Here is a 133,502-nt window from a genome sequence, read left to right on the forward strand (position 1 = left end):
CAGGCCTTGGTGGCAGAGGCAAGTGCCAGAGCCAAGGGCACAAAGACCTTGGTCCTCTCAGCCTTGCCAGAGCCCTTGGCCATCCCTACTGCAGTCTCTCCTACACTGCCCCATGCCTGCAGCTCTTTCCCTTCAGGCTGCTGACACCAACCTTGCATCCCCACCCAGCTCTCCCTCTGCCATTTCCATCCCTTCCCTGAGCTGTCTCAGCTCTCCCTGCCATTGCCTGACACCTCTGGATGGCCTCATGCATAGCAACTCTGCCCTCTGAGGGACATTTCTTTGGCCTCATCTCCACTCTGAACCTTCCAAGCTGCACTGTGTGGAGGTTTTGGTCTCTTCCCTCTGCCCAGAAGAGCTCCATCCTCTCTGAAACCACCCTTCAGCCATGTGCACACTACTACGGCAGTGCCCTGAGCCTCCATTCACCAGGCTGATGCAGCCCTGGTCCTTCAGCCTGTCCATAGAGATGTCAACTCCCATCCTCTCAGATGTCTTCTGCGGCCTCCCCAGTTGCTCCTTTTTCCATTAGACTGCAGAACCCCACACCTAGACACTAAGCATCCAGAGGTGGCCAGAGCAGTGCTGAGTCGGGGGAGGACAACTTCTGTGCTTGGGTGACCACATTCCTCCTCCTGCCACAGTCAGGCTGCAGTTGGCCTTCTTCCCTATGTGCAGGGTTTGTTCCATTAGAGGGCACTTGGAATAGCTCCTCCCAGATGCTACGGTGCCTTTCTGTCTGGGGCTGGGACACGCTAAAACCTCCAGCTCCAAAGATCAGGCAGACAGTTTGTACCGGGATAGGACCCAGCCTGTCAGGGAGTAGGTAAGGAGATACAGGTTGTACTGGGAGGAGACACAGAGGAGTGGTTGGAGAGCTTCAGGTGGTGTAGCCTTTCCTTGGAGTGGGCACAATCTGTACTTGGAAGGAGTTATGTTATGGTTGTTATTAATAGTTAACAATCGGCTGCACCAGGGCAAGTTTAGGCTCATGGTGAGGAGAAAGTTCTTCCCAGAAGGAGGAATTGGCCACTGGAATGTGCTGCCCAGGGAGGTGGTGGAGTCACCATCCCTGGAGGTGTTCAAAAAAAGATTGGATGTGGCACTTAAAACCATGGTTTAGGTGTCAGGAGGTGGTGGGTGGTAGGTTGGACTTGATGATCTCTGAGGTCTTTTCCTACTTGGTTGATTCTGTGTTTCTGTGATTAGAAGGTGAAGGGAAAAGTTTGAACACAGCTGGTGACCAAACCAATGTCTGGTGACAAACCCAAGAGATTCCAAAAAACTGTAGTGAAAGGTGAGGAGAACATCTCCTGTCTAGCTGATGGAATGAGAAACTTGAGAGTCTCCAAAAAGCAACAGAAAGAAGGGAAAAGAACCTCAGTAAAGTCTTGTTCAATATTGCTCTATGAACTGCGGACAGGCCTTAGGCCTGGTCCTTGAAATAGGAGCTTAGGAGAATACAGAGTGTTATTGCTCCAACCACCTTCTTGAGACTGAAGCCCAAGTCAGGAATCCATAACCATAGCCAAACCCAGAGCTCTGAGAAGCCCCAGGTGGTGTCTTCCTTTTGCACTTCATGCAGAATCTGCTTGGTTCGCATATCTCACTGATCATAGAATGGGCTGGGCTGGATAGAACCTCCCAAGGTTATCTTGTCCAACCTTCCCAGGGACATCCTCAGCTAGATCAGGTTGCCCAGAGTCCTGTCAAGCCTCACCTTCAATATCTCCAGGGATGGGACCCCCACCCTCTCCCTGGGCAACCTGTTCCAGTGTTCCACTACCCTCATGGTGCAGAACTTGTGCTGGCTCCTACTTCCTGCACAATCCTGCTTTGTTCCCATCTCTCACCCATGTCTGTGGATGTCCTTCCTCTCTGATCCATGGAAACACAACAGCTTGTGTTCAGTGCTGTGCCCACTCCTCCTTCTGAGGCAAAGACCATGCCTGGAGCCATTCCCTCCTGAGCAGCTATTTCTGCAAACTGTTTCACTCCTCCCTGGGAAGCTGATCCTGCACCTGCAGTCCTATTCCAGAGGACTGGGAGAGCAGAGATCTTCACCATGGCCTTTTCTGCTTCACTTTCTCCTGAGCAAGGCAGAAACCATCAGGCAAAGCTGTGCCAACCAGAGGCCCTTTCCTTTGCAGCATTATTTCATTTGTGCCATTTCAGATCTCCTTGGACCCAACTTTGAGTCTCTCACTGATCAGCCACAGTTGTATTTGGGAGCACTGCCCCAGGGGCACAAATTCCCAAACAACTGAGGGGTGATCTTTTCCTGCCTTTACTGCCACATCTCCAATACTTTCCTTTTCCTCCTGGTGCTGCCCAACCTGTGTGTTTGTTCCTTATTATGGAATGGTGACAGCCTGGATGGATGCACAGCCTGAGTGTTTTTCCCACAGAGGTGACCTGACTTCAGGCAGTCAATGTTTGCTGATCAGTTAGGTGGCATCTCTGGACACATTTGGAATATCTCTCACTTGGATTAGGAGCCTCCTCCATCCCCCATCCTGTGCTTCTAATTCTGGATTATCCTTAAGGGAAGTGTTCATCCACAAGCTCAACAGGAGCCACCAGTGTGCACTTGCAGCCCAGAGAGCCAAGCAGAGCCTGGGCTGCAGCAAGAGAGGCATAGCTAGCAGGGCCAGGGAGAAGATTTTCCCACTCATCTCCACCCTGGTGAGACCTCACCTGGAGCACTGTGTCCAGTTCTGGAGCATCTATTACAAGAAGGATCTGGAGGTGCCGGAAGGTGTCCAGAGAAGGGCCATGAGGATGAGCAGAGGGCTGGAGCTGCTCTGCTATGAGGACAGACTGAAAGAGTTGGGCCTGTTCAGTCTGCAGAAGAGAAGGTTCCAAGAAGTCCTTCTTGTGGTCTTCCAGTATCTGAAGGAGTCTACAAGAAAGGTGGGGAGGGACTTTTTAGGGTGTTGGGTAGGAATAGACTTGGGGAATGGAGCAAAACTAGAAGTGGGGAGATTCAGATTGGATGTTAGGAAGTTGTTCTTCACCGTGAGGGTGGAGAGAGACTGGAACAGGTTGCCCAGGCAGGTGGTGGAAGTCTCATCTGTGGAAGTTTTTAAGGCCAGACTGGATGTGACTCTGAGCAACCTGCTCTGGTGTGAGGTGTCCCTGCCCATTGCAGGGGGCTTGGAACTGGATGATCCTTGAGGTCCCTTCCAACCCTAACAATTCTGTGATTCTAAGTATGTCCAAGAGGTATTATCAGGTATTGGAATTCCAATGAATGCCCTCCCCCCTCCAGCCCTTCCTTGGGGTTCTCAGGGCAGTTGGTGCACAGGCAGCAGTTGCTCTCATCAGCTCTGTGTTGTGTTCTGTGTCAATCCAGAATGGACATTTGCTACCAAGGGATTTCTTTCTAGATTCAGGTGATGAGATTTTCAGTTCCCTTTCTCCTTCTCTTCAGTCTGGTGTTCCTTCTCCTGCACTAGTGCCTGCTGGGACAGGATCCATGTGATTAAGAGGAACCCACTGGCAATTTCTGGGGGGCCTCAGACTCACTAGAGGTGATCTGCACCATGCAATGTACAGAGCAATGTGAACGCTACAGCACTCAAGGGAACAAATGCCTAGAGAGCAGCCCCATGGAGGACCTGGGAGTTCTGGTGGACAGCAAGTTCTGCATGGGACAGCAATGTGCCCTGGTGGCCAGGAAGGCCAATGGGATTCTGGGGTGCATTTGGAAGAGTGTGGCAGTTGTAATGTAGTTGGTTTATTCACCCTGAGCACAGCTTCCAGGACAAGATGTATCAGGTGAAGACCTTTATTACATTACACAGCAAGGTTCTCTCGTCAGCAGGCACATGTCACATCTCAATTGGTCATTCTCTACTGGCATGTGTAGCATTAAGGCAGACAATAGGTCAAAACCAAGAAAACAATATTTTAACACAGCCAAAGAAATTCTGCCCAGTTTATTTCTTTCAGTTACAAGATGTTTACATTCTTTTCAGTCAACAACTAAACATAGCCTCTTTAACTCGAGCAAAGGCAAATCTCCATAGCCTTCCAAAGCTATCCAAAAACAACATTCTCCCACATTTCGCCTTTTTGTTTGCCTAATAAAACAACACTTTTAATTGACCTTTCTAACATTCTTTGCATACACAGAAGCAAGCAAGCTACAACTAACTCTATAGCAAAAGCAGAAGTTGTGTAGTGCAACGTGTCTAACAGACTGATGTAACCCATACAAGACACAATGCTCAGGTTGTATGAATTAGCTCATTCTAACAGAACTGGCATAATATATGGTTAAAGATAACAAACCTTCTATTAACAAGCACACATTCCTTTCCACTTATCTTACAAGGTCAGAACACAGAACAGTTGCTTCTCTCGGACAGAAAGTTTCATCTCACAGCTTTGAACTTATTTCTTTGCCACCTGCATGAGCTCCCAAAGATGAACTTAGATCTTACTAGTTCCAATTATAACATTTCACTCTTCTTATTAACAAAGAAGATCTGATTAGGCTTGAACACACAGGGATCAAGATACAAAGATCCACAAACAAAGCAAACCCAATCCTCGGCACTGTCTTTTACAATCTGCTTCAAAGGTATGTCACATCTTTACTTTCCTAAGATAGACAAAAATCATAATTTTTTTTATGTTAGTAAGATTTTCCTTGATCTGTAAAGGTAGATCTGGCCAGGCTCCATCTCCACAGATAAGGAAAATACTTTCAGGCAAACAGCAAGAGTGAAAAGGCTCCTTTGCTGGGCCAGAGATGACATCCTGAATATTCATGGTTCGGCCCAATGTAAAATTGAACACAACACAATAATCCATTTTCTCTCATCCTAACATAATGATCTCTTGATGCTTTGTTTTGCTAAGGAAAGGTACTGAGTCCTACTGATCCGAACTTTGGCTTAATGTTGTTTTACCTTTCAAATTCTTCCCAACTAAAACCTCCAAAATGTTTATATCCTCCATAAATTTTGTTAAATCACACTTGAAACCACATAGGAGATGAAAATTTGAGAACATAACATGCTTCAAATACTCCTCCTTTATGATAGAATGGAATAGAACGGAATAGAACAGACCAGGTTGGAAGAGACCTTCAAGATCATTGTGTCCAACCTATCATCCAACACCACCTAATCAACTAAACCATGCAACCAAGCACCCTATCAAGTCTCCTCCTGAACACCTCCAACGATGGTGACTCCACCACCTCCCTGGGCAGCACATTCTAATGGACAATCACTCTCTCCGTGTAAAACTTCCTCCTAACCTCCAGCCTAAACCTCCCCTGGCACAGCCTGAGACTGTGTTCTCTTGCTCTGGTACTGGGTGCCTGGGAGAAGAGACCAACCTCAGCCTTTCTACAACCCCCCTTAAGGTAGTTGTAGAGAGCAACAAGGTCACCCCTGAGTCTCCTCTTCTCCAGGCTAAGCAACCCCAGCTCCCTCAGCCTCTTCTCATAGGGCTGTGTTCCAAACCCCTCACCAACTTTGTTGCCCTTCTCTGGACACGCTCCAGCAAGTCAACATCCTTCCTAAACTGAGGGGCCCAGAACTGGACACAGCACTCAAGGTGTGGCCTAACCAGTGCAGTGTACAGGGGCAGAATGACCTCCCTGCTCCTGCTGGCCATACTGTTCCTGATGCAGGCCAGGATGCCATTGGCCCTCTTGGTTGCCTGGGCACACTGCAGGCTCACGTTCAGCCTACCATCAACCAGCACCCCCAGGTCCCTCTCTGCCTGGCTGCTCTCCAGCCACTCTGACCCTAGCCTGTAGCACTGCATGGGGTTGCTGTGGCCAATGTGCAGAACCTGGCACTTGGATGTGTTCAGTCTCCTGCCCTTGGCCTCTGTCCATCTGTCCAGCCTGTCCTGGTCCCTCTGCAGAGCCTCTCTACCCTCCAGCAGATCAACTCCTGCCCCCAGCTTGCTGTCATCCACAAATTTACTGCTGATGGACTCAATGCCCTCATTCAGATCATCAATAAAGATGTTAAAGAGCACAGGGCCCAGCACTGATCCTTGGGGCACACCACTACTGACTGGCTGCCAGCTGGATGTGGCACCATTCACCACCACTCTCTGGGCTCCGTCCTCCAGCCAGTTCCTAACCCATTGCAGTGTGCTCCCGTCCAAGCCATGGGCTGACAGCTTGGCCAGGAGTTTGCTGTGGGGGACAGTGTCAAAGGGCTTGCTGAAGTCCAGGTAGACTACATCCACAGCCTGCCCCACATCCACCAGGCGGGTTACCTTATCATAGAAGATCTGGTTGGTCAGGCAGGACCTGCCCTTCCTAAATCCATGCTGGCTGGATAGCTCTTGACCTCACTGCTCCAGCCTGTCCAAATCCTCCAGATGGCACCCATCCTGTCCTTCCTTCTTATCAACCACACCACTCAGCTTGGCATCATCTGCAAACTTGCTGAGTGTGCCTCAACCTCACTGTCAGTGTCACTGATGAGGATATTGAATAGCACTGGTCTAACTATACCTGGGACACCTCCATGGCATACAATCACAGAATCAAAGGCTGGTTTGGGTAGGAAGTGAGATTCACAGGTATTCTAGTCCAATGGCCTGCAGTGATTCAACCAATGTTTCCCTACTCAAATCTCCAGGACCCCCTGGCTCCTCTCCACAGGATTTCAATGTGCTGCAGTGTCCCCAGCACAGCTCAGAACAAGAGCCTAAGGGCACTCGCTAGCCCTCTCTCCCTCTAACCATGGCTGGTCACTCCACAGCTTGTCACCAGCAAGCCTGGTTTTGTCCCCTCTTCTTTCAAATCCAGTTTAAAGGCCTGCCAGGGAGCCCTCAAAGCTCCTCAGCAAAGACCCTCTACTCCCTTGGAGAAAGATGAATCCCATCTGACCCCAGCAAGCCTGCTGATGTGCTGCCCATCCCATTGTTAGACCCCGGAGCCATGACAGTGACACCAGCCACAGAGCCATGGATTCACAGCATGAGTCTGTCTCTTTCTGCCAGTGTTACTGCTTGCAGATAGAAAGGGAGAGGAGCAAAGAACCTGTGCCCCAGACTCCCTCCCCAGCTGTCTCCAGGCTCTGTCATTTCTGGATCCCTCTTGGACTATGGATTGTGGCTTCATCTCCACCCACATGGAAAAGCAGAAATGGCTAAGAGTCCAAGGGTTGGACAATATAAATATTTAAATCTATAACTATATGTTTCTAAATCTATTTCCCTTTTAATAACTCTTAGGCCAGGGTTCATATCAGGGGATCTGCAGGGCACATGATGGGGGCCACTCCGATCCCTTTTCAGGGTGGTTGCAGGATTTCAGCAAGACATTTGTTCCCTTCTAAAGTGACAGCCCCATCACAATGCTTCACTCACTGGGACATACGTGGCTGAGCTGGCAGAGGTGGCAGGGCAGGATATCCCCATGTCCTACCTCCTACAGACACCCCCATCTTCATGAAGCTGAGGAGCCTCTGCTGACATGTGCCCCACAAGTACCAAATGCCCAGGATAGGGCTGAAATATGAAGACAGAGATGCCTCTGAGACCCTCCCAAGACACCATCAAGACTGATGAAAATCTCACCAAAGACCTCCCTGAACTGGGCACACAGCTCCAGCCTCGGGCCTAGGAAAGAAATGTCCCCAAGAATTAGGCATTTTGGAGAGGAATGTCTAAAAGAACACCAAAATAAGACAAGATCCTGTTCATTTGAGGGGTTTAGCATTACAGCTGGGCAAGGGACAAAGGAAGGGGACATTTAGCCTGGGGAAACCCAAAGTATTGGGGAGAAACCACACAAATCCCAGCAAAGCTCAGTCCAGCTTCAGTGGTGGTGATGGCTGTGATGACTCATCACAATAAATTATTCTCATCATCACTAATTGGTGTTTAGGGGAGAGTGGGGTGCTTGTTCCTGCTGGAGCCCCCAGAGTCTGAGAAAACAGGTGCAAATGAGGTGAACTTGGTTCAATCTGCTGGAAAAAGTCCCCCATGGCGGGCATGTTTACCCTGGTAGTGCTGGGGTCAGCGCCCTTCTGCATCCCCTGGCACAGGCTGGTCACTGGCATGGATGCGCATGTGCCGGCTGAGGTTAGATCTGCAGCGGAAGCTCTTGCTGCAGGTGGTGCAGAGGAAGGGCTTCTCACCTGTGTGGACAAGGCGGTGCCGCCTGAGGGAGGCCTTGTGAGTGAAACACTTGCTGCAGTCACTGCAGACATAGGGCTTCTGGCCACTGTGGATGCGGCCATGATAGAGCAGCTGGGAGCGCTGGCTGAAGCTCTTGCCACAGTCGGCACAGGTGAAAGATTTCTTGCCAGTGTGGACATGGAGGTGACTCTTGAGGGTGGCACTGTGTCTGAAGCTCTTGCCACAGGCAGTGCAGCTGTAGGGCTTCTCCCCAGTGTGGATGAGGTGGTGCTGGAGGAGGGTGGAGCTTGTAGAGAAGCTTTTGCCACAGTCAGCACAGCGGTATGGCTTTTTGCCACTGTGAGTGTGGTGGTGCTGCGTGAGGGCATGGCTGGAGCTGAAGCTCTGGCCACAGTCAGCACAGCAGTATGGTCTCTCCCCTGTGTGCATGCGGCGGTGTCGGGTGAGGTTGGAGGCCTGGCTGAAGCTCTTGTCGCAGACAGCACAGACATATGGCTTCTCCCCAGTGTGGATCCGCATGTGCCTCACCAGGTCTGAGCGCCTGGCGAAGCTCTGCTGACACTTGCTGCAGGGGTTGGCGATGACTGCAGTGGCTGCTGGCTTCTCTCTGCTGGGCAGCTTGTGGCCCTCGGAGAGGTTGTTGCTGAGGTTGTGGTCTGACCTGCAGCTTAAACTCTCATTGGAGGTGTCCAGATTACAGGGTCTCTTGCTGGTGTGGCTACAGCGATGCTGTGAGACTTGGGAGACATGGCCGAAGGTCTTATCACAGTCAGTACAGGCAAAGGGCCTCTTGCCACTATGGGCATGCCAGTGGGTAATGAGGGTCTTGCTCCAGAGGAAGCTCTTGCCACAGCCAGCACAGCAGTAGGGCTTCTCACCGGTGTGGATGCGGCGGTGCCGAAGAAGCTGGCAGCTCATCTTGAAGTTCTTGCCACAGTCGGTGCAGCTAAAGGCTTTCTGGCTGGTTTGGACCTGCCAGTGAGCAATGAGCATTGAGTTCCCCTGGAAGCTCTTGCCACAGTCACAACAGATGTGTGGCCTCTCACTGGTGTGGACACGGCGGTGCTGGAGGAAGTTGGAGCCACGGTGGAAGTTCTTGCCACAGTCGGTGCAGGCAAAGGGCTTCTTCCCTGCATGGCCATGCCAGTGGGCGATGAGCATCAGGCTGCGAGTGAAACTCTTGCTGCAGCCAGCACAGCTGTAGGGCTTCTTCCCGGGCTGGACACAGTGGTGCTGGTTGAGAGAGGAACTGAGGCTGAAGCTCTTGCCACAGTCACCACACACAAAGGGCTGGGCACCATGGTGGGGACAGCAGTGCTTCATCGGCTCCGAGCTTGGTGGGGAGCTGAGTCCACAGTCAGGGCACTGATTTGGCTGCTTTGATGGCACACAGGGGGCTGATGTGGCTTTGTCTTTCTCCTTCCCCTGCTCCTCCTCATCATACTCCTCCTTGTACTGGTCATCATTCTCATCTTCCACCTCATCTTCCTCCTCATCTTCCTCCTCCTCTTCCTCCTCTTCTTCCTCCTCCTCTTCTTCATCTTCTTCCTCCTCTTCTTCACCAGTTTTGTCTTCCTCCTTTGCTTCCTTGGGGCTACACTTCAGATCCCACAACTCTGCCAGGTGATTCTTCTCCTTCAGGCTCTTGTCCAGGTCCTTCTGGGTGGCCATGGTGGAGGGGGAAGGGGCAGCACTGTGCCCTCAGGCAAGGCCCCAGGGACCAAGTGATAAGAGAAGGACAGATGGATGGACTCTGTGTGTGTGGACAGCCAAATAGCCTTTGACACCCAACACTTGTCTGGATGTGGGGAGTCATACACCTAATTCCTATGCTGAAACCCCTGGTACTTATTGAGTGGGGGTCATCTACCTTATTCCTGAGCCCAGCAGCAGTGGCAGGTCAGTTCCTAGCCCAGTCCCTGCCTTATGATCTCTCCCAGCTCAGATAAAGCAGGTGGTGGTGCTGACCCTCCTAACCCCCTCCCACCAACCCAAATCTATACTGATGAGAGCAGGGGAGTTCTGTTCAACTGGGCAGATCTGCAAACTCTTCCCTTGCCCATTCCAAAGGGGCAGGGGTGATGGAGAAAGAATGTCAGGGCCCCACCCAGACAGAAGCAAAGGGCTCAGACAAAAGCACTGACCTACAAGGGGTGGCTTAGCACTGTCCACACTCCTACAGGAGAGCCAGGCCTTGCTGCAGGCAGCTCCAAAGACCAGCAGCACAGGCACAGCAGACAGGCAGTGCTCCTGAAGTTGGGATGGATGTCTTCAGTGGAGATGCAGCTCCTTCTCAAGCACATAACCTCCAGTAGACATCTGCAGGGCAGGCCCATAAGAGAGGGGACTCCAGGCAGCCTCTCTCAGGCCTTGGCTGAGTTTCATCCTGCTGGAAGATTAAAAGATGCTTTACAAGATAAACTTTCAAGGGTAAGAATGGGAAACTTAAAAGTGTTTGCCAAAAAGAAAAGGGTTAACAAAGGTTCCAGATTTCACAGCCAGAGGTGGGGAGTGGGAGCTGGCCTCACACCTATGTATGCCAAAAGGTAGCAGGAGCACGGAGATAAGGGAATGGTGAATTTCTACCTTCCTATGCAAAGTTAGGAGTGAAGAAATGACTGCCTGACTTTGTTTTACTGTTCCATGCACAGAATCACACAAGGTTAGTGGCTGGAAGGGACCTCAAAAGATTATCAAGTTCAACGGCCCTGCAGAGCAGGATCACCTATACCAGTCCACACAGCAATTCTTCCAGGCAGGTCCCCACTATCTCCAGAGAGGGAGACTCCACAACCCCCCTGGGTAGCCTGTTCCTGGGTTCTGTCATCCTCACAGGGAAAACTTTGTTCCTCCTGTTTCCATGGAACTTCCTCTGCCTCAATTTCCACTTGTGCTGTCATTGGGCATTACCCAGCAGAGCCTGGCTCCAGCCTCTGTGCACTCACCCTTTACATATTTATAAACATCCATGAGCTCACCCCTTTGTCTCCTCCTCTCCAAGCTAAAGAGCCTCAGCTCCCTCAGTCTCTCCCTGTAAAGAAGATATTCCACTACCTTAATGATTTTTGTACCTCTGTGTTGGACTCTCTCAAGCAGTTCCCTGAGGTCCTTCTTGAACTGAGGGGCTGTAGCAGGAAAGGGTTAACTGAAGTTTGATTAGAAGTACCCAGCTGCCTGGGGCTGCCTGGGAATAATTGGTGTTTGATTAGAAGCTCCCAGCTGCAGGATAAGAGTAAGGAGTAACATGTACCTCCAGGTTCCTCTGCTTATAAACTAAGCAGGGATAGAAATACATTTAATGTGTTGGCAGCTGGAAACAGGAAAGCAACTTCACAAAAGCAGCCTCAACAGAAGCCAGAGCTGAGACAGCAGCCCAGCTCCAGCCTCCACAGCTGCTTCAGTTCCTGCTCCCTCACTGCTTCAGCTTCTCCAGCTTCAGCTCCAGCATAACCAGATCCACTCAGCAAGGGAGTGGCTCCTCCCTCACCTCCCTATTGAGGTAACCAAATGACAGGCACAGATCCTGTCTCCAGCAAGGGGACAGGGAATGACAAAGCTCCATGGACACTTTAATTACTTCAGTGTCACACCACAGACAGGGACACCACTGGTCAGGGGGTGGAAACTACAAGTACCATTCCTGGTCTCAGAGCAAACACTGCTCCACACTGCTTTTGCAGTACATTCTGGTTAGAGTATGGTTGTATGCTTTATATGCTTGTGTGCTGTTCATACAGTGCATGTGGTACATGTAACTCACTCTGCTTGTGTGAGACAACCTAACCCACATGGGATAAACCTTAACAGGGGGAATTTATGCCCCAGGTCTTTCATTGCCCAAAGTCAAAGGGGTGGAATGTGGCAAAAGCTGCATTAGGACACTGAGACTCTTGAACCTCTCCAGAGAAGGGCAATGAGGCTGGGGAGAGGCCTCCTGCAGAGGCCTGTTCCAAGCACTGGTCAGGCTACACCTTGAGTACTGTCTCCAGTGCTGGGCTCCACAGTTTAGGAAACCTGTTGAGATGCTAGAACATGTCCAGAAAAGGGCAACAAAGCTGGGGAGGGGTCTGGAGCACAGGCCTAAGGAGAGGCTGAGGGAGCTGGGGTTGCCTAGCCTGGAGAAGAGGAGGCTCAGGGGAGACCTCATTGCTCTCTACAACTACCTGAAGGGAGGCTGTAGCCAAGTGGGGGTTGGTCTCTTCTCCCAGGCAGCCAGCACCAGAACAAGAGGACACAGTCTCAAGCTGTGCTGGGGAGGTTTAGGGTGGATGGAAGTTCTTCCCAGAGAGAGTGATTGGCCATTGGAACGGGCCGCCCAGGGAGGTGGTGGAGTCACCATCACTGGAGGTGTTCAGGAAGAGACTGGATGGGGTACTTGGTGCCATGGTTTAGTTGATCAGATGGTGTTGGGTGATAGGTTGGACTCGATCTCAAAGGTCTTTTCCAGCCTGGTTAATTCTATTCTATTCTTTGTGCTCTTTACACCGTTTTGCTCTTTTGTGCTCTCTTGCCCCTTGCACATGCTCTGCCCTTGTGCAGGTGCTCTGCCCTTGTCTGTAGTGCAGAGAAGCCTTGCTACCCAGGAAGAGCTGTTGTGCCTCAGTTTACCTGGGAACTAGCAGAGAGTCCTTCACATCAGCTGCACTGAAACTGCAGCCAGCTTAGCATTGCACCCACAGTCCCACCAGTAGGAAGAAGCTGCCTAACCACATCTTGAAGGGACAGAGACCTGGGAAGCCAAGCCAGGAAGCACTTGCCTCAATCTCTTTCAGCAGCTCTAAGCATGTCTGCTGCAAGCACAAAGCTGCAGCCCTGAGAGCCAAAGCTGGTCCCCGCGCCTGCTGCTCACAAAGCCAGAGCCGTGCCCAGCCACTCCTGCACCAGCTGCCAAGGCACAGGAGGAGGAGCTGCCCATCTCTCCACACCCGACAGCCAAGCACCAGGGTGATGATCCAGAGCACCTACCGGGACCACCTGGGAGTGTCCTGAACAGCCAAGGGACCTGCTTGAGAGCCTGCTCCAAGTGAAACAGCCTCCAGCACAGCCCTGTGGAGCCCACACCACACCCCTGCAGCAGCGGGAGAGAGCTGCCTTTACTGCACACAGAATGGAGCACACCCAGAAGCCAGCACAGCACCTGCCCAGCTCCCCCCAGCATTGACCAGCCTAGCAACCAGCCCAGCTTCTAGCCTTCACCAGTACATGAGAAGCTCAACATGAGCTCTCACTGTGCACTTGCAGCCCAGAAAGCAAATCAGATCCTGGGCTGCATCAAGAGAAGTGTGGCCAGCAGGTCAAGGGAGAGGATTTTCCCCCTCTACTCAGCTCTGGTGAGACCCCACCTGGAGTACTGTGTCCAGTTCGGGAGCCCATATTAGAAGAGGGATATTGACATGCTGGAAGGTGTCCAGAGAAGGGCCATGAGGATGAGCAAAGGGCTGGAGCACCTCTCTCATGAGGATAGACTGAAAGAGTTGGGGCTGTTCAGTCTGGAGAAAAGAAGGCTCCAAGGTGACCTTATTGTGGCCTTTCAGTATCTGAAGGGGGCCTACAAGAAGGCTGCAGAAGGACTTCTCAGCATCTCAGGTAGTGATAGGACTAGGGGGAATGGAATGAAGCTGGAGTTGGGGAGATTCAGGCTGGAGGTGAGGAGGAAGTTCTTCCCCATGAGAGTGGTGAAGCCCTGGAATGGGTTATCCAGGGAGGTGGTTGGGGCCCTGTGCCTGGAGGTGTTTAAGCCCAGGCTGGACGAGGCTCTGGACAGCCTGATCTAGTGTGGGGTGTCCCTGCCCGTAGCAGGCGGGTTGGAACTGGATGATCCTTGTGGTCCCTCCCAACCCTGACTGATTCTATGATTCGGTCTCTCTTTCAGGGCTCACACATTTGACATCCATTTGGGTTCTGTTTAAAGTCCCTCACCTCAGCCCACGTGGCACTGTCACCTGTGGATAGTAAAGCAGCACCCCAGGTAATGCACAGAGCCATAATTGGTGAGTGAACATTGGTTCAAGCCTCTTTGAAAGGTTCTTTGAATTGTTTGTGCCTGACACTCAGCCTCACTGCTGTATTCAGCTGCCTGGTGTCTTGTTGAGTTGCCCCCTAGTGGACAAAGGGCAGACTGCATCCCAGTTCTCTCACTGAAAAGCTCTGTTAGTTTTCTAATTTGGTTCCACATTGTCAAACTCCAGGACTTTATGGAATTATAGCCATGACCATACACTAGAAACTGCATGTGGATAAACACTGTTAAAAGGTTATTGATAATGTTAATCATAATAAGTAATTAATATTATTTATATATCATAATTCATGGTAATAACCATGAGATGCAGTCAGCCTTGGGCTGGAAAACAGTGTCCTGGACTAAACCAGCCTCATTATTGTGCTACAAAGCACAGCTCCTACCTGGGAGACCCCTGCCCAGAATAAACCACCCACCCTCTGTACATACACAGGGAACTGAACAGCAGCTGGAGCTTGAATGGAAGCCAGCAAGAGACTGGTCAGTACCAGTCAGGTACCAGCTATCAGGCATAGCTCATGCCCTGCACTAGATCAGCATCCACCAGGAATTTCAGCTGTCTGCTGTCTTTGTGGCAATGCCCCCAGCAGCCCAGCTTGTGCAGCTCTGCAATCTAGCAATGGCTACTTGCTAGTGCCAAACCCAGCCTGCAGGAGTTTGATTCCCGATGTTGCTGACAGGATGACATCAGGAGCTGCACAGGACAGGGCCTGCTCCTGTCATCCCAGCCACTCAGGCCCCTGATGAACCCTAAATCACTGTACAAAGAGGATGCTTGACCTAGATGGACCACTGACATGGCCACCTGTGATGTCACAAAATGCTGCAGAAGCCAGCCCCAGGCTGCTGCACCACCGACTCAGGCAAAGCCAGGAGGGATGCTACAAGGAGGGGCAAATGTCACCTGAATACCTCTGGCCTCTCAAAAAATGACTCACTTGGGACAAACATGGCAGGGGCTACTCCTGCTCTAACACCAGCTCAGGCCCCTGAGGCACCCTAAACTGCTGCCCACAGGTGCTGCTCGCCCCTGACCTACCACTGAAGAAGCCATGTTTGACATCACAAAATGCTGCAGCTGCCAGGTGCAGGCTCATGCTGGATCAGGTCAGGCTGAGTGAACTGGGATGTCACAGGCATGGCAATGTCAGCTCTAACCAGAGCCCCTGAGCTTTCCCAAGGGAAATGTGGAAATATATGGACTGACTCCAAGTATGCCTTGGAGTCAACCAACAGTGTGAGGAGTGCCTGAAAGCTAACCCCAGGGGAAGGAGAGGAGTTAGGCTGGCACAGATTAGCAAAGGAAATGAGCCAGGACAACAATGCAAATGGATTTCACTGAGCTCCCAAGAAAGGGGAATCCAGGTACCTGTTGGTACTCACTGACACCTCCCCTGGCTGGCCAGAAGCATTTCCCTGTGCACAAACAAAGCTCCAGAGGCTACTAAAACAGAGTTACAAGAGGCAATACCTTGCTCTGGGGCACCTGCTGCTGTTTCCCCAGAGGACCTCATTTGTGGCCAAGGTGGTACAGCAAGTAAGTAGAATCTTAGGGATGGGTTGGCAACTCTACACCCCCTATAATCCACATTCCAGTGGGCAAGTGGAGGAAATGAACCAATTCATCAAAACCCACACAGTCAAAACTGGGCAGGAAGCAAACCTCCCTTGGCCACAAGCATCACCAAGTGCCCTGCTGCAAATTCAAACCAAGCAAAGGACAAAGGAGGGGTTGAGCCCATTTGAAATCTTGCTTGGAAGACCTCATGCAGTAGGAGCTATGGACCCCTCTGAACCAGGGCCATTCAGAGAGGCAATGTTGAACAAGGAAGTTCAGCAGATTGATAAGAGCCTGAGCATTGTTACCAACCAGGTGACTGCAACCCATGTGAGGGGGTTAGACAGAGCAGGCCCTGATGGGGAACCCCGAGACTATGTCCATATCAGATCTCTTTCAGAGAACCCTCTGGAGCCCAAGTGGCCAGGACCATATCAGGTGTTGCTGACATCCTTCACAGCCATTGAAACCAAGGAACAAGCTGCCTGGATCCACTACACTCCAGGCAAGAGGGCTTCAGTGGGAGAATGGAAACTCCATTCCCAGGGACCCCTGCAGCTCAAGCTGCATCGATAGTTGTGGCCTGTTTGTTGGTGAACACTGCTGAGGGATGGGAAGGAAATAGGTACTGAAATGTTAGTCAAGAATTGGCTTTGCAAACTAATCTTTCTAACTGCTGGAGATGCACCCAGATGCCCCCAGGCCAAATGAGGACCCTGCTACTTGGGGTAGCTTCAAGGAATTGGACTTGGAAGCCACCAGTCTGAGTGACTACATCTGAGAGTGGTTTCCAAAAGAGTCAGCATGGGAACTTATTCCTCATATGCAACCTAAGCTTCCCCTGGCACAATTTCAGGCCACTTCCTCTCCCTCTACCACCTGAGACTAGGCAGAAGAGCCCGACCCCCACCTCACTGCAGCCTCCTTGCAGGGAGCACCCTCCCCTTATCCACACAAAACACCAACAGCTCCCTCACCTGCTCCTCACCAGCCCTGATCTCCAGACCCTTCCCCACCTTTCTTGCCCTTCTCTGAACATGCTCCAGACCCTCAAAGTCCTTCTTGGACTCAGGGGCACAAATCTGACCCCAGCATTCCAGGGGTGGCCTCCCCAGGGCCCAGCACAGGAGGACAATCCCTGCCCTGGCCTTGCTGGACACAGCATTGCTGAGACTTGCAGAGCACTGCAATTGCTTTGCTCACTTGCAGCAATCATTTCCTTCCCTTCCCAGCTCATTGCACAGCAAAGAGCAGCAAGGGAATTGCTTTGTCTTCTTCTGAAGCTCCTCCCAGGAAGCTTCAGGACTTCTCACCACCAAAACCATCAAGAACAGGCTGCCCCCAGGCCCATCCAAACCCTTCAGTACAATTCAATGCAGTTCCTCAGCCACAAGCAGACACTCAACATCTCAGCCTCATTTGGTTGCCTGCCAGCAAGCATTTCCCCAGAGGCAGAGCAGCTGCAGCACAGCAGTCTGCTTCTGACCATGCTTCCTGCCAGCAGAGCTGACAAAAGATCTGCACAGCTCTCAGCCTGCAGCCACACAGCAAAAGCTCCTCCCGCCCTGAGCCTTTCTGTGCTCAGGAGGCCTGCAGAGAAACTGACAATCAGTCTGCAACCCCCCAGGGAATATTTGTGCCTCAAGAGCTTGCAGAGCACAGAGGCCTTGGATGCCACCACCCCCAGCACAGCCAAACCACCCCACAGCTGACACCAGCCCCAGGCACTCCTAAGCTCAGGCTCAGCACAGCACCCACGCCTGACACCCCCACAGCACCCAGCACACAGCCTGCCCACAGCTCCCCCCTGCACCTGGCCCTCAGCCCAGCCGCTGCCCTTCAGCACAGCAGCCGCCCGGCAGCTGCCAGCACAAAGCCTCCAAACCCCCAGGGCTCCCCCACACCCCCCCCAGCAGCCTCTGCTGCAAGCCACACCCCATGCTCACCACCACCTCTCCTGCACACAGCAGCCCCCACAGCGCCGCTGCCAGCTCAGCTCTGCTGCCAGCCCAGCACCCAGCAGAGGGACACAGGGCCAGGGCCAGTTGATAGGTGAATATATAATGGAACAATGTTGAAGACTACAATGTTCTGTTTTGCAAGGCACTGTGGGTAAATAGCATAGCAACAAGAACTGGTCTCGGGGTGGGGGGGAGAATTTGCACATGTGCACAACTAAAGGTCAAGAAAAGGACAAATGAGGAAGACTTAGAAACCTTCATCAGAGGGACTTCCAACTCAAATGACAACCCCCGCCCTAACCTGCACGCATGCGCACTGGTGGAAGGACCTGAGAAGAAGGCAAGAGCTGGAAACATCTCAGAGCACGAATTACGTGACCCAAAGGCTATATAAGGACAAGACCAAGTTAGTAGAGTTGCGAGCTGTTGGTAGAGCAGGAGACTCCCCGTCCGCCCAGCGCTGCTTTTGCTCATTTACCCTCAATAAAAGTTGTATTGGTCATACTTTTGTCATCAATTTATTATAATTTGACTTGGATCCAGGAGACTCTGGCTGGGACTTGGTCTGGAGAAGACTCCTTCATCCCTTTTGGATGATTTCAGGCCACTTCCCTAGTCCAGACTCCCTGGATAATGGAGCCAGAGAGGGAGATGAGCAAAAGGAAAATAACCCCGTAATTTTTGTGCATGAAGAGCCGAACAAAGACTCCTTTTTGGCTCCAGGAGTACATAAGTAGTTTGTGATTCTGTTCCATCGGGGTAGAAAAGGTCCTAGGCTGCCTAGGACAAGCAATTCCTGGAAGTGCAAGCGACTGAGATGTCCAGGTCTGGATGAAGCAAGTGTGGACCCTTAAGTAGTGCATTTCTCGTGATCCGCGAGGGTCTGAGTCACGAACAAGGGGAATTGTGTCTGTATGTGTGTGTGAAGGCACTCCAGAAGGATGGGGCAAAATAAATCTAAAATGAATAATGGAAGCGAAAGTAGTAAAGGAAGGAAAAGCAAAAAAATTACCAGACATACCTTTAGACAGTCCTTTGGGACTCATGATTAAATATTGGGGTGATTCACCTCGTCAGAAGGGTAAATCAAAGGAAAAAAATGATACATTATTGTATGGAGGTTTGGGGAGGACAGCAACTTAGGAGAGGACTTTATTGGCCTGTTTGTGCGTCTTCTGAAGACTGGGTTTGTCAAGCATTAAACATATATGTAAATTATAAGAAACCCTTAAATAAAGAAGAGAGCGACTATGCCTTTTTATGGATACTAGGAAACCCATCTATTAATGTATATATGATAAAAGATGAAGAGGGCAGAAGGAGAAAATGAGGAACTGCGGAACCACCAACGTCTCCTCCACCTTATGTAGAACCTCCTCAAGCTCAGGAGGATCCTGGGGACCCAGGCCCCTCAGCACCAATAGAACAAGTTCAAGAGCCTCCTCCCGTAAATACCTCTGGTTCATCTGATGTAGAGCCGGCCAGACAAATAACTAGGAGTCAGACCAGAGGGACAGAGTCATTATATCCATTGAGAGAAATTGCTATGGGGGGACCCCAACCAGGAGTAGGATTTGTATCGGTGCCATTGAGTTCAGTGGATATAAGAGAATTTAAGAAGGAAATGGGTAACCTCTTGCAAGACCCTTTAGGGGTGGCTGAGAGAATTGATCAATTTTTAGGTCCAAATCTATATACTTGGGATGAGTTACAGGTAATTTTGAGGATTTTATTTACAGTCGAGGAGAGGGAAATGATTAGAAGAGCAGGGATGAGAAACTGGGATCAGAGACATCAACAAGGCCCTGAGGCCGACATAAAGTGGCCCTTACAACGACCCAATTGGGACAACCAAGACCCAGTTCATAGGAATCATATGAGTGGCTTGAGGGAAATTGTAGTTCAGGGCATTAGACAGTCTGTTCCTCGAGGACAGAATATTAACAAGGCTTTCAATGAACATCAGAAGAGAGATGAGACTCCAACTGAGTGGTTAGAAAGATTGCGCAAATCCTTTCAGTTATATTCTGGACTGGACCCTGAGGGCCAAGTAGGCCAGGCCCTGATAAAAACACAATTTGTAGCCAAATCCTGGCCTGATATTAGGAAGAAGATAGAGAAATTAGATGAATGGCAAGAACGGGGGTTGGATGAACTCTTAATAGAAACGCAGAAAGTTTATGCAAGGAGAGAGGAAGAGAATCAGAAAAGACAGGCAAGAATTTTCGTAGCTGCAGTCTGAGAAAAGAGGAATGATGAGAGAAAAGAGAAATCACTCAGAGAAGGGCAGCAAATCCAAGGAGCGTGGGAAGAGGTTGAGTGTTACTATTGTCAGAAGAAGGGGCATTTAAAGAGGAATTGTAGAAAAAGAATACAGGATGAGAGGATGTTCCAGGAAGATTAGGGGGGTCAGGGGCTCTATTTGCTGGGGACCCCTAAAACTTCTGAGCCCTTGATAAAACTAAAATTGGGTCCTCAGCAACAAGAATTTGAGTTCCTAGTGGACTCAGGAGCTGAAAGATCAACTACTCAAAATATACCCCAAGGCTGTAAAGAATCCTTAGGGAAAATACAAGTTGTAGGGGCAAAAGGGGAACCACTTAAAGTGCCACTAATAAAAGATGTATAGATTGAATCCCCTTCAAAATTTACTTTTTGTTAGTACCTGAGGCAGAATATAATTTATTGGGGTGAGATTTAATGGTTGAATTAGGAATTAATTTGGAAATCAAAGAACACAAGATACAAGTTAAATTGTGTGCTCTTACTGTGGAAGATGAGAAGGAGATTAACCCCAAAGTGTGGTATACTCCTGATTCAGTAGGCAAATTGGATATTAAACCTTTAGAAGTGACAAATAAGGATCCTACTGAACCAATAAGGGTAAAACAATATCCCATTCCTCAGGAAGGGAAAATAGGCCTACAACCAGTGATACAAAGGTTACTAAAACAAGGGTTATTACAACCCTGTATGTCACCTCACAATACTCCCATTTTGCCGGTAAAGAAACCTGATGGGACATATCGATTGGTACAAGATTTAAGGGCAGTAAACCAAAGGACGCTTACTCGATTTCCAGTGGTAGCAAATCCTTATGCCTCATTGAGCCAGCTCTCCCCAGAGTATGTTTGGTACAGTGTAATAGATCTGAAAGGTGCCTTTTGGGCCTGCCCTCTTAATGAAGAATGCCGAGATTAATTTGCCTTTGAATGGGAAGATCCGGAGACATCGAAAACAACAATTAAGATGGACTGTGTTGCCACAGGGCTTTACTGAATCACCTAATTTGTTTGGGCAGGCACTCGAAAAAGTGATGGAAGATTTTGAGACCACAGAAGGGGTAATTTTGTTGCAATATGTAGATGACCTATTAATTGCAGGAAAGGAGCAGGGTGAAGTAAGAAGGGAGAGCATTAGACTATTGAACATTTTAGTCTGAAGGGTTTAAAAATCTCTAAGTCAAAATTACAATTTACTGAGGATAAAGTAAAGTATTTGGGACATTGGTTAGAAAAAGGTGAAAAGCTTTTGGACCCGGAGAGAGTAAAAGGGATACTTGCTCTCCCGGAACCAAGAACCAAAAGACAAATAAGGCAGTTTTTGGGATTGATGGGGTATTGTAGGCCATGGATAGAAAATTATAGTAAAAAGGTAAAATTTTTGTTTGAGAAACTAACTAAGGATGGGTTGTTGAAATGGAATAGCCAAGACCGTCAGAATTTAGAGCAATTAAAGTTGGATTTGGTCAATGCTCCAGTGCTAAGTTTACTGGATATACGGAGACCCTTCTTTTTGTATGTCAACATTGATTAGGGAACTGCTTAAGGGGTCTTAACCCAGGAATGGGCTGGGCTTAAAAAGCCTGTGGAATATTATTCGAAGTTGCTAGACCCAGTCAGTAAAGGGTGGCCAACTTGCTTGCAGGCAGTAGTGGCAACTGCTTTGTTAGTGGAAGAGGCAGGAAAAGTTACCTTTGGAGGAGACTTGAAAGTATATACTCCCCATGATCTTAGAGGAATACTAAAACAAGAAGCAGACAAATGGTTAACTGATAGTTGGTTGTTGAAATATGAGGGAATTTTAATACATTCTCCTAAGTTAACTCTCCAGACTACCGGAGTACAGAACCCAGCTCAGTTTTTGTATGGGGAACCTGAATCACCTCTAGCGCATGATTGCGTTCGATTCATAGAAATTCAAACAAAAGTAAGGGAAGACTTGGAAGAGTTTGAACTACCAAAAGGGAAGAAGTTGTATATAGATGGATCTTCCTGAATAGTTGAAGGCCACCGAAAATCAGGGTATGCAATCATTGATGGGGAAAATTTGGAAGTAGTTGAATCAAGACCCTTAAACCGACAGTGGTCAGCCCAAGCTTGTGAATTGTATGCCCTTTTAAGAATAGAATAGAATAGAATTCACCAGGTTGGAAAAGACCTTTGAGATCATCCAGTCCAACCTATCACCCAACACCATTTAATCAACTAAACCATTGCACCAAGTGCCTCATCCAGGCTCCCAGGGGAGACCTTGTTGCTGTCCCCAAGTCCCTGAAGGGATGCTGTAGCCAGGCAGGGGTTGGTCTCCTCTCCCAGGCACCCAGCACCAGAACAAGAGGACACAGTCTCAAGCTGTGCCAGGGGAGGTCTAGACTTGATGTGAGGAGAAAGTTTTACCCAGCAAGAAAGATTGACCATTGGAATGTGCTGCCCAGGGAGATGGTGGAGTCACCATCCCTGAAGGCGTTCATGAAGAGACTGGATGAGGCACTCGGTGCCTCCCTGCTATTCAAAAAAGATGCAGACAGGCTGCCAGAAGTTCAGAGAGAGCCTCGGGAATGATCAGAGGGGTGGAAGCCCTACCATGGGCTTGTTCAGCTTTGAGAAGAGAAGGTTCTGGGGAGATCTTATGGGAGACCATGGGTCACTCCATAAAGAGTGGCTGCCAGGATGATGCAGACTTTCTTTTTACAAGAAGTCACATGGAAAAGACAAGGGACGATGGGGACAAGTTACTGCAGGGGATTTCCCTACTGGAATCCAGAAGAAAATTTTCACCAGGAGAGAAGCTGGACTTTGGAGTTGTTGCCCAACAGAAGTGGTGGTTTACCCTACACTGGCCAGTTTTAGGACTCAACTTGACTGGGTGCTGGGGCATCTCATTTAATCTACACTCTTCCCCTAGAAAGGTTGGACCAGATGACCCTTAGAGTCCCTCCCAGTGTGGCATTGTGTGACCTTACTGTGGCCTTCCAGTATCTGAAGGGGGCTACAAGAAAGCTGGTGAGGGACTTTGGAGGGTGTCAGGGAGTGATAGGACTGGGGGGAATTGAGCAAAACTAGAAATGGGTAGATTCAGATGGGTTGAAGGGCCCTACAGTTATTAAAGGATAAGGTAGGGACAATATATACAGATTCAAAATATGCCTTTGGGGTAGTCCATCCTTTTGGAAGAATATGGGAGGAATGAGGCCTACTTAATAGTCAGGGAAAAGGATTAATTCATGAAACATTTATTAAAGAAATTTTAAAGGCTCTTCGAGGACCTAAGGAAATAGCAGTAGTAAACATTAAGGGACATCAAAGCAGATTTGGAATTACAAACAGAGGAAATAATTTGGCCGATAGAGAAGCTAAGCAAGCTGCATTGTTAAAATAAGATGAAGTGGTATTACAAAAGTAGCATATAATAATAAAAATAATAATCAACAAGCAGGTTGGAAGAGACCTTCAAGATTGTGTCCAACTCAACCACCAATCCAACCCACCTAAACAATTAACCATGGCACCAAGCACCCCATCAAGTCTCCTCCTGAACACCTCCAGTGATGGTGACTCCACCACCTCCCCACACAGCCCATTCCAATGGCCAATCACTCTCTCTGTATAGAACTTCTTCCCAACATCCAGCCTAAACCTCCCCCGGCATAGCCTGAGACTGTGTTCTCTTGTTCTGGTACTGGCTGCCTGGGAGAAGAGACCAATATCTGCCTGTCTACAACTTCCCTTCAGGTAGTTGTAGAGAGCAAGGTCACCCCTGAGTCTCCTCCTCTCCAGGCTAAGCAACCCCAGCTCCCTCAGCCTCTCCTCATAGGGCTGTGTTCCAGACTCCTCAGCAACTTCGTTGCCCTTCTCTGGACTCATTCCAGCAAGTCAACATCCTTCCTAAACTGAGGGGCCCAGAACTGGACACACTACTCAAGGTGCGGCCTAATCAGTGCAGGGTACAGGGGCAGAATGACCTCCCTGCTCCTGCTGGACACACTACTCAAGGTGCGGCCTAATCAGTGCAGGGTACAGGGGCAGAATGACCTCCCTGCTCCTGCTGGACACACTGTTCTTGATGCAGGCCAGGATGCCATTGGCACTCTTGGCTGCCTGGGCACACTGCTGGCTCATGTTCAGCCTACCATCAACCAGTACCCCCAGGTCCCTCTCTACCTGGCCACCCTCCAGCCACTCTGACCCCAGCCTATAACACTGCATGGGGTTGTTGTGGCCAATGTGCAGAACCTGGCACTTGGATGTGTTCAATCTCATGCCGTTGGATTCTGCCCATCTGTCCAGCCTATTGAGGTCCCTCTGCAGAGCCTCTTTACCCTCCAGCAAATCAACTCCTGCCCCCAGCTTGGTTACAGATGGGGAAAAAGAAAAGTTATACCAGATGGGAGTGCAGGAAAAGGATAATCAATGGTTGTTACCAGATGGCTGGGAAGTACTTCCAAAAGGATTATCATGTAGAATTATGGAAAGGTTACATTTACATTTACAAACTCATTGGGGAGTGCAAGCACTGACAGACCAGTTTCAGTCTAAGTATGCCTGTATAGGAGATTATGGAATAGTTAAAAGGATAATAGAAGGATGCTTGACATGTCAACGAGTAAACAAAAGACAACTGAGAGAACGCGTACACGGAGGAAGAGAGTTAGCCAAGAGACCTTTTGAGCAAATACAAGTGGATTTTACAGAATTACCTAAGGCTGGAAGATACCAATATCTGTTAGTACTAGTAGATCATTTAACATGTTTTACAGAAGCCTTTCCTGTGGTCTGGGCAAATGCAAAAACCATAATAAAAACACTATTGGAGGAAATCATACCCCGATATGGAATTACAGCAGTTGTTGACTCTGATAGGGGACCCCATTTTACTTCAAAGGTATTAACAGGAGTAATGGAGGCTCTAAGCATAAAATGGGAATACCATACACCATGGCATCCTCAGAGTTCTGGGAGGGTGGAATGAATGAATGGTGAAATAAAGAAACACCTCACTAAATTAATGATAGAAACTAAAATGACTTGGATAAAATGTTTACCATTAGCTCTTTTGTATATTAGAACTCAACCTAGAGCTGATAGAGGAATTTCACCATTTGAAATGTTGTATGGTATGCCTCATGATTTTGAGATGCCTTCAGAACACCCGAAAATCCAGGATAAGATCTTACAGGAGTATATAATTAAGCTAATGCAAGGAAGGCAGGAATTAAGGAGAAAAGGGATGGGAGTTCAAAGGCCACCTCTTGAGTTGACCATGCACAAAATTCAACCGGGGGATCAGGTATGGATCAAAGCCTGGAAGGAAACCACACTACCACCTCGTTGGGAAGGCCCTTTTGTTGTTTTGCTTACAACAGATACTGCAGCAAGAACAGCGGAAAAAGGATGGACCCATAGGAGTAAAGGACCTGTAACCCCAAAAAGGTGGACTGTTACCCCAGGAGTTAATCCCCTCAGGTTGAAGATTTCTAGGCAGCCAATTATGGATGGATCAACCTGAAAGTGAGCACAGAACAGTAACAGAGCATCTCTCCATTTCAATTATCAGTGATGTAGAACCTTAAATTCCTTAATAACTGAATTAATTGGAGAATTGTTGAATCCACGAATCCACCTACAGAGACAACTGAAGTGTTTGAGTTAGCACAGCATTTAATTAGATAAAGGACTAGGGTTTTTTTGCAGAAATAAGAAAACTAAAAAAAAAAAAAAAAAAAGAAAGGAAAGAGAGAGAAGTTGAAGTGTATAGGTGAATGTGGAAATGTTTGATGTAACTATTAGGTAAAATTGTGATGTATGCACATCTTATGGGTAAATAAGATTTATGTGTGTTCTAAATATGTTTGTTTAAATTGTTGGGATAAATATAGGTTTGAGACCCTTCAATAACATTGTATAGCAGTAGCAAAGTTCCAGTGAACAGACAAGGAGGGAAATCCTGAAGGGGGCCCATTGGAGGTAGGAAATCTGGTACTAAAAAATAAGGAAAATCAGAGATTGCTGGTGGTGTGGTGGGAATTGAATAAGCTGGCTTCCCACGTAAAGGGAATAAGGAAATACCCAAATTTGAGAACAAGGTGGTCGTAAGATGTTGTTGTTTCGGCTGGACCAGGAAATCACTGAATATCGATGGGAAAGACACCATCAGGCTGTAGAAACCACTCTTGAGTAAGTTGAGTGGCGGTTTTTACAAACTCCTATAGGAGGCAATCAGACGCTGCCTGCAACAGGACCAAGGAATAATTGGGCAATAAGCTCCTGAAGAATATCCGTTGCTGCCAAGAAGATCTCAAAACCTCGTTGCTCCTTGCAAGGGAGTAGACGATGGAAGGCAGAAGGATAGTTATTGATGGAGCTGAAATAAGAAGGAACTCCCAGGAGTTAAGAGTTGTAAAAACTCTTATCTGGTCCTTAGTGGGGGTTCTAGTTTCTGCAGAAATAAATCCACACCAGCCTTGGGAATGGACACTCTCAAGACGGGAAGATGGAAAGGTCCTTAAGAGAATTATTTCAACAGAATCTCCCAGCTTTACAGTCTATCCATGTGATCTACCTCCAATAAGCCCTTGTTTGAATCGAATATCATATTACCTATGCCCTAGTTCAAATCCAGGAAAACAATATTGTAATATACCAAACAAATATTATTGTGTCTATTGGGAATGCCTCACATTGGCCACAGCCTGGGTCTTGAAGGTAAAAGGTCAGTTTTTAGCTATAGGTTGGGGCTCTTGGGGCTGTAAGCCTCCTCGAGCAGACTAGTCTGGAGGAATTGCAGGTAGAAGTAGTTGTAAACATTTAGTTCTTAATGTTACACTACCACATGATCCCAGATGGTCTTTTGGAAAAACCTGGGGATTTTGGTATTGGGAACCTGGAAAGGATAGAGGAGGACTGATTCTTATCAAAAGGGAAATACCTAGTGTCTCTAAAGGAATAGGGCCTAATAAAATATTAACAGGAAAACTAGATAAAGGAGAGCAATCAAAAGCAAATTTGACCACAACCAATGAAAGTTTTAACACCATCCCAGCAATCTCTGAGTTGACCAAAATATCTAACCAATATGTGGACCCACTATGGGATATGATGAAAGCAGCTTATATAGCTATGAACGTAACCAATCCAAATTTCACAGACCGACGCTGGTTGTGCTATGACATAAAACCACCTTTTTATGAAGCAATAGGGATAAACATAACCTATAAAACCAGTGATGAAAAAGCACCTGATGAGTGCAATTGGATAAAACAAAAAGAAAAGGGAGTAACAATACAGCAGATAAAAGGAGGACAAGGGGAATGTTTAGGGAGAATACCTCAAAGTGTAAAACCTTTATGTATTAACTCAGGGAAGCAAGAACTTGATTCCCGCTGGGCAATCATTGTAAATGGAAGTTGGTGGATCTGTGCAAAAGCAGGACTAACTCCTTGTGTGTCAAGTATTACGCTGAATGGGAATCGAGATCATTGTATATTGATTATGGTAATACCAAAAATCATTTATCACACAGAAGATACAATGTATGCCTATTGGGAGGATAATAAGCACAAAATAATGAAAAGAGAACCTATCACGGCCATCACAATTGCGACATCAATGGGATTGGGCATTACTGGCGCTGCTACCAGAATAACTTCATTAGTCCAACAAAAATAAAGGTGGTCAACATTGCAAGCTGCTGTGGACAAGGATTTAGAAAGAATAGAAACATCAATATCCTATCTGGAAAAATCCCTCACCTCTTTATCTGAGGTGGTACTACAAAACAGAAGGGGAATGGATCTGTTATTTTTACAGTCAGGAGAGCCCTGTGCTGCTTTAGGGGAGGAATGCTGGTTTTATGCAGATCATACTGGAGTAGTAAGGGACTCATTGGCTAAAGTACAGGAAGGTTTGGAAAAAAGACAAAAAGAAAGGGAAAATTCTCAAGCATGGTATGAAAATTGGTTCAATCAATTCCCATGGTTAACTACATTGATACCAACTATTGTGGGACCTTTAATAGCATTGCTGTTGGTCTTAACTTTTGGGCCATGTTTGACTAATAAGCTTGTTTCATTTGTAAATCAGAGAATTGAGAAAGTCAATCTAATGATAATACGAGAATTACATTCTGAGACAGACTCCAACCTTGAGGCAGCCACAGAGGCTCTGGTTCAACTTGAGAAACCACAGAGGCCCTGGTTCAACTTGAGAAACAATTACAGAATTTGTAATATAATCTAAAGTATAAAGAAGAAAAAGGAAAGAATTGTAATAGTTGGTTGTAATAGTTGAGACAAATTAATCATTTATTAGTGAGATTATATAGAAAAATAAGAAGGTTAAATGTTGTCAGTTGATAGGTGAATATATAATGGAACAACGTTGAAGACCACAATGTTCTGTTTTGCAAGGCACTGTGGGTAAATATCATAGCAACAAGAACTGGTCTCGGGGTGGGGGGGAGAATTTGCACATGTGCACAACTAAAGGTCAAGAAAAGGACAAATAAGGAAGACTTAGAAACCTTCATCAGAGAGAACTCTGACTCAAATGACAGCCCCCGCCCTAGCCTGCACGCATGCGCACTGGTGGAAGGACCAGAGAAGAAGGCAGAGCTGGAAACATCTCAGAGCACGAATTACGTGACCCAAAGGCTATATAAGGACAAGATCAAGTTAGTAGAGTTGCCAGCCATTGGTAGAGCAGGAGACTCCCCGTCCGCCCAGCGCTGCTTTTGCTCATTTACCCTCAATAAAAGTTTGATTTCCCGTAATTCTGTCATCAATTTATTATACCCACCCACCCCCAACACCTCTGCCCTACCCCACACACACACTTCCCCACACCACCCCCAACACCACACACCCCCACAGCTCCCCACACACTGCCCACAGACACACACAGCTCCCCACAACCGCACCCACCCCTCGCAGCACCCCAGCACTCCCCACTCCAAGCCTCACCACCCCGACCCACACCACAGCCACACACAGCCTCCCCCAGCACCAACAACTCCCAACACACAAACCCTACAACAACCCTAAGCACCCCGCTACACCCCGACCACCCTCCCGCACCCCACAACCCCCAACACCTCCCCCCAAAACCCCACACTCCCCTTCCCCACTCCACCACACAACCCTCACACCCCGACCCTTCCCACACCCACCTCCCCAACCCCTCCCCAGCCCCACACATTCCCTCACCCCACCTGCAGCCCACACAAAAGCCACGCACAGCACCAGGCTGACCAAGAGCTCAGCGCACACCAAGCTGCCGACCGCCGGCCCCGGCAGGCTCCTGCCGAGCACAGAGCCCTGCGAGGGAGGCCTCGGCCCGAGCCCTCCGCCTCAGGCACCCACGTGGCACTGGCCGCGGCAGCAGGGCTGGGGCCGCAGAGCAATTCCCCCCCCACACTCCCGGGAAGCCGCAGCCAATCAGAGGCGCCGGAATAGCCCAACCACGCCTCCAAGTCGCAACAGCGAACCGCCCCCGCTGGCTGCGGCAACCGTTGTCGCTGCCTCGTGGCAAGAAGCCGCGGAGCGCTGGAGCAGTGTTTGGGCTGTGCGCGCGGACATCGCTGTCGCGACAGAGCTCCGGGGTCGTGAGGTGTGTCGGGGCGGGAGGGGGCCGGGGAGCGCTGGGGTCGGCGGCTATGGCCCAGGGACCTATTTGTGTATCTGCCCTGCACAAGCGCTCTGGGGTCTTCCAAGCCCCTCCTCAAACTTCCTCCTGCGGCCCCAAGTCCGCTCGCTCCAGCCTGCAGTCAGAACTTTCTTTCTGACCTGTGTTCAGCTTAGAGACTAAGGGGAAAAGCGCAAAAGCAACCTGAGACCAAACCAATCTGATTGCAACCTGAGAGAGGCTGTTGCGAGGTCTGGAGACAACCCCAAGATGTTCCGCAGCAGGCAGTGGGAACCTGGGGACTCAAACAAAAAGGAAGGAAGGAAAACCTCAAGACTGAGCTCTGCATGGCCCACGCAGCATGCCCCGGGGCCCGCCCAGACCCTTCCCCGCTCCGCTGCCGCCGCCCGCAGCGCTCCGGCACTGCTGCCGCTCCCTTGGGCACTGCTGTTGGCTCTCTTGGGTCTATGGGGGAGTTGTACAGCTTAAAGAGATGTGAAGCTGATCCATATCCATCAATATCCCCACGGAGCTCTTTGCATTTTCCAAGCACACTCCCACCACCCCCCGCCCCCCAGTCCCAGCCCCGCCTCGTGCTGAGTGCGGTCAGCAGGGCTAGGATGAGAGCTGCACTCTGGACCCCGTCCCTCCCGGCCGGTCTCTGACACCTCACCGCCCCCTCCCCATTGCTGTCCCAATGCACATCCTGCACAGCACAGACTGCAAACAGCCAAGAGCTTCGTGACCGAACCCCGCGGCCCCCAGCAACGCCGGCACCCCCCTGCCCCTGGCGAAAGCCACACAGAACAATTCCTCACACTCACGAACCCTCCCCCTAGCCCCACGGAGCCCCCTGCCCCTCCGACCCCCAACTCCACACACGTCCCCGGCAGCCCCACGCAGCCAGACCCTTCCCCACTCCGCTGCCGCCGCCCTCAGCGCTCCCCGGGCCCCTCAGCCCCTCCCGCCCCGCCGCAGCTCACCAGCCGGCAACTGCCGCTCGCCCGCCAGCCCCTCCGGCACTCCTCCCGCGCTCCGGCCCCGCTGCCGCTCCCCACGAGGCAGCAACAACGGCGGTCGCGGCCGGCAGCGGCAGCTCCTCGCTGTGCCTCGGCAGCGGCCAGGGGGAGGAGCTGCCGCGCTCCCGCCGCCTCTGATTGGCTGCGGCTGCCCGGGCGTGGGCGGGACTTCCTCCGGTTGGCCGAAACGTGGCCGGTTCGGGGCCTCCATTGCCAGGGGCTGCCGACTGCCTTTGCTCTGAGCTCTTCCTCCTGCTCTGCGCTCCCTTTGCCGCGGCTGTGCGGGAGATGTGGGCACCCGCGGGACAGAGTGGGGGATCCTGGGGTGGGGATTGCTTGGGGGAGCGGCTCCTGGGGTTGGCACTGGGATGCCCTGGGGCTGAGGGCTGTGCCCTGGGGCTGGGATTGAGGAAGGATCCGGGAGGTCTGCTGGTGGCGTCCGCAGGGTCATAGGGGGCGGTTCTGTGTGGTCTCTCGGGTTGGGGCCCACGGGGTTGGGAGTCTGTGGGGTTATGAGGTGGAGGGTTCCATGGGATATGGGGGGGGCTGTGGGGCTAAGGGGGAGAAGTTGTGGGCACAAGTGTACGGCAGGGGCGGTTCCCTGTGGGGTCGGCAGCTTGGTGTGCGCTGAGCTCTTGGTCAGCCTGGTGCTGTGCGTGGCCTTTGTGTGGGCTGCAGGTGGGGTGAGGGAATGTGTGGGGCTGGGGAGGGGCTGGGGAGGTGGGTGTGGGAAGGGTCGGGGTGTGAGGGTTGTGTGGTGGAGTGGGGAAGGGGAGTGTGGGGTTTTGGGGGGAGGTGTTGGGGGTTGTGGGGTGCGGGAGGGTGGTCGGGGTGTAGCGGGGTGCTTAGGGTTGTTGTAGGGTTTGTGTGTTGGGAGTTGTTGGTGCTGGGGGAGGCTGTGTGTGGCTTTGGTGTGGGTCGGGGTGGTGAGGCTTGGAGTGGGGAGTGCTGGGGTGCTGCGAGGGGTGGGTGCGGTTGTGGGGAGCTGTGTGTGTCTGTGGGCAGTGTGTGGGGAGCTGTGGGGGTGTGTGGTGTTGGGGATGGTGTGGGGGGTTGTGTGTGTCTGTGAGGGGAGTGAGGGGTAGGGCAGGGTGTTGGGGGTGGGTGGGTGTCGTGTGTGGGGTTGTGGGTGCGTGGGGGGGGTCGGGGTGGGTGTGTTTGGGGGTTCCTTGTGCTGCTGAATCCCCCTGCCAGGGGCAGCTGCAGGTCCCCTTTGGCTGCTGCTGTGCTGCAGGCGGAGCCATTGGTGGGCTGCAGGGGCTGGCCCTGGCCCTGTGTCCTGTGCTGGGCTGGCAGCAGAGCTGAGCTGGCAGCGGCGCTGTGGGGGCTGCTGTGTGCAGGAGAGGTGGTGGTGAGCATGGGGTGTGGCTTGCAGCAGAGGCTGCTGGGGGAGGGTGTGGGGGCGCCCTGGGGGTTTGGAGGCTTTGTGCTGGCAGCTGCCGGGCGGCTGCTGTGCTGAAGGGCAGCGGCTGGGTGAGGGCCAGGTGCAGGGGGAGCTGTGGGCAGGCTGTGTGCTGGGTGCCATGGGGGTGTCAAGCATGATGGCAACACCTGCTAAGGCTCCATTGGTCAGGCTCTTGCTGGCTTCCATTCAAGCTCCAGCTGCTGTTCAGTTCCCTGTGTATATACAGAGGGTGGGTGGTTTATTCTGGGCAGGGGTCTCCCAGGTAGGAGCTGTGCTTTGTAGCACGATAATGAGGCTGGTTTAGTCCAGGACACTGTTTTCCAGCCCAAGGCTGACTGCATCTCATGGTTATTAGCATGAATTATGATATATAAATAATATTAATTATTTATTACGATTAACATAATCAATAACCTTTTAACAGTGTATATCCACATGCAGTTTCTAGTGTATGGTCATGGCTATAATTCCATAAAGTGCTGGAGTTTGACAATGTGGAACCAAAATTGAAAACTAAAGAGCTTTTCAGTGAGAACTGGGATGCAGTCTGCCCTTTGTCCACTAGGGGGCAACTCAACAAGACACCAGGCAGCTGAATACAGCAGTGAGGCTGGGTGTCAGGCACAAACAATTCAAAGAACCTTTCAAAGAGGCTTGAACCAATGTTCACTCACCAATTATGGCTCTGTGCATTACCTGGGGTGCTGCTTTACTATCCACAGGTGACAGTGCCACGTGGGCTGAAGTGAGGGACTTTAAACAGAACCCAAACGGATGTCAAATGTGTGAGCCCTGAAAGAGAGACCGAATCATAGAGTCAGTCAGGGTTGGGAGGGACCACAAGGATCATCTAGTTCCAACCCACCTGCTACGGGCAGGGACACCCCACACTAGATCAGGCTGTCCAGAGCCTCATCCAGCCTGGGCTTAAACACCTCCAGGCACAGGGCCCCAACCACCTCCCTGGATAACCCATTCCAGGGCTTCACCACTCTCATGGGGAAGAACCTCCTCCTCACCTCCAGCCTGAATCTCCCCACCTCCAGCTTCATTCCATTCCCCCTAGTCCTATCACTACCTGAGATCCTGGGCAGTCCCTCCCCAGCCTTCTTGTAGGCCCCCTTCAGATACTGGAAGGCCACAATGAGGTCACCTCGCAGCCTTCTCTTCTGCAGACTGAACAGCCCCAACTCCTTCAGTCTGTCCTCATAGGAGAGGTGCTCCAGCCCTCTGATCATCCTTGTGGCCCTTCTCTGGACACCTTCCAGCACCTCCACATCCCTCTTGTCATAGGGGCTCCAGAAGTGGACACAGTACTCGAGGTGGGGTCTCACCAGGGCTGAGTAGATGGGGAGGATCACCTCCCTTGACCTGCTAGCCACACTTCTGATACAGCCCAGGATCTGATTGGCTTTGCGAGCTGCAAGTGCACACTGAGAGCTCCTGTTGAGCTTCTTGTCCACCAGCACCCCCAAGTCTCTCTCCTCAGGGCTGCTTTCCAGCCAGTTACTGCCCAGCCTGGATTTGTGCCTGGGATTGCCTAGACCCAGATGTAGGACCCTGCACTTGCTCTTATTGAACCCCAGGATCTGATTGGCTTTCTGAGCTGCAAGTGTACATTGAGAGCTCATGTTGAGCTTCTCATGTACTGGTGAAGGCTAGCAGCTGGGCTGGTTGCTAGGCTGGTCAATGCTGGGGGAAACTGGGCAGGTGCTGTACTGGCTTCTGGGTGTGCTCCATTCTGGGTGCAGTAGACGCAGCTCTCTCCCGCTGCTGCAGGGGTGTGGTGTGGGCTCCACAGATCTGTGCTGGAGGCTGTTTCACTTGGAGCAGGCTCTCAGGCAGGTCCCTTGGCTGTTCAGGACACTCCCAGGTGGTCCCGGCAGGTGCTCTGGATCATCACCCTGGTGCTTGGCATTTGAATGTGGAGAGATGGGCAGCTCCTTTTCCTGTGCCTTGGCAGCTGGTGCAGGAGCGGCTGGGCATGGCTCTGGCTTTGTGAGCAGCAGGCACGGGGACCAGCTTTGGCTCTCAGGGCTGCAGCTTTGTGCTTGCAGCAGACATGCTTAGAGCTGCTGAAAGGGATTGAGGCAAGTGCTTCCTGGCTTGGCTTCCCAGGTCTCTTGTTACACTACCGCAAGAAGGGGTCGACATATACGATCAATGTGATCAATCGAATCCAACTTTATTGAGCATCAGACACATCTTATATACAGTTCACTATAATTATGCCTACTTGGTAACATACTATTGGTTACAGATTACATGTCAACCCCACCTCTTGCGGTTTTAGCATCCTACTTCAGCTAGCCACACACATCTTGTTTGGATAAGCCCCCTACTTGTTTTATGACCCTCACGATTACACGATTACAGTGCCCTTGTGACACTTCGTGATAATTCAGCTACATCCATCATGTTCTGTGGCATTCCTTATCTTAGCAGAGCGCCAGGCAGTCCTGCAGGCATCCCTTATCTTATCAGAAGACCACCACAGTCCTGCAGGCCTTTTTCCTTTGCCCATTCTACTACAGTCTCTGTCCCTTCAAGATGTGGTTAGGCAGCTTCTTCCTACTGGTGGGACTGTGGGTGCATTGCTAAGCTGGCTGCAGTTTCAGTGCAGCTGATGTGAAGGACTCTCTGCTGGTTCCCAGATAAACTGAGGCACTTCCTGGGCAGCAAGGCTTCTCTCTGTGCTGCAGACAAGGGCAGAGCACCTGCACAAGGGCAGAGCATGTACAAGGGGCAAGAGAGCACAAAAGAGCAAAACGGTGTAAAGAGCACAAAGAATAGAATAGAATTAACCAGGTTGGAAAAGACCTTTGAGATCATCGAGTCCAACCTATCACCCAACACCATCTGATCAACTAAACCATGGCACCAAGTGCCCCATCAAGTGTCTTCCTGAACACCTCCAGGGATGGTGACTCCACCGCCTCCCTGGGCAGCACATTCCAATGGCCAAGCACTCTTTCTGTGAAGAACTTCTTCCTAATACGCACCCTAAACCTCCCCTGGCACAGCTTGAGACTGTGTCCTCTTGTTTTGGTGCTGGTTGCCTGGGTATAGAGTCCAACCCCCACCTGGCTACACCCTCCCTTCAGGTAGTTGTAGAGAGCAATGATGTCTCCCCTGAGCCTCCTCTTCTCCCGGCTAAGCAACCCCAGCTCCCTCAGCCTCTCCTCACAGGGTTGTGCTCCAGACCCCTCCCCCCTTTGTTGCCCTTCTGTGGACACTTTCCAGCATCTCAACATCCTTCTTAAACTGAGGGGCCCAGAACTGGACACAGTAATCAAGTTGTGGCCTAACCAGTGCTGAGCACAAGGCAGAATGACTTCCCTGCTCCTGCTGACCACACTATTGTTGATACAGGCCAGGATGCCACTGGCCTTCTTGGCTGCCTGGGCACACTGCAGGCTCATGTTCAGCTGCTGTTGACCAGTACCCCCAGGTCCCTTTATGTTTGGCTGCTCTCCAGCCACTCTGCCCCCTGCCTATAGCAGTGCATGGGGTTGTTGTGACCAATGTGCAGAACCTGGCACTTGGATGTGTTCAATCTCAAGCCCTTGGACTCTGCCCAGCCTGTCAAGGTCCCTCTGCAGAGCTCTCCTACCCTCTAATAGAACAACACATGCCCCCAGTATGGTGTCATCTGCAAAGTTACTGATGATGGACTCAAAGAGCACAAGTGTGAGTTGTTTACAGTTTGGGTGATATTTATGGGGCTTGGATTTAGCCAATAGTCAAACTTGGTCAACACACCATTAGCCTAAGAGAGCACATGGCCAGAGTATGCCCATGCTTAGAAGCAGCACAGGCACAGCACAACATCCCACAAGGTGGGTGTGTGCTCTTGTTTAGCCCAACAAGGCAGGTTGGGTTGTTTAGCCCGGATTATTGACACCTGGCCCTTTGTTTGCTCAGCTCTGGCTGAGTACCCAATCCATAAAGGAGGAGGAAGGGAGGGTTGAGCAAGACATGTAGGAACAGATTTTGGCAATACTTGGGACATAATTCTGGGCAGAATCATAGAATCAATAAGGTTGGAAAAGACCTCAAGGATCATCAAGTCCAACCTGTCACCCAGGACCTCCTGACTACTAAACCATGGCTTCAAACCCTTTTTGAACACCTCCAGGGATGGTGACTCCACCACCTCCCTGGGCAGCACATTCCAATGGCTAACAACTCTCTATGAAGAACTTTCTCCTCACCTTGAGCCTAAATTCCCCTGGCACAGGTTGAGACTGCGTCCTCTTGTTCTGGTGCTGGTTGCCTGGGAGAAGAGACCAACCCCCACCTGGCTACAACATCCCTGCAGTTAATTGTACAGACCAATATGGTCCCCCCTGAGCCTTCTCTTCTCCAGGCTATACAATCCCAGCTTCCTCAGCCTCTCCTCATAGGCTTCCCACAAGTCTTCTTGCCCTTCTCTGGTCACACTCAAGATTTTCAGTGTCCTAATGCAGTCTTTGCCACATTCCACCCCCTTGACTTTGGGCAATGAAAGACCTGGGGCATAAATTCCCCCTGTTAAGGTTTATCCCATGTGGGTTAGGTTGTCTCACACAAGCAGAGTGAGTTACATGTACCACATGCACTGTATGAACAGCACACAAGCATATAAAGCATACAACCATACTCTAACCAGAGAGTACTATAAAAGCAGTGTGGAGCAGTGTTTGCTCTGAGACCAGGAATGGTACTTGTAGTTTCCACCCCCTGACCAGTGGTGTGTCTGTCTGCAGTGTGACACTGAAGCAATTAAAGTGTCCATGGAGCTTTGTCGTTCCCTGTCCCCTTGCTGGAGACAGGATCTGTGGCTGTGACATGATAGGGAGGTGAGGGAGGAGCCGCTCCCTTGCTGAGTGGATCTGGTTATGCTGGAGCTGAAGCTGAAGAAGCTGAAGCAGTGAGGGAGCAGGAACTGAAGCAGCTGTGGAGGCTGGAGCTGGGCTGCTGTCTCAGCTCTGGCTTCTGTTGAGGCTGCTTTTGTGAAGTTGCTTTCCTGTTTCCAGCTGCCAGCACATTAAATGTATTTCTATCCCTGCTTAATTTATAAGCAGGGGAACCTGGAGGTACATGTTATTCCTTACTCTTATCCTACAGCTGGGAGCTTCTAATCAAACACCAATTATTCCCAGGCAGCCCCAGGCAGCTGGGTACTTCTAATCAAACTTCAGTTAACCCTTTCCTGCTACAGCCCCTCAGTTCAAGAAGGACCTCAGGGAACTGCTTGAGAGAGTCCAGCACAGAGGCACAAAAATCATTAAGGGAGTGGAATATCTTTACAGGAAGAGACTGAGGGAGCTGAGGCTCTTTAGCTTGGAGAGGAGGAGACAAAGGGGTGAGCTCATGGATGTTTATGTAAAGCGTGAGTGCACAGAGGCTGGAGCCAAGCTCTGCTGGGTAATGCCCAATGACAGCGCAAGGGGCAGTGGGTGGCAGTTGAGGCAGAGGAAGTTCCATGGAAACAGGAGGAACAAAGTTTTCCCTGTGAGGATGACAGAACCCAGGAACAGGCTACCCAGGGGGGTTGTGGAGTCTCCCTCTCTGGAGATATTGGAGACCTGCCTGGAAGAGTTGCTGTGTGGACTGGTATAGGTGATCCTACTCTGCAGGGGGGTTGAACTGGACAATCTTTTGAGGTCCCTTCCAGCCACTAACCTTGTGTGATTCTGTGCATGGAACAGTAAAACAAAGTCAGGCAGTCATTTCTTCACTCCTAACTGCATATGAAGGTAGAAATTCACCATTCCCTTATCTCCATGCTCCTGCTACCTTTTGGCTTACCCAGGTGTGAGGCCAGCTCCCACTCCCCAACTCTGGCTGTGAAATATGGAACCTTTGTTAACTCTTTTCTTTTTGGCAAACACTTTTAAGTTTCCCATTCTTACCCTTGAAAGTTTTATCTTGTAAAGCATCTTTTAATCTTCCAACAGGATAAAACTGCAGCCAAGGCCTGAGAGAGGCTGCCTGGAGTCCCCTCTCTTATGGGCCTGCCCTGCAGATGTCTACTGGAGGTTATGTGCTTGAGAAGGAGCTGCATCTCCACTGAAGACATCCATCCCAACTTCAGGAGCACTGCCTGTCTGCTGTGCCTGTGCTGCTGGTCTTTGGAGCTGCCTGCAGCAAGGCCTGGCTTTCCTGTAGGAGTGTGGGCAGTGCTAAGCCACCCCTTGTAGGTCAGTGCTTTTGTCTGAGCCCTTTGCTTCTGTCTGGGTGGGGCCCTGTCATTCTTTCTCCATCACCCCTGCCCCTTTGGGATGGGCAAGGGAAGAGTTTGCAGATCTGCCCAGTTGAACAGAACTCCCCTGCTCTCATCAGTATAGATTTGGGTTGGTGGGAGGGGGTTGGGAGGGTGGGCTTAGTGGGTCAGCACCACCTGATTTATCTGAGCTGGGGGAGATCATAAGGCAGGGACTGGGCTAGGAACTGACCTGCCACTGCTGCTGGGCTCAGAAACAAGGTAGATGACCCCCACTAAATAAGTACCAGGGGTTTCAGCATAAGAATTAGGCATCTGACTCCCCACATCCAGGCAAGTGTTGGGTGTCAAAGGCTATTTGGCTGTCCACACACAGAGTCCATCCATCTGTCCTTCTCTTATCACTTGGTCCCCGGGGCCTTGCCTGAGGGCACAGTGCTGCCCCTTCCCCCTCCTCCATGGCCACCCAGAAGGACCTGGACAAGAGCCTGAAGGAGAAGAATCACCTGGCAGAGTTGTGGGATCTGAAGTGTAGCCCCAAGAAAGCAAAGGAGGAAGACTGATGAAGAGGAGGAGGAAGAAGAAGAGGAGGAGAATGATGATGATGTGGAGGAAGATGAGAATGATGACAAGTACAAGAAAGAGTATGATGAGGAAGAGCAGGGGAAGGAGAAAGACAAAGCCACATCAGCCCTCTGTGTGCCATCAAAGCAGCCAAATCAGTGCCCTGACTGTGGACTCAGCTCCCCACCAAGCTCAGAGCTGATGAAGCACTGCTGTCCCCACCATGGTGCCCAGCCCTTTTATATGTGGTGACTGTGGCAAGAGCTTCAGCATCAGCTCCAACGTCAGCCAGCATCATTGTGTCCAGCCCGGGAAGAAGTCCTACAGCTGTGCTGGCTGAGCAAGCGCTTCACTTGCAGCCAAACATAACCCACTGGCATGGCCATGCAGGGAAGAAGCCCTTTGCCTGCACCGACTGTGGCAAGAGCTTCCACCGTGGCTCCAACTTCCTCCAGCACTGCTGTGTCCACACCAGAGAGAGGCCACACATCTGTTGTGACTGTGGCAAGAGCTTCCAGGGGAACTCAATGCTCATTGCTCACTGGCAGGTCCAAACCAGCCAGAAAACTTTCAGCTGCAGCAAGAGCAACTACGGCAAGAGCTCCAACATGAGCTGCCAGCTCCTTCGACACCACTGTGTGCACACCGGTGAGAAGCCCTACCACTGCACTGCCTGTGGCAAGAGCTTCAGACATAGTGCCACCCTCAAAAGTCACCTCCATGTCCACACTGACAAGAAGCCTTTTGCCTGTGACAGCTATTGCAAGAACTTCTGCTGGAGCAAGACCCTCATTACCCACTGGCATGCCCATAGTGGCAAGAGGGCCTTCTCCTCTACTGACTGTGATAAGACCTTCGGCCATGTCTCCCAAGTCTCACAGCACTGCTGTGGCCACATTAGCAAGAGGCTGTGCAATCTTGGCACCTCCAATGAGAGTCTGAGCTTCAGGTCAGACCACAACCTCAGCAACGACCTCTCCGAGGGCCACAAGCTGCCCAGCAGAGAGAAGCCAGCAGCCACTGCAGTCATCGCCAACTCCTGCAGCAAGTGTCAGCAGAGCTTCACCAGGTGCTCAGACCTGGTGAGGCACATGCAGATCCACACTGGGGAGAAGCCATATGTCTGTGCTGTCTGCGACAAGAGCTTCAGCCAGGCCTCCAACCTCACCCGACACCGCCGCATGCACACATGCATCCCCTAATCTCCTCCCAGTACAGACATGGTTTTGCCCTAGAGCAAAGTCAAAGCCTTGGCCCCCTCCCAGTTCCATATGCAGCCCTCCCAGTACAAACCAGAGAACAGGAGGCCTCTCCGGTACAGACTGGGGCCACTCTCATTAAAGGCTACACCACCTGAAGCCCTCCAACCACTTACCAGGAATCCCTCCCAGTACAACCTGTATCACCTTACCCACTCCCAGACAGACTGGACCCCATCACAGTACAAACTCGTTCCCTATTGGTTTGGAACTGCAGGCTCTGGTGTGTCACAGCCCCAGGCAGAAAGGCACCGCAGGGTCTGGGAGGAACTATTCCAAATAAAATGGAACAAATCCTGCACAGAGGGAAGAAGGCCAACTGAAGCTGGCTGTGGAAGGAGGAGTGTGGCCACATAGACACAGAAGTTGTTTTTCACCTGGACTCAGCACTGCTGTGGCCACATCTGGATTCCTGGTGTCTGAGTGCAGAGTTCTGCAGTCTTGAGGAATGGAGAGGAACTGCAGAGACTGCAGAGGAGATCTGCCAAGGTGAGGGCTGGCATCTTGAGAGGCTGAGGGACTTGGGCTGCTTCAGCCTGTTGTCTGGAGGCTTAGGGCACTGCCATAGCAGTGTGCACATGGCTGAAGGGTGGTTTCAGAGAGGATGGAGCTCTTCTGGGCAGTGGAAAGAGACCAAAACCTCCACACAGTACAGCTTGGAAGGTTCAGAGTGGAGATGAGGCCAAAGAAATGTCCCTCAGAGGGCAGAATTGCTATGCATGAGGCCATCCAGAGGTGTCAGGGAATGGCAGGGAGAGCTGAGACAGCTCAGGGAAGGGATTAAAATGGCAGAGGGAGAGCTGGGTGGGGATGCAAGGTTGGTATCAGCAGCCTGAAGGGAAAGAGCTGCAGGCATGAGGCAGTGTAGGAGAGACTGCAGTAGGGATGGCCATGGGCTCTGGCAAGGCTGAGAGGCCCAACAGGACCAAGGTCTTTGTGCCCTTGGCTCTGGCACTTGCCTCTGCCACCAAGGCCTGTGAGGAGAAACTTTGCTTTGAGGCTTTGAGGTTCTTCTGTTCCAAGGGCAGTGGTCAGGGCTTGGCCTTTCTGCTTCAGAGACCAAAGGCAAGTTTTTCTCCCCTGCACTTTGCCTTTGTCTCCCTGCAATCATGGCCTCTAACAAGGTGCTCTAACGAGTCCCTGGGGAGCCTTTGTCAGTAACAACCCTCAGTGAGGCCAATCAGTGCTTCAAGGTACTTTGGAGCTTTCTTCTGACTTGGACTTCTTGAGAGGCTTCTTGGCAGTACCTTGGCAGAGTCTCCTGGCAGTACCTAAGGATCATGTAATAAGCCTCAAATACTCCAAGGGACTCATTAAAATACTGCTGAGCCACAACTTATCCTCTAATTATTGCCGAGATTTCTGCAGCTAATTGGAGAGGCTTTTATTGCACAAAGCATTGGATAATTTTTTTTTTTTAAAGGTACATTTCATTACTTTTCAGCAGGCAACCACAGCACAGCCTGACAAGGTCTGATCAAGAGTACCACACTCTGCAGCCATCTGCTCAGTACAAGATGTGGCAGATGGAGAAATGCTGCCAGGAGAAACTTCTTTGGAGGCTCTGGAGTTCCCAAGTGGAACCAATTAACACAACAAGAAACTTCAGAGTTTGGCTCTAACTTTACCTGGCACCAAAGCCACCAGAGGGCTCCTTTAAATGCCCTGGGCTGATCATCTGCTGCTGAGCTGGGCCAGGCTCCTTGTCATGATGGAGCTCTGGCCAGGAGCAGCTCCTCTGCACAGCACAGCAGGGCTGAGGGCACTGCCAGGGCATATCAGGGAGATGAGGAAGGCAAAAAGAGCTTCAAGGTGGCCAGGATTGGGAGGATGCTGACAGCTCACTGGAGGAGAGGTTTCTGCAGTTGCTGACAGGGTGAGTGGTTGCAGGGCAGTGCGGCTGTAGTTCCTGGAAGCATCTCCTAAAGGTGGGGCTGTATGCTAGGGCAGGAACTCTGCTGCCTGTCAGCCTCAGCTCTCAAGGAGTCCAGGGAGCTCTTGATGCTGCTTTGGGGAGAAGCTGTGTTTGGAAGGAGCCACCTTTGGCAGAGTAGGGCAGGGCAGGGTCCTTCTGCTGTGGAGAGGCTGCTGTGTGGGTCAGGGCTGCTCTCAGCTCCAGCTCATGCCCAGATAATTTCCAGGGGGACTTTTCATGACTATGTTCAGGCCAGTGATTCCTGATCCAGTCTCTGCTCTCCTGAATCTTTGCTCCCACTGTCTCTGGCCTGGCTGGTGTGGAGAAAAACTCAGCTGTGCCTTTAGAACAGGGCCTGAGACTCTTAAACCATCACACAGTGCTTTAAAGGGAACCTCACCAAGTGCCTACACTCCTCACCTGAGGGCTTTCCTGAGTGTGTCTGTCCCTCTCCTTGCCTGTATCAGATGCTCTTTGTGTTGCTGATGGCTCTCTGGGCACAGAAGCTTCAGCTGCAGAGCCAGGCACAGCCTGTGCAGGTGGAGCCACAGCAATGAGATGTCCCAGCTGTCCTCCAGCCTGTGAAGCTCTGGGCAGTGCAGGCTGTGAGGCTGGCAATGAGCTGACTTGCAGGAGCTGCCATGGTCATGCCTTGGCTGTGTCCTTGAGGTGTCCATCCAGGCTGTGCTGCCTTCCAGGGGACACTGAGCCAAGAGCCACCTGGACTAGAAGTGGGATGCTAAGACCCAGAGACAATGAGTGGTGTGTGGTAGATCCCTCTGCTCCCAGCAGTGTCTGGTGGCTTCTCAGGGTGACATGGGAGCATGGTCACCCTCCAGCTGAGGGGCAGAGCAGGGTGACTTAGAGTCCATGGGGAGCTCTCCCACTCTTGCCTTTTACCTAAAGCCAGGATCAAGCAGTGCTCCAGCCTTGGAGCTAAAGGAAGGTCCCTGAGAAGAAGCAGCAGGTGTCTGTGTGACAGGGGAGGGTCTGTGGAGAGTGGTTTTGGCTGTGCTGAGAGAAGTCTCCTCTCACTTGTCACTACTGTCTTCTCTTCTGACATGGCCAGAGGCAGTAGATGTCCAACAGCAGCTCCCTCAGCCACTTCCTCCTCCTGCCATTCATAGGCACAGGGCAGCTGCAGCTCCTGCACTTCTGGCTCTTCCTGGCCATCTACCCGGCTGCCCTGCTGGGCAATGGCCTCATCATCACCACCATAGCCTGGGACCACCACCTCCACACCCTAAGGCTATGCCTTGAAAATTTAGTTACAGGTTTTGAGCAGAAAAGTAGAAACAAAAGTAAATAGATCACTATTGGGTGTAAAAAGGAAAAGAAAATATTATTCTAAACAAATTAATTGGGTAAATATCTGGAATCAGAGGAGCTGTAACATAACAATTCTCTCTCTTCTCCTCTGATCTCAGCTGTTTTGCTTTGCTGGGGAGAGATCACCTGCTTTGTCTGGCCTTGGCTAAGTCTAACCCACTGCTTTTTTTCTCTCTCCACTCCTCCTTTCTCTCTTGGAACAGGGTGGTAGGGAAAGAGGAACAGCTTCCCTGCTCTCTGACCAGGGGGGTTTCATGTCGTTTGCTAATTGTTAACACCTGTCTGATATTGTCACTCCTGTATGTTTTGTACCTGTTCATTGCCTTCCATTGTAGAGTGTAGCTCTTGCTTGTCAATACAGCTTAATTTGCTTCTAACTGAGCTGCTCTGGCAAAGCTAATGCTGGGGGGAAATTTCAGCCCACCACAATGGGACTCTTGTCCTCTGGGCTTGGGCTGTTGGTCACTTTCTGTTCTGACACCAGAGGAATCTTCATGGCAATTCTGGGTCCCTGCTGCATTTGAATCTGTGATGAACATGGGTTGGTAGTGATGGGACTGAGCTGATCCATTTCTCATGCAGCTCAAGGAGGGAGCTCATGATGAGCAGTTATTAATAAAGCAGAATATTAGTAGGCCTTAGTTGCTTATCTGTTCAAGGTCGCTCTGGCAGGGAGCCCAGAGGCAGAGGAGCTGGAAAGGGAGAAGGAAAGGAGTGAACTGAGGAAAGTTCCAGCTGCACCTAAGCTTAAAACTGCATTTTACCAATCCACCAATGAAATTAGTTTAGAATATCTGATTGTTTTTGTTAATATTTCAAAACATTCAGCCATAGTGTCCCAGCACTGTCTCTTTTCTTAAAGGCACAGCCTCAAATGGTCACAGCTTGCCATTGAATGAATCAGCAGTTAGAGATGTGCTGTAAAAGGCAGCCCATGCACTGCAGTGATTTCTTTCAAGCACCTCTCATACTGATGATTCAGTTTCATAGATTCCTTCACGGCGTACTTTAAGTCTTCTACCTCTTCACCAAAATCCTAAAAAGCCACAAAAGGATTCACCTTAATGTTTCTTCAAAGATATTCTCAGCCAACATTCCAATTGTTCCCAAGTTCAAAGCTGCTTTGTATTATTTTTATTAATCCATGGCTGCTATGCAAACACAGACACAGCTACAAGCCAGATATAGCAATCCACTAAAATCTTATGTAAGAATTGAAAACTTCGGGCCTGATCATTGAATCATAGGGATGGAAAAGGACCTCCACAGATCATTGGGTCCAATCCCACTGCCAAAGCAGGATCACCTAGGACAGGCCACACAGGAACACATCCAGGTTGGCTTTGAAAGTCTCCAGAGAAGGAAACTCCACAACCTCTCTGGGCAGCCTGTTCCAGTGCTCTGTCACCCTCATAGTAAAGAAGTTTCTCCTCATTTTGAAGTGGAACTTCCTGTGTTCCTCCTTATAGCAGCTGTTCCTTGCCCTGTTACTGGGCACCACTGAAAACAGCTTGGCACCTTCATCTTGACAGCCATCCCTCAGATACTTATATACATCAATAAGATTCCCTCTCAACCTTCTCTTCTCCAGACTAAAAAGCCCCAGCTCTCTCAGACTCTCTTCATAGGAGGGATGCTCAAGTGTCTTCATCATCCTCATGGCTCTTCAGTGGACCCTCTCCGGCAGATCCCTGTCTTTCTTGAACTGGGAAGCTCAAAACTGGATACAGTATTCCAGGTGTGGTCTTACCAGGGGAGAGTAGAGGGGGAGAACCTCCCTAGGTCCGCTGGACACACTTTTACTAACGCACCCCAGAGGTCTCTTCCAACCAAAACAATTTTATTCTATGATACTGTGACTTTAACTCATCCTGGCTCAGTGTTCTGTAAGTTCCACATCTAATGAACTATCACTACATTTCACTTTCTCACTCTTACCTCTGTAATGAAAGCTATGTAATGAAGAGCATAGTATTATTTAGCTTCTGAGAAGCTTCTTTCTGTGTTCATGTGCCGTTTGTACTTAAGTGATTGGTTTAGGCTTGGTGTCCAGGCACCTCTCTCCCCCTTTTGGTAGCCTGGGGAGTTCTCTCTGTTTCTTCCTTTGTTATTCACAGATCTTCTTTCCTGGAGTTGTTTGAATTCCTGATTCAAGGGCAGGGCTCTGCTTTGTTCAAGGTTAAAGCTGCCCATGGCCACCTGCTTTATCTACAATTCCTCCTTTTTGCCCAGGGCTCATTATCTTCTGCAGGGCCCTTTGCAGCCATGAGAATGAACAGGGCACTGCCAACACCTGGATTAATCCAATAAGCAATAGTCACAACCCAGTTTGTAACACTCTTCTGTCTATGTTTAGAATGATCACTTCAGTGTGTACAACACAGAACATCAAATTTTGTCCAGCCCTGACTGTGAGCTGATAATAAAGAACCAACAGCAGCTCGATTTTGCAGGCTGGCATGGCTGACACTCTCCACATCAGTGGCTAATTCAAGCAACACTTTTGATGTTTCCTTGTCTTGTTTTGCAACCCCAGGTGCCAGTTCCCTTAGCTGAGCTGGTGCTTTGCTGGGGCAATTGGAAGCAAGATTATCCTGGCTGCTATGTGTTCAGCTTTATTCTACAAGCCTACATGATCATCTAATTCAGCTGTTAGGCTAAGCCTGCATGGCTTTAAGGCAAAGGGAGTGTGGTTAAAGATCATAGTACTATATCAGCTCCAGCTCTATGCTGCAGGTACACATAGCTTTCTGCTTGTAAAGTCCCTGAAATATCTAATTCTTGAGGCTCTAATGGGGCAAAGAGCAAATGATCATCCCACTGGTGATCTTACTGGTGTGTTACAATTGAATTTTGACAGGATTTAAATTCCAGGTTTGATTTAATGCATGCAGCAGTGCTGCCCAAATGTTTTGCTATCCCATGAAGTTAGCTGATGTGGGCTGAGGGTGTTGTTTCCATTGATTGTGTTCTGGAGTAGGCCAAACACAACAAGAAGGGACCTGCTGGACCCTGGCACCTGTGGAAACACAAACATACCCATGGCCCCAGGTCACATGATCCCAGGGGCTTTCCCAATCAAGGGTCTGTAAATTGCCTGGGGCCTTTTTTGCCAAAGGATTGCTCACAGACTGCAATGACAAGAAATGAGTTACTATGGCAGGGTCCATACCACTCTGAGAGATGGTTAAATAATTAATCCATTATTGTGAGTGAAATATCTGTGGTGACATCCACTCTGGTGCTGCCACTAGTTCTTGCTTGCAAGTGACCCCACAGGCCTGAAAGGTGCCGTGGGGAGGCACTTGTGTCTGTGTGCACATTGCCATGGTGCTCTGCTTCCTGTTTCCCAAATTATTTCTCGGGGGAGGAGGTTGTCTTGGGTTATTAAACCCAAAGCAGCCATCTTTAGTGAGGTTTCATTCTTACCATATCGTGCACAGGGGCCAGAGAGGAACAGGTTCCCATACCCATTATTGCTGCTACCTTTTTGTGGACAAGTTTTCTTCTAATGTCCCAGCTGCCCACATCTGAAACAAGGTTTTCATACATGAAGAGCAGCAGCAAACATTTTCACCAAAGCCTCCACCTGACAAGCAGTGGTGGTATAGGAGAAGGGTTGTTTTCAGATAGCTTTGGGACAGCTTTGTTTTGTCTTGAGTCCAGGGGTGTACACCTTATCAGGAACTGAAAAGAAAGACCAGGCAGGATTGGGCTGGATATGTTTAGAAGCTTGTTTGCTAGCATTAACCTATTGTATGCTTTGCTTAAGTGCATGGCAGTAGAAATTTAACCAATCAGAGTGTGACAACACTGCATTAGAAACATATATAAGTCAACTGTGAAACGTAATAAAGGCCTTCACCTGGAAACATATTGTGTTGGGTCTAGGTAAGAATGTCAGGATATAGGTAATAATGAGTGCTTATAAATCTTTAGTGATTGGGTTAGCTCTGTTCCCTAACGAATAAGCACAATACTGTGTCAGTGCTACTGGGTGAAGGTCAGAATGGATTATAGCACAAAAGACATTTTAATTTTAAGTTATAAAAAACAGAAAAGGGGCAGTTCAGGTATTATGTCACAAGAAAGAATGGTTAAAGCATGTGATGTTCTTAAATTTTCATTTTATATGGGATTTTTAGTGTGGTTTAATAAACTTTCTTGAAGATATAAAGATGTTGGAGGCCTTCTCACTCTTGCTGTCTGCCCACAGGTATTTTCCTTATCTGTGGAGACAGAGCCTGGCCAGCCCTACCCTCATGGGTCAAGGGAGGACCTTGCTGACATTAAACACTTCAATGATTTTTGACCATCTCAAGAAAAGGCAAAGGTGTGACATTCATGCCCTTGAAGCAGATTGCAGGAGACAATGCTGAAGATTGGGTTTGCTGCATTTGTAGGCCTGTGTATCTTAATCCCTGTGCACAGTGTGTTCAGGGTAGAACTGGTATGGTTAATCTTCTTTATTAATAAGAAGAGGGAAATGTAAGAATTGAAACTGGCAAAATCCAGGTTCTCCTTTGAGAGATCAGGCAGGAAACAAAGAAGTGTTGTGCTTATAAGTTCAAAACTGTGGGATGAAACCTTTCTGGTTACTGTCTGAAAGAGGCAACTGTCCTGTTTGTGCCTTCACCTGGTAAGATAAGTGGGAAGGAATGCATGCTTGTTATTTTAGTGTAGCTCCAAGGCTTGTTCTCTTCACCCATATATTATGCCAGTTGTATTAGAATGACCTAATTGGTGCAGCTCTGGGCTTTGTATCTTTGATGTGTTACATCACCCATTTTCAGGCAGGTATAAGAGGACCATCAGATGCTCTCATAAATGCCTTCAATTATCATATTGGATGAGTTGCTGGTTGGCAAAACAAAGCAATCTCACGCCAGCAGCATTCAGTGATTTAGCTACTGACCATCAGTCTGTCAGACATGCTGAGGGACAGAAGAGGGAAGCTATAGATTCCTTGTTCCTTGTCCATGGACATGGGTGTGAAGACTTTGATGGGATGTGTTGTTACCAGGGTGGATACAACCTCTTATCAAAACTGGATTGTTGATTTTATTGATTGCTTTTGCTGTATAATTAATTTTACCTTGCTTGCTTTTATGGATGCAAAGAAAGTGAGGAAGGTCAACCAACAGTGTGGTCTTATTAGCAAAAGGAAAAGGGGAGATGCAGGAGAAGGCTTGTTTTCAGATAGCTTTGGGACAGCTATTTTTGTCTTGAGTCTAGGGATGAGTCCAGGGATGTAGACCTTATCAGGAACTGAAAAGAAAGACCAGGCAGGATTGGGCTGGGTATGTTCAGAAGCTTGTTTGCTAGCACTAACCTATTGTATGCTTTGCTTTGCCGCGATTAAGAGACGGGATGCAGCCTGATGCAGGCCAGGTGTCCACTTTATTGTGCAGAATTCTTCTTTATAAAACTAATATAACGCAGAAGCCATTGACAACAGGATCAGGGACTCTGTTACATCAATCTTCTGTATGTCTGAAGTCTGACCCTCTCAGGTCATAAGAACCACATGTAATCAAATATCTGCCCTCCTCCAACAGCACTGCTGCACCGAGTTCCCATAGTTCACAAGCCATCAAGGCCAACACTGTCTCCTTCTTATCAGTCCAGCAGTGCTTGGAGCTCGGCTCTCCAAGATTTAACCCTTCATTGTTTAATTGCATGGCAGTAGAAATGTAACCAATCAGTGTGACAACACTGCATGAGAAGTATTTGTAAGTTAACTGTAACACAAGAAATGGCTTTGCAATAAAGGTCTTCGCTTGGAAATATCTTGGCTTGGAAGCTGTGCATGTGGTGACCCTGTGCCACCACAAACTGACCCTGTGTGTTACTACACCAAGGGGCTTTCCACTGCCCTAGCAGTGGCTTTGCTCTTTACTGTGGACCCTGTGCTACCAAAAGGAATTCTGCTGCCCCACCAGTGTCCTTCAGTCATTCCAGGGAGTGTGAGGTATGAGACTCAAACCTTAAATGTATTCTATGTCAACATTCTGTGACAGCAGAGAAGGTTCCCTTAAGGATCCCCTCAAATAAAACTGGATGGAACCAAGAAGCTGTTGTCAAACACACTTTAATCTTATCTTTGCTTCTGACTACCAAGGGAAAAGTTAGAAGCATAGGAAAGGAGGAGAAGGAGGGCATTCTAAAGCAAGGGATTCATGGTACCAGTAGAATCCAGCCCTGTGTACAAACTAAAGCATGCTCCAATCCAAAGTGCCAGCACCTCTGGCTCATGCAGGATGTTGTCCTTGGCTCACACAGGAAAACAACTTTGCAGCTTGGAGTTGGTCAGCAGAGAATCAGAGGCTCTAAACATGGCCCAGCAGCTGCTCTTGTTTGCAGAACAGCAGCAGGGAATTCTAAAGCAAGGGATCAGCACCACCTGGCATTCAGCACTGTCTCACCAGCCCTAAAGGCTTCCTGTAGTGGGGGAGCTCCACACACCCAAGTTGCTCTAAGTTTGAGAGTTTCCCAGTCCCACCAGCAGTGACAGTGGGTGGAAAGGCTGAGGGAAGCCCTGACTCAGTAGGAATGCATCAGGAACACTGCTGTGCTAAGGAGAAGGCTTTTGGAAGCCCCAGGCCTGCTGGAAAGCAGCAGAGTCCTTTAGTGGAAAGCTGACAGAAGCTTTTCAAGGGCTTTCAAACATCTTCCTGAGATCCCCTCTACACTGTCAAAAGGTTCTGAAAATCAATCCTAGAACTCTCCAGACCCCCCCAAACACCTAACATCCCTTGACACAACCAAAAAGCCACTCTGACATGTCCCTGCGACTGCTCCCAGCAGACACTCTCAAGACTCTTCTGACAACCTCACTTTCACCTCCCTGAACTGGGCACATAGCTCCAGCCCCATTCCTAGGGAACAAATGCCCTCAACATTTGGACACTGTGGGCAGGAACGTCTGAAATAAAAGCAAACAGACAGGATTTGGGTAACTTTGGCTTTGCATCGACACAACTGGGCAATGGACAGAGAGTTTTTACCCCAGAGAAACACAAAGAATTGGGGAAATAGCAAAAAAACCTGGCAAAGCTCAAGCCAGTTCAAATGGCAGTTCTGGCTGTGCCGACTCAGCACTTTAATTGTTCTCATCAGCACCAATTGTTATTCAGAAGGGCAGGAGTTGTTTGTTCCTGCCAGGTCCCCAGCATTTGAGAAATGCAAAGGAAAAGAGGAGATTATGGTTCTATCTGCTGGAAAGACTCTCAGGCAGGTTAGGATTCCCCCAATCGACCCTGGGTGGAACTATTTGCACCTTGTCTGCACTGTGGCCTGGTCATTGGTGTGGCTGCAGCAGTGATTGGTGAGGTGACTCTTCTGGGTGAAGCCCTTCCCACAATCAGCACAGGTGAACGACTTCTCTCTGGTGTGCACACGACGATGCCGATTGAGTTGTCCCTTCTGGGTGAATCCCTTCCCGCAGTCAGCACAGGTGAAAGGCTTCTCTCCTGTGTGCACAAGACGGTGCTGGGTGAGGTGTCCCTTCTGAGTGAAACTCCTGCCACAGTCGGCACAGGTGAAAGGCTTTTCTCCAGTGTGCACAGGACGGTGCTGGGTGAGGTTGGAGATGGATTTAAATCTCTTCCCGCAGTCGGCACAGCTGTACGGTTTCTCACTGCTGTGGGTGAGTTGGTGCTGGATGAGTTTGGAGCTGTTAGTGAAGTTCTTGCTGCACTCAGCACAGGGGAACAGCTTCTCTCCAGTGTGGATGCGGCGGTGGATGGTGAGGTTAGAGCTGTTTTTGAACCTCTTGCCACAGTCCCTGCAGGTGAAGGGCTTCTCAGTGCTGTGCACACTGCGGTGCTCAGTGAGGTTGGACTTGCGAGTGAACTTCTTGCCGCAGTCAGCACAGCTGTAAGGCCTTTCACCGCTGTGGGTGCGGCGGTAATGGGTAAGGGCAGAGATGCAGTTGAAGCTCTGGCCACAATCACCACAGGTGAAAGACTTCTCAACAATGTGCACAGGGCGGTGCTGGGTGAGGTTGGAGATGGATCTAAATCTCTTGCCGCAGTTGGCACAGCTGTATGGTTTGTCACCACTGTGGATGAGTTGGTGCTGGATGAGTCTGGTGCTTGTGGTGAAGCTTTTGCCACACTCAGCACAGGGGAACAACTCTCCCGTGTGGATGCGGCGGTGGATGGTGAGAGTGGAGATGGTTTTGAAGCTCTTCCCACAGTCCCTGCAGGTGAAGGACTTCTCAGTGCTGTGCACACTGCGGTGCTGCCAGAGGACAGATCTCTGAGAGAAGCTCTTGCCACAGTCAGCACAGCTGTAAGGCCTCTCACCCGTGTGAGTTCGCTGATGGATGGTGAGAGTGCAGCTGTAGGCAAAGCTCTTGCCACAGTCGGCACAGGTGAAAGACTTCTCACCAGTGTGCACATGACGGTGCCTGCTGCGGGCAGACCTGCTGTTGAAACTCTTGCCACAGTCAGCACAGCTGTACGGTTGCTCACCGCTGTGGATGAGTTGATGTTGGATCAATAAAGTGCTGGTGGTGAAGCTCTTGCTGCACTCAGCACAGGGGAACAGCTTCTCTCTGGTGTGGATGCGGCGGTGGATGGTGAGGCTGGAGCTGTGTTTGAATTTCTTGCCACAGTCCCTGCAGGTGAAGGACTTCTCAGTGCTGTGCACACTGTGATGCTTGGTGAGGGAAGACTTGTGAGTGAAGGTCTTGCCACACGCAGCACAGCTGTACGGCCTCTCACCGGTGTGGGTGCGGCAATGCCGGATATGCTCAGAGCTCTTGCTGAACCTCTTGCCACAGTCACCACAGATGAAGGGCCGGGTGCCAGGGTGAGGGCAGTGGTGCTTTACCTGCTCTGAGCCAGGTGGGAAGCTCTGCCCACACTCAGGGCACTGATTCAGCCAAATCGGTGGCACCGAGGGACCTGCTCTGGTTTCATCCTCCTCTGCAAATTCCTTTTCCTCCTCATCCTGGTCACCTACATTCTCATGGTTATCCTCCTCTTCATACTCATCATTACAGTTATTCTCCTCAGCATCACCACCCGCCATCTTGTCCTCTTCCTCCTCCTCCTCTGCCTTCAGGCTGAACTTTGGCTGCTCCAACTTGATCTCTGGGAGCTGCTTTTCCTCCCAGCGTTTGTCTGAGTCCTTCTGTGAGGCCATACTGTGGCCGGAAGGGGACAGAGCAGTGCAATTTGGAACATGGAAGCACCTGAGCCCACAGAATCACAGAATCACCAAGGCTGGAAGAGACCTCAAAGATCATCAAGCCCAACCTACCACCACAGACCTCATGACTAGACCATGGCACTAAGTGCCACATCCAATCCCCTCTTGAACACCTCTGGGGATGGTGACTCCACCACCTCCCTGGGCAGCACATTCCAACGACAAATGACTCTCTCCATGAAGAACTTTCTCTTCACCTCAAGCCTAAACTTGCCCTGGTGCAGCATGAGACTGTGTCCTCTTGTTCTGGCTGCTTGAGAGAAGAGACCAACTCCCTCCTGGCTACAACCTCCCTTCAGGTAGTTGTAGAGAGCAATGAGGTCTCCCCTGAGCCTCCTCTTCTCCAGCCTAAACAATCCCAGCTCCCTCACCATCTCCTCACAGGGCTTGTGCTCAAGGCCTCTCCCCAGCCTCATTGCCCTTCTCTGGACATGTTCAAGTGTCTCAATGTCCTTCCTAAACTGAGGGGCCCAGAACTGGACACAGGACTCAAGGTGTGGCCTAACCAATGCAGAGTACAGGGGCACAATGACTTCCCTGCTCCTGCTGGTTACACTATTCTTGATGCAGGCCAGGATGCCATTGGCCTTCTTGGCCACCTGGGCACACTGCTGGCTCATGTTTGGGTGGCTGTCAATCAGCAGCCCCAGGTCCCTGTTTGGCAGCCCTCCAGCCGCTCTGACCCCAGCCTGTAGCTCTGCATGGGGTTGCCGTGGCCAAAGTGCAGTGCCATCCTGTTGGACTCTGCCTATCTGTCCAGTCAGTCGAGGTCCCTCTGCAGAGCCCTTCTGCCCTCTAACTGACCAACATCTGCTCCCAACTTGGTGTCATCTGCAAATCTGCTGATGACTGACTCAATCCTCTTATCCAGATTATCAGTGAAGATATTAGAGGATGGGGCTCAGCACTGATCCCTGGGGGATGCCACTAGTGACCAGAAAACCTCAGATCCTGATGGGGTCATGACAGTCCCTGACTCCCAACATCTCCCAACACCCAGCTGCAGGAAAGAATGCAGAGGGGACCTCAAACCTTCAGTTTTTGCCAGAGTGTAGGCTCAGATCTCTAATACCTGAGCTGAGACCCCAGGTTCCTGTGATTAGTGGCCTGAGGTACCCTGGGGCTTACAAGTGGTCTTGTCCCACTGTTCTTAAGCATAGTGGCATTGGCACGATGGTTCCTGACCCAAATCCTGTCCTTTGATCTCTCCTGGCTCAGACAATGGAGGGAGCAGCACTGACCGAGGAAGAGCAAACTACTTCCAACTTTCTACTACCACCCTCCACATCCCAACCCCAAACATCCCCTCCTGGACACAAGTGACCACCACCAGCCTGGAGAGGTCCCAAATTCCCATCACAGCTGATGTGCCTCAGAGACCCTGAAGAGGTGAAATGTGGTGGGCAGGAGGGAGTGGAGGAGGTTCAGAGGTGCCATGGGGCTGCCCCACGCTGGGTTCCTTACCTGCTGGGCTGCTCCAAGGGGAAGATCTGCGAACTCTGCTCTTCCCCAGCACACAGGAGCAGGGATGATGCAGACAGAGGGACACAGCCCTGACAGAGAGAAGCAAAGGGCTCAGAGGAGAGCACTGACCTGCAAGGGATGGCTCAGCACTGCCCAGGACCAGGCAGCACAGCTCAGCCTTGCTGGAGACAGCTCCCAAGCACAGCAGCACAGGCACAGCACACAGCCAGGGCTGCTCAAGATGGGAGGCCTCAACAAGTGCAGACTCAGCTCCTTGCCCAGCACACAGCCCCCAGCACACAGCTGCAGGGCAACACAACAACACAGCTGCCTCCACACAGCCTCTCCCAGGCCTTGCCTAAAGCTTTCTCCCACTGACTGCCGCTGCATTTCACAGCAGATCTTCCTCTGGACCCAGCTCTCCTCCCTGGCCCTGCCCCCACCACACCCACTCTGTGCTCACCCCTGCCCTGCACACACCTCTCTGATGGCCACTCCCCAAGAGGAGATCAGAGCAGCCCTCAGGACACACACAAAGGGAGGTTCATGATCTCTGGAGATGCAGCAAAGGGGGAAGGGACTTGCTCAGCTTCTTGCTAAACCTCTTCAGCCCTCACTGGGATGCTGGAGGAGTCTCTGTCTCCTGCCCAAATCTGACACCTCTAGCACCCTTCATACACCTCTTCAGCCCAAAGAGACTCAGTGGAAAGGGTTTGGCTTCCTTCTCTCCCTAACCATTTCTCTCAGCTTTCTCTTTGCAGTTCTCCTGGAGCTGCCACTCCACATCCCCAAGAGAAAATGAGGTTTGATGGGAGTGCACAGTGCCCAGGGGCTGTTGTTCATCTCCCAGCTGACACATGCATTATCAACACATACCCTGAAAAGTTTTTAAGACCTAGTGAGGTTTTTTTACTACTTTCTCCCCCTTGCTGCCTCCAAGTCCAAGCAGGATGTCTTCTGCACTTCACTAGCCTGCTAGTTTAAAGTGCAATAGACACAAGAGGGAAACAAATCTAAAACCATGCCTTACACATTGTAAAATGGATTCCTTTCCTCCCCTCTCCCATCTGCACTCATTTTTCTCTTTTCCAGCATACTGTTCACTGCCTCTAATTGTATGCTGAGTTCCAGTCTTTCTGAGCTGACAGTCCTGGCCACTACACACTATTCAAAAAAGGACAGAATGGAGCCAAGACCAAGTAAGAACTGTTTTTCTTCGTGGCTCAGTTCTTGTTCAAAAGGTGATGAGAGTTGATGAGGCTGTATGAATAACTTCTTTATTAAAAATTAAAAATTAACACTAAACAGAAAAAAAACCCTAATTCAGTGTTCTTGGCTTGTGTCACACCCTTATGTCCAGTTCTGGGCCCCTCAGTTTAGGAAAGATGTTGAGTTGCTGGAACGTGTCCAGAGAAGGGCAACAAAGCTGGGGAGGGGTTTGGAGCACAGCCCTGTGAGGAAAGGCTGAGGGAGCTGGGGTTGCTTAGCCTGGAGAAGAGGAAGCTCAGGGGAGACCTTCTTGCTCTCTACAACTACCTGAAGGGAGGTTGGAGCCAGGTGGAGGTTGGTCTCTTCTCCCAGGCAGCCAGCACCAGAACAAGAGGGGACAGTCTCAAGCTGCACCAGGGGAGGTTTAGGCTGGATGTTAGGAAGAAGTCCTTCACAGAAAGAGAGATTGGCCATTGGAATGGGCTGCCCAGGGAGGTGGTGGAGTCACCATCACTAGAGGTGTTTAGGAAGAGACTGGATGGGGCACTTCGTGCCATGGTTTAGTTGATCAGATGGTGTTGGATGATAGGTTGGACTTGATGATCTTTGAGGTATTTTCCAACCTGGTTAATTCTATTCTATTCTATACCCTGGATGTGACAGCTTGTGCACAAACCTACTATATGAGCTTAAAAGACAAGGAATATTCTTGATGGTCTGTAGTGCTAAATTTTGTTATTCACAAATCTAATAAAACTGATTGAAATTAGTTAAATATACAACAGTTAAGTCTTGAAACAGTTTTAAGCAGCCTCTTTATCTACACTATGCCAGTAACATGACAGACAATATTTCACATTCCTTTTCTGAAAGTGGTGTCTGGGTGAAGAGAAAGATTTTGCAGCCTAATTTGATCTTTGTGAAAAGAAGTATAATTCACATGGGCTGAGAAGTCACATTTCTCAATTTAAAAAATCACTAATGCATTATATCAAGAAAACAATGACTGGAGGGAATAAAACAGAAAGTCTTACCCCTTGACTCTTTCCACATTGCTTACAACAGTGCTACCCAATATTCCAGCTGTTTATCAGACTCGAACAGTACAATGCTGGAAGGTAGTAAGAATCACACTTCAAAAAAGCTTTGGTTGCTTGCTTTTTTAACTAAACCTTCCGAGCAAGGAATATGCTCATAAGCAATAGATCAGTCCATCTGATCACACCTGGAAAAGTCTACCCTCACACAACTACAAACTACCATAAACACACTATGCCAGCATGTATCTACACAACAGCCAGGAGCTAAAATAAAGATGATAAAAGCCATGTGAGTAGGACAAAAATGCATCAATTATCTTTCCATAACAGACAGCAGAAAATACAATTCTAAAAGACCACAAAGGCTTAAAATTGACAAAGGAAAAATTAATAATTCCTACAATGATGCCACTCTGCTTGACCCATATTCGGAAAAATCAGACCACTAAACAGCAACAGACCAGGTCTTCCCACAGTGCCAAGAGATGACGGCACAAAGCAAGCAGGGTTTGAGCACGCTGCGCTGAGGACAGACCAACGTTTTACTTAGCCCAAATATTCTTCTTTTATATGAAATGTGTGAATATACTTTCAGAGAATTTTCTAGGTTTAATAAACTAACTGATGTTTCCCATAGAGACTGCCAAAAGGCAACACATTGAAATCCTCATATTAGGAGTGAAAGAAAAGAAAAAAATCCCAGCAGGTTTGAGCATAGAGTATGTGCAAGTCTGCACACGTGTATACTTGATACATAATAGATGTTCTCCAGATGTACAGGTATGACAGGCAAGATGTTTTTCTGTCTTATGCCCAAGAACCCCTGCAAGTCATTCTAAATTAGAAAGACATACCCTTTAAAGCTGGCAGGTTTTGAAGCTCCCTGTTATTGCTAGCATTAAACCTTGAAGAACTCTGCTGCTTTTCTTTCTCCAGTACTGTCTGTGGTGCTGGCACTTTGATTTTAGACAGCTGTGCTGGGGGAGGAGTGCTGTTTGATTTTTTGTTTGACACCTGTTTAAAAATAAATTAAAGCAGTTAATTGCAGCTGAACTTAGAAATCTTCCAAAATCTGATTGTTGTAACAGAAATGAAGCAAAATAAACTTTTATTCAAATTGCTCTATTCAGCATCCTCTGGAAGAATAGAATAGAATAGCATAGAATAGCATAGCATAGCTTAGACCAGGTTGGAGGAGACCTTCAAGATCATCGTGTCCAACCCACCAACCAATCCAACACCACCTAAACAACTAAACCATGGCACCAAGCACCCCATCAAGTCTCCTCCTGAACACCTCCAGGGATGGTGACTCCACCACCTCCCCAGGCAGCACATTCCAATGGCCAATCATTCTAGCAGTTCCCTGCGGGTGAGTGTGTTGATTGGATTACAGACTTCAGTAACTTATTTATCAACGTTAAATCAGGTACATTTTGAAGGTAGCTGTTGTGGAGCTTTGTCTTAAGTAACTGTGATGCAGTCCTTTAGTTGTTCCATGTCTATTTTTTTTCTTTAATTGTTTTTTTGTGTTGATGATGATTCATTTATCTTTTAGAGGATTGATTTTTTGAAAGTTATGCAACTGGCCAGTTTTAAAGTCCTTGTGGTTAGTGCATTAAAATACAATTAATGTCTGGAGAACACCTAGGCAAAATAATCTGTCACAGGGACAAAATTTGGTTGAACTTGAGTTTCTGTTGTTAAGCAATCTTTGACATTTGCACAAGTTTCTGCATTTGTGGTAGTTTTAGGCTGTACATTACTTCTTAATTATACATATAGCCAAACCAGTGAAACCCTAAAGTAAGTCTTAAATGTGCAACAAGTGGTCTTTGTGGTGGGTTTGGAAGGGGTAAGGCCAAGAAGCCTCCTCCCTTCCCCCTTGTAGGGTAAAGGGAAAGAAACTTGAAGGGAAAAAGAAAAAAAACTCACAAGCTGAATTAGCAAAGCAGTGGAGCTATATTTACAAAGCAATGTAGGATTTGCAGGGGGATATTTACAAATTTACAATATCTACAATATATACAAAGATATACAACAGAGTAACACAGAAATGAGAGTAACCCCCTCGGCAGAGAGGGGGTTCCCCACCTCCTCTTTCCCCTCTTTCCCCCCTTTCCCCAGATTAGGTTAGAAGAGAGAGAGAGCGAAAGAAAGAAGTTAAAAGCAGTTTTGTGTTAATTGGAAAAGAGTTAATATACAGGCCTGGTATCTTGTTTTCAGCCCAGCACAGAGTTAGCTGCAGAGCTGCTGCACCATGGAAAAGCGGAAGCAAGACTGACAGAAAAGTCGTGCAAATGTCCACTTCACTCCCAGTTCCGAAGGTGCTTCCTCCCACTTTACCAATGAAATTAGTTTAGACTATTCCTTCCGTTTACCAACTTCCGTCCACCATATTCCCTTTCTTAAGGGGGCAACGTCAACCGGCCACAGTCCACCCCTTCTAAACAATTTCATTGGCTGTTCATACTGTCCATCCAATCCAAAACGATATTTTCAGTTTGTGAGTAAAGTTCATAGTCCATTCCGGCTATGCTCAGATGTAGATGATTCAAAAGTCCAAGAAAATCAGAAAATGAGAAAAATGGAAAACAGTTCATTTCTTCACTGATGAAGCGAAGAAAAGGGAAACAGGGATTCTCAGGGTCTCTTAGTTGACTCAGGGCTCTCAGGGATCTCAGGGTTCGTGCACCGTAGATTCCTCATTGATTCTTCCTCTGGACGCGATGTAGCTGTACAGCAGTTTGAAATTAACTTCTTTCAGCTAAAGTTAAATTTCTTTGTGGAATACACTGAATTTCACCATTCTCTTGCATTACCCAATAAGTGTGACCCGGACCTTCAGCTGAAACCACCCCTCGGACAGGTTTAGCCTCTCCTGAGGGTGAAAATACCCAAACAGTTTTACCTAACAGATTCTTTTCTCTAACAACAGGAACTCTATCACCTTCTACTTTCTGTAGCAGATCTGAATGTGCAGGTCCAGCTCGGTTCACTGAACCTCTACTATTTACCAGCCAGGTTGCTTGTGCTAAATGCTTTTCCCAGTTTTTCAAAGATCCACCCCCCATGGCTTTAAGAGTGGTCTTCAACAAACCGTTGTAGCGTTCAATCTTCCCTGAAGCTGGTGCATAGTAGGGAATGTGGAATATCCACTCAATACCGTGCTCTTTTGCCCAGCTCTTTACAAGGTTGTTCTTGAAATGAGTTCCGTTGTCTGACTCAATCCTCTCTGGAGTTCCGTGTCTCCACAGGATCTGTCTCTCCAGACCAAGAATGGTGTTGCGTGCAGTTGCATGTGGAACTGGATAAGTTTCCAACCATCCAGTGTTTGCCTCTACCATAGTAAGCACGTATTGCTTACCAGAACGAGAACGTGGTAGAGTGATGTAGTCAATCTGCCAAGCTTCACCATACTTGTACTTGGACCATCTGTCACCATACCACAAGGGCTTAAGCCGTTTTGCCTGCTTAATAGCAGCGCAAATGTCACAGTCATGGATGACTTGTGTGATAGCATCCATGGAAATGTCTATGGATCTGTCACGAGCCCATTGGTATGTTGCATCTCTGCCTTGATGTCCTGACGAATCGTGAGCCCACCGAGCTAAGAATATCTCACCTCGGTGTTTCCAGTCGAGATCAAGATTAGAGTCCATGTCTACTTGAGAAACTCTTGCAGCTAGATCTGCCTGATGGTTGTGTTGCTGTTCCTCAGTAGCTTTGCTCTTAGGAATGTGAGCATCGATGTGTCTCACTTTCACTGGAATTCTCTCGATTCGATCAGCAATGTCCTGCCACAGGTTGGCTGCCCAAATGGGTTTTCCTTTTCTCTGCCAACCACTTTTTTTCCAGTTCTTTAGCCAACCCCATAGAGCATTGGCTACCATCCATGAGTCGGTGTAGAGATAAAGCTTTGGCCATCTCTCACGTTCAGCTACGTCGAGAGCTAGCTGGACAGCTTTTACCTCTGCGAACTGACTGGATTCTCCTTCTCCATCTTTCGCCTCTGCAACTCGGCGTGTTGGACTCCACACTGCAGAATTCCACCTTCGCTTGTTTCCAACAAGACGACAGGAACCGTCTGTGAACAAAGCATACTTCTTTTCATCATCAGAAAGGTCATTGTAAGGAGGAGCTTCCTCAGCACGAGTCACTTTCTCCTCTGGAGGTTTGGCACAGTTGATGCCTTCAGGCCAACTTGAGATCACCTCCACTAGACCAGGTCTTTCAAGATTTCCCATTCGAGCTCTCTGTGTTATCAGAGCCATCCACTTAGACCATGTTGAGCCTGTGGCATGATGTGGTGTGGATCCTTTGCCTTTGAACATCCAATTCAAAATTGGTAATCTGGGAGCTAAGAGAAGTTGTGATTCAGTTCCAATCACTTCAGAAGATGCTTTCACTCCTTCATAGGCAGCTAAGATTTCTTTCTCTGTTGGAGTATAATTAGCCTCTGAACCTCTGTAACCTCGACTCCAGAAACCAAGAGGTCGTCCACGTGTCTCACCTGGAGCTTTTTGCCACAAGCACCAGGTTGGACCATTGTCACTTGCAGCTGTGTACAAAATGTTCTTAATGTCTGGACCATCTCGGACAGGTCCCAGACCCATTGCTTGAATTACTTCTTGCTTTATCTGGTCAAAGGCTGCTTGCTGTTCAGGTCCCCAGTGGAAATGGTTTCTCTTTCGAGTCACATCATACAGAGGTTTCACAATCTGACTGTATCCAGGAATGTGCAGTCTCCAAAATCCCACTATCCCCAAGAAACGTAGGGTCTCTTGCTTGTTTGTGGGACTTGCCATGGTAGAGACTCTGTTTACCACATCCACTGGAATGTGTCGGCGTCCATCTTGCCACCGCACTCCCAAAAACTGAATCTCTGTGGTAGGTCCTTTCACCTTGTCTCGCTTGATGGCAAAACCTGCATTCAGAAGAATGTCAATGATTTTGTTACCTTTCTTGAAGACTTCCTCAGCAGTTTTACCCCAGACGATGATATCATCGATGAACTGGATGTGTTCTGGAGCACCGCCTTTCTCCAGAGCATCGTGGATCACTGCATGACAGATGCTTGAGCTGTGGATCCAGCCCATTGGCAGCCTGTTGAAAGTGTACTGGATTCCTCTCCAGGTGAAAGCAAACTGAGGCCTGCATTCCTCTGCTATGGGAATAGAGAAAAATGCATTAGCAATGTCTATGGTAGCATACCATTTGGCCTCTTTGGATTCCAGCTCATACTGTAGCTCCATCATGTCTGGTACTGCTGCACTCATAGGTGGTGTCACTTCATTCAGGGCTTGGTAGTCTACTGTCAGACGCCAGTCTCCATTCTGCTTCCGCACAGGCCACACTGGACTGTTGAAAGGTGAATGAGTTTTGCTGATGACTTTTTGACTCTCCAACTGACGAATCAGATTCTGAATGGGCAACAAAGAGTCATGGTTGGTTCTGTATTGTCTGTGATGCACAGTCTGAGAAGCAACCGGCAATTTAATGTCCTGTATCTTATGTTGTCCCACAACTGCAGATTCATCAGAAAGCTCAGGTCTGGCAGACAGCTTCAATTTTTGTCCAGCAATTTCTATTGAAGCTACTCCAAAAGCCCATTTGTAACCTCTAGGGTCCTTGAAACGCCCTTCTCTCAGAAAATCAATTCCCAAAATACAAGGTGCGTCAGGTCCGGTCACAACTGTATGCTTCCTCCATTGTTTACCAGTTAGACTTATATTAACCTCTACCTTACTTAACTCTTGAGATCCACCAGTGACTCCCAGAATAGTTATAGACTCTGATCCCTGATAATTTGATGGCATTATGGTGCACTGAGCTCCTGTGTCAACCAAGGCCCTGTACTTCCGAAATTGTGAAGTGCCAGGCCACTGGATGTACACATGCAGGGTTATAACTTTGCGTGTTATAACTGGAGCCACTGTTGGAGCCATAAGAGTCATTCTGGGGAACTGTGGAAGTAACAGCTACCCTTCTGGTGTTGCTACCTTGGGTTCTGCCACTTTGCAATTCCCTCAGTCTCCTGAAAAGATTAGAAGTTGGTTGGCCATCCCAGCGGTTCATGTTCTCACCAAACTGATCACGCAGAGTTATCCAAATAGTTCTACGCGATTGCCTTGGTGGTCTGTTTTGGAATGACCTGTTTTGGAATGACCTGTTTTGGAATGACCTCCTTGGAGGACGTGTATTCCTCACAGATGAAACTTGTACCCACCTGGAGGAAGAATTGAAATTATCCCTTTGTGCCAATTGGGATATGGAATTTCTAAATTCATCCTTTAACTCTCTCATGCAATTCTCAATTTTTCCAGACAGAGTTTCAATGGCTGAAACCAAAGAACCACGTGTCATGCTATCCTCCAATTGTCTCATTTGATCACTGAATTGGCCAACCGTAGGAGAAGCTCCACCATAACTTCTTGACACAATTCTGCTTGCCAGAATGTTTGCATAATTAGAAGGAGCAAGTTTGATGATCTTTTTAGCAAGACCAATACCCACAGGAATATCATCAGGATTCAGAGTTTCATGTTCACCATAGAGTAGCTCTCTAACAGCGAATTCCCTCAAACGCTTAATTCCCTCATCTATGGTAGTCCAGGGTTTAGGATTCCATGGAAGGTCATCTCGGGAAGGGTATCTCAGGGCAACCGCTATTAAAAGGCGTATCCACAGATTAACCTTACCGAGAGCTTCACCTAGATGTCTATCTATTCCATTGTCCCTTGAGAGAGTTCCTAACTGAGCTGCTGACTTGTCTCCAACTGTTAGAGCTGAAGCACCTGTATCATAACACCTACTAAGCCAAGCTAGAACTGGCTCCTTATCTGCCCTGGTGAAATCTTTACGGACATTTCTCAATTCCTCCCGTGGTGACGAACAGTCTGTAATATCATCTTGATCTTCATCTCCCTGAATTCTTTGCCCGTAAAATCCTGCTGTCATTCTCCTAAGGATCTCTTTAAGCTGAGAACCACCTTTGCCAGCTGCTTTCCTAGCTTCATCTCTATCCTGCTTTGATCTCACTAGGTTAGCTAGATCTTTAAAACAAACCTTCTCTTCCTCCTGAGCAGGATCTTTTAGAGTAGAGGGCCCCTCACCAGGATCAGTCTCCTCCTCTTCTTCTCCATCTTTGCCCTTTCCAGCTCTAGTCTTTAAAGGAGCCACCTTAACTGGAGCTGTGTTTGAATTTACAGCCACCTTAATAGAAGCTGACAGGTCCTGAGATAAATCAGCTGCTGGGGCAGTGACTTCCGGCCCCACCGAGGGAGTGGGTGGAAGTGACGTTGCTCCATTAATGGCCGACGGAGAAGAAGAAGAAGGAGAAGGAGTGGGAGAAGGAGTAGGTGCCATGTTGATACCAGCCGATGTCCTTGGCTGCTTACTAGAATCAGCAAAGTCATTTAGAGCTGCCTTACCAATTAACTTTTTAGCCTTCTTTTTAACTGACACGGATTCTGCACACTCTTCGTCACTAGATGACTCTGGGACTGATCGAGAGCCACGGCGTTTTCTTTTTGATCTAGTTTTAATAACAAAACAAGCTCTGGATATCTTTCTCTCTCGCCGCAGAGAGAAAAGTAAATATGCAATTACCATCACCAGCAACAGATTTATACACATCACATAAATCACCTTCGGATCCCAGGCATCACCTAAAGTTACCCTCTCCTCCGGTGGAATCTTAAAACCCTTTATCTCAATTGGGAGAGTGGTGGAGGTAACATTCCTGTATCTCACTGGCCATAATAAATTAATACATTTTCCATACCATAGTTTAACTCTATACATAACCCACATATAAATTGTCCGCACCAAATATTTACCCAGGTAATCCAAAATCAAACCCAAACAATATCTGTAAACCAGAGCCCCAAAAATTGAAAAGAATAATCGCTCCACAAACCACAATACCTTCATGTTTGCTAATTCAGCTGGAAAACACTAAATCAATCAGATAATAAATTAAACTAATTATCTGCCGCACGTTGGGTACGCCAATAAAAAAAAATGTGGTGGGTTTGGAAGGGGTAAGGCCAAGAAGCCTCCTCCCTTCCCCCTTGTAGGGTAAAGGGAAAGAAACTTGAAGGGAAAAAGAAAAAAAACTCACAAGCTGAATTAGCAAAGCAGTGGAGCTATATTTACAAAGCAATGTAGGATTTGCAGGGGGATATTTACAAATTTACAATATCTACAAAGATATACAACAGAGTAACACAGAAATGAGAGTAACCCCCTCGGCAGAGAGGGGGTTCCCCACCTCCTCTTTCCCCTCTTTCCCCCCTTTCCCCAGATTAGGTTAGAAGAGAGAGAGAGCGAAAGAAAGAAGTTAAAAGCAGTTTTGTGTTAATTGGAAAAGAGTTAATATACAGGCCTGGTATCTTGTTTTCAAGGCCGAGGCCTTGGCAGAAAGCCCAGCACAGAGTTAGCTGCAGAGCTGCTGCACCATGGAAAGGCGGAAGCAAGACTGACAGAAAAGTCGTGCAAATGTCCACTTCACTCCCAGTTCCGAAGGTGCTTCCTCCCACTTTACCAATGAAATTAGTTTAGACTATTCCTTCCGTTTACCAACTTCCGTCCACCATATTCCCTTTCTTAAGGGGGCAACGTCAACCGGCCACAGTCTTTTAAAAATAAAAACACAAGTTGGGCTTAATGTTGTTGAGTCTGAAAGTGTAAGACTTTGGTCTTTCAGTATTTTCACAGCAATATGCACTAACACTATTTGTTAAACTAAAGGCAGCCTACCATTAAGGTTGTCATTGCCTGACACTTTCCAAGCTTTTAGTCTAAACTATTCCTGTTCAGGTGTAGCTGCACTCTGAGCAACTTCAACTGTATAAAATATGTCAATTCTGCAGTATTTGCATAAATACCATTAAGCCATAAAAGTAGTGAAATTCCTATATGGTAACACTTTAATCTTACTAATACTAAAACTGAAGCTAAAAGGGTATTTAAGTGCAAGTTTTTTAAACTACTATTTCCCCTGGTAGTTTTAACCACCTATACTATCTCCCAAACACAGGTAATACTATAGATGCATATATCTCTGTCTTTCTACTTTCTTCAATATAGTGAAAAGAATTGATATACTTGATTAAAGTGGCTTGGCTTTTAATTGAAAATACAAGAAGGATTTCTTTGCTTTTGCATGTTTTGACAAGAAGTAGGTCCAAAGTAAATTATAAACAGATAGGTGCTTCTAAAAAAACCCACCAAACATCCAAGCCAATCTGGTTCCAAGTTCTGGTTTATGGTTCATTGCAAGTAATCCTCTTAAGTTGTATTACTTAATGCTAATTACACAGCCGTGAACTGCAACTGAATTGTGGAAGTGGCAGTAGAGACTCACTGAATTTGATATCATGCACCTCTCCTATGAGGACAGACTGAAGGGGTTGGGGCTGTTCAGTCTGCAGAAGAGAAGGCTCCGAGGTGACCTCATTGTGGCCTTCCAGGATCTGAAGGGGGCCTACAGGAAGGCTGGGGAGGGACTTCTCAGGATCTCAGGTAGTGATAGGACTAGGGGGGATGGAATGAAGCTGGAGGTGGGGAGATTCAGGCTGGATGTGAGGAGGAGGTTCTTCACCATGAGAGTAGTGAAGCCCTGGAATGGGTTGTCCAGGGAGGTGGTTGGGGCACCGTCCCTGGAGGTGTTTAAGCCCAGGCTGGATGAGGCTCTGGCCAGCCTGATCTAGTGTGGGATGTCCCTGCCCATGGCAGGGGGGGTGGAACTAGATGATCCTTGTGGTCCCTTCCAACCCTGACTGATACTATACTATACTATAATCACTCTCTCTGTATAGAACTTCTTCCTAACATCCAACCTAAACCTCCCCTGGTGCAGCCTGAGACTCTTGTTCTGGTACTGGCTGCCTGGGAGAAGAGATTAACATCTGCCTGTCTACAACCTCCCTTCAGGTAGTTGTAGAGAGCAATAAGGTCACCCCTGAGTCTCCTCCTCTCCAGGCTAAACAACCCCAGCTCCCTCAGCCTCTCCTCACAGGGCTGTGTTCCAAACCCCTCACCAACCTCATTGCCCTTCTCTGGACTTGTTCCAGCAAGTCAACCTCCTTCCTAAACTGAGGGGCCCAGAAATGGACACAGTACTCGAGGTGCAGCCTAACCAGTGCAGTGTACAGGGGCAGAATGACCTCCCTGCTCCTGCTGGCCACACTGTTCTTGATGCAGGGCAGGATACCATTGGCCCTCTTGGCTGCCTGGGCACACTGCAGGCTCATGTTCAGCCTACCATCGACCAGTACCCCCAGGTCCCTTTCTACCTGGCTGCTCTTCAGCCACTCTGACCTCAGCCTGTAGCACTGCATGGGGTTGTTGTGGCCAATGTGCAGAACCCGGCACTTGGATGTGTTCAATCTCCTGCCCTTGGACTCTGCCCATCTGTCCAGCCTGTCAAGGTCCCTCTGCAAAGCCTCTCTACCCTCCAGCAGATCAACTCCTGTCCCCAGATTGGTGTTGTCAGCAAATTTACTGATGATGGACTCTATGCCCTCATCCAGATCATCAATAAAGATGTTAAAGAGCATGGGGCCCAGCACTGATCCTTGGGGCACACCACTACTGACTGGCCACCAGCTGGATGTGGCACCATTCACCACCACTCTCTGGGCTTGGCCCTCCAGCCAGTTCCTAACCCATTGCAGTGTGCTCCCGTCCAAGCCATATAAGGTATCTGTTCTTCTCTTCCATCTTTTCAGTGTTAATTTCTGTAACAAAGCCCTCATCAACAGTCTCTTCTAGGATACATTCAATCCCACTTTAGAGGAGGAAAAGGCTCTTCTAAAAGGTCATGGGAAATCACCTTTTTTAATACATGAGGGCTAGTGGTACTGCTTAAAGGAGCAGGCTTTTCAACAGTTGTGGAGTTGTTGTTTTTTTAAAACTTTTAAAGCATCATTTTGTTTCAGTGTATAAATTAATGAAAAACTACTCCTTTCAGAACTGACATCTAGCCTGTACCAATGAGAGCTGAGAAGCAAAAGCAATTAAGAAAGGTATCAGCTACCTGTGCTTTGTATTGCTTGCAGATGAATGCCACTGCTCAAGGCATACTGATCCCAGCTAGCACACATTCTGCTTTCATAAAAAGTTCTAAGCCAAAGCCACCTTAAGTAAAAAAATACAAAAGAGCAAGCTTGGGTGGTTAACAGCCAGCTAAAAAAATACACACACACACAAAAATCCATAGCAATGCAAAATTTTACAAACTGCAGAAGAGAGAGACACACACTCAGTATGATGCAAAAACGTCACACCAAAGTGCCTTTTCCCAGGGAATTATATCAAATGTAGATTTGCAGTGCATTCATTCTATAAACCAGAAAGAGCATCATTCTGTTAAGAAACTGAACATTCAGACCTGCATGAAGTGGTAGGCATGTAAGAGCTTGCTGGCTGAAGCTGAGCCTCATCCCTTCCAGGAAATGCTTTCTGAATGTATAAAGGCTATTTTCATAATAAATGTCACATCTCATCTCCCCTTTCCTCCCCAACACCACTTCCAATTCCTCTAGAAGCTACAGTGAATTTTAAAGGAGCCTTATCTGACCAATTCACACAAAAAAGGCTTTGAAACATATCAACATTTGCCCTCATTCTATAGAAATTATATAGGGAGAACTTGGCTCTTCCCTCCCCCAGCACAGTACCTTTCTGGAGTAGTGACTTCACATCCTTTGACACCAGCACAGCTTGAAAGGGGAATGGGAGAGTCACGGCAGAAAGCAGTAAAACCTGCTTTTATCTATGCATGCAATGCCTCTATGAATACTTAAAGCTTCCCAAAACACATTTAACAGAAAGGTTTCAGTCTCCTCCTTTTACTGCAGCTGTGACAAACTGAAGGGGACAGGGCTCGCGATTCTCTCCCCTGCGCACAATAACTCACCTGCAATATGCAAAAGGGCCACGGGCTGAAACGGCCCATTGGAATTGGCTGTGTCAGCCACCATCCTGCTGCCAGCTCTGTTACATGTCAACATCTAGGCTCCAGCAGGCAAGGCAATGTATTCCTTAAGGCAAGAAACCAGCCTCCATTTTAGTTTAAAAAAAGACACTAAAGAGCTCTGCAGCTGGAGGGAACTGGCTAGTTAATGATGTCAGCAGGCGGGAGGAGCCCCACTGGCTCAAGGCAGCAGTTTAAAATGACACCGAGAAGGTTGCAAATGAGCGGAGGCGGCGCGGGGCTGTCACTGCGCTCCTGTGCTGACCCTGCGGAGCAGGGAATACCGCCCGGAGGAGGTGACGGGTCTTTTGCGTTTGTTCTTTTTTAAACCAGGCTCATCCTATTGCTCCTCTGTGATTTCCAAGCCCCTTGTCTCCACCCCGTCAATATTCAGAACGCACCTGCTGGAATGAGCACATGCATTTTAAATTGTGCCTCTTCCTGAAAACGCCAAAAGCTTAACCCTTCCTTCAGCAAGGCTGCCAGCAATGAGCAAACAGGAGGGCAGCTTAACCCTGGAAAAACACAGCAATAAAGGCAACATCTACAACTTAGTCTTTCAAAAGCCATATGAAAAAGGTAGCCCACAGTAAAATACACGTCTTTGAATGTTATTATTAGTGACCTGATGAGCATTCCCATTAAAGTGTTTTATGACAGGCTGCTAATGTGTAGATTCTGAATATGTACATATTCAGGGAGATGAAAACATCTTTCCTGTTCATTTTGGTATTTCTGTCTAGAAATGAACCTACCTCAAGTTTAAGGTGACGTCGTTAAACTTGCCTACTGCAAACTTCAGGTTTTTCTTTCCAGAAAGTTCAGTAATTGCAATTTATTATTACAAAATAAATTATTGTATGTAGGCATATGAAAAGAGTTCTGCTGCAAAATGCCACTAATAATAATACAAGCAGCACTGCTTAATTTCTGAGATTTTTAGTTAAATCACTTAAAGTATTTGGAACAAAACCACAAGCACCCTGTTCTTCATATCAGACTTTCATGTTTATTTTCCCCATGAGCTACAAAGGACCGTTTTGTCTTGTAGACAATGAACCTCTGGGAGTGATGTTCAGAGAAACAGCAAGATGACACCAAGTTGGGAGCAGTTATTGATCAGTTAGAGGGCGGAAGGGCTCTGCAGAGGGACCTCGACCGACTGGACAGATGGGCAGAGTCCAACAGGATGGCATTCAACAAATCCAAGTGCCAGGTGCTGCACTTTGGCCACAACAACCCCATGCAGAGCTACAGGCTGGGGTCAGAGTGGCTGGAGAGCAGCCAAACAGAGAGGGACCTGGGCATGCTGATTAACAGCCACCCAAACATGAGCCAGCAGTGTGCCCAGGTGGCCAAGAAGGCCAACGGCAGCCTGGCATGCAACAACAATAGTGTGGCCAGCAGGAGCAGGGAGGTCATTCTGTCCTGTACTCTGCATTGGTTAGGCCACACCTTGAGTCTGTGTCCAGTTCTAGGCCCCTCAGTTTAGGAAGGACATCGAGACACTTGAACATGTCCAGAGAAGGGCAATGAGGCTGGGGAGAGGCCTTGAGCACAAGCCCTGTGAGGAGAGGCTGAGGGAGCTGGGATTGTTTAGGCTGGAGAACAGGAGGCTCAGGGGTCACCTCATTGCTCTCTACAACTACCTGAACGGAGGTTGTAGCCATCTGGGGATTGGTCTCTTCCCCCAGGCAACCAGCACCAGCACAAGGGGACACAGTCTCAAGCTGTGCCAGGGGAAGTTTAGGCTCGAGGTGAGGAGAAAGTTCTTCCCAGAGAGAGTCATTGGTCATTGGAATGTGCTGCCCAGGGAGGTGGTGGAGTCACCATCCCTGGAGGTGTTCAAGAGGGGATTGGATGTGGCACATGGTCTATGGTGACAGGTTGGACTCCATGATCCTCAAGGTCTTTTCCAACCTTAGTGATACTGTGAAAATTGAGGTAAGGATTGACTTACTAATGAGAGGTAAAGAATATTACTGCAATGGAATTAAGCTAACAAGTATCAGTGGGAAGAGGAAGAAGTTACTTGAGCAAATTCATGAAGACACTTCTGTTGCAAGAGAATCAAAAGCTGTATTAACTTCAGCTACCCATTTTTAGAATTATATGAATGAAAAAGCATATTGACTGTAGAGCAGAACTAGCTAGTACAGGTTTCTTCTAAACTCTGCTTATTACTTCTAACTTCCTGATGATGGGGATGAAGGAAAATGCTCTAAAATTCTCAGGATGTAACTGAATGTGTTACATTTAGGAACCATTTACATTTAGCACTACAGCTGGTGAACTACCTTTACACTTGAGAGCCAGCTAGTATTTCTTTCAAAATAAATACTCCATTTGGGCTGTGATTTAAAAACCACCCAGGCCCCCCTCCTCCCCCCAATTCACCAGCCCAAAGGTTGCCTGTATTTCATTCTGTACTACCTACTAGTCTGAGAGCATCAGAATCAACAATGTACAGGAAGATTAAAATTGGATTAATTGCTATTTACATGAAAATACCATGAAGGAACTTGGTGACGTCTCAGACTAGATGAGTTTTCATTTTTAGACTGGCAGAGGACTAGTGTAAACCATAAAGTAACTAAAGGCAGAATTCTATGTCTCGGCAAGCTAAGCCACCCTAGTTACAGACTGCTTTGCTCCCTTTCCTGAATTCCCCTCTGCTATATTTGATGGTTATCTTCAGTGCTCATCAGCCACTAAACCAACAGACAGTCACTTCCCTTATTGTCAGGTTGGTTTTCTGTTGACTCAAAACTGTGTTCTACAGCAGCCTAAGCTAAGCTATGTCTACATGAGCTACTGCTTCATTCCCACCTCTGAGGCACACGTGCACAGCCATCTGAAATTGCTGAACAAAAGCTTGTGCAGCTGCATGGTTGAACCAGATTGGGAAATTGAGTAGAGTTAAAGAGAGCAGGAAAAGGATGACTGAGCCATTATCTGGGTCACTGGACAGCTGTCCAAAGTAAGGGGCAGGAATAAATTAGAGTTGCTTTTACTGGTAGGAACAATTTGGGTTTTTTTTTCACCTCCAATTACAGCCTAAACAAAACTTAACATGCTCACATATCATAGAATTGCTGCGGTTGGGAAAGACCTCTATGACCATTGAGTCCAACCACTGACCTAACACCACTATGGCTATTAAACCACATCCCGAAGTGCCAGGTCCACACGGGTCATGAAGATGTCCAGGGATGGTGATTCCAATGCATATGCACTGTTTCCTAATACCCAATCATGTCAAGCTACAGAAGATAAGGGTCTCTTCACAGCTCTGAACAGCAGCCCTCCCATAACCACACACACCCCTCCCACAACCCCACATAGGGCATCCACCCACCTCCAACACCTCTACCCTACCCCACACACACCCCCACGGACACACACCCCACACCACCACACACCCCCACAGCTCCCCACACTGCCCACGAACACATGCAGCTCCCCACAACCAGCACTCCCCACTCCAAGCCTCACCACCCCGACCCACACCACAGCCACACACAGCCTCCCTCAGCACCAACAACTCCCAACACACAAACCCTACAACAACCCTAAGCACCCCGCTACACCCCGACCACCCTCCCGCACCCCACAGCCCCCAACACCTCCCCCCAAAACCCCACACTCCCCTTCCCCACTCCACCACACAACCCTCACACCCCGACCCTTCCCACACCCACCTCCCCAGCCCCTCCCCAGCCCCACACATTCCCTCACCCCACCTGCAGCCCACACAAAGGCCACGCACAGCACATGGCCGACCGAAAGCTCAGCGCACACCAAGCTGATCCCAGCCACAGCTTTCCCCTGAGGCTCCCAAAGGATCCAGGTCACAACCCTCAGCCCCAAGGGATCCCAACCCCACCCCCCCCAGCCCTACCGCTGCCCCCCTGCCCCAAACACCAGCCCTGCAGACCCCACGGATCCCTCCCCACAGCCCCCCCACACCAACCCCCACAGCTCCTCCTTCTGCCGTTCCAGAAGCTGCCCCCACCCCACCCCAGCCCCACGGAGCCCCCTGCCCCCCACGCCCCTCCGACCCCCAACTCCACACACGCCCCCGGCAGCCCCACGCAGCCAGACCCTTCCCCGCTCCGCTGCCGCCGCCCCCAGCGCTCCCCGGCCCCCTCAGCCCCTCCCGCCCCGCCGCAGCTCACCAGCCGGCAGCTGCCGCTCGCCCGCCAGCCCCTCCGGCACTCCTCCCGCGCTCCGGCCCCGCTGCCGCTCCCCACGAGGCAGCAACAACGGCGGTCGCGGCCGGCAGCGGCAGCTCCTCGCTGTGCCCCGGAAGCGGCCCAGGGGGAGGAGCTGCCGCGCTCCCGCCGCCTCTGATTGGCTGCGGCTGCCCGGGCGTGGGCGGGACTTCCTCTCCGGACCCAGACCCCGCCTCCGGTTGGCCGAAACGTGGCCGGTTCGGGGCCTCCATTGCCAGGGGCTGCCGACTGCCTTTGCTCCGAGCTCTTCCTCTTCCTCCTGCCTATTCTTCCTGCTCTGCGCCCCGTTCGCCGCGGCTGTGGGGTAGGTGTGGGCACCCGCGGGACAGAGCGGGGGATCCTGGGATGGGGATCGGTTGGGGCTTGGGGGAGCGGCTCCTGGGGTTGGCACTGGGATGCCGTGGGGCTGAGGGCTGTGCCCTGGGGCTGGGATTGCGGAGGGGTCCGTGAGGTCTGGGGATGGTGTCTGTGGGGCTGTGGGGGGTGGTTCGTGGGGGGCCTGAGCAGTTACAGCGGAGTCTGTGAGGTTCCCTGAGGGCCTCGGAGCCGAGAGAGTCGTCTGAGGGGCTGGGCAGGGGTCCCGTGGGGCTGTGTGGGTTTGGTGGTAGGAGCTGTTGGTGCTGGGGGAGGCTGTGTGTGGCTGTGGTGTGGGTCGGGGTGGTGAGGCTTGGAGTGGGGAGTGCTGGGGTGCTGCGAGGGGGTGGGTGACTTAGAGAATGACACACAAGAGACTCAGTAAGTTTCTTGTATCATGCTTCTATTCTGGCGCGCCTGACACAGGTAGAATCATTTCAAAAGACCTGTGTGTCTTCAGAGAGTTTTGGGCAAACTTATACAAAAAGTTATCTGTCTATAATGACAGGGATCCAGATGCTTCCTATCTATACAAAGCTTATCTATCTAAAAATAGCAGAAGTATACATATCATGCAGGTGTCCTTTATCTTATACAAAAGATCATCTTGTCCAAGACTAACAGAAGTGACTCACTGAAAAATACTGCTATTCCTTATCTATCCAAAGGCTGTGTGCCAACCCCTCTCCCCCTCCCTGCATTCCAGCATTTCAGCTAACAAGCAGAAAATTCTTATCAACTCTGTTATTGTGTTAATGAGACTTTTCTGTTCATCATGGGTGCGGTTGTGGGGAGCTGTGGGGGTGTGTGGTGTTGGGGGTGGTGTGGGGGGTTGTGTGTGTCTGTGGGGGGGTGTGTGGGGTAGGGCAGGGTGTTGGGGGTGGGTGGGTGTCGTGTGTGGGGTTGTGGGTGCGTGGGGGGGGGGGTCGGGGTGGGTGTGTTTGGAGGTTCCTTGTGCTGCTGAATCCCCCTGCCAGGGGCAGCTGCAGGCCCCCTTTGGCTGCTGCTGTGCTGCAGGCGGAGCCATTGGTGGGCTGCAGGGGTGGCCCTGGCCCTGTGTCCCTGTGCTGGGTGCTGGGCTGGCAGCAGAGCTGAGCTGGCAGCGGTGCTGTGGGGGCTGCTGTGTGCAGGAGAGGTGGTGGTGAGCATGGGGTGTGGCTTGCAGCAGAGGCTGCTGGGGGGGGTGTGGGGGAGCCCTGGGGGTTTGGAGGCTTTGTGCTGGCTGCTGCCGGGCAGCTGCTGTGCTGAAGGGCAGTGGCTGGGCTGAGGGCCAGGTGCAGGGGGGAGATGTGGGCAGGCTGTGTGCTGGGTGCCATGGGGCAGTCAGGCGTGGGTGCTGTGCTGAGCCTGAGGCCATGGGTTGTCTCCTGAGGCTTCTCCAGGAGAAGAATAATTCCAATTGCACCTGATCTCCTTCTGTGATCAGGTGACCCGCCTGGTGGATGTGGGGAGGCCTGTTGATGTAGTCTACCTGGACCTCAGCAAGGCCTTTGACACCGTCCCCCATAGCAAACTCCTGGCCAAGCTGTCAGCCCATGGCTGGGATGGGAGCACACTGCACTGGGTTAGGAAGCGGCTGGAGGCTGAGCCCAAAGAGTGGTGGTGAATGGTGCCACATCCAGCTGGCAGCCAGTCACTAGTGGTGTGCCCCAAGGATCAGTGCTGGGCCCTGTGCTCTTTAACATCTTTATTGATGATCTGGATGAGGGCATTGAGTCTATCATCAGTAAATTTGCTGACGACACCAAGCTGGGGGCAGGAGTTGATCTGCTGGAGGGTAGAGAGGCTCTGCAGAGGGACCTTGACAGGCTGGACAGATGGGCAGAATCCAAGGGCATGAGATTGAACACATCCAAGTGCCGGGTTCTGCACATTGGCCACAACAACCCCATGCAGTGCTACAGGCTGGGGTCAGAGTGGCTGGAGAGCAGCCAGGCAGAGAGGGACCTGGGGGTGCTGGTTGATGGCAGGCTGAACACGAGCCTGCAGTGTGCCCAGGCAGCCAAGAGGGCCAATGGCATCCTGGCCTGCATCAAGAACAGTGTGGCCAGCAGGAGCAGGGAGGTCATTCTGCCCCTGTACACTGCACTGGTTAGGCCACACCTCGAGTACTGTGTCCAGTTCTGGGCCCCTCAGTTTAGGAAGGAGGTTGACTTGCTGGAAGGAGTCCAGAGAAGAGCAACAAAGTTGGTGAGGGGTTTGGAACACAGCCCTATGAGGAGAGACTGAGGGAGCTGGGGTTGCTTAGCCTGGAGGAGAGGAGACTCAGGGGTGTCCTTATCACTCTCTACAACTACCTGAAGGGAGGTTGTAGAGAGGCTGATGACGGTCTCTTCTCCCAGGCAGCCAGTACCAGAACAAGAGGACACAGTCTCAGGCTGCGCCAGGGGAGGTTCAGGTTGGATGTTAGGAAGAAGTTCTATACAGAAAGAGTGATTGCGCTATGGAATGGGTTGCCCGGGGAGGTGGTGGAGTCGCCGTCATTGGAGGTGTTCAGAAGGAGGCTTGACGGGGTGCTTGGTGCCATGGGTTAGCTGTTTGGGTGGTTTGGATTGGTTGATGGGTTGGACACGATGATCTTGAAGGTCTCTTCCAACCTGGTTTGGTTTATTCTAATAAAGGTTTATTCTAATAAAGGTTATTCTAATCCTGCTAGATTTCGCCACCCTGTCTTGTTTTCGTTACTTTCATTACCTTCCCCAAAGAGGGATTTTGAAGAATCCACAATTAATAAATCAAACTTTGGACCCAGGCTCCCTGAATCATCTTTCCCATGCTGACTCTTTTGGAAACCACTTTCAGATGTAGTCACCCAGACTGGTGGCTCCCAAGTCCAATTCCTTGAAGCTACCCCAAGTAGCAGGGTCCTCATTTGGCCTGGGGGCATCTGGGTGCATCTCCAGCAGTTAGAAAGATTAGTTTGCAAAGCCAATTCTTGACTAACATTTCAGTACCTATTTTCTTCCCATCCCTCAGCAGTGTTCACCAACAAACAGGCCACAACTATCGATGCAGCTTGAGCTGCAGGGGTCCCTGGGATTGGAGTTTCCATTCTCCCACTGAAGCCTTCTTGCCTGGGGTGTAGTGGATCCAGGCAGCTTGTTCCTTGGTTTCAATGGCTGTGAAGGATGTCAGCAACACCTGATATGGTCCTGGCCACTTGGGCTCCAGAGGGTTCTCTGAAAGAGATCTGATATGGACATAGTCTCGGGGTTCCCCATCAGGGCCTGCTCTGTCTAACCCCCTCACATGGGTTGCAGTCACCTGGTTGGTAACAATGCTCAGGCTCTTATCAATCTGCTGAACTTCCTTGTTCAACATTGCCTCTCTGAATGGCCCTGGTTCAGAGGGGTCCATAGCTCCTACTGCATGAGGTCTTCCAAGCAAGATTTCAAATGGGCTCAACCCTTCCTTTGTCCTTTGCTTGGTTTGAATTTGCAGCAGGGCACTTGGTGATGCTTGTGGCCAAGGGAGGTTTGCTTCCTGCCCAGTTTTGACTGTGTGGGTTTTGATGAATTGGTTCATTTCCTCCACTTGCCCACTGGAATGTGGATTATAGGGGGTGTAGAGTTGCCAACCCATCCCTAAGATTCTACTTACTTGCTGTACCACCTTGGCCACAAATGAGGTCCTCTGGGGAAACAGCAGCAGGTGCCCCAGAGCAAGGTATTGCCTCTTGTAACTCTGTTTTAGTAGCCTCTGGAGCTTTGTTTGTGCACAGGGAAATGCTTCTGGCCAGCCAGGGGAGGTGTCAGTGAGTACCAACAGGTACCTGGATTCCCCTTTCTTGGGAGCTCAGTGAAATCCATTTGCATTGTTGTCCTGTTGTCCTTTGCTAATCTGTGCCAGCCTAACTCCTCTTCTTCCCCTGGGGTTAGCTTTCAGGCACTCTTCATGTTGAGGAATGGCTTAAATCTAAGGGACATGGGTCTATGGAACAACTATTTGAGCAGAATGTGTAGGCCGTACTCCATCTTAGTATTTACTGCTCACAATTAGCTAAAATGCTGATGTAGCAAGGTCATCATGGCCTTGTAGCTATGCTTGCAGCTGCGCTTTAAGATAACTGTATGTGTCATCATAGCTTTGTAGCTATGGAATGATGACATGTGCATATTTAGCTGAGATGCTTTATAAGCCGTGCGCTTGAACAATAAAGTTGAAGCTCGCTTATCAATCATATTGATTGTGCGAGTCCTTCCCTCACCGCCCCTTGACATGGGATTTTGTCCTGACATCCTCACACTGTTGGTTATCTGCTCTCCTGGGGTAGATAATTCTCCTGCTAGACACTCCTGAACCAATTTTCCACACAGAGCTTCCATTCCCCAATGTAATGGTTTGAGCCTTAACTGAGAGTTAAAAGCTCAAATGGGGAAAAGGCTGAGAATCTCTTCCCCACTCCCCCCCACTTCCTCCCTCCAAACAGGGAAAGGAGGAAAAAAAAAAAGGGTAAGGAGCAAATCCACTAAGCAACAATCTGGAGTAAGCTTGGAAGTAGAGAGGCAAATAATTAATTTTTGTTTTCTTCAAATTATATATATAACAATAACAGGGAAAAAAAAAAAAAAGGTTCACAAGGGCAAGGAACAAGAATGGATAGGAGTGGGACAGAAAAAAAAAAATACAAAACCAGTCTTTCTCTGAGGAGGTGCAGAGGCAGCAGGGAAAAGGATCAGGTCTGGCCACGGGGCTGAGGAGCAGGAGGGCAGCTGCAGTAGCTCTCATCCAGCAGAGGCAGGAGCCAAAAAGGAGATCCAACAGCTATGATGTCCTGCTTTTTATACCCTAGCTGGGCAGGGAGGGGGGAGTGGAACACACTCAGCTTTCCCAGGGGGAAAACACCCTTCAGGGAGTGTAAAGTACCCGCAAGCCCTCCCCCCTGCTTTCTTCTTTTGTTTTCAGAAAGAGGCGTTAACCCATCACAGTCTTTGCCTGTTGCACCTGAACAAAAGCCCGGAGGAAGTTAGTAGGTATGATTAACTTCCCACCCAGTGTCCTGGCCCAGCCCTTTCCTACCCTGGTTCCTAAGAGGTCTTTGATTCATTTCTGCTGCTCAACTGACAGTTTACCATCCAAGATCAAACTCTGCCACCTTCCTCCCCTCCCTGGGCACCCTTTGAGCTGTTTGCCAGGCCATTGCCTCTTTCTTGACCGGTGTTTCCCTCCTGGTGCTCTTTGCAATGCATTATGGCTGCCTTGATTTGCTCTTGCACTGCTGCCAGCAGCCTCAGTATCTCTTCCCCATGTTTAATACCTGTTCCCTGAGTTGACAGCAGTCCTGGTTCTTCCCACAGGGCTCCATGTACCGCCCCAAAGGCATACTTGGAGTCAGTCCATATATTTCCACATTTCCCTTGGGAAAGCTCAGGGGCTCTGGTTAGAGCTGACATTGCCATGCCTGTGACATCCCAGTTCACTCAGCCTGACCTGATCCAGCATGAGCCTGCACCTGGCAGCTGCAGCATTTTGTGATGTCAAACATGGCTTCTTCAGTGGTAGGTCAGGGGCGAGCAGCACCTGTGGGCAGCAGTTTAGGGTGCCTCAGGGGCCTAAGCTGGTGTTAGGGCAAGAGCAGACCCTGGCATGTTTGTCCCAATTGGGTCACTTTTTGAGAGGCCAGAGGTATTCAGGTGACATTTGCCCCTCCTTGTAGCATCCCTCCTGGCTTTGCCTGAGTCAGTGGTGCAGCAGCCTGGGGCTGGCTTCTGCAGCATTTTGTGACATCACAGGTGGCCATGTCAGTGGTCCATCTGGGTCAAGCATCCTCTTTGTGCAGTGATTTAGGGTTCATCAGGGGCCTGAGTGGCTGGGATGACAGGAGCAGGCCCTGTCCTGTGCAGCTCCTGATGTCATCCTGTCAGCAACATCGGGAATCAAACTCCTGCAGGCTGGGTTTGGCACTAGCAAGTAGCCATTGCTAGATTGCAGAGCTGCACAAGCTGGGCTGCTGGGGGCATTGCCACAAAGACAGCAGACAGCTGAAATTCCTGGTGGATGCTGATCCAGTGCAGGGCATGAGCTATGCCTGATGGCAACACCTACTAAGGCTCCATTGGTACTGACCAGTCTCTTGCTGGCTTCCATTCAAGCTCCAGCTGCTGTTCAGTTCCCTGTGTATGTACAGAGGGTGTGTGGTTTATTCTGGGCAGGGGTCTCCCAGGTAGGAGCTGTGCTTTGTAGCATGATAATGAGGCTGGTTTAGTCCAGGACACTGTTTTCCAGCCCAAGGCTGACTGCATCTCATAGTTATTAGCATGAATTATGATATATAAATAATATTAATTACTTATTACGATTAACATCACATTTAGGTCACCCTCTTTTCTCCAGACCGAACAGCCCCAACTCCTTGTGGTGAAGAGGTTATTAAATTTATGTGCACTTGCAGCCCGCAAAGCCAATCAGATCCTGGGCTGCATCAGGAAGAGTGTGGCTAGCAGGTCGAGGGAGGTGATCCTCCCCCTCTACTCAGCCCTGGTGAGACCCCACCTGGAGTACTGTGTCCAGTTCTGGAGCCCCTATTACAAGAGGGATGTGGAGGTGCTGGAGCGTGTCCAGAGAAGGGCCACAAGGATGAGCAGAGGGATGGAGCACCTCTCCTAGGAGGACAGACTGAAGGAGTTGGGGCTGTTCAGTCTGCAGAAGAGAAGGCTCTGAGGTGACCTCATTGTGGCCTTCCAGTATCTGAAGGGGGCCTACAGGAAGGCTGGGGAAGGACTTCTCAGGATCTCAGGTAGTGACAGGACTAGGGGGAATGGAATGAAGCTGGAGGTAGGGAGATTCAGGCTGGATGTGAGGAGGAGGTTCTTCCCCATGAGAGTGGTGAAACCCTGGAATGGGTTGTCCAGGGAGGTGGTCGAGGCCCCGTCCTTGGAGGTGTTTAAGCCCAGGCTGGATGAGGCTCTGTCCAGCCTGATCTAGTGTGGGGTGTCCCTGCCCATGGCAGGGGGGTTGGAACTAGATGATCCTTGTGGTCCCTTCCAACTCTGAATGATACTGTGATACTATGAATTTGCCATTTCACTCTCATTACTACAACTATTACTACTATAACAACCAAACATATTTACATCAAATCTGGGTATCCCTATCAGACACGTCTGAAAAGGTTCACCCACAGTCTGTAAGCTCATACAAAATTCGTTATTGCCTGTCATGTTGGGCCATGTTACCTATACAAGGCACAAAGCTTAAGTTGAACTAGATAGAATCCCTTCCAACTCTGAACGAAACTATGAAACTATGAATATGAAATATGAATTTTGAAAGTATTATTTTCATTATAAAACTATTAATAACCGATGAATCACCAACTTATATACATGTTCTAGTACACGTTTGTGAAATAGATTCCACAAGTGGCTTAGTGTTATGATTATAACTTAATTGAACTAGTTACATACTCTTTCTATATTTATATAACGAAGGGTGCGGTTCTGCTGCTTGGGCACTAGATGGCGACTCGGCAGGATGCAGGCGGCTCCTGGCTATAAACAGCAATATTACAATCTTTCTATGCATCAGCGCTTACTCTGCTAGACGCAGATACTTTGAACTGAGTGCTAGTGGATGGAAAACACGTGGAAGATATTCAATTCCCTCCAGACAACAGGGGTCGATCCTGGTCGGGGTCGGCCTGTGGGGTCGGCCCTCAAAGTCGGCTCGCACGGCAGGGCAGGACGACGGTGGCCGGTAGGTGGGCTTGGATGACACGGCAGCAGGCAAAGCTACGCTGGTTGGCCCAACCACGGCAATTCTCAGGGCTAATGCAAACAGTCTCGGGGAGAGAATGCGGCTGTGTTAGGCGACGGATTCTCATTTACTGAGCTTAAAGGAGCGGCGGGACTCTCAGAGTGGTCCCGGGTTTGGTGCAGTATTGGCATGAACAATGCCTTAGTCTTCCCTGAGATTCACAGGGCTGAGAGCTTCACACGTGGCGGCTCCTCTCCCGCTACAGCGGGGCTAGGCATACGTGGACTCGGTCTTGATCAAGTCCCTTCTCCCCGGCAACTGGACAGATGTTACCCTCAGGGGTCGGTCCAGTCCTCCGGTGGCACGGTGGGCTCTCCCGGTCGGTACGACTGGCTGTAGCGACACTGGGCTCCTCAACGTCGGTTGCTAAGGTCCTCCCTCTCTGCTTCTCACGATGCAGAGGCTTTCAATATGCATGCATCTACAACAGAAGCTAGCAACAATATGCTCAATGGCAAAGGCTGCAGCTCGAGAGTTGCTCTCTCGAGCAAGCACAGAGACAAAGTGAATGAGGGGGCAACTTGTTTACCAACTGGGGTGATACTTATAGATTCCTCGAGGCTGGGCTTGTACTGCAAGAAGGGGGCCGCTTATTCGACCAATTTGATCAGCGGATTCCAACTTTATTGAGCATCAGACACATCTTATATACAGTTTGCTATAATTATGCCCACTTGGCAACATATTATTGGTTGCTCTCTAAATGGTTACATCATTGTTTTCACAACTCTGTGGAATTCTTCTATCCGGCCTAATTGCTCTCTTTCCCAGATCTCGCCTCCTCCTTATCTTGCTTGCCTCCCATCTCAGGGGCAGCTGGACTTCAGCATACCAAGCAATCAGCACTTTCTCACATCTCCTACTCTGCCACTATATTATCAACAGAGAATTCTTCAAGGCCTGAATTGCACAGGTGTTCCTGGGACCCATGTCCCCTCTTGCCCGACAACAGGCTTGACCAATGGGCACTCTCATAAACAACTGGCTTCAGCCTATAGAAAGCGTGAAGCTAGAATTATGCCCATACTTGGTGTCAGCACGAGCACTGCATGTGCTGGGTGCGTGCTGGCCTGGCTAATGCCTTGGCTTTTGTCTTCCTTCTGGAGGAGGGGGAACTTGTCCACATGCTGGGACAAGATTCAGTATCTGGGCATAATGTGCCTTCACCACACTCCTTCAGTCTGCCCTCATGGGAGAGGTCCTCCAGCCCTCTGATCATCCTCATGGCCCTTCTCTGGACACATTCCAGCATGTCCAGGTGGGGTCTCACCAGAGCTGAGTAGAGGGGGAGAATCCCCTCCCCTGACCTGCTGGCCACACTTCTCTTGATGCAGCCCAGGATCTGATTGGCTTTCTGGGCTGCAAGTGCACATTGACAGCTTATGTTGAGCTTCTTGTGCACTGGTGGCTGGGCTGGTTGCTGGGCTGGTTGATGCTTGGGGGAGCTGGGTGGGTGCTGTGCTGGCTTCTGGGTGTGCTCCATTCTGGGTGCAGTCGAGGCAGCTCTCCTGCTGCTGCAGGGGTGTGGCATGGGCTCCACAGGGCTGTGCTGGAGGCTGTTTCACCTGGAGCAGGCTCTCAGGCAGATCCCTTGGTGTTGCAGCACTTGCCGGATGCTGTGGGGGAGCAGCTCCCCTGCTTCCACCGGACACGATGTCCGACTGTGGGGTGTGGCAAGCTTCCCACAGCATGGAAGCCTATGAGGCTGTCCAGGTGTGGTGGTGAGAGAAAGTTCAGCTTCCCCCCCCCCCCCCCAGAAAAAGAAAACACAACTAACTCAATCGGAGAAGCAGTAGATGGATGAGAGCTATGTTTACAAGCAGGATGAGATGCAGATGAATATATACACGATATACAATATTTACAGTATATACAGAAATATACAGCAAATAACGTAATACAGAACACCTTTCCCTCCTCCAAGAAGAGGGCTTCCCCCCCAACTGTCCCCCCCCTTCTCCACCTTCCTCCCTTTTTTCCCAAAAAGGGTTAGAGAGAGAGGAAAAAAGTAATTATTAAGGAGGAAATTCTGTTAGCTCAAAGCGTATGCAAGAATTAGTTTTTTAGCTGTTAGTCAAAGGTCAGCACCTGGTGTGAAGAGGTTATTAAATTTATTAATACGAAATATGAATGATGATAATATTATTTTTTAAATATCACATTATTAATAACTGAGGAATCACTAACTTATATACATGTTCTAGTGACTCAGTGGGATGCAGGTGGCTTCTGGCTATATACAGCACTATTACAATGTTTCTGTGCATCAGCGCTTACTCTGCTAGATGTGGATGCTTTGAACTGAGTGCTAGTGGGTGGAAAGCACGTGGAAGATACTCTGTAGCTGTTGTTTGTAGCAAGGTGGGGGTTCAGCAGACTGCTGTCACTGGAGTGGTTCCTAGTCGAGTTGGACGGCGGCATTGGGTTTCTGTCTCTCTCCGCAGCAGTGGAGAGGGAATAATGGAACCTGGGCTTAGCTCGGAAGCAGGTTCCCTTCAGGACTCGGCTGATTCTCTCCAGACAATAGGGATCGATCCTGGTCGGGGTCAGCCCGTGGGGTTGGCCCTCGGGAGTCGGCTCGCACAGCAGGGCAGGGCGACAGTTGCCGGTAGGCGGGCTCAGAGGACATGACAGCTGACAAAGGCTATGGGGTCAGCCTGGCTACGGTGATTCTCAGGGCTGATATAAACGGCCTAGGGGAGAGAATGCGGCTGCGTTGAGTGGTGGCTTGTCATTTACTGGGCTTAAAGGAATAGCAGAACATTCGAAGTGGTCCCAGGTTCGGTGCAGTATAGGCACGAACAGTGCTTTAGTCTTCTCTGAGGTTTACAGGGCTCAGAGCAGCACACGTGGCAGCTCCTCTCCCGCTACAGCAGGGCTAGGCATATGTGGATTTGGTCTTCATCAAGTCCCTTCTCCCCGGCAACTGGGCAGATCTTACCCTTGGGGGCTGGTCCAGTCCTCCAGTGGCACGGTGGGCTCTCCCAGTCGGTATGACTGGCTGTGACAACGCTGGGCTTCTCAGGCTCAGAGAAGGTCCTCCCTCTGGAGCTGATCCTCACAATCGCTTCTCACGATGCAGAGGCTTTCAGTATGCGTGCATGTATGACAGAAGCTAACAACAATAAGCTCAATGGCAGAGGCTATGGCTCGAGAGTTGTTCTCTTGAGCAAGTATAGAGACAAAGTTAAAGAGGGGACAACTTGTTTACCAACTGTGTTTATACTTACAGATTCTTCGAGGCTGGGTTTGACCAATGGGCACTCTCATAAACAACTGGCTTCAGCCTATAGAAAGCGTGAAGCTAGAAGCATGCCATACTTGGTATTTGCACGAGCACTACATGCGCTGGGTGCGTGCTGGCCTGGCTAATGCCTTGGCTTTTGTCTTCCTCCAGAAGGAGGAGGAACTTGTCCACATGCTGGGACAAGATTCAATATCTGGGCATAATGTGCCTTCACGACAGCACCCGACAGACAGAGTACAGCTGTTGCTCAGAGAGACTGAAACAGGCAGACTGAAAAAGACAGACTGAGCTGACTGAGATTCAAACAGAACTAAAATTTAAAGTTGCATTCTACCGATCTACTAATGAAATTAGTTTAGACTTATCTTTGTATTCATTTTAATACCAAAATATTCAGCCAGAGTGTTCCAGCAACTGTCCCTTTCTACCAGGCACAGCCTAAAATAGTCACACCAGGACACTCCCAGGCGGTCCCAGCAGGGCAGGGATGGTGCTCTGGATCATCACCGTGGTGCTTGGCTCTCAGGTGTGGAGAGATGGGCAGCTCCTCCTCCTGTGCCTTGGCAGCTGGTGCAGGAGCGGCTGGGCATGGCTCTGGCTTTGTGAGCAGCAGGCACAGGGACCAGCTTTGGCTCTCAGGGCTGCAGCTTTGTGCTTGCAGCAAACATGCTTAGAGCTGCTGAAAGGGATTGAGGCATGTGCTTCCTGGCTTGGCTTCCCAGGTCTCTATCCCTTCAAGATGTGGTTAGGCAGCTTCTTCCTACTGGTGGGACTGTGAGTGCAATGCTAAGCTGGCTGCAGTTTCAGTGCAGCTGATGTGAAGGACTCTCTGCTGGTTCCCAGGTAAACTGAGGCACGACAGCTCTTCCTGGGTAGCAAGGCTTCTCTCTGCACTTCAGACAAGGGCAGAGCACCTGCACAAGGGCAGAGCATGTGCAAGGGGCAAGAGAGCACAAAAGAGCAAAACAGTGTAAAGAGCACAAAGAATAGAATAGAATTAACCAGGTTGGAAAAGACCTTTGAGATCATCGAGTCCAACCTATCACCCAACACCATCTGATCAACTAAACCATGGCACCAAGTGCCCCATCCAGTCTCTTCCTAAACACCTCCAGTGATGGTGACTCCACCACCACCCTGGGCAGCACATTCCAATGGCCAAGCACTCTTTCTATGAAGAACTTCCTAATATGCACCCTAAACCTTCCCTGGCACAGCTTGAGACTGTGTCCTCTTGTTCTGGTGCTGATTGCCTAGGAGAAGAGACCAACCCCCACTTGGCTACAACCTCCCTTCAGGTAGTTGTACTGACCAATAAGGTCTCCCCTGAGCCTTCTCTTCTCCCGGCTAAACAATCCCAGCTTCTTCAGCCTCTCCTCATAGGCTTCTCTCCAGTCTCATTGCCCTTCTCTGGACACGTTCAAGACACTCAATGTCCTAATGCAGTCTTTGCCACATTCCACCCCCTTGACTTTGGGCAATGAAAGACCTGGGGCATAAATTCCCCCTGTTAAGGTTTATCCCATGTGGGTTAGGCTGTCTCACACAAGCAGAGTGAGTTACATGTACCACATGCACTGTATGAACAGCACACAAGCATATAAAGCATCCAACCATACTCTAACCAGAATGTACTGCAAAAGCAGTGTGGAGCAGTGTTTGCTCTGAGACCAGGAATGGTACTTGTAGTTTCCACCCCCTGACCAGTGGTGTGTCTGTCTGCAGTGTGACACTGAAGCAATTAAAGTGTCCATGGAGCTTTGTCATTCCCTGTCCCCTTGCTGGAGACAGGATCTGTGGCTGTGACATGATAGGGAGGTGAGGGAGGAACTGCTCCCTTGCTGAGTGGATCTGGTTATGCTAAAGCTGAAGCTGGAGAAGCTGAAGCAGTGAGGGAGCAGGAACTGAAGCAGCTGTGGAGGCTGGAGCTGGGCTGCTGTCTCAGCTCTGGCTTCTGTTGAGGCTGCTTTTGTGAAGTTGCTTTCCTGTTTCCAGCTGCCAGCACATTAAATGTATTTCTATCCCTGCTTAATTTATAAGCAGGGGAACCTGGAGGTACATGTTATTCCTTACTCTTATCCTGCAGCTGGGTACTTCTAATCAAACTTCAGTTAACCCTTTCCTGCTACAGCCCCTCAGTTCAAGAAGGACCTCAGGGAACTGCTTGAGAGAGTCCAACACAGAGGCACAAAAATCATTAAGGGCGTGGACTATCTTCCTTACAAGGAGAGACTGAGGGAACTGAGGCTATTTAGCTTGGAGAGGAGGAGACAAAGGGTTGAGCTCATGGATGTTTATGTAAAGGGTGAGTGTCCAGAGAATGCAGCCAGGCTCTGCTGGGTAATGCCCAATGACAGCGCAAGGGGCAGTGGGTGGCAGTTGAGGCAGAGGAAGTTCCATGGAAACAGGAGGAACAAAGTTTTCCCTGTGAGGATGACAGAACCCAGGAACAGGCTACCCAGGGGGGTTGTGGAGTCTCCCTCTCTGGAGATATTGGAGACCTGCCTGGAAGAGTTGCTGTGTGGACTGGTATAGGTGATCCTGCTCTGCAGGGGGGTTGAACTGGACAATCTTTTGAGGTCCCTTCCAGCCACTAACCTTGTGTGATTCTGTGCATGGAACAGTAACAAAGTCAGGCAGTCATTTCTTCACTCCTAACTTTGCATAGGAAGGTAGAAATTCACCATTCCCTTTCCTCCATGCTCCTGCTACCTCTTGGCTTACCCAGGTGTGATACCACCTCCCACTCCCCAGCCCTGGTTGTGAAATCTGGAACCTTTGTTAAGGTGTGTCCTTTTAAGTTTCCCATTCTTACCCTTGAAAGTTTATCTTGTAAAGCATCTTTTAATCTTCCAGCAGGATGAAACTCAGCCAAGGCCTGAGAGAGGCTGCCTGGAGTCCCCTCTCTTATGGGCCTGCCCTGCCGATGTCTACTGGAGGTTATGTGCTTGAGAAGGAGCTGCATCTCCACTGAAGACATCCATCCCAACTTCAGGAGCACTGCCTGTCTGCTGTGCCTGTGCTGCTGGTCTTTGGAGCTGCCTGCAGCAAGGCCTGGCTCTCCTGTAGGAGTGTGGGCAGTGCTAAGCCACCCCTTGTAGGTCAGTCCTTTTGTCTGAGCCCTTTGCTTCTGTCTGGGTGGAGCCCTGTCATTCTTTCTCCATCACCCCTGCCCCTTTGGGATGGGCAAGGGAAGAGTTTGCAGATCTGCCCAGTTGAACAGAACTCCCCTGCTCTCATCAGTATAGATTTGGGTTGGTGGGAGGGGGTTGGGAGGGTGGGCTTAGTGGGTCAGCACCACCTGATTTATCTGAGCTGGGGGAGATCATAAGGCAGGGACTGGGCTAGGAACTGACCTGCCACTGCTGCTGGGCTCAGAAACAAGGTAGATGACCCCCACTAAATAAGTACCAGGGGTTTCAGCATAAGAATTAGGCATCTGACTCCCCACATCCAGGCAAGTGTTGTGTGTCAAAGGCTATTTGGCTGTCCACACACAGAGTCCATCCATCTGTCCTTCTCTTATCACTTGGTCCCTGGCCCCTTGCCTGAGGGCACGGGGTGCCCCTTCCCCCTCCACCATGGCCACCCAGAAGGACCTGGATGAGAGCCTGAAGGAGAAGAATCACCTGGCAGAGTTTGAGGATCTGAAGTGTAGCCCCAAGGAAGCAAAGAAGGAAAACAAAACTGATGAAGACAAAGAGGAGGAGGAAGAAGATGAGGAGGAGGAGGAAGATGAGGAAGAGGAGGAGGAGGAGGAAGATGAGGAAGAGGAGGAGGAGGAAGATGATGAGGAGGAAGATGAGGAGGAAGAGGAGGAGGAGGAAGATGAGGAAGAGGAGGAGGAAGAGGAGAATGATGACAAGTACAAGGAGGAGTATGATGAGGAGGAGCAGGGGAAGGAGAAAGACAAAGCCACATCAGCCCCCTGTGTGCCCTCAAAGCAGCCAAATCAGTGTCCTGAATGTGGACTCACCTCCCCACCAAGCTCGGAGCCGATGAAGCACTGCTGTCCCCACCATGGTGCCCAACCCTTTGTGTGTGGTGACTGTGGCAAGAGCTTCAGCCTCAGTTCCACCCTCACCCAGCACCGCTGTGTCCAGCCCGGGAAGAAACCCTACAGCTGTGCTGGCTGCAGCAAGAGTTTCACTCGCAGCCTAACACTCATCGCCCACTGGCATGGCCATGCAGGGAAGAAGCCCTTTGCCTGCACCAACTGTGGCAAGAGCTTCCACTGTGGCTCCAACTTCCTCCAGCACTGCTGTGTCCACACCAGAGAGAGGCCACACATCTGTTGTGACTGTGGCAAGAGCTTCCAGGGGAACTCGATGCTCATTGCTCACTGGCAGGTCCAAACCAGCCAGAAAGCCTTTAGCTGCACCGACTGTGGCAAGAACTTCAAGATGAGCTGCCAACTTTTTCGGCACCGCCGCGTCCACACCGGTGAGAAGCCCTACTGCTGTGCTGGCTGTGGCAAGAGCTTCCTCTGGAGCAAGACCCTCATTACCCACTGGCATGCCCATAGTGGCAAGAGGCCCTTCGCCTGCACTGACTGCGATAAGACCTTCAGCCATGTCTCCCAATTCTCACAGCACCGCTGTGGCCACACCAGCAAGAGACCCTGCAATCCTGGCACCTCCAGTGAAAGGTTGAGCCGCAGGTCAGACCACAACCTCAGCAACAACCTCTCCGAGGGCCACAAGCTGCCCAGCAGAGAGAAGCCAGCAGCCACTGCAGTCATCGCCAACCCCTGCAGCAAGTGTCAGCAGAGCTTCACCAGGCGCTCAGACCTGGTGAGGCACATGCGGATCCACACTGGGGAGAAGCCATATGTCTGTGCTGTCTGCGACAAGAGCTTCAGCCAGGCCTCCAACCTCACCCGACATCGCCGCATGCACACAGGGGAGAGACCATACTGCTGTGCTGACTGTGGCCAGAGCTTCAGCTCCAGCCATGCCCTCACGCAGCACCACCACACTCACAGCGGCAAAAAGCCATACCGCTGTGCTGACTGTGGCAAAAGCTTCTCTAAGAGCTCCACCCTCCTCCAGCACCACCTCATCCACACTGGGGAGAAGCCCTACAGCTGCACTGCCTGTGGCAAGAGCTTCAGACATGGTGCCACCCTCAGAAGGCACCTCCATGTCCACACTGGCAAGAAATCTTTCACCTGTGCTGACTGTGGCAAGAGCTTCAGCCAGCGCTCCCATCTGCTCTGTCATGGCCGCATCCATGCTGGCCAGAAACCCTACGCCTGCAGTGACTGCAGCAAATGTTTCACTGACAAGTCCTCCCTCAGCCGGCACCGCCTTGTTCACACAGGTGAGAAGCCCTTCCCCTGCACCGCCTGCAGCAAGAGCTTCCGCTGCAGATCTAACCTCAGCCGGCACATGCACATCCATGCCAGTGACCAGCCTGTGCCAGGGGATGCAGAAGGGCACTGACCCCAGCACTACCAGGGTAAACATGCCCCCCATGGGGGACTTTTTCCAGCAGATTGAACCAAGTTCACCTCATTTGCACCTGTTTTCTCAAACTCTGGGGGCTCCAGCAGGAACAAGCACCCCACTCTCCCCTAAACACCAATTAGTGATGATGAGAATAATTAATTGTGATGAGTCAGCACAGCCATCACCACCACTGAAGCTGGATTGAGTTTTGCTGGGATTTGTGTGGTTTCTCCCCAATACTTTGGGTTTCCCCAGGCTAAATGTCCCCTTCCTTTGTCCCTTGCCCAGCTGTAATGCTAAACCCCTCCAATGAACAGAATCTTGTCTTATTTTGGTGTTCTTTTAGACATTCCTCTCCAAAATGCCTAATTCTTGGGGACATTTCTTTCCTAGGCCTGAGGCTGGAGCTGTATGCCCATTTCAGGGAGGTCTTTGGTGAGATTTTCATCAGTCTTGATGGTGTCTTGGGAGGGTCTCAGGGGCATCTCTGTCTTCATATTTCAGCCCCACCCTGGGCATTTGGTGCTTTTGGGGTGCATGTCAGCAGAGGCTCCTCAGCTTCATGAAGATGGGGGTGTCTGTAACAGGTGGGGCATGGGGATGTCCTGCCCTGCCCCCTCTGCCAGCTCAGCCACGTATGTCCCAGTGAGTGAAGCATTGTGATGGGGCTGTCACTTTAGAAGGGAACAAATGTCTTGCTGAAATCCTGCAACCACTCTGAAAAGGGAGCAGAGTGGCCCCCATCATGTGCCCTGCAGATCCCCTGATATGAACCCTGGCCTAAGAGTTATTGAAAGGGAAATAGATTTAGAAACATATATTTATAGATTTAAATATTTATATTGTGCAACCCTTGGACTCTTAGCCATTTCTGCTTTTCCGTGTGGGTGGAGATGAAGTCACAATCCGTAGTCCAGGAGGGATCCAGAGACGACAGAGCCTGGAGACAGCTGGGGAGGGAGTCTGGGGCACAGGTTCTTTGCTCCCTCCATGGTTAGAGGGAGAGAGGGCTAGCGACTGCCCTTAGGCTCTTGTTCTGAGCTGTGCTGGGGACACTGCAGCACATTGAAGTCCTGTGGAGAGGAGCCAGGGGGTCCAGGGGATTTGAGTAGGGAAACATTGGTTGAATCACTGCAGAACATTGGACTAGAAGACCTGTAAAGGTCTCTTCCTACCCAAACCAGCCCTTTGAGTCTATGATCATATGCCATGGAGGTGTCCCAGACATATTGGGACCAGTGCTGTTCAATATCTTCATCAATGACACAGACAGTGAGGTTGAGGCACACTCAGCAAGTTTGCAGATGACACCAAGCTAACTGGTGTGGTTGATAAGAAGGAAGGACAGAATGGGTGCCATCTGGAGGATCTCGGTGGGCTGGAGCAGTAGACTCAAAAGCTATGATGTCATAAAAGAAGAATAGTTGAAGCATGTTATGTTCTCAAATTTTCATCTCCTATGTGGTTTCAAGTGTGATTTATCAAAATTTATGGAGGATATAAACATTTTGGAGGTTGTAATTGGGAGAAATTTGAAAGAAGAACAAACAATATTAGGCCACAGTTAGGATTAATAGGACTCAGTATCTTTCCTTGGCAAAAACAAAGCGTCAAGAGATCATTATGTTAGGATGAGTGAAAATCGATTATTGTGTTGTGTTCAATTTTACATTGGGCCAAACCATGGCTATTCAGGATGTCATCCCTGACCCAGCAAAGGAGCATTTTCATTCTTGCTGTTTGCCTGCAAGTATTTTCCTTATCTGTGGAGATGCAGCCTTGCCAGCTCTATCCTTATGGATCAAGGAGAATCTTGCTCACATTAAACAATTCTATGATTCTTGGCCATCTTAGAAGAAAAAAAGAAAAAAAAAAAAAGATGGAACTTATCTTTGAAGCAGATTGTAAAAGACAGTGCTGAAGATTGGGGTTGCTGTGTTTGTAGCTCTTTGTATCTTGATTGCTGTCTACAATGTGTTCAGGCTTAATCAAATCTTCTTTGTTAATAAGAAAGGGGAAATGTAAAAATTGGAACTAGTAAGATCAAAGTTCTCCTTTAAGAGATCAGGCAGGTAACAAAGAAGTTCAAAGCTGTAGGATGAAGCATTCTGTCTGAAAGAAGCAACTCTTCCGTTTGTGTTCTGACCTTGTAAGATAAGTGGAAAGGAATGTGAGCTTGTTAGTGAGATGTAGCTGGAGGTTTTGTTATCTTTAACCATATATTATGCCAGTTCTGTTAGAATGAGCTAATTCATACAACCTGAGCATTGTGTCTTGTATGGGTTACATCAGTCTGCTAGACACGCTGCGTTACACAACTTCTGCTTTTGCTATGGAGTTAGTTTTAGCTTGCTTGCTTCTGTGTATGCAAAGAATGTTAGAAAGGTCAATTAAAAGTGTTGTTTTATTAGGCAAACAAAAAGGGAAAATGTGGGAGAGGTTGGTTTTTGATAGCTTTGGAAGGCTATGGAGATTTGCCTTTGCTCAAGTTAGAGAGGCTATGTTTAGTTGTTGACTCTGAAAAGAATCTTGTAACTGAAAGAAATAAACTGGGCAGAATTTCTTTGGCTGTGTTAAAATATTGTTTTCTTGGTTTTGACCTATTGTCTGCCTTAATGCTACACATGCCAGTAGAGAATGACCAATTGAGATGTGACACGTGCCTGCTGACGAGAGAACCTTGCTGTGTAATGTAATAAAGGTCTTCACCTGATACATCTTGTCCTGGAAGCTGTGCTCAGGGTGAATAAACCAACTACATTACAACTGCTACACTCTTCCAAATGCACCCCAGAATCCCATTGGCCTTCCTGGCCACCAGGGCACATTGCTGTCCCATGCAGAACTTGCTGTCCACCAGAACTCCCAGGTCCTCCATGGGGCTGCTCTCTAGGCATTTGTTCCCTTGAGTGCTGTAGCATTCACATTGCTCTGTACATTGCATGGTGCAGATCACCTCTAGTGAGTCTGAGGCCCCCCAGAAATTGCCAGTGGGTTCCTCTTAATCACATGGATCCTGTCCCAGCAGGCACTAGTGCAGGAGAAGGAACACCAGACTGAAGAGAAGGAGAAAGGGAACTGAAAATCTCATCACCTGAATCTAGAAAGAAATCCCTTGGTAGCAAATGTCCATTCTGGATTGACACAGAACACAACACAGACCTGATGAGAGCAACTGCTGCCTGTGCACCAACTGCCCTGAGAACCCTAAGGAAGGGCTGGAGGGGGGGGGGCATTCATTGGAATTCCAATACCTGATAATACCTCTTGGACATTGTCGTAGGGTTGGAAGGGTAAGGCCAAAAAGCCTCCTCCCTCCCCCCTGTAAAGTAAAGGGAAGGAAAAATTGAAGAGAAAGGGAAAAAAACCTCACAGCTGAATTAGCAAAGCAGTGGAGCTGTATATTTACAAAGCAATATAGAATATGCAGGGAAATTTACAGAATTTACAATATTTACAATATATACAAAAACATACAACAAAGTAGCACAGAAATGAGAGTTCCCCCCTCTGCTGAGGGGGTTCCCCACCTCCACTTCCCCCCTCTCTACCCCTTTCCCCAGAGCAGGTTAGAAAGAGAGAGTAAGAGAAAAAAAGTTAGAAGCAGCTATGTGTTAATTGGAAAGCAGTTAATACAGGCCTTGTAGTTTATCAGTTTTCAAGGTCAAGCCTTCGCCGAAAGCCCAGAACAGAGAGAGCTGCTGCCCCAAGGAGCAGAAGAAAGAACTGATAGAAAAGTGCTGGAATGCCCAGGATACCCTCCTGCACTCCCAGTTCAGAAGGTGCTTCCTCCCAATCTACCAATGAAATTAGTATAGATCCATCTTTTCGTTTACCAACATCCGTTCACCATATTCCCTTTCTTAAGGGGACAGCCTCAAACGGTCACCATCCACCCCTTCTAAACAATTTCATTGGCTGTTCATACTGTCCATCCAATCCAAAACGATATTTACAGTTAGTGAGTAAAGTTCATAGTCCATTCTGGCTATGCTCAGATGTAGATGATTCAAAAGTCCAAGACAATCAGAAAATGAGAAAAATGGAAAACAGTTTGTTTCTTCACCGACAAAGCAAAGAAAAGGGAAACAGGGATTCTCAGGGTCTCTTAGTTGACTCAGGGCTCTCAGGGATCTCAGGGTTCGTGCACCATAGATTTCCTCGTTGATTCTTCCTCTGGACGCGATGTAGCTGTACAGCAGTTTGAAATTAACTTCTTTCAGCTAAAGTTAAATTTCTTTGTGGAATACACTGAATTTCACCATTCTCTTGCATTGCCCAATAAGTGTGACCCAGACCTTCAGCTGAAACCACCCCTCGGACAGGTTTAGCCTCTCCTGAGGGTGAAAATACCCAAACAGTTTTACCTAACAGATTCTTTTCTCTAACAACAGGAACTCTATCACCCTCTACTTTCCGTAGCAAATCTGAATGTGCAGGTCCAGCTCGGTTCACTGAACCTCTACTATTTACCAGCCAGGTTGCTTGTGCTAGATGTTTTTCCCAGTTTTTCAAAGATCCACCCCCCATGGCTTTAAGAGTGGTCTTCAACAAACCGTTGTAGCGTTCAATCTTTCCTGAAGCTGGTGCATAGTAGGGAATATGGAATATCCACTCAATACCGTGCTCTTTTGCCCAGTTCTTTACAAGGTTGTTCTTGAAATGAGTTCCGTTGTCTGACTCAATCCTCTCTGGAGTTCCGTGTCTCCATAGAATTTGTCTCTCCAGACTGAGAATGGTGTTGTGTGCAGTTGCATGTGGAACTGGATAAGTTTCCAGCCATCCAGTGTTTGCCTCTACCATAGTAAGCACGTATTGCTTACCAGAATGAGAACGTGGTAGAGTGATGTAGTCAATCTGCCAAGCTTCACCATACTTGTACTTGGACCATCTGTCACCATACCACAAGGGCTTAAGTCGTTTTGCCTGCTTAACAGCAGCACAAATGTCACAGTCATGGATGACTTGTGTGATAGCATCCATGGAAATGTCTATGGATCTGTCACGAGACCACTGGTATGTTGCATCTCTGCCTTGATGTCCTCACGAATCATGGGCCCACTGAGCTAAGAATATCTCACCTTGGTGTTTCCAGTCAAGATCAAGATTAGAGTCCATGTCTACTTGAGAAACTCTTGCAGCTAGATCTGCCTGATGGTTGTGTTGCTGTTCCTCAGTAGCTTTGCTCTTAGGAATGTGAGCATCGATGTGTCTCACCTTCACTGGAATTCTCTCGATTCGATCAGCAATGTCCTGCCACAGGTTGGCTGCCCAAATGGGTTTTCCTTTTCTCTGTCAACCACTCTTCTTCCAGTTCTTTAGCCAACCCCATAGGGCATTGGCTACCATCCATGAGTCAGTGTAGAGATAAAGCTTTGGCCATCTCTCACATTCAGCCACGTCGAGAGCTAGCTGGACAGCTTTTACCTCTGCGAACTGACTGGATTCTCCTTCTCCATCCTTCGCCTCTGCAACTCAGTGTGTTGGACTCCACACTGCAGACTTCCACCTTCGCTTGTTTCCAACACGACGACAGGAACCGTCTGTGAACAAAGCGTATTTCTTTTCGTCATCAGACAGGTCATTGTAAGGAGGAGCTTCCTCAGCACGAGTTACTTTCTCCTCTGGAGGTTTAGCACAGTTGATACCTTCAGGCCAACTTGAGATCACCTCCACTAGACCAGGTCTCTCAAGATTTCCCATTCGAGCTCTCTGTGTTATCAGAGCCATCCACTTAGATCATGTTGAGTCTGTGGCATGATGTGGTGTGGAGCCTTTGCCTTTGAACATCCAATTCAAAACTGGTAATCTGGGAGCTAAGAGAAGTTGTGATTCAGTTCCAATCACTTCAGAAGATGCTTTTACTCCTTCATAGGCAGCTAGAATTTCTTTCTCTGTTGGAGTATAATTAGCCTCTGAACCTCTGTAACCTCAACTCCAGAAACCAAGAGGTCGTCCACTTGTCTCACCTGGAGCTTTTTGCCACAAGCACCAGATTGGACCATTGTCACTTGCAGCCGTGCACAAAATGTTCTTAATGTCTGGACCATCTCGGACAGGTCTCAGACCCATTGCTTGAATCACCTCTTGCTTTATTTGGTCAAAGGCTGCTTGTTGTTGAGGTCCCCAGTGGAAATTGTTTCTCTTTTGAGTCACATCATACAGAGTGTAATGGGTTGGGGCAGACCCCCTCCCCACCACGCGCAGAAATAATGACTCAGACAAACGGATTGCAAAAGTGATGAAAAGTTTAAATAGAACAGTGAGTGCGTGCAGAAAAAACTAGAAACACAGTGACAAGAGAGAGAGAGACCCAAAAACAGACCCAGAGAAATCCCATCCCCACCTGGGGGTGCACCCAAACCCCCAGGGCTCCTCCTTCCCCCCCCCCCCCCCCACTGCTAGGCTAGTCTCAGCTGGCCAGATCTGAGACTGCCCATCCCCCCGTGGCCTTGGGCCTAACCAGGCCCATGGCCGGGAGATCTCTCCCCCAGTTACCGGGTGGCGAGGAGGAAGGAAAGAGGAAGTGCCAGACCCCGCCGTAAGACTTATAGTGGTGCAAGGGATCATGGTAGGAAATAACCTAATTTCCTGTGTCCACCCACTGGGCTGGACTTCTGGACACAGGAAACACCCCTGTAGCAGAGGTCACCCAGCCCAAACTACGACACAGAGGTTTCACAATCTGGCTGTATCCAGGAATGTGCAGTCTCCAAAATCCCACTGTCCCCAAGAAACGTAGGGTCTCTTGCTTGTTTGTGGGATTTGCCATGGTGGAGACTCTATTTACCACATCCACTGGAATGTGTTGGCGTCCATCCTGCCACTGCACTCCCAGAAACTGAATCTCTGTGGTAGGTCCTTTCACCTTGTCTCGTTTGATGGCAAAACCTGCATTCAGAAGAATGTCAATGATTTTTTTACCTTTCTCGTAGACTTCTTCAGCAGTTTTACCCCAGATGATGATATCATCGATGAACTGGATGTGTTCTGGAGCACCGCCTTTCTCCAGAGCATTGTGGATCACTGCATGACAGATGCTTGAGCTGTGGATCCAGCTCATTGGCAGTCTGTTGAAAGTGTACTGGATTCCTCTCCAGGTGAAAGCAAACTGAGGCCTGCATTCCTCTGCTATGGGAATAGAGAAAAATGCATTAGCAATGTCTATGGTAGCATACCACTTGGCCTCTTTGGATTCCAACTCATACTGAAACTCCATCATGTCTGGTACTGCTGCACTCATAGCTGGTGTCACTTCATTCAGGGCTCAGTAGTCTACTTTCAGACGCCAGTCTCCATTCTGCTTTCGCACAGGCCACACTGGACTGTTGAAAGGTGAATGAATTTTGCTGACAACTTTCTGACTCTCCAACTGACGAATCAGATTCTGAATGGGCAACAAAGAGTCACGGTTGGTTCTGTATTGTCTGTGATGCACAGTCTGAGAAGCAACCGGCAATTTAATGTCCTGTGTTGTTCCACAACTGCAGATTCATCAGAAAGCTCATGTCTAGCAGACAGCTTCAATTTTTGTCCAGCAATTTCTATAGAAGCTACTCCAAAAGCCCATTTGTAACCTCTAGGGTCTTTGAAACACCCTTCTCTCAGAAAATCAATTCCCAAAATACAAGGTGCATCAGGTCTGGTCACAACTGTATGTTTCCTCCATTGTTTACCAGTTAAACTTATATTGACCTCTACCTTACTTAACTCTTGAGATCCACCAGTGACTCCCAGAATGGTTATAGACTCTGATCCCTGATAATTTGATGGTATTATGGTGCACTGAGCTCCTGTGTCAACCAAGGCCCTGTACTTCTGAAATTGTGAAGTGCCAGGCCACTGGATGTACACATCCCAATAGATTCTATTATCTCTGTTATCCCAATCCTCCCCCTGGCGGGAGGCAGGGCACCCCTAGTTATGGGGAACATGCCCACATGTGCATTGCGCACAGTGTGCAGTGTTATAACTTTGCATGTTACAACTGCAGCCACTGTTGGAGCTACTAGAGTTGCTCTGGGGAACTGTGGAAGTAACAGCTACCCTTCTGGTATTGCTACCTCGGGTTCTGTCACTTTGCAATTCTCTGTCTCCTAAAAAGATTAGAAGTTGGTTGGCCATCCCAGCGGTTCATGTTCTCACCAAACCGATCACGCAGAGTTATCCAAATAGTTCTACGTGATTGCCTTGGTGGTCTGTTTTGATTTGATCTGTTTTGGAATGACCTCCTTGGAGGACGTGTATTCCTCACAGGTGAAACTTGTATCCACCTGGAGGAAGAATTGAAATTATCCCTTTGTGCCAATTGGGATATGGAATTTCTAAATTCATCCTTTAACTCTCTTATGCAATTCTGTATATCTCCAGACATAGTTTTAATGGCCAAAACCAAAGAACCACGTGTCATGCTATCCTCCAATTGTCTCATTTGATCACTGAATTGGCCAACCGTGGGAGAAGCTCCACCATAATTTCTTGACACAATTCTGCTTGCCAGAATGTTTGCATAATTAGAAGGAGCAAGTTTGATGATCTTTTTAGCAAGACCAATACCCACAGGAATGTCATCAGGATTCAGAGTTTCATGTTCACCATAGAGTATCTCTCTAACAACAAATTCTCTCAAGCGCTTAATTCCCTCATCTATGGTAGTCCAGGGCTTAGGATTCCATGGAAGATCATCTCGGGAAGGGTATCTCAGGGCAACCGCCATTAAAAGGCGTATCCACAGATTAACCTTACCGAGAGCCCTGCCTAGATGTCTATCTATTCCATTGTCCCTTGAGAGAGTTCCTAGCTGAGCTGCTGACTTGTCTCCAACTGTTAGAGCTGGAGCACCTGTATCATAACATCTACTAAACCAAGCTAGAACTGGCTCCTTATCTGCCCTGGTGAAATCTTTACGGACATTTCACAATTCCTCACGCGGTGAGGAACATTCTAAAATATCATCTTCCTCTTCATCTCCCTGAACTTTTTGTCCTAATAATCCTGCTGTCATTTTCTCAAGGATCTCTTTAAGCTGAGAACCACCTTTGCCAGCTCCTTTCCTAGCTTCATCTCTCTCCTGCTTTGCTCTCACTAGGTCAGCTAGATCTTTAAAACAAATCTTCTCTTCCTTCTCAGCAGGATTTCTTAGAGTGGAGGGCCCCTCACCAGGATCAGTCTCCAGCTCTCCTTCTCCATCATCTTTGGCCTTTCCACTTCTAGTCTTTAAAACAGCCACCTTAACTGGAGCTGTGTTTGAATTTACAGCCACCTTAATAGAAGCTGACAGGTCCTGAGATAAATCAGCTGCTGGGGCAGTGACTTCCGGTCCCACCGAGGGAGTGGTTGGAAATGACGTTGCTCCGTTAATGGCCGATGGAGAAGAAGGAGGAGGAGAAGGAGTAGGTGCCATGTTGATACCAGCCGCCCCCCTTGGCAGCTTGCCAGAATCAGTAGCAAATTCATTTAGAGCTGCTTTACCAATTAACTTTTTAGCCCTCTTTTTAACTGACACAGATTCTGCACATTCCTCATCACTAGATGACTCTGGGACTGATCCAGAGCCACGGCGTTTTCTTTTTGATCTAGTTTTAATAACAAAACAAGCTCTGGACACCTTTCTCTCTTGCCGCAAGGAATACAGAGAATACACATTAGTTATCACCAGCAGCAGAATTATAGACACCAAATAAATCACCTTTGGATCCCAGCCATCACCTAAATTTACTCTCTCCTCCGGCGGAATCCTAAAACCCTTTATCTCAATTGGGAGAGTGGTGGAGGTAACATTTCTGTATCTCGCTAGTCATAAGAAATCCACGCATTTTCCATACCATAGTCTAACTCTATACATAACCCACAGATAAATTGTCCGCACCAAACATTTACCCAGGTAATCCAAAATCAAACCCAAACAATATCTGTAAACCAGAGCCCCAAAAACTGAAAAGAATAATCGCTCCACAAACCACAACACCTTCATGTTTGCTAATTCAGCTAGAAAACACTAAATCAATCAAGTAATAAATTAAGCTAATTATCTGCCCCACGTTGGGCGCCAAGAAAAAAAAATGTCTTAGGGTTGGAAGGGTAAGGCCAAAAAGCCTCCTCCCTCCCCTCTGTAAAGTAAAGGGAAGGAAAAATTGAAGGGAAAGGGAAAAAAAACTCACAGCTCAATTAGCAAAGCAGTGGAGCTGTATATTTACAAAGCAATATAGGATATGCAGGGAAATTTACAGAATTTACAATATTTACAATATATACAAAAATATACAGCAAAGTAGCACAGAAATGAGAGTTCCCCCCTCTGCTGAGGGGGTTCCTGAGAATCACAGAATTGTTAGGGTTGGAAGGGACCTCAAGGATCATCCAGTTCCAAGCCCCCTGCAATGGGCAGGGACACCTCACACCAGAGCAGGTTGCTCAGAGTCACATCCAGTCTGGCCTTAAAAACCTCCAGGGATGAGGCTTCCACCACCTGCCTGGGCAACCTGTTCCAGTGTCTCTCCACCTTCATAGGGAAGAATTTCTTCCTAACATCCAATCTGAATCTCCCCACTTCTAGTTTTGCTCCATTCTTCAATTCTATTCCTACCCAACACCCTAAAAAGTCCCTTCCCAGCTTTCTTGTAGACTCCTTCAGATACTGGAAGGCCACAAGAATGACTCTGGGGCCTTCTCTTCTGCAGACTGAACAGGCCCAACTCTCTCAGTCTGTCCTCATAGCAGAGCAGCTCCAGCCCGCTGCTCATCCTCATAGTCCTTCTCTGGACACCTTCCAGCCCCTCCAGATCCTTTTTGTAATAGATCACAGTATCACAGTATCACCAAGGTTGGAAGAGACCTCAAAGATCATCGACTCCAACCTGTCACCACAGACCTCATGACTAAACCATGGCACCAAGTGCCACATCCAATCCCCTCTTGAACACCTCCAGGATGGGGACTCCACCACCTCCCTGGGCAGCACATTCCAATGGTGAATGACTCTCTCTCAGTGAAGAACTTTCTCCTCACCTCGAGCCTAAACTTCCCCTGGCACAGCTTGAGACTGTGTCCTCATGTTCTGGTGCTGGTTGCTAGAGAGGAGAGACCAACTCCCTCCTGGCTACAACCACCCTTCAGGAAGTTGTAGAGAGCAATGAGGTCTCCCCTGAGCCTCCTGTTCTCCAGCCTAAACAACCCCAGCTCCCTCAGCCTCTCCTTGTAGGGCTTGTGCTCAAGGCCTCTCCCCAGCCTCATTGCCCTTCTCTGGACATGTTTAAGTATCTCAGTGTCCTTCTTCAACTGAGGGGCCCAGAACTGGACACAGGACTCAAAGTGTGGCCTAACCAGTGCAGAGTACAGGGGCACAATGACTTCTTTGCTCCTGCTGGCCACACTATTGTTGATGTATGCCAGGATGCCATTGGCCTTTTTGGCCACCTGAGCATGCTGCTAGCTCATGTTTGGGTGGCTGTCAATCAGCACCCCAGGTCCCTCTCCATTTGGCAGCTCTCCAGCCACTCTGACCCCAGCCTGTAGCTCTGCATGGGGTTGTTGTGGCCAAAGTGCAGCACCCAGCACTTGGATTTGTTGAATGCCATCCCATTGGACTCCGCCCATCTGTCCAGTCAGTTAAGGTCCCTCTGCAGATCCCTTCTGCCCTCTAACTGGTCAACAACTGCTCCCAACTCGGTGTCATCTGCAAGTTTGCTGACTCAATCCCCTCATCCAGATCATCAATGAAGATGTTAAAGAGGACGGGGCCCAGCACTGATCCCTGGGGGACACCACTAGTGACTGGCTGCCAGCTGGATGTGACACCATTCACCACCACTCTCTGGGCTCGGCCCTCCAGCCAGTTCCTAACCCAGCACAGAGTGTTGCTGTCCAAGCCATGAGCTGACAGCTTAGATAGCAGTTTGCTATGGGGTACGGTGTCAAAGGCCTTGCTGAAGTCCAGGTACACCTAATCCACAGGCCTCTCCACATCCACCAGGCAGTCACCTGATCATAGAAGGAGATCAGGTTGGAGAGGCAGGACCTGCCCTTCCTAAATCCACGTTGGCTGGACCTGAGCCCTTGGCCGTCCTTCAGTTGCGCAGTTATTGCCACCAGGATAATCTGCTCCATCACTTTCCCTGGCACTGAGGTCAGGCTGACTGGCCTGGAGTTTCCAGGTTCCTCCATCCAACCCTTCTTGTGGATGGGGACCACATTGGCCAGTTTCCAGTCACCTGGGACCTCTCCAGTGAGCCAGGAGTGGAGGAAAATGATGGAGAGCGGCTTGGCCAGCTCATCTGCCAGCTCTCTCAGCACCCTAGGATGGATCCCATCCAGTCCCATGGACTTGTGAGTGTCCAAGTGGCTCAGCAGGTCCTGAACTAATTCCTCATGGATTACCGGGGCATTACACTGCTCCCCGACCCCATTGCCCAGCTCAGGAGGCCACTCGTCCTGAACTCCTCCTGCCTTGCTGTTAAAAATTGAGGCAAAGAAGGTGTTCAGGCCTTCAGCCTTTTCCTCACCTTCAGTCACAGTGTTCCCCTCCAGGTCCAATAAGGATTGCAGGTTCTTCCTGCCCTTCTTTTTAGTGTTAATATATTTGTAAAAATGCTTTTTATTGTCTTTCACAGAGGTGGCCAGCTTCAGTTCCAACTGGGCCTTTGCCTCTCTAACTTTTCTCCTACATAATCTAACAACATCCTTAAACATATCAGGAGAAGCCTTCCCCTCCTTCCAAAGGTGATACAGCCTCTTTTTTTCCCTTAATTCCTTCAGGAGCTGCTTGCTCATCCAGGCCCAGGGCCTTCCCCTCGGCTCATGTTCCCCTGTTCCTGTGCCTTCAAGAGCTCCTGTTTGAAGTAGGCCCAACCAGCCTGGACCCCTCAGTTCCTGAGGGTTGATACCCAGGGAACTTTGCAAATAAGTTTCTTAAACAGGCTGAAGTTTGCCCTCCTGCAGTCCAAGGTGAAGGTTCTGTTGGTGCTCCTCCCTATCTCCCTGCATATTGAAAACTTCACTATCTCCTGGTCACTGCACCATAGGCAGCCTCCCACTACCACATCTCCCACCAGCCCTTCTCTATTGGAGAACAGCAGGTCAAGCAGAGCCTGACCCCTGGTAGGCTCACTTAACAGCTGCATCAGGAAGCTGTCCTCCATGTGCTCCAGGAATCTTCTGGACTGCCTCCTCTCTGCTGAATTAAGCTCCCAGCAGATATCTGGCAGCTTGAAGTCACCCACAAGGACAAGATCTGATGATCTTGAGACAGCCTCCAGTTGCTTATAGAATAATTTGTCAGCCTCCTCATCCTGGTTGGGTGGTCTGTAACAGACTCCAACCAGGATGTTAGATTTGTTAGGCCTCCCTCTGACTTTAACCCACAGGCTCTCAATCCCATCATCTTCCACCTCAAGCTCTGTGGCAAAGAGTGACTCCCTAGTATACAGAGCCACCCCTCCTCCTCTTCTCCCTCACCTGTCTCTCCTAAAGAGCCTGTAATCCCCCAGTGTAGCACTCCAATCATGCGTGTTATCCCACCATGTTTCTGAGATGGCAATTATATCATAGTCACCCTGGTGGGCCAGGACTTCCAGCTCCTCTTGCTTGTTGCCCATGCTGCGTGCATTGGTGTATGTGCACTTCAACTGGGCTCTCGACTTCCCAATTAACCCTAATTTCTGTCCCCAAGCCTTGTATCTCTGTCATTGAAAGCTGTCTCCCCTTTCCAAGCCTTGTATCTCTGTCACTGAAAGATGTCTCCCCTTTCCAAGCCTTTTCCTTGCTCCCCTCCCTTCCCCTTTTCCCATCTGTCTTATCTCTCTTTTGCACCAGCCTGGGTATTTTTGTGTTGTGAGCTGATTGATTTCAGAAACCCAGCAAGAAAATAAAAACAAATGAAGGCAAAGAGCATCTCTGTGGAGAAGGACCTGGGAGTCATGGTGGACAACAAGGACACTGTGAGCAAGCAATGTGCTTTTGTGGCCCAGAAGGCCAATGGTGTCCTGGGATGCATTAAGAAGAGCGTGGCCAGCAGATTGAAGGAGGTTCTTCTCCCCCTCTACTCTGCCGGAGTGAGGCCACATCTGGAATACTGTGTCCAGTTCTGGTTTCCCCACTTCAAGAGAGACAAGGAACTACTGGAGAGAGTACAGCAGAGGCTACAAAGATGATGAAGGGTCTGGAGCATCTCTCTGAGATGAGGGCTGTTTAGAGAGACCTGGGTCTGCTTAGCCTAGAAGACAGAAGACTGAGAGGGGATCTTTTCAATGCTGATCAATATCTAAAGGGTGGATATTAGGATGTTGGGGACAGACTCTTCTGTCGTGCCCAGCAATAGGACAGGGAGCAACAGGCAGAAACTGGAACCCAGGAGGTTCCATGTGAACCTGAAGAAAAACTTCATGTGAGGTGCAGCCTGTTCAGGGTGACTCTCCTTTAGCAAGTGGGTTGGACTAGATGAACCCCAGAGGTCTCTTCCAAACCATTCTGCAATATGTTTCCAGTTGTATTCAGTTGAACTTTGTTTGTTCTGTGTATTTTAAAAAAGGTTTTGTTTCCTGACAGATTAATGTCAAGGAGCTAGAGCATAATCTACGAGAGCAGAGACAAAGAATTGAACAACTGGAACGTGAAAAGGCTACTTGGAAAAGTAGTGCTGCTCCTGGGAAAAGAAGCCGAAAGCCAGGGGGAGAAGTAACATCTCACAGGGGCATTCCTATCAAGAAGGAACCCTGTTTCAGTGAATATTTAGGTAATTCTGATGCTGTTCCTTCCAATGTGCCCATGGGGATGCATTCCATTTCTTATCCATAGGCACTCCAGGTTATTCCATCTACTTAAACCAGCAGTGTATAAAATGTAATTTTTGAAAACCTGCTATGTCAAAATGGTATTTGGTGATTAGTGTCCTACCTCTGGGTCCAGCCCTGCACTGGTTTGTGAGAAAAATAAGGGTTTGCTGCTTTTCTCTCTCTCTCTCTTTCCTCACCCCTCCACCCCCTTTTTTTTTTTTCTTTTTTTCTGCAGCTACTATTCTGTGCGACTCTGTATCTCAGTGCAATCATGGGTGGGAGTGCATGGCTGTGTTTAGTACCACTCTATTTACACTAGTAAGCTGGGGCTCTTAGTGATAATATTTGCTGCTTCACACTTGGATTTTCAGACACTGGTGCACAAAAGAACCTGCTTTTAGCCTTAAAATGTGGGACAGACCTAGACCATGCTGGTGTAGCTGTGTACTTCCTCACATAAATCCCCAAATGAAGGTGCAATACTGTTCTACTTCAAAGCATAACAAAAAGATTGAAGAGCTCACACAGTGTAGGCCTAATTTTCAGGAAATGTGCTGTCAGCAGGGGCTGTGTGACCCCCTCTGATTCAGGAGAGGGTAAGCAAGGCACTTGGTATGTGTTTTGTGGATTTGAAAGTAAAATAATCCCACATCCTAAGAATCTGGCACGTTCAGATTATCCATTTGACATCCTGTGGCCTTTCGTAGTACCTGGGAGTGTGCTGGGCTGAGTCTTCACATAAAGAAAGCACTCTAAAAAGCTGAACTGTAATTTTCTAACATCACAAAATGTAGGCAGCTGTGATATGATTCACACAAGGGGGAGGTTGACTGTAATGGTTGAAGTCTTGGTTTTTTAATTTTTTATTTGGAGATACTAAAGCTGAAGAAAGCAAATGAAAAGTTGTCTACAGAAAGGAGAGCAGTGAAAAATAAATGACCTTGTCTAATGCAGCCAATTCATTTTAGGAACATTTTAAGAATAGGTGGGTTTGGGAAAACCAACATTTCTGCCTGAACTGAAAATGAGCTTTAGGCTGAACATGTGCTGTAATCAAAAAAAACAGATAAAAAAATCAATTGATAGCATTCTGAGAAAGAAATGGAAAGGAATGACTCCTTGAAACATCAGTGTCCTACAGTATTTCTTGGTTAAGGAACAGGAATAATGGCCTTCTATGAACAGGCGACAACATTAATAGATGGCAAGCAACTGATGTCGTTTATCTGGACCTGAGCAAAGCCTTTGACACTGTCCCACACCACATGCTGGTCTCCAAACTGGTGACACATGGGTGTGATGGGTGGACTACTAGATGGATACAGAACTGGCTTGATGGCCGCACCCAAAGAGTGGCTGTCAATGGCTCCATGTCCCAGTGGAGGCCAGGGACAAGTGGAGTCCCTCAGGGATCAGTCCTGGGACCTGTCTTGTTCAACATCTCTGTGGGTGCCATGGACAGTGTCATTGAGTGCACCCTCAGCAAGTTTGCTGATGACACCAAGCTGTGTGGTGCAGCAGACAGGCTGGAGGGAAGGGAGGCCATCCAGAGGGACCTGGACAGGCTGGAGAGGTGGGCACAAGCCAACCTCATGAGGTTCAACAAGACCAAGGGCAGGGTCTTGCATCTGGGTGGAGGCAATCCCAGGCACAAATCCAGGCTGGGCAGTGACTGGCTGGAAAGCAGCCCTGAGGAGAGAGACTTGGGGGTGCTGGTGGACGAGAAGCTCAACATGAGCTCTCAGTGTTCACTTGCAGCCCAGAAAGCCAATCAGATCCTGGGCTGCATCAAGAGAAGTGTGGCCAGCAGGGCAAGGGAGGTGATTCTCCCCCTCTACTCATCTCTGGTGAGACCCCACCTCGAGTACTGCCTCCAGTTCTGGAGCCCCTATTACAAGAGGGATGTGGAGGGGCTGGAAGGTGTCCAGAGAAGGGCCACAAGGATGAGCAGAGGGCTGGAGCACCTCTGCTATGAGGACAGACTGAAGGAGATGGGGCTGTTCAGTCTGGAGAAAAGAAGGCTCTGAGGTGACCTAATTGTGGCCTTCCAGTATCTGAAGGGGGCTACAAGAAGGCTGGGGAGGGACTTCTCAGGCTATCAGGTAGTGCTAGGACTAGGGGGAATGGAATGAAGCTGGAGGTGGGGAGATTCAGGCCGGAGGTGAGGAAGAATTTCTTCACCATGAGAGTGGTGAAGCCCTGGAATGGGTTGTCCAGGGAGGTGGTTGAGGCCCTGTCCTTGGGGGTGTTTAAGCCCAGCCTGGATGAGGCTCTGGCCAGCCTGATCTAGTGTGAGGTGTCCCTGCCCATGGCAGGGGGGTGGAACTAGCTGATCCTTGTGGTCCCTTCCAACCCTGACTGATACTATGATACTATGATCTTGTTACTGAGGCCCAGGTGTGTGAGACCCCATCCTGTTTTCCAGACTCAGCCTTATCTCTCTCTTTGATGTCTGTGTCTGTGGTCTGCTGCCTTATGTCCCTTCACTCTACCAAGCTCAGTAGTTCCTTTATTGATGGCTGAATGCTTCTCTAGTGAGTGCAAAAGTTTCTAAAAGTTAATGAGTCTCCTTCCTTCAGATGTCCTGCTGAGAGTGCTGGGTAGGGCTCAGGTGAGGGCCATCTCTGACGGGCAGGGTTGTGTTCGGGCTAGGTTCAGGCCTGGGGTTAACGTCAAAGTGTCAATGCCAAGGGTAAAGGCTGGGGCCAAGATGAGCAATGGGAACACAGTCCCTCAGGGATGGGTTTGGGAGGGGATGAGCTGTAAGGGCTGAGGTGCAGGAGGGGTTCAGCTCCACTGTGTTAGAGGAGGGAACTGAGTAGAGAGGATGGGAAAGGCCCAGTCTGTACTGTGAGGTGTGCTATTTTCAATTCAGACCCCAGTAGGACTCCCCCACTGCAGGGGACTGGGTGGTGAGAGAGGGAGACACTTCCTGACGAGAACGGAGACAGGGACGGCAGCACTCAATATGAGTGATAGAAATCATACAACTTTATTGTTCCACACTTCATTATTTATAGTCTTATCTTATGCGTAGTTAATTCTATTCTAATTTAACACATACTATTGGTTTCTCTCTAAAAGATTACATCATTGTTGTCACTACTCTGTGGATTTTTTTCTACTCAGTCTAATTGCTCTTTTTCCCAGATCTCGCCTCCTCCTTATCTTGCTTGCCTCTTCTCAGGGGCAGCTTGACCTCAGCATACCAAAGCAATCAACACTTCCCCACAGCTACTACTCCATTGCTATACTATCAACAGAGAATCCTTCAAGGCCTGAATTGCACAGGTGTTCCTGGGACTCATGTCCCCTCTTGCTTAAACCAAACCCCAACAATTCCCCCATTTTTCTTTTGTGCAAGTAAGGCCTTGGAGGTTATCCTTTGAACACGTTGCATAATACAATTGCAAACAAGTTTAACAATAATCAAAATTAGTACAATAATACCTAAAAACCTTAAACTTCTTTTATCAATTGTATAACCCACTGTGACACATTCCCAAACGTTGATCTTAACCAATCATCTAAGGGACTTTTTACAATTGTAACAGCATGTGTGTGATTCTTTAGCCACCTAATCTCAGCATGCATCGACACTCCATGATCCGACAAGTTAAAACAACACATTCCTTCAAAATCTTCACATCCATGCCCTTGAGCCAACAGCAAAAAATCAATTGCAGCACAATTTTGCAGTAATGCGTGCTTCAATGATTTTTGATCTAACAATAACCCTTCTAACACCTGAGTGGTAACATTTGCATTTTTTACTGACCAACAGGCTAATTTTTCTACTGCACTCAAGGCTTTTCCTGCAGCGGCACCTGGCACAATTATACTTACAAAGGCTCTCATTGCATACCCCCATAATTCCACTTGGTCATTACAGCTTGATGGTAATTGTTCAATTGTGCATTTTTTCCGTTGTTTTATTTGCTTTAAAGGTTTTAACCACTGAGTCTGAGAAGGTGCTATTATGGATAAAGATCCCAAATAACAGGGACCCCCCACTGGGTTAGCTGGAATTCCCTGCCAGGCACGATCTCCACAAGTCAAAAATATACCTGTCAGCAATGCTTTTGCTATATGATTATTCCATAAAAGGGGTATATTTTTGTTCTTAATTGTTGAAGTCCCTGCACTGAGATCTCAAGCTCCATATGCACCCCACAGTTTTGGCACGATGAGACCTTTTATTGTTGCTTTGTCATTCCATCCATAATAGTCACCATACACGTTATATGGTCTTTTGGGACAAACATCAGTCCATCCCTGAGAGCTGCTTTGTATCCCAACCGGCACTTTCCCCCAACTTTCTAACACTTGCTCAAAACCTTGCTGTCCTTTAAACATACCTCCAACCACAATACACGTTCGAGTCCAGTTTCTCGATGCATTGCCAACCTGCTGAGAGCCCAATAATCGCAGATCTTCAGAATCATACGGTAACTGCTGAGTCAGTCCCTTAATCAATAATGCACTACAATTTGCCATTTCACTCTCATTACTACAACTATTACTACTATAACTACCAAACATATTTACATCAAATCTGGGTATCCCTATCAGACACGTCTGAAAAGGTTCACCCACAGTCTGTAAGCTCAAACAAAATTCATTATTGCCTGTCATGTTGGGCCATGTTACCTATACAAGGCACAAAGCTTAAGTTGAACTAGATAGAATGCTCTAACAGAGCTGGCATAATACATGGTCAAAGATAACAGACATTGTAAAGAAGAACTTAGATCTTAATAGTTCTGATCTTTGCATTTCACTCTTCTTATTGACAGAGAAGACTTGATTATGCCTGAACACATTTCACACAGAGATTAAGACACAAATGCAATCCTTAGCACTGTCTTTTACAATCTGCTTTAGGGTTATGTTGCATCTTTATTTTCTCTAGGATGGTCAAAAATCATAAACTGTTTAATGGTAGCAAGATTTCTTTAATCTGTAAAGGTAGATCTGGCCAGGCTCTAGCTTCACAGACAGAAAACTTGCAGGCAAGCAGCAAGAGCAAAAGAGCTTCATTGCTTTGCCCAGTATAAAATTACCCATAATAATGTGTTTTTTCTCATCCTAGTAATGCTGATCTCTTATTGGTGCCATTAAAAAACTTTTTTTTTTTTTTCCTGCTATGGGGTATTCTCTCTTCCCCCCCCCCCTTTTTATTTATTTATTTATTTGTTTGTTTGTTGATGTTTTCAACCCAAAATGAAAATGCACGTTGTGGTGTTATGAGTTTTGATTTTCCCTCTAGGTGTGTAAAATTATAGCAAACTGGTGAGATAACATATAAGTCCCTATGAACATTTTCTCTAATCACACAACAATCAGCCAACCACAATATTCAGTCCTAATTCACATGGTGCTGTGCTACATTCTTCTGATTGATGCTTTTGATCCCAGATTATCATAACAGTTATTGTGATCGATGTTCGACTTCATGGGAAATGCTGTTTCCTCTTAGTCTTGATTCTTCTGCACATTAGTGAAGGAATACTTCTTAAAATTAATACCTATTTACTACAAACCTTAACTATATTACATGGAGCTCCTTTGAAATGCCTAGGCAGACAACTAAGAAGGTTTGAACCAAAAGAAAATCTTACAATTTGAACTCATTGCTGAGTACATACACCTTACTGCAATTACTATGTACTAAGTACCTGTAAATACCAAATGTTTACCATTCATTATGCTTACCAGGAAAACTTCGCAAAACTCTAAATAACAAATCTCTGAAAGACATTACAATCAGAAATGAAGAAATTAGCACTGTTGCTTTAAATCAGAACAGAGCCATGGTCGACAATAGCCGTACCAGAAAACGCTGGGGGTGGGGGGGTGGGTGTGGTATAGTGCAGCTGGAGCCGCTGGGGGGGGGGGGGCCGCTGGTGCGTGCCACCAGGGCCACTGCTATGGTCTGTGCTGCCTGTGTCATCAGAGCTGTCGGTGCTGCCTCGGCCGGAGCTGTCGGTGCCCACGGGGGGCCATCAGGGGTCGCAGGAGGGGTGTGGGCGTAAGAATGCCGTAACCGCAAGCCTCCAAGCACTCCATGTTCTCTAAGGGGGGCCATAAAGCAAAGTCGGCGCTGTTTGAATCTTCCGAATCCGAGCCCTCACTGGCGATGTCAGAGGAAGATGTTGATGAACGGGATCGAACACACTGAGGCACAGGTTTCGCTGTCCTTTTTCGGCTTTTTCTCTGCTTAAGGTGAAACAGCAGTGGTGGCGGCTGGCAAAGGCGGTGTGGTCGCCGCAAGATGTATCGGGGGCAGCCCCGGTCGACCGGTCGATACTTTTCAAACACATCATTCGGTCGTAATTCAGATACAACTGGCGCTGCATCCTGTTCTGACAAATTCGCTGTAACTGCAGCAGCCATTCGCTGTTCTAACTTATATTTTTGGATACAGTTTATGCATTCTCGCCACGGCTTTTGCAGCTTTATAGCAGTTTTATCACCATCTATTACCAAGTCCCACAACTTGTTCCCGTACTCTCTCCAACAAGCTTCATCAAAATAACTATCTCTGCTAGGGAAATGCCCTAAAGTGGATCCATGGGCCAAAAGCCCAGGAATTACTTTGGGCGATATCTCCGCCTTACGCTTTTCTAGAAAGCATTGAAATAAGGAGGGCGCTACCTCTTTGTCCATATTCACCGACGTCCGCAAACTTCACTGCCGCGTTCCGTTTCCCGCCAGTGTCCGCTGCTCCTTTCCTCAGGCCGCCGATCCCGGCCCGCCCAAGCTGCCGTCGGCCCGCCAACCCCAGCCCAACGACGTTTTCCACTGGCATGCCAATTTCGGCCCGCCACGTCTAGCCCGCCGATCCTTTCCTCAGGCCCGCCGATCCCAGCCCACCCAAGCTGCTGTCAGCCCACCAACCCCAGCCCGCCGACGTTTTCCACTGGTATGCCAATTTCGGCCTGCCAAGACTGGCCCACCTGAGCCTTCCTCCGCGGTCGGCTCGCCCGTAATCCCCGGGTGCGGTCTCCACTGTCGTCCCCGTTGAAATGGCTCAGAGTACCCCCAGAATCGGGTCCCTGTTCGAGGCGCCACTTGACAAGAACGGAGACAGGGACGACAGCACTCAATATGAGTGATAGAAATCATCCAACTTTATTGTTCCACACTTCATTATTTATAGTCTTATCTTATGCATAGTTAATTCTATTCTAATTTAACACATACTATTGGTTTCTCTCTAAAAGATTACATCATTGTTGTCACTACTCTGTGGATTTTTTTCTACTCAGTCTAATTGCTCTTTTTCCCAGATCTCGCCTCCTCCTTATCTTGCTTGCCTCTTCTCAGGGGCAGCTTGACCTCAGCATACCAAAGCAATCAACACTTCCCCACAGCTACTACTCCATTGCTATATTATCAACAGAGAATCCTTCAAGGCCTGAATTGCACAGGTGTTCCTGGGACTCATGTCCCCTACAAACCAGCTGTGAATGTTACTGATAATAACAGCAGTGTTAGATTTTCCCAAAGTACTGTAGTCTATTTCTAACAACATGATTGTATAGGACAAAAACGCCTGAAGCATGAAGTCCTCTTCTATATGCAAGACTGCACAACACTCTGTGACTGTAAGAATTTCTAATACATGAATTGTTTACTGTTTATTGTAACTTAAAGTCTGTAGTAACCCACGTACTTCTAATTTTATTCAAGCAAATGTTGATTGAATATGACACAGCATCTCAAATTTTAAGATGAACCCAGTCTATCTGAACATCAGTTTTAGGTTCAAGGTGTACAAGTCATCCTTTCCAAGCACAAAACTTGGCTATCCATTTCATTAGTGTAGGTTTTATCCCATGATGGTTTTATTCTGCTTCACACACCAGGGTTTGCTAAGTCCAGACAGGGCTAGAAGACTTTCAATTTTCAACAATATATTACTCTATGTAATACAGGTTTGAATGAAGGAAAATAATTCAAACCTAATTTTTTTTTTTTTTTTTAAAAAAAGGGGGAAAAAATCAGAAGAAACCTATCAAAAGCATACTTTTCTTATGGAAAGAGAGAGACCTAGAAATACACAGATTTGCACTGAAGCATCTAAGTCAGATACAGTAATCATTTATTAAAATCTAAACAAGCACCAACACACACCATAAACATTCTTTACACTTATTTTTAGAAATGATTGAAGATAAAGAACAGGAAGAGGGTTCAGAATTTTTATTGTGACAAACACAGGGAAAAAACCACAAATGGAGCTTGCCTTTGTAACCTTCATTTTATCAATGAGCCCTCATAATTAAGGTCAAGTTATTGCAGAGATTGAAATTTAGGGAACATGTCAATTAAGATAAACAGGAAAATTACCTCTTCCCAAAAGGATTAGCCTCAAGTGGAAAGGTTGGTTCAGAAAATTATAGTCCATTTGGTAAGGAAGATGGATCCACAGTAAAGCTAAATCTGCAGCACATAGGCTGGCATATTTTATCCGAAACAGTTGTAGAAAAAAAAAATTAGCACAAAATAATTGTTATTTTCCTCTTATTCTTTTCCCAGACTAAATATGACTTGCACAGCAAAACCAGTTGCAATAGGTAGAGCATCTTTCCTCTTTTTTTTCTTTTCTTTGTTTCAGACTTAATTTGACTTTGAAATCCTAATAGCCACAGAAAAGCAGAAGGTACCCTGTTTTCAGCGACATTAAGCAGGTATTTGTAAATATCCACTTAAGATTGCCATGTTCTGTACCCTAAATGACAAGAATTATTATTCCAGATTTGGCAAGAAAGGGGAGCGACAAAACACAAGCAAAAGTGATATTTGCCATTGTCTGGAGGGACCTGTCATTTCCCATGTACCCTGGAATGGGTTGTCCAGGGAGGTGGTTGAGGCACCATCCCTGGAGGTGTTTAAGACCAGGCTGGATGAGGCTGTGGCCAGCCTGATCTAGTGTGGGGTGTCCCTGCCCATGGCAGGGGGGTTGGAACTAGATGATCCTTGTGGTCCCTTCCAACCCTGAATGACACTATGATACTATGATACTATGATACTACTCTTGCTTAAACCAAACCCCAACAACTTCCCTTCCTATGAGTCCACCAAGAGTGGGTTAGACATTCCACCTTCCAAATGTTAAGGTCCAGGACAAGAGATTAAATGTCTTGGTGTGATGAAGAGGTTATTAATTTATGAATATTGAATATGGATTATATAAAATAGTCATATTTATTATTACAATTATCAATAACCAATGAGTCACTATTTTATATCCATATTCTAGTGCTCAATTGTAAAATACATCCCAGAAGTGGTTCAGTATTTATAATTTGTACCCAATTGGAATATTTACAGAATTAATTTCTACTCATATAACACAGGCTGCAGTTCCATCGCTTGTCCACCAGGTGGTGAGTTGACGAGACACTGGCATCTGCTTAACTATATACAGAGGTATTACAATGTGTCAGAAGCTTGGACTGGAAATGTGCTGCTAGACACAGGTGCTTTGAACTGAACATCAGTGAGTGGGAAGCAAGTGGAAAATTCACTGTGTCCTTTGTCTGTAGCAAGGTTAGGTTCCGGCAGGCTGCTGTCACCGGGGCTGGCTCCTGGGCTGGTCTGGACTGCAATGGTAGAGACAACCTTCTCCCTCCCACGACAGTGGAGAGGGGACGGAATATAGGCTAGCTGGTAGGCAGGCTCCATTCACAGGACCAGCAGGCAGGGCCGGTAGGGCTGGCCCTGGGATGGGGTTGGCCCTCGTGGCAATGACCTTCAGGGCTGGTGAGGGCGGCCCCAGGGAAGAAGTGCAGCTGCATGGAACGGCGACTTCCCTTTTGCTTGGCTTGAAGGAGCGGGCAGGATCCTATCAGAGTGGTCCTGGCTTTGGAGCACAGGGCATAAACAGTGCTCTGGATTCCTCTGGGGTTCACAGGGCACAGAGAGGCAGAAGTGTAAGCTCCTCTTCTCTCCTGCAAATGGCATTCTCACGCAGGCATGCAGCTAAGCACTGCTCCTGCTTTCCGAGCTGACACACAGGGCTGTGCAGCTCCTCACTCTGCTGCTTCAGGCTGAGGCAGACGTTTGCACTGATGGACTCGGCTAAGTCCCTTCCCCAGCAACTGGGCAGATCTTACCCTCGGGGATCCTCTTGGAGGCACGTTGGGCTCTTCCCACCAGTGAGACTGGCAATACAACACTGCAGCTTCTCAGGCTCTCAGCCCTGGTCCATCCTCTGGAGATACTATCAGGGCTGAGGCTTAATGGCCCTGCCTGGCTGCAGGCTTAATAGCAAGGCTATGGCATGAGCTCAGGCTCGAGGAAGAAGAGAGAACCAAGTAAAAAGAGGGCATTTACAAGCTGGGGTAATACTGATAGGTTTCTGGAGGCTGGATGTGGCCAATGGGCACTCTCACCAGCTGCAGCCTATGGGAGGCATGAAGCTAGAATTATGCCATGCTTGGCATCAGCACCAGCATCCCATGTATGCGTGTATGCAGTGGTCTGTGCCATGTCAGCCTTTGTTCCCCTCATGAAAGGAGGGAGAACTTGTCCACGTGCTGGGACAGGTTTCAATATCTGGGCATAATGTGCCTTCAGCACAACTGGGAGGGCTCAAAGAGATTGAGTTTGTACAGGGAGGAAGCCCAGTCTGAACTGGGATGGCATCAGGGTCTGCAGGGGATCTGCTTTGTATACATCAGTACTGGGAGGGGATCAGAGGATCCACTTTGAGCTGAGAGGGAGCCAGGGCTGTACTGGGCTTAAAATAGATTGAACAGGAGCACACTGCACTGGGTTAGGAACTGGCTGGAGGGCTGAGCCCAGAGAGTGGTGGTGAATGGTGCCCCAGCCAGCTGGCAGCCAGGCACCAGTGGTGTGCCCCAAGGATCAGTGCTGGGCCCCATCCTCTTTAACATCTTCATTGATGTTCTGGGTGAGTAAATCAGTAAATTTGCAGATGACACCAAGCTGGGGGCAGGAGTTGATCTGCTGGAGGGTGGAGAGGCTCTGCAGAGGGACCTCGACAGGCTGGACAGATGGGCAGAGGCCAAGGGCATGAGATTGAACACATCCAAGTGCCAGGTTCTGCACATTGGCCACAACAACCCCATGCAGTGCTACAGGCTGGGGTCAGAGTGGCTGGAGAGCGGCCAGGCAGAGAGGGACCTGGGGGTGCTGGTTGATGGTAGTCTGAACATGAGCCTGCAGGGTGCCCAGGCAGCCAAGAGGGCCAATGGCATCCTGGAACAGTGTGGCCCAATGGCTGTTCCTGGCATCAGGAAGTGTGGCCAGCAGGAGCAGGGAGGTCATTCTGCCCCTGTACACTGCACTGGTTAGGCCACACCTTGAGTCCTGTGTCCAGTTCTGGGCCTCTCAGTTTAGGAAGGAGGTTGAGTTGCTGGAAGGTGTCCAGAGAAGGGCAACAAAGTTGGTGAGGGGTTTGGAACACAGCCCTGTGAGGAGAGGCTGAGGGAGCTGGGGTTGCTTAGCCTGGAGAGGAGGAGACTCAGGGGTGACCTTATTGCTCTCTACAACTACCTGAAGGGAGGTTGTAGACAGGCAGAGGTTGGTCTCTTCTCCCAGGCAGCCAGCACCAGAACAAGAGGACACAGTCTCAGGCTGTGCCAGGGGAGGTTTAGGTTGGATGTTAGGAAGAAGTTCTATACAGAGAGTGACTGCCCATTGGAATGGGCTGCCTGGGGAGGTGGTGGAGTCACCATCATTGGAGGTGCTCTGGAGGAGACTTTATGGGGTGCTTGGTGCCATGGTTTAGTTGTTTAGGTGGTGTTGGATTGGTTGATGGGTTGGACACGATCATCTTGAAGGTCTCTTCCAACCTGGTCTATTCTATTCTATTCTACCACTGCACATCTGCCTGAATCCCAATCTCCTTAAGGAGAAGGGGACAAAAAAGAGATCTCTTCCAACCTGGTCTGGTCTATTCTATTCTATTCTATTCTATTCTATTCTATTCTATTCTATTCTATTCTATTCTATTCTATTCTATTCTATTCTAAAAGGATCAAGATTGTGCTGGGAAAAGGCCCAGACTATGGGAATGGGGCCAGGGGATCCAGCTGGTATTGGAACAGAACCCAGACTGTGCTGGGAGGGTGTGTGGGTGTCCAGTTTGTGCTGGGATGGATGTGGTTGTTTCTGGGAGAGGCTCAGGCTGTCCACACTCTGTCCTGGGACAGAGTCAATACAAAGGCCCTGGCCCAGAGCTTCCAGGGAGAGACTCTCCTGATGCTGCAGAAGTGTTGCCCTAGAGGGAGCCTCAGCCTCTGGCTGCAGCCTGCTGCTTCTTGTCCTTGTGTCTTGTGCCATGGCCATGATCCTGCCCCCCTCTGCTGGGATCAGAGCCTTGCTGCTGCCCGTTGCCCCAGCAGCTGCTGCTCTGCAGGCAGGACAAGCCCAGCTCCCTCAGCTCTGATCACAGCCAAGGCCTTGAGCCTCTGCTCAGCTTGTGCTGGCACAGGCTGCCCCTGCAGAGGCCATGACACCTGTGAACCTTCCCAGTCAGCTCTGTGCCAGACTCTGCCACGGTGTGTTCCAGGAGAGAGGCTCAGCAGTGCTGGCTGTTCCCTGCCACAGGCCCTGGGCCCAGCAGGAGGATGGGAATGTGAGGGCTGTGACCAACAGAGCAGGGTCTAGTTGGAAGGCTGTGGCCAGTGGTGTTCCCCAGGAGTCAGTGCTGGCTCCAGTCCTGTTCAGCATCTTCATCAAGGAGCTGGATGAAGGAGCAGAGTGGAGCCTCAGCAGGTTTGCTGGTGACACAACCTAGGAGGAGTGGCTGAGCCCTGACAGGCTGTGCTGCCATGCAGTGACACCTGGAGAGGCTGCAGAGCTGGGCAGAGGAGAAGCTCACGGTGTTCAAGCAGAGCAGGTGGAAAGTCCTGCACCTGGGGAGGACTAACCACCTGCAGCCGCTGGGTGAGAGCTGAGCTGCTGGAAAGCAGCTCTGTGCAGAAGGCCCTGGGAGTGCTGGTGGGCAACAAGTTCCCCAGGAAGCAGCCAAGAAGGCCAATGGTCTCCTGGGGTGGATTAAGAAGGGAGTGGACAGAAGGTCAAGGGAGGTTCTCCTCCTCCTCTCCTCTGCCCTTGTGAGACCGCATCTGAAGGATTGTGTCCAGTTCTGGGCTTGCCAGTTCAAGAGGAAATTCCTGGAGAGAGTCCGCTGAAGGACTGTGAGGATGCTGAGGGGACTGGAGCAGCTCTGCCAAGGAGAGGCTGAGAGCCCTGGGACTGTATGGTCTGGCAAGAGAAGAGAGAGAGAAGATCTAAGTCGTGCACAGAAATCTCTCAAGGGTGGAGGTGATGAGGATGTGGCTCACAGCCTCAGCTCCTCTGAAGGGCACAGCAGCTGCTGGGGGATGGAGAGGAGTGAGGCCAGAGGCAGGGGACATCCATGGCACAAGGCATGAGGAAATTACTTCCTCTAATGGCAGGGCTGCTCTGGAGCCCTACTCTGTGCCAGCAGTGCCCCTGGCCTGTCCCTGCCTGCATTCCCAGCACTGCCACACAGCAGCACAGTGCCCAAGCTGCCAAAGCACTCAGGACTTACCCCAGCACAGAGGCTCAGCAGGAGTGGGTGGAAGGGAAGAAAGAGCAGCTGAGGACAGCCCAAGCTCTGGGGCTCCCTGGCACTGCTGCTGTGATGGGACTCTGCCCCTCCACCTCTGCACACAGGCACTGCCCTGCAGCTCCACAGAAGCCTTGGAGGAAGTAGCTCAGAGAAACAACTCCCTGCAGGGTCCTTTATTGTGTTGAATACATACAGGGAGCACAGCTCCTCATGTCTGCAGCCTCTGGGTTACACCAGACAGGACAACACTGAACCAGAAATGGTCTGAAGAAAGACATTTGTGTGGGAACAACATTCTCACAAGGGGAACAGCCCCAGCAGCAGCCAGAACTCGAGCAGCCAGGCTGGGCCTGCACTGAGTGACACCAGAACTGCTCTGCAGGAGAAGACAAAGAGTTTATTGCTTCTGAAGGCATCCAGGGATCGTTGGCTCAGGGCATCCTTCAGCTCCTGGTTCCTCAGGCTGTAGATGAGAGGGTTCACTGCTGGAGGCAGCACTGAGTACAGAACTGCCACCACCAGATCCAGGGATGGGGAGGAGATGGAAGAGGGCTTCAGGTAGGCAAAGAAGCCAGTGGTGAGAAACAGGGAGACCACAGCCAGGTGAGGGAGGCAGGTGGCAAAGGCTTTGTGGCGTCCCTGCTGAGAGGGGATCCTCAGCACTGCCCTGAAGATCTGCACATAGGACACCACAATGAACACAAAACAGAAGAAACCTACATAGACACTGAGCACAAGAAGCCAAAGTTCCCTGAGGTAGGATGTGGAGCAGGAGAGCTTGAGGATCTGGGGGACTTCACAGAAGAACTGCTTCACAATATTGCCCTGGCAGAGGGGCAGGGAAAATGTATTGGCTGTGTACAGCAGAGCATAGAGACCCCCACAGCCCCAGGCAGCTGCTGCCAGATGGAGACAAACTCTGCTGCCCAGGAGGGTCTCATAGTGCAGGGGTCTGCAGATGGCAACGTAGCGATCGTAGGACATGGTGGTGAGGAGAAAATACTCTGCTGAAATGAAAAAAGAAACCAGAAAGACCTGAGCAACACATCCTGCATAGGAGATGTCCCTGGTGTCCCTCAGGGAATTGTCCATGGATTTGGGGACAGTGGTGGAGATGGCACCCAGGTCAAGGAGGGCAAGGTTGATGAGGAAGAAGTACATGGGGGTGTGGAGGTGGTGGTCCCAGGCTATGGTGGTGACAATGAGGCCATTGCCCAGCAGGGCAGCCAGGTAGATGGCCAGGAAGAGCCAGAAGTGCAGGAGCTGCAGCTGCCCTGTGCCTATGAATGGCAGGAGGAGGAAGTGGGTGATGGAGCTGCTGTTGGCCATCTGCTGCTTCAGGCCATGGAGACCTGTCCAAGGAGGGAAAGGCAGTGACACGTTAGGGCACACTTCTCTCAGGCTCATCATAAGCTCCCTCCTTGAGCTGCATGAGAAATGGATCAGCTCAGTCCCATCACTACCAACCCATGTTCATCACAGATTCAAATGCAGCAGGGACCCAGAATTGCCATGAAGATTCCTCTGGTGTCAGAACAGAAAGTGACCAACAGCCCAAGCCCAGAGGACAAGAGTCCCATTGTGGTGGGCTGAAATTTCCCCCCAGCATTAGCTTTGCCAGAGCAGCTCAGTTAGAAGCAAATTAAGCTGTATTGACAAGCAAGAGCTACACTCTACAATGGAAGGCAATGAACAGGTACAAAACATACAGGAGTGACAGTATCAGACAGGTGTTAACAATTAGCAAACGACATGAAACCCCCCTGGTCGGAGAGCAGGGAAGCTGTTCCTCTTTCCCTACCCCCCTGTTCCAAGAGAGAAAGGAGGAGTGGAGAGAGAAAAAAAGCAGTGGGTTAGACTTAGCCAAGGCCAGACAAAGCAGGTGATCTCTCCCCAGCAAAGCAAAACAGCTGAGATCAGAGGAGAAGAGAGAGAATTGTTATGTTACAGCTCCTCTGATTCCAGATATTTACCCAATTAATTTGTTTAGAATAATCTTTTCTTTTCCTTTTTACACCCAATAGTGATCTATTTACTTTTGTTTCTACTTTTCTGCTCAAAACCTGTAACTAAATTTTAAAGGCATAGCCTAAAACCACCACACCCATGGAGAGGTGGAGAAGCAGGGGCCAGGCCTGCAGTGCTGCAGACACAGTGAAGGGAAGAGAGAAAGGCAGAGGGGCTGGGGGTGAAGCCTTCTCCTTACCCAGCTCTACTCACTGATGTTCACAGGATGGAATTGAGGGTCTTTGGTCATCCTTCTGTGTGCACACTCCAGGAGCCTTCAGCTGAGCATCAGCTGCCAAGATGGAGATGCCTCCAGGAGCTACAGCTGCAGTGTCCTGCACCCACAGCCTCAACATGTCAGTGACTGCAGTGACTTCTCCTCCAGTGAGCTCTCAGTCACCGTCCAAGTCCTGGCCACCTTGAATCTCTCTCTACCTTCCTCATCTCCCTGAGATCCTCTGGCAGTGTCCTCAGCCCTGCTGTGCTGTGCAGAGGAGCTGCTCCTGGCCAGAGCTGTCTCTCTGCAGCACTGCCTGCTTGCCAGCAGCACCTTCCAGCCCAGGAGCCTGCCCTGGCTCAGCACAACAGAACCAGCCCAAGGCATTTAAAGGAGCCCTCTGGTGGCTTTGGTACCAAGTCCATGAATCTCAGAGACTGAGAAGCTGATGAAACTTCTCCAGAAGTCAAAGTCAGATTCAAACTCTGAAGCTTCTTCTACTGTTAATGGGTCCCAGTGAAGCATACTGGGAAAGGGTCCCCAGGGTCTGGTTAGAGCAGAAGGAGACAGTGGATGCAAGGGAAGCACCACTGGAGGCACTGAAGCATCTCCAGGCTCTGGTTAGAGCAGAGAACTGAGGCAATGCTGACAGGTCAGGACAAGCAGCTAAAGGTGGCTCTGCTGCTGAGTAAACCTGGAGGGGGTTCACTGATCCAAAGGGCCAAGCCCTGACCCCAGCCCCTGGCCAGGCGGATCCTGTCCCTCACCTGTGGCTCAGGGCTCTACTGCTCAGGGAGCAGTAAGGAGTGAGGGTGAGCAGTCAGCAGTGGAGAAAATTCTTTGATACTCTGTGACATCCAGAAGAAGAATCAAGGATGAAATAAACTCCAGAGACTGAAAAGAATTTTCTACTGGCAGCATTTCTCCATCTTGTATTGAGCAGACGGCAGCAGGAGCAGCTCATGATGTAACTTTGTCAGATTTTAATATGATTTACTAAAAAGCAATAAAATGTAGCCTTTAAAATTAATTTTATCAGATGCTTTGTGCAATAAAAGCCTCTCCCACTGGAGAGCTGCAGAAATCGTGGCAATAATTAGAGGGTAAGTTGTGGCTCAGCAGTATTTAATGAGCCCCATGGATTTGGGTCTGATTACATGATCCTTAGGTACTGCCAGGAGACTCTGCCAAGGTACTGCCAAGAAGCCTCTCAAGAAGTCCAAGTCAGAAGAAAATGCCAAAGTACCTTGAAGCACTGATTGGCCTCACTGAGGGTTGTTACTGACAAAGGCTCCCCAGGGACTCGTTAGAGCACCTTGTTAGAGGCCATGATTGCAGGGAGACAAAGGCAAAGTGCAGGGGAGAAAAACTTGCCTTTGGTCTCTGAAGCAGAAAGGCCAAGCCCTGATCACTGCCCTTGGAATAGAAGGACCTCAAAGCCTCAAAGCAAAGTTTCTCCTCACAGGCCTTGGTGGCAGAGGCAAGTGCCAGAGCCAAGGGGACAGAGACCTTGGTCCTGTTGGGCCTCTCAGCCTTGCCAGAGCCCATGGCCATCCCTACTGCAGCCTCTCCTACACTGTCCCATGCCTGCAGCTCTTTCCCTTCAGGCTGCTGACACCAATCTTGCTTCCCCACCCAGCTCTCCTCCTGCCATTTCCATCCCTTCCCTGAGCTGTCTCAGTTCTCCCTGCCATTTCCTGACACCTCTGGATGGCCTCATGCATAGCAGCTCTGCCCTCTGAGGGACATTTCTTTGGCCTCATCTCCACTCTGAACCTTCCAAGCTGCACTGTGTGGAGGTTTTGGTCTCTTTCCACTGCCCAGAAGAGCTCCATCCTCTCTGAAACCACCCTTCAGCCATGTACACACTGCTATGGCAGTGCCCTGAGCCTCCATTCAGCAGACTGAAGCTGCCTGGGTCCCTCAGCCTCTCCACAGAGATGTCAATCCCCCATCCTGGAAGATATCCTCTGCAGCCTCCCCAGTTCCTTGCTTCTCCTTCAGACTGCAGAGCTCCACACCCAGACACTAAACATCCAGATGTGGCCACAGCAGTGCTGAGTCTATGGGGAGGACAACTTCTGTGTCTGGATGGCCACACTCCTCCTGCCACAGCCCAGCTGCAGTTGGCCTTCTTCACTGTGGTCAGGCTTTGCTCCATCCCAGGGCATTTGAATGGTTCCTCCCAGACCTGTGGTGCCTGTCTGAGTGGGCATGTGTGGTGGCTTGCCAACCACAGGGCAAATCCATCACCCAGCACACTCATGCCAGGGTGAGTACCTCCTGGCAGCAGGGATCTGATCAGGGAAGGAGAGGAAACTTCAGGACACCCTTGATGTTTTTCTCACTCACCTTTAGTTCCTGACAACCAAACTGTACCAGAACCTTTCTCTCTCACCTGTGCTTAGTTTGCACACTTGTTGTAGCTTAAGGACCATAGAGATAATTCCTCCAGGGGACAGCCCAACCCAGTGGGAGGAACATTGTTATTCCATCCCATAATCCTGCTTCTATAAGCAGAGCTCACAGCCAGTTCTCTCTCTCTCTCCTCTCTGCTCTGGGTGTGTGGCAGCTGCTCTCTCTTTGGTCTGTGTGGCAGTGCAGCCTCGCTGGCCAAGCTGTTTGCTTGCTGCACAGCTGGGGCCTCTTGCACCCAGCCTGAGGGGGGACACTGAGGCCTAGTCAAGGCCTAGTGGGCTCAGCTTGAGGAAGCAGTAAGGCCTACTCTGGGCCTACCGAGGCTTAGTGTGGGGGGCAGGTTTTGGCTGTTTGAAGTCTGGTTGAGGCCTGGTGAGCTTCTGGAGAGCTGGGCTGAGGCTGATTCTGATTGTGGATCCCTAGGCTGTTCCCTTAGTACCTTTTGGACTTCTCTTTACTTTTGTAAATAGTATTTCTATTTCCCCTCAAATTGTGTGCCAGTGTTTTTATTTACTCCTTGGAGGTAAAATAGTTACTGCCTCGAGCTGTTTCCAGCTCAAATCAAACCAACATTGAACTCTCTCTATTGATTAGAAGCTGTCCTGCTTTGAGGCCAGACAGATTCTCTCTTACCTCTGAGAGGTGCAAAAGAATGACACTCATCACACAAATGGATTGCAGAAGTGATGGAAAGTTGAAATGGAAAGCAGGAAGTGTTGTACAGAGGCTACGATGCAGAGTGACAAAAGAATCCCAAAGCATACAGAGTCCCCTAGAGCACACCCCAAAGCCTCCCAACACTTCCCTTCTCCCCACCTGAGGCTCTACCCAAAACTCCCAGGGCTCTTTCTTCCCCCCCACTGCTAGGCTGGTCTCAGGTTGGCCAGGTCTGAGACTGCCACCCCCCCTTCTCCTCCTGGCATTAGGCCTAGGCAGGCCTAAGAGGACTTGAGATACTCCCCCACTATTACCCAATAGAGAGCATCTCCCATGGGAGCAGAGAGGGAAGAAAGAGGAAGAGAAGGACTTTGCAGATGGATTTATAGTGCACAGGATATTATGGGTATGAAAAAGCCTGTTTCCTGTGTCCACCTTATTGGGTTGGAGCCTCTGGACACAGGTGTAGCTTATGTGGCAGGAATAGGAGGTACCCAGCCTAAACTGCCACAGAAGGTGAAGGGAAAAGTCAGAACACAACTGGTGACCAAACCAATGTCTTGTGACAGAACCAAGAGATTCCAGAACAGGCAGTGAAAGGTGAGGAGAGCTTCTCCTGGCTATCTGATGGAAGGGAAAACTCAAGGTTCTCCAAACAAACAACAGGAAGAAGTGATTCAGAGAACGGGAAAAACTCAACAGCTAAGGCTGTGCAGTGTTGGTGGCTGAGAAAAAGGATGACACCAAGATGTGCTCAAGCACCAGCCATCAGCAGAGGCCACTTGATTAATACACATCATCACAGTATCACAGTATTGCCAAGGTTGGAAGAGACCTCAAGGACCATCGAATCCAACCTGTCACCACAGACCCATGACTAGACCATGGTACCAAGTGCCACGTCCAATCTCCTCTTGAACACCTTGAGGGATGGTGACTCCACCACCTCCCTGGGCAGCCCATTCCAATGACTGATGACTCTCTCAGTGAAGAACTTTCTCCTCACCTCCAGCCTAAACTTCCCCTGGCGCAGCTTGGGACCTTGAGATTACGGCTTATATATTTTTCTTTCTGTGTCCATGTGCCGTTTGTACTTAAGTGATTGGTTTAGGCTTGGTGTCCAGGCACCTCTCTCCCCCTTTTGGTAGCCTGGGGAGTTCTCTCTGTTTCTTCCTTTGTTATTCACAGATCTTCTTTCCTGGAGTTGTTTGAATTCCTGATTCAAGGGCAGGGCTCTGCTTTGTTCAAGGTTAAAGCTGCCCATGGCCACCTGCTTTATCTACAATTCCTCCTTTTTGCCCAGGGCTCATTATCTTCTGCAGGGCCCTTTGCAGCCATGAGAATGAACAGGGCACTGCCAACACCTGGATTAATCCAATAAGCAATAGTCACAACCCAGTTTGTAACACTCTTCTGTCTATGTTTAGAATGATCACTTCAGTGTGTACAACACAGACCATCAAATTAGTCCAGCCCTGACTGTGAGCTGATAATAAAGAACCAACAGCAGCTTGATTTTGCAGGCTGGCATGGCTGACACTCTCCACATCAGTGGCTAATTCAAGCAACACTTTTGATGTTTCCTTGTCTTGTTTTGCAACCCCAGATGCCACTTCCCTTAGCTGAGCTGGTGCTTTGCTGGGGCAATTGGAAGCAAGATTATCCTGGCTGCTATGTGTTCAGCTTTGTTCTACAAGCCTACATGATCACCTCATTCAGCTGTTAGGCTAAGCCTGCATGGCTTTAAGGCAAAGGGAGTGTGATTAAAGATCACAGTACTATATCAGCTCCAACTCTATGCTGCAGGTACACATAGCTTTCTGCTTGTAAAGTCCCTGAAATATCTAATTCTTGAGGCTCTAATGGGGCAAAGAGCAAATGATCATCCCACTGGTGATCTTACTGGTGTGTTACAATTGAATTTTGACAGGATTTAAATTCCAGGTTTGATTTAATGCATGCAGCAGTGCTGCCCAAATGTTTTGCTATCCCATGAAGTTAGCTGATGTGGGCTGAGGGTGTTGTTTCCATTGATTGTGCTCTGGAGTAGGCCAAACACAACAAGCAGGGACCTGCTGGACCCTGGCACCTGTGGAAACACAAGCATACCCATGGCCCCAGGTCACATGATCCCAGGGGCTTTCCCAATCAAGGAAATTCCAGACCCACACTGGGGCCTTTTTTGCCAAAGGATTGCAATGACAAGAAATGAGTTACTATGGCAGGGTCCATACCACTCTGAGAGATGGTTAAATAATTAATCCATTATGGTGAGTGAAATATCTGTGGTGACATCCACTCTGGTGCTGCCGCTAGTTCTTGCTTGCAAGTGACCCCACAGGTCTGAAAGGTGCCATGGGGAGGCACTTGTGTCTGTGTACACGTTGCCATGGTGCTCTGCTTCCCGTTTCCCAAATTATTTCTCGGGGGAGGAGGTTGTCTTGGGTTATTAAACCCAAAGCAGCCATCTTTAGTGAGGTTTCATTCTTACCATATTGTGCACAGGGGCCAGAGAGGAACAGGTTCCCATACCCATTATTGCTGCTACCTTTTTGTGGACAAGTTTTCTTCTAATGTCCCAGCTGCCCACATCTGAAACAAGGTTTTCATACATGAAGAGCAGCAGCAAACATTTTCACCAAAGTCTCCACCTGACAAGCAGTGGTGGTATAGGAGAAGGGCTGTTTTCAGATAGCTTTGGGACAGCTTTGTTTTGTCTTGAGTCCAGGGGTGTACACCTTATCAGGAACTGAAAAGAAAGACCAGGCAGGATTGGGCTGGATATGTTTAGAAGCTTGTTTGCTAGCATTAACCTATTGTATGCTTTGCTTAAGTGCATGGCAGTAGAAATGTAACCAATCAGAGTGTGACAACACTGCATTAGAAACATATATAAGTCAACTGTGTAACATAATAAAGGCCTTCACCTGGAAACATATTGTGTTGGGTCTAGGTAAGAATGTCAGGATATAGGTAATAATGGGTGCTTATAAGTCTTTAGTGACTGTGTTAAGGTAAGTTCCCTAATGAATAACCACAACATCATGTCAGTGCTACTGGGGGATGGCATCAGCTGCTGTACGAGTTCATAGGTTAAGTTTTACATCTGGTTCAAACCTGCTTTGTTTTGTGTGTGTGTGTGCTGGCATTTCAAAGAAGTTTTAGGTAAGGTAGGCAAGGGTTGGAGTAAATAAGTTTTCATTTAAAATAAAACTGTGTGCTTTAGGTCATGCAACAGCTTTTTTAGACATTGATATCATGGTTTTAATTTTAGCATAGTTCTTTAAGGTTTTTAGGTTTTTTTGGTATTAGTATAAAGTTAGGAGTTTGATATCCTGATATTATAAAATGGGGGTTTTTTGGTCTTTTCTTTGTATTCATAGTTTCATAGTTTCATTCAGGGTTGGAAGGGACCACAAGGATCATCTAGTTCCAACCCCCCTGCCATGGGCAGGGACACCCCACACTAGATCAGGCTGGACAGAGCCAAATCATCCAGCCTGCTCTTAAACACCCCCAGGGACGGGGCCTCGACCACCTCCCTGGACAACCCATTCCAGGGTTTCACCACTCTCATGGTGAAGAACCTCCTCCTCACATCTAGCCTGAATCTCCCCACCTCCAGCTTCATTCCATTCCCCCTAGTCCTATCACTACCTGAGATCCTGAGAAGTCCTTCCCCAGCCTTCCTGTAGGCCCCCTTCAGATACTGGAAGGCGACAATTAGGTCTCCTCGGAGCCTTCTCTTCTGCAGACTGTACAGCCCCAACTCCCTCAGTCTGTCCTCATAGGAGAGGTGCTCCAGCCCTCTGATCATCCTCGTGGCCCTTCTCTGGACACGTTCCAGCACCTCCACATCCCTCTTGTAATAGGGGCTCCAGAACTGGACACAGTACTCCAGGTGGGGTCTCACCAGGGCTGAGTAGAGGGGGAGGATCACCTCCCTCGACCTGCTAGCCACACTTCTCCTGATGCAGCCCAGGATCTGATTGGCTTTGCGGGCTGCAAGTGCACACTGAGAGCTCATGTTGAGCTTTTTGTCCACCAGCACCCCCAAGTCTCTCTCCTCAGGGCTACCCTCCAGCCAGTCACTGCCCAGCCTGGATTTGTGCCTGGGATTGCCTCGACCCAGATGCAGGACCCTGCACTTGCTCTTATTGAACTTCATGAGGTTGGCCTGTGCCCACCTCTCCAGCCTGTCAAGGTCCCTCTGGATGGCCTCCCTTCCCTCCAGCGTGTCTGCTGCACCACACAGCTTGGTGTCGTCAGCAAACTTGCTGAGGGTGCACTCAATGCCACTGTCCATGTCCCCCACAAAGATGTTGAATAAGACAGGTCCCAGGACTGATCCCTGAGGGACTCCACTTGTCACTGGCCTCCACTGGGACATGGAGCCATTGACAGCCACTCTTTGGGTGCGGCCATCAAGCCAGTTCCTTATCCATCTAGTGGTCCACCCATCAAACCCATGTGTCACCAGTTTGGAGACCAGGATGTGGTGTGGGACAGTGTCGAAGGCTTTGCTCAGGTCCAGGTAAACGACATCAGTTGCTCGCCCCTCAGCTATTAATTTTGTCACCTGCTCATAGAAGGCAACCAGGTTGGTCAGGCAGGATTTGCCCTTGGCAAAGCCATGCTGACTGTTCCCAATCACCTCTTCACTATTCTTTTGAGCGAGTAGTGACTCCAGGAGGATCTGTTCCATGATCTTTCCAGGCACAGAGGTGAGACTGACTGGCCTGTAGTTCCCTGGTTCCTCCTTCTTGCCCTTTTTGAAGATGGGGGCAATGTTTCCCCTTTTCCAGTCTGTGGGGACTTCACCAGACTGCCAGGACTTTTGAAATATAATAGAGAGGGGTTTAGCAACCTCATCTGCCAGTTCTCTCAGTACCCGTGGGTGTATCCCGTCGGGTCCCATGGACTTGAACACTTTCAGGTTCTTCAGATGATCACGAACCTGATCTGCACTTACAATGGGCAGTTCTTCCTCCCCGTCCCTGGCTTTGACTTCCATAACATCAGGAGTGTGGCTAGAGGCCCTTGCAGTGAAGACTGAGGTAAAGAAGTTATTAAGTACCTCAGCCTTTTCCTCATCACATGTGACCACGTCACCATTTTCCTTTCTGAGGGGGCCCACACCTTCCCTAGTCTTCTTCTTCCCATTAATATACCTGTAAAAGTTCTTAGTATTCCCTTTAATCTCCCTGGCTAGATTCAACTCAAACTCTGCTTTGGCTTTCCTAACCAGGACTCTTGCTGCTCGGGCAGCTTCCTTGTATTCCCCCTGTTCTACCTGTCCTTCCCTCCACTTCCTGTAGAGTTTCCTTTTAAGTAATAGTGTGTCCAGTAGCTCCTTGCCCATCCAGGCAGGCCTCCTAGCATTCTTACCTGCTTTTCTCTTTGTTGGTACACAGAGCTCCTGGACACAGAGGAGGTGGTCCTTGAATACTGACCAGCTGTCCTGGGTCCCTCTTCCCTCCAGGGCTTTGTCCCACGACACTTTGGCTAGCAGATCCCTGAAGCGATCAAAATCTGCATGCCTAAAGTCTAGGGTCGTGAGCTTGGAATACTTCCTCCTGATTGCCCTGAGGATGTTAAATTCAACTGCTTCATGGTCACTGCAGCCAAGGCCGTCTATGAGCCTCACATTGCTTACCAGCCCTTCCCTGTTGGTGAGAACAAGGTCCAGCATAGCACCATTTCTTGTTGGTTCCTCCACCATTTGGAGGAGGAAGTTGTCTTCTATGCAGTCCAGGAACATCCTGGATTGCTGGTGCCTTGCTGTGTTGTCCCTCCAGCAGATATCCGGGTGGTTGAAATCACCCATGAGGACCAGGGCTTGTGACCTGGAAGCTGCTTCTATTTGCCTATGGAGGGCCTCATCTGCTTGGATCTGCTGGTCAGGTGGCCTGTAGGAGACCCCCACAGTAATATCTTCTTCCCCTGTCCTGCCTTTAATTTTGACCCATACACTCTCAACTAGCTTATCATCCCTCCCCAGTTGGAGCTCCACTGATTCCAACTGGCTATTGACATAGAGGGCAACACCTCCTCCTCTCCTTCCCTGCCTATCCTTCCTAAAGAGTTTATACCCATCTATGCCTACATCCCAGTCATGGGATTCATCCCACCAAGTTTCAGTAACAGCCACTATGTCGTGGCATCCCAGCAGCACAGTGGCCCTTAACTCATCCTGTTTGTTGCCCAAGCTGCGCGCATTCGCATAGAAGCACTTCAGCTGGGCTGGCCCTGTCCTCCTCTTGTGCCAAATCCCCTCGGTTTCCACAGAATGTCCTGATGGATCATTCGTGGCTTGCCTCAGGGTAGCAAGTTGAGAGCCCTTACCAGCTCTCCTTCTCTCTACTGCTGGTGAGCTGCCCCTCTGTTTGTCACCAGCCAGCAGGAGACTATTAACCCCTTCCCCCTTCAAATCTAGTTTAAAGCCCTATCAATGAGCCCTGCCAATTCCTGCCCCAGGATTCTTATCCCACTCTGGGACAAGTGTGTCCCATGAGTTGTTTTCACAATACCTTTAAAATAAGGATTAATTAAAAAAAAAAAAAAAAGGAATTTTTGATGGACCACACAGAGGTTTAGCATAGGAAAGTGCAAAGTCCAGGAAAGGGATGCATATTTTATCACCTACAGGCTTTAGTGATACCAGCAAGGAAAAGTCAACCCATATCATGACCTGGAAAGATCAGTTTTGCAACTCAGCACTGCAAACATCTCAGCAGAAGACAGCACAAGAATCAAAGGATGGGACAAAGAGCAGTGCCCCTGAAGCTGAAAATCAGCAGGCCTAAGACAGGCAACCAGCACCAGAACAAGAGGACACTGTCTCAAGCTGTGCCAGGGGTAATTTAGGCTTGAGGTAAGGAGAAAGTTCTTCACAAAGAGAGTTGTTAGCTGTTGGAATGTGCTGCCCAGGTGTTCAATAAAGGATTGGATGTGGCACTTGAAGCCATGGTTTAGTTAGTCATGAGGTGTTGGGTGACAGGTTGGACTTGATGACCTTTGAGGACTTTTCCAACCTTTTGATTCTATCATTCTATGATCACAATGAGCGCCATGATGAACTGAGATCAAAAGCATCAATCTAAGGCTGATTGCACAAGAATGTCACCAGAAAACATCTAAATTGGGATTGAACATCATGATTGCTTAATTGTTGTGTGATTAGGGAATATGTTCAGATAGATAGCTGACAGCGGTCAGCCCATGGCTTGGACAGCAGCATTCTGTGCTGGGTGAAGAACTGGATGGAGGGCCGTGCCCAGAGAGTGGTGGTGAATGGTGCCACATCCAGCTGGTGGCCACTCACTAGTGGTGTCCCCAGGGATCAGTGCTGGCCCCCATCCTCTTTAATATCTTCATTGATGATCTGGATGAGGGGATTGAGTCAGTCATCACTAAATTTGTGGATGACACCAAGCTGCGAGCAGATGTTGATCTGTTAGAGGGCAGAAGGGCTCTCCAGAGGGACCATGACAGGCTGGACACATGGGCAGAGTCCAACATGATGGCATTCCACAAGTCCAAATGCCAGGTGCTGCATTTTGGTCACAACAACCCCATGCAGAGCTACAGGCTCGGGTCAGAGTGGCTGGAGAGCTGCTAAACAGAAAGGGACCTGGGGGTGCTGATTGACAGCCACCCAAACATGAGCCAGCAGTGTGCCCAGGTGGCAAAGAAGGTCAATGGTATCCTGGCATGCATCAACAATAGTGTGGCCAGCAGGAGCAGGGAAGTCATTGTGCCCCTGTACTCTGCACTGGTTAGGCCACACCTTGAGTGCTGTGTCCATTTCTGTGTCCAGTTCCTCAATTTAAGAAGGACATTGAGACACTCGAACATGTCCAGAGAAGGGCAACAAGGCTGGGGAGAGGCCTTGAGCACAAGCCCTGTGAGGAGAGGCTGAGGGAGCTGGGATTGTTTAGGCTGGAGAAGAGGAGGCTCAGGGGAGACCTTATTGCTGTCTACAACTCCCTAAAAGGAGGTCACAGCCAAGTGGGGGTTGGTCTCTTCTCCTAGGCACCCAGCACCAGAACAAGAGGACACAGTCTCAAGCTACTCCAGGGGAAGTTTAGGCTCAAGGGGATGGAAAGTTCTTCACTGAGAGAGTTGTTCACCATTGGAATGTGCTGCCCAGGGAGGTGGTGTAGTCACCGTCCCTGGAGGTGTTCAAGAGGGGATTGGACGTGGCACTTGGTGCCATGGTTTAGTAGGCATGAGGTGTTAGGTGACAGGTTGCACTTGGTGATCTCTGAGGCCTCTTCCAACCTTGTTGATTCTATGATCCTATGGATGGATATGTTAACCTACCAGAATGTCATAGCTAAGTAATAATGTCAAATAGTTAAAGGGAAGGTCAAAATACAGGTATACTTGTAATACAATACAGGTATATTAATGGGAAGAAGAAGACTAGGGAAGGTGTGGGCCCCCTCAGAAAGGAAAATGGTGACATGGTCACAAGTAATGAGGAAAAGGCTGAGGTGCTTAATAACTTCTTTACCTCAGTCTTCACTGCAAGGGCCTCTAGCCACACTCCTGATGTTATGGAAGACAATGCCAGGGACGGGGAGGAAGAACTGCCCATTGTAAGTGAAGATCAGGTCCGTGATCACCTAAGAACCTGAAAGTGTTCAAGTCCATGGGACCAGACGGGATACACCCACGGGTGCTGAGAGAACTGGCAGTTGAGGTTGCTAAACCCCTCTCTATTATATTTCAAAAGTCATGGCAATCTGGGGCAGTCCCCACAGACTGGAAAAGGGGAAACATCATCCCCATCTTCAAAAAGGGCAAGAAGGAGGAACCAGGGAACTCCAGGCCAGGCAGTCTCACCTCTGTGCCTGGAAAGATCATGGAGCAGATCCTCCTGGAGTCACTACTGGCTCAGAAGAATAGTGAAGAGGTGATTGGGAACAGTCAGCATGGCTTTGCCAAGGGCAAATACTGCCTGACCAACCTGGTTGCCTTCTATGAGCAGGTGACAAAATTAATAGCTGAGGGGCGAGCAACTGATGTCATTTACCTGGAGCTGAGCAAAGCCTTCGACACTGTCCTGCACCACATCTCGGTCTCCAAACTGGTGTCACATGGGTGTGATGGGTGGACCACTAGATGGATAAGGAACTGGCTTGATGGCCGCACCCAAAGAGTGGCTGTCAATGGCTCCACGTCCCAGTGGAGGCCAGGGACAAGCGGAGTCCCTCAGGGATCAGTCCTGGGACCTGTCTTATTCAACATCTTTGTGGGTGCCATGGACAGTGGCATTGAGTGCACCCTCAGCAAGTTTGCTGATGACACCAAGCTGTGTGGTGCAGCAGACATGCTGGAGGGAAGGGAGGCCATCCAGAGGGACCTGGACAGGCTGGAGAGGTGGGCACAAGCCAACCTCATGAAGTTCAATAAGAGCAAGTGCAGGGTCCTGCATCTGGGTTGAGATAATCCCAGGCACAAATCCAGGCTGGGCAGTGACTGGCTGGAAAGCAGCCCTGAGGAGAGAGACTTGGGGGTGCTGGTGGACAAAAAGCTCAACATGAGCTCTCAATGTGCACTTGCAGCCCGCAAAGCCAATCAGATCCTGGGCTGCATCAAGAGAAGTGTGGCCAGCAGGTCGAGGGAGGTGATCCTCCCCCTCTACTCAGCCCTGGTGAGACCTCACCTGGAGTACTGTGTCCAATTCTGGAGCCCCTATTACAAGAGGGATGTGGAGGTGCTGGAACGTGTCCAGAGAAGGGCCACAAGGATGATCAGAGGGCTGGAGCACCTCTCCTGTGAGGACAGACTGAAGGAGTTGGGGCTGTTCAGTCTGGAGAAGAGAAGGCTCCCAGGTGACCTCATTGTGGCCTTCCAGGATCTGAAGGGGGCCTACAGGAAAGCTGGGGAAGGACTTCTCAGGATCTCAGGTAGTGATAGGACTAGGGGGAATGGAATGAAGCTGGAGGTGGGGAGATTCAGACTAGATGTGAGGAGGAAGTTCTTCACCATGAGAGTGGTGAAACCCTGGAATGGGTTGTCAAGGGAGGTGGTCGAGGCCCCGTCCCTGGAGGTGTTTAAGCCCAGGCTGGACGAGGCTCTGGCCAGCCTGATCTAGTGTGGGGTGTCCCTGCCCATGGCAGGGGGGTTGGAACTAGATGATCCTTGTGGTCCCTTCCAACCCTGAATGATACTATGATAAAAAAAAAATGGATTATAGCACAAAAGACATTTTAATTTTAAGTTATAAAAAACAGAAAAGGGGCAGTTCAGGTATTATGTCACAAGAAAGAAGGGTTAAAGCATGTGATGTTCTTATATTTTCATTTTATATGTGATTTTTAGTGTGGTTTAATAAACTTTATTGAAGATATAAAGATGTTGGATGCTTTACTTGGAAGAAATTTGAAAGGAAAGAAAAAAAAAAACCGGGAGGAGGAACAATAGGACTCAGTACCTTTCCTTAGCAAAACAGAGCATCAGGAGATCAGTGTGGTAGGCAGAGGGAAAATGGATTATTGGGTTATGTTTAATTTTACACTGGGTAGAACTATTAATATTCAGGATGTCATCTCTGACCCAGTGAAGAGGCCTTCTCACTCTTGCTGTCTGCCCACAGGTATTTTCCTTATCTGTGGAGATAGAGCCT

The 133,502-nt window shown here is 49.2% G+C and overlaps 4 protein-coding genes across 7 annotated transcripts; 2 read left to right on the forward strand and 2 right to left on the reverse strand.

The window, feature by feature from the left end:
* Positions 1 to 3,811: 3,811 nt before the first annotated feature.
* Positions 3,812 to 10,507, reverse strand: LOC137455442 (zinc finger protein 271-like). The gene has a single exon (XM_068166248.1). It carries the CDS (start codon positions 9,796 to 9,798, stop codon positions 8,005 to 8,007), a length of 1,794 nt encoding a protein of 597 aa, XP_068022349.1. The 5' UTR covers positions 9,799 to 10,507; the 3' UTR covers positions 3,812 to 8,004.
* A 27,340-nt stretch (positions 10,508 to 37,847) lies between these two features.
* On the forward strand, positions 37,848 to 68,674 carry LOC137455446 (zinc finger protein 271-like). Of its 2 annotated transcripts, XM_068166265.1 has the most exons (4): positions 37,848 to 38,177; positions 38,671 to 40,512; positions 55,043 to 55,149; positions 68,516 to 68,674. In XM_068166265.1, the coding sequence occupies exon 2, from the start codon at positions 39,292 to 39,294 to the stop codon at positions 39,964 to 39,966; it is 675 nt and encodes a 224-aa protein (XP_068022366.1). In that variant the 5' UTR covers positions 37,848 to 38,177; positions 38,671 to 39,291; the 3' UTR covers positions 39,967 to 40,512; positions 55,043 to 55,149; positions 68,516 to 68,674. The 2 variants fall into 2 exon arrangements, with proteins under 2 accessions (XP_068022366.1, XP_068022365.1); XM_068166264.1 differs by lacking the exons at positions 37,848 to 38,177; positions 55,043 to 55,149; positions 68,516 to 68,674 and adding an exon at positions 41,471 to 41,623 and having other exon boundaries at positions 38,363 to 40,512.
* Positions 45,759 to 72,482, reverse strand: LOC137455440 (zinc finger protein 850-like). Its single transcript, XM_068166244.1, has 3 exons — positions 72,361 to 72,482; positions 53,951 to 54,039; positions 45,759 to 52,469 (listed from the first exon to the last, which is right to left on the reverse strand). The coding sequence occupies exon 3, from the start codon at positions 52,418 to 52,420 to the stop codon at positions 50,537 to 50,539; it is 1,884 nt and encodes a 627-aa protein (XP_068022345.1). The 5' UTR covers positions 52,421 to 52,469; positions 53,951 to 54,039; positions 72,361 to 72,482; the 3' UTR covers positions 45,759 to 50,536.
* Positions 72,483 to 72,600: 118 nt separating this feature from the next.
* Positions 72,601 to 121,184, forward strand: LOC137455441 (zinc finger protein 271-like). 3 transcript variants are annotated; one of them, XR_010990827.1, is made up of 4 exons: positions 72,601 to 72,721; positions 86,630 to 86,874; positions 103,765 to 103,951; positions 119,800 to 121,184. XR_010990827.1 is itself a non-coding variant. In XM_068166245.1 (3 exons), exon 3 carries the CDS (start codon positions 87,355 to 87,357, stop codon positions 89,215 to 89,217), a length of 1,863 nt encoding a protein of 620 aa, XP_068022346.1. In that variant the 5' UTR covers positions 72,601 to 72,721; positions 86,630 to 86,874; positions 87,274 to 87,354; the 3' UTR covers positions 89,218 to 91,986. The 3 variants fall into 3 exon arrangements, 2 of the variants coding, with proteins under 2 accessions (XP_068022346.1, XP_068022347.1); XM_068166245.1 differs by lacking the exons at positions 103,765 to 103,951; positions 119,800 to 121,184 and adding an exon at positions 87,274 to 91,986; XM_068166246.1 differs by lacking the exons at positions 103,765 to 103,951; positions 119,800 to 121,184 and adding an exon at positions 87,274 to 91,986 and having other exon boundaries at positions 86,633 to 86,874.
* The last annotated feature ends 12,318 nt before the right edge of the window (positions 121,185 to 133,502 follow it).

This window comes from Melanerpes formicivorus, unplaced genomic scaffold (assembly GCF_026170545.1).
Source record: "Melanerpes formicivorus ecotype bairdi unplaced genomic scaffold, bMelFor1.0.p_v2 SCAF_99, whole genome shotgun sequence".
Classification (NCBI taxonomy): Eukaryota; Metazoa; Chordata; class Aves; order Piciformes; family Picidae; genus Melanerpes; species Melanerpes formicivorus.

Coding starts and splice junctions, on each gene's coding strand:
- LOC137455442 (XM_068166248.1), bottom strand. CDS start 9,798: ATGGCCACCCAGAAGGACCTGGACAAGAGCCTGAAGGAGAAGAATCAC.
- LOC137455446 (XM_068166265.1), top strand. CDS start 39,292: ATGCTCATTGCTCACTGGCAGGTCCAAACCAGCCAGAAAACTTTCAGC.
- LOC137455440 (XM_068166244.1), bottom strand. CDS start 52,420: ATGGCCTCACAGAAGGACTCAGACAAACGCTGGGAGGAAAAGCAGCTC.
- LOC137455441 (XM_068166245.1), top strand. CDS start 87,355: ATGGCCACCCAGAAGGACCTGGATGAGAGCCTGAAGGAGAAGAATCAC.